Source organism: Leucopleurus acutus (genome assembly GCF_964270905.1).
Source record: "Leucopleurus acutus genome assembly, chromosome: 16".
NCBI lineage: Eukaryota > Metazoa > Chordata > Mammalia > Artiodactyla > Delphinidae > Leucopleurus > Leucopleurus acutus.
In genome coordinates, this window is record NC_139158.1 from 87,231,505 (window position 1) to 87,346,758 (window position 115,254).

General features: G+C 59.4%; 7 protein-coding genes across 7 annotated transcripts; 2 read left to right on the forward strand and 5 right to left on the reverse strand.

Annotated features, from left to right (window-relative positions):
- Nucleotides 1–10,140: 10,140 nt before the first annotated feature.
- On the reverse strand, nucleotides 10,141–17,229 carry EEF1A2 (eukaryotic translation elongation factor 1 alpha 2; the record flags this gene model as incomplete). The annotated part of the gene is made up of 7 exons (XM_082858069.1): nucleotides 10,141–10,268; nucleotides 10,915–11,149; nucleotides 11,793–12,049; nucleotides 13,120–13,270; nucleotides 14,555–14,851; nucleotides 15,321–15,500; nucleotides 17,086–17,229. The coding sequence occupies 7 exons, from the start codon at nucleotides 17,227–17,229 to the stop codon at nucleotides 10,141–10,143; spliced, it is 1,392 nt and encodes a 463-aa protein (XP_082714195.1).
- A 21,372-nt stretch (nucleotides 17,230–38,601) lies between these two features.
- PPDPF (pancreatic progenitor cell differentiation and proliferation factor) lies at nucleotides 38,602–40,210 on the forward strand. The gene is made up of 5 exons (XM_082856603.1): nucleotides 38,602–38,746; nucleotides 39,171–39,251; nucleotides 39,507–39,584; nucleotides 39,672–39,768; nucleotides 39,840–40,210. The coding sequence occupies exons 2-5, from the start codon at nucleotides 39,197–39,199 to the stop codon at nucleotides 39,955–39,957; spliced, it is 348 nt and encodes a 115-aa protein (XP_082712729.1). The 5' UTR covers nucleotides 38,602–38,746; nucleotides 39,171–39,196; the 3' UTR covers nucleotides 39,958–40,210.
- A 104-nt stretch (nucleotides 40,211–40,314) lies between these two features.
- Nucleotides 40,315–53,403, reverse strand: PTK6 (protein tyrosine kinase 6; the record flags this gene model as incomplete). The annotated part of the gene is given in 18 exon segments (XM_082857861.1): nucleotides 40,315–40,410; nucleotides 40,579–40,673; nucleotides 40,789–40,873; nucleotides 41,663–41,815; nucleotides 41,818–41,887; nucleotides 42,126–42,283; nucleotides 43,336–43,517; nucleotides 44,819–44,887; nucleotides 44,890–44,964; nucleotides 45,597–45,669; nucleotides 45,671–45,751; nucleotides 46,283–46,473; nucleotides 46,731–46,852; nucleotides 48,376–48,734; nucleotides 49,974–50,125; nucleotides 50,273–50,403; nucleotides 53,031–53,208; nucleotides 53,211–53,403. Coding segments are annotated over 18 exon segments (2,454 nt in total). The 5' UTR covers nucleotides 53,395–53,403.
- Nucleotides 53,404–55,783: 2,380 nt separating this feature from the next.
- FNDC11 (fibronectin type III domain containing 11) lies at nucleotides 55,784–56,740 on the forward strand (the record flags this gene model as incomplete). Its single annotated transcript, XM_082856980.1, has 1 exon — nucleotides 55,784–56,740. One exon carries the CDS (start codon nucleotides 55,784–55,786, stop codon nucleotides 56,738–56,740), a length of 957 nt encoding a protein of 318 aa, XP_082713106.1.
- Nucleotides 56,741–57,466: 726 nt separating this feature from the next.
- HELZ2 (helicase with zinc finger 2) lies at nucleotides 57,467–67,672 on the reverse strand (the record flags this gene model as incomplete). Its single annotated transcript, XM_082857862.1, is given in 38 exon segments — nucleotides 57,467–57,521; nucleotides 60,202–60,322; nucleotides 60,373–61,047; nucleotides 61,050–61,071; nucleotides 61,074–61,148; nucleotides 61,152–61,264; nucleotides 61,267–61,492; nucleotides 61,495–61,787; nucleotides 61,839–62,058; nucleotides 62,061–62,106; nucleotides 62,187–62,263; nucleotides 62,562–62,743; nucleotides 62,746–62,896; nucleotides 62,900–62,940; nucleotides 62,943–63,036; nucleotides 63,040–63,118; nucleotides 63,120–63,168; nucleotides 63,171–63,288; nucleotides 63,292–63,313; nucleotides 64,250–64,460; nucleotides 64,463–64,676; nucleotides 64,680–64,809; nucleotides 64,811–64,822; nucleotides 64,909–64,927; nucleotides 64,930–64,998; nucleotides 65,001–65,045; nucleotides 65,048–65,118; nucleotides 65,120–65,282; nucleotides 65,330–65,408; nucleotides 65,772–65,879; nucleotides 65,939–66,017; nucleotides 66,019–66,120; nucleotides 66,298–66,599; nucleotides 66,603–66,718; nucleotides 66,721–67,116; nucleotides 67,119–67,144; nucleotides 67,146–67,340; nucleotides 67,668–67,672. Coding segments are annotated over 38 exon segments (5,001 nt in total).
- A 9,674-nt stretch (nucleotides 67,673–77,346) lies between these two features.
- Nucleotides 77,347–93,896, reverse strand: GMEB2 (glucocorticoid modulatory element binding protein 2; the record flags this gene model as incomplete). The annotated part of the gene is made up of 9 exons (XM_082856373.1): nucleotides 77,347–79,472; nucleotides 80,014–80,136; nucleotides 80,452–80,589; nucleotides 80,947–81,018; nucleotides 82,828–82,985; nucleotides 86,672–86,775; nucleotides 92,587–92,714; nucleotides 93,304–93,401; nucleotides 93,766–93,896. 9 exons carry the CDS (start codon nucleotides 93,894–93,896, stop codon nucleotides 78,814–78,816), a joined length of 1,611 nt encoding a protein of 536 aa, XP_082712499.1. The 3' UTR covers nucleotides 77,347–78,813.
- A 17,404-nt stretch (nucleotides 93,897–111,300) lies between these two features.
- Nucleotides 111,301–114,039, reverse strand: STMN3 (stathmin 3). Its single transcript, XM_082856687.1, has 4 exons — nucleotides 113,949–114,039; nucleotides 113,563–113,738; nucleotides 112,200–112,391; nucleotides 111,301–111,617 (listed from the first exon to the last, which is right to left on the reverse strand). Exons 1-4 carry the CDS (start codon nucleotides 114,028–114,030, stop codon nucleotides 111,558–111,560), a joined length of 510 nt encoding a protein of 169 aa, XP_082712813.1. The 5' UTR covers nucleotides 114,031–114,039; the 3' UTR covers nucleotides 111,301–111,557.
- Between the last annotated feature and the right edge of the window lie 1,215 nt (nucleotides 114,040–115,254).

A 115,254-nucleotide genomic window follows, 5' to 3' on the forward strand; every position in this document is an offset into this window, starting at 1 on the left:
GCGCACTGGGTCTGCACGGGGGTGGCGTCTGGGGGACACACATGCTCAGTCCTCAGAAACTGGGCGAAACACCTGGGACTCAGACGTGCAGACACCACGAGGGCTGGGCCACCCCCTCCTGCTGAGGGGAGGCCTCCCAGACCCTGGGGTGCCACCTGGGCTGGGCATGGTCCCTCCCTGGGGGAGCCCCTCCCCAGGGTTGGATGGAGAGCAACGTGAGCCCACGGTTAGCGTAGCTCACCGAGGATGAAGGTGTCACCTGTGCAGGTGACAGGTGTCCCTGTCACCTGTGCAGGTGTCCCGAGACAGCAGCAAGGTTTGGGCTCGGCGTTCCAGGGCACTGAGCAGGAAGAAAGGACGGCACGTCCCTGAGGTCCGAGGGGCCCCTGGCTGCCTTCATGACCTCCTGGGGGAGGCGGTGCTGAGAGGGAGCCCCCACCCGGCTGGAAGGGGACTGGGCTCGGTTGCAGGCATCCCCACCTCCCCGAGCCCCTGCTCGCTTGTCTATGGTGGCGTTGGCACCAAGAGCTTCACCGCATCTCTTGGAGGTTCCGGAAGGCGAACACCGCATCATCCTCTGTTTAGGGTGTCCTTTCCGTGATCATTTGTGTTTTCAATTTTGTGTCTTGCACACCACGGACTGTGCACTGTCAGCAGTCTGGTCACCAGTGCCCCCACCCCTGCCACCTAGGCAAAACAGGTTGTTGAAAAGAGTCAGTCGGGGTGAATTTCATGCAAGTGACAGGAGTTCCATTTATTTAAAAATAGATGGGAAAGCTTTCAGGCTCAAGCCATCTTTGCCAAGACTGCACTGACGGGATCCAGAGAAGGGGAGTGGAAAAATTCGGAGGCTCGCAACACCCAGCCCCGGCTTGGGGAGAAAGCTTCCACCGGGACTCCGGGGCGGCGCTGCCGCGCCGGGCGCTGTCCTTTCAGCACCGCCCCAGAACCTGCTGAGCCCAGCCGGTCCTCTTTTGCCCTCTCCCCTGGCCTCCCCCTCCTGTCCCCCACACCACCGGCTACACTGAGCTGTCACATCAGAGGCCAGCTCAGAGTCTCACCCCCTGCCCCCCAGCACTCCTGTGTGTTCCCTTCCTGTGGGGGAGCTCACCACGCCGGGCTGTGACCTTGCTTCCCGGCCCGGCTCCACTGCCTTTGGGTGCATCTCACTCACCGTCGTGTCCCCCAGAGCCTGGCACAGATGAGGCCCACGCTGTGAGGTCAGGGCATGTCACAGCGGCTGGTGTCGGAGGCCATATGGAAGCATCTGGATCATCCCCTCTTTGGGAACCTTCATGGTGACCCTTCCCACGGCTCAGACCACGGGCTCAGCATTTCCCGGGAAGCCGCTTCTCCACAAGCCCGGGGGTTGTGACTCTAGCTTCACAACAGACAGATGGTGGAACCAGAAGACTTCAGAGCACAGGGGAGCGAGTGGAGAGGATGCAGGCTTCCCCTGGCCGTCCGTCCCGTCCGTCTGTCTGAGGGCCACCAGCGGCAAGGTCCCGCAGGCCGTCCCCGGGGGAGGCAGCTCCGGCACCCTGCTGTGGGATCCCTTTTTGTTCAGCCCCATCTGATGCTTTGTTGACACCTGTGGTCACCAAAAAGATACTTACATCCCGGTGTTCAGCCATGCTCAAGTTCATGGCCAGTGACCACGTGGACATGGGGGGCAGACCCTGAAAAGCAGAGTTTCCTGTTTCACCACCACCCCATTTCCTCCCAGTAGAAAAGGAGCGAGGTGCTTCCCCAGCCACACACCTCCAGAAAAACAGATGGTCCCGCAGAGGCCCAGAGGGAAAACTCCACCAGGCCGAGACACAAGACAACTCGGGGAAATGAGAAGAGACATGTTCTCAATCACATAACCTGGGTCAGGGCTGTTGTCGTCTTTGTGCTGTGATTTGGGCAACAGGATGCACCTACCCAGACAGAAAGCCCCACCCCCTCCAAGGAATTTTCCGTTATTAGGAGGAAGGGCTGTATTATTTATCCAGCTCATGGGGGGAAAAAAGAAGTGAGGAAAAATTCAAGATACGAAAGCACTGATTTTTTTTAAACATCTTGCACTAAAGTCAATATAAATTTAATTTATAGGGCTTTCTTTTAACGGCTCAGAACCCTCAACAAGCTTCCCGAGCCCCAGCTGATTGCACGCGGGAGCTGACCTGCATTTCTCAGCCGCCAATAACACCTTGACGCCGGGAGTCCGTGGTCGCCTGTGACAGCGGAGACAGGCTGGGCAGCAAAGGTGGCCCTGGAGGCGTCCAGATGGGTGGGAACCATCGTGTGGATTCTGGGCTCTCAAGGGGGCCCCCTCTTGGCCATCTGCCCTCAGGCCCCGCCCCCACTCTCTGCGGGGGACCCGTTTCCAGGAGCAAGGGGTGCGGGGGGGGGGGGGTTTGTTTGGGAGGCTGTGCCTTTTGTCATCTCTGAGGTGTGATCCAGGCCCCACCAGCGCTCTCTCTCTCCGAGTCAATGCTCCCATGACCCACTTTCCTCGCCGTGGCCTCTTTACCTGTGTGACCTGGCCCGGCAGTCGCAGACCCCCACCTCTCTACCCCACGTCCCTTCCTCCCAGCTCCCCGCCCTGGGCACACGGCAGCTTCAAGGACCCTCAAGCAGGTAAAGGGGGTTTGAATATACCGTTCCCTCTGGCAGGAATGCTGTTCCCTCCATTAGCACCCGAAGGTCCCTGTGGTTCTCAGGGAGGCCCTGCTTGTGGATCTCCCCTGAGGTGCGACTCCAGCCCCAGCTCTCAGGTTCCCCATCACAGTCTGAAACTGTGTTACTTATTGGCTCACCACCTGTTCATCCCCCAACCCCACTAGACAGGGAGCTCAAGAAGAGGATGGTGCCACACTCACAGCCCTGTGCACACACCCACGGCCCTGTGCACACTCACAGCCCTGTGTACGCTCATGGGCCCGTGCACACACATATAGCCTCGTGCACAGGCACACAGCCCCGTGCACACTCTCACGGCCCCTGGCCCAGCCCACAGAAGCTGCTCGTCAACATTCCCTGACTGAGTGAACACCTTTTTCTAGAGCTAGATGTTGCTTGGCGCCTCTAGCCAGGATGTGTCCCTGGTGACCGGCCCGGGGCTTGTGTGGCTTAGGGTCTGCCCAGGTAGACCACAGGCGGATGTGAGCTGGAGTGCGATGCCGTGGAGACAGGCCGCCCACCAGCAGAGCGGTCAGCCACCCTGCCCACACACGGGCGTGGGCATCTGGGTCCTGGCTGCCAGCCCACCGGCAGCCCCGGCTCGCTTGAGTGCCCGGCTTGCTTGGCCAGATGTCCAGTAGGCTTTGGACAGAGCTGTCCAGCCTGGCGCAGGGCCCACCCCCGGCCCCCTCACCCAGGACAAGGTCACCACACACTAAGCCAGGGAGATGGGACAGAAAGGCTGGACGCTTGGACCAGCAAAACCAGGACACATCAGCCTAGACAGAGCTGGAGCCCTCAGCCAGCACCACGGGCTCAGGCAGGGTGGCCCCTGATGAATCACTCCGCCAGCAAACGCGGCTGCATCCACAGCGTTGCCAGAGGCAGGGTGCTGCCGGCTGCAGGGCGTAGCCCTGGGGCGGCCCCGCGGGCTCATCCGAGCTGGCCAAGTGACCTTTGCAGAGCCCAGGGGTCCTCGCTGGTCGAGTGAAGAGAAACGGCTCCCACCTCATGGGGCTGCCGGTGGGTGCTGAAAGGAGGCGACCCTGAAAACACCACCCAGCACAGAGCAGCATCCACGAACCAGCAGGGAGATGCATGGTGACCCCAGTCCTGGCTTAGAAGCACCCTCGTCCTTGGTTTCTTACAGACCCTCCCCCATGGGAGAGTCCCCCAGCTCAGACGCGCTGACCCCCTCCCTTCTTGGCATCCACCCACAGAGATGAGATCCACTTAGGCCAGTCATTCTTACCCAGGGCAGCTTTGTTCCCCAAGGGAACATCTGTAATGTCTGGAGACATTTTTGGCTGTCATGATGGGCACAGGTGCTACTGGCATCTAATGGGTAGAGGCACAGAACAGGCTCCTCACCCCCACAACAGAGAATTATCTATCCCTGGATGTCAATAGTGATGAGGTTAAGACACCATGATTTAGGTTAACAAGGTGTTCTCTCAAGTTGCAAATATTTCCGAGGAGTTAGCCATTCACCCCTTAGTATAAGATAGTGCCAACAAATGGATTTTCTCCCTAAAGCTCCTAATAATACCCAAGCCAAGGGATGAGAATTTTCACGGCAGGACTCCACAATGTTGGGAAGGAGAGCAACTCTCCCCGACCCCAGGAAGGGCTTTGGGCAGGGCAAGCATCTGGGTGAGGCGCACACTTGCCAAGAGGCAACAGGACGGCTCATCATCAGAGTTTGACAAAGTAACCCTGGGTTTTCCATGTTGCTATTTTCTAGCCTGATGACAGAATCTACCTTTACACCACGCAGAACAGTGCAGTCTTTGCTCCTGTTTCACGGCTCTGTCTGTGTGTAACTGGGCAAGGTGCTGGACCTCTCTGGCCCTCGTAAATGATACCACAGGATTGTTACAACCATTCGCGGAGTTAAGGTTTGCATAGCACTTAGAACAATGTCTGGCATGAGTAAGCATTATATAAGCTTTAAAGTAAAAATAAATGAATCGATTCCAGGGCTGGCTCTGCAATCCTGCATTTCCAACATGTACCACCTTCCTCAACACTCGGGGGGAGGACCCTGGGTTTCCGGAGACACACAGTAAAGAAGGGATGAGAGGACACCAGAGGCACCCAGCATCCCAGAGGCCTCACCCCCACGCCAGCGGAGGCGGTTGCAGGTCCGAGAGAGCCGGGGCTCAGGGGAGCGCCATCCAATACAGACCCCAGCCCTAAAGGTGCGCAGGGCACCCATCCAGGTCCTGCCCACTCTGAGGGGCGAGAGGTTTGCGCAGAGGCCAGAGATGGAAGGGGACATTTCACACACTTCCACCGTGAGGCTCAGAAGCATGAGCCCCACCCCCTCCCCCGCCCCTCATCCCTCCTTTGTTCTGTCCTCCAGCTCCCCTTTTGCCTCAGCTTTGCCGCCCCCCCCCCACTTTCTGGGCAGCTGAACCGCAGACACCAGGACCCCAGCCATCTCGAAAGACCCAGCTTCAAACAGCAGCTGGCACGGTCCTTGTCACCAGAGCCCAGGGCGGGCCCTCTGGGCCAGGGAGCTGGGCCCATCCGTCACTCGGGGCTGGCACAGCCCAATCACGGCCCCTACGCCCCCCAGAGCTGCCAGCATCCCTGACAAGAAGATGGCTTCGGAGCCTGGGACCACTTCACCGAGCATCTTCACAGAGACGGTCCAAAGAGAATGATCTGGTCCCTGCCCCACTGACCCTTCCAGGTCCACCCACTCCGCCCGGGGCGGACACGGAACAGGCAGGGCCTGGGAGCTCTCGCCTCCCCCACCCCTGCTTCCGGCCGCACCCCGGTGTGCGGCTGATTGGACCTCTGCGCTGGCAGCGGGTTCGGCCGGGCTCCCAGCCACGAGCCCACGTCTGAGCGGCCCTCGCCCTCCCCAGCCGACCCCCAAAGAGAGACGCCAGGAAAGGAAGCAGCTCCTCTGGACACCAAGCTCCGTTCCTCCCCAACCCACCCAGACCCACCCCAGTGAAGTCATGAGCAGCCAGCGCAGCCCGCAGCCGGCTTCTCCCCGCACGGGCGCAGGACCGGGAAAGCTCCCCAGCGCTGCCTGAGTCCAGCCACCCACGGCGCCCTGGGCTCAATCCTGACTCCAGCCAGCCAGCCAGCAGTGCAGCTATAGCCGGGACACAGCTTGTGCGGGCGCACACACACTCAACACTCGTGCACACGTGTGCATGCACACGCATGCTCCCTCAAGCACGCACGAGATGCACGCATGCGCACTCACCTGCACACATTCGCTGCCCTGGCTCCCGTGGGCTCCAGGACCCCCACCACGTTCTCCCCACACTCCACACAGCCACATGCAGACGTGCACAGCTCCACACCCAGGTCACACTCACACAGGTGTGCATGGCTGGGTACACACACCAGGGGCACTCGTGTAACCTGGCACACCCTTGGTCCCACTCCAAGACGCACCAGGGCACCCAGGAGGAGACACAGCCACAGCCCCTCACAAGGGCGGTCACTCCCTGGCAAGGAGCCCTGGGGTCTGAGGCCGCCGTCCAGACACAGGACGGTCACCACCAGGGTCACCCAGGTCCCTGGGGGAGGGAGGGAAGGTGCTTCCTGTCTCGAGGGGAGGGCTCCAGGAGCCCTGGGGAGACGAGGGCAGGAGACAGACCAGATTTGGCCGGCTCAGCAGGACCCTGCAACCCCGACGACCCATGAATTTTTCGGAGGTACCCAAAGTGCAGATTGAAGCTGCCAGTTGGGTCCTGGCAGATCTTGCTTTCAATTATTCCCCAGCCCAGCAGAGGGTGGAAGACCCAGCCCCGGGCCTCAGCTTCAGGGGGCAATCGCCCAGCCTGGGCTCCGGCACCAGCCCTGTGGCCCCCACATCCTGCGCGGCAGCCCAGGCATCCAAGCCCAGTGTGAGCGCTGGTCTGTGCCCCCCGCTCGGGTCCTGGCCCTGAGGCTGTACCCCCGCCTGCAGCCCAGGGTGCTCTGTCCGGGTTGTGGTACCACCCACCCTGTCCACCCACCCTCCGCCTCTGAAGCTGACGCCCCGACCCCAAGGCCCAGTGGACCCCGCCCCCTACCCTGCTTCCCTGCCCCACCCACCACCAGACCAAAGGGAGGGGCCCCCACGCCCTCCGCTCACCGCGCAGTCTCAGCCCGCACTCCGATGGCCGTGCCGGGAGCTGGACAGCAGCGGAGGCGGGCCAGGAGGCAGCTGCGCAAGCCCTGCGAGCACCTGACCGCAGGGGCTCCTCCACCCACCAGCTGCTTTGTCCCGCTGGCGGTGGGTGGAGCGGGGCAGGAACCAGCGCCCTCACCGCCTGCACTACTGCCCAGATCAGAGGCTCCCAGACTTAGGTCCAGGCACCCCGGGGGCGGAGAGCCCTCCGGAAGGCCCTCAAGACCGGACTGTCCTCCCCGCAGCCAAGGCCTTGGCTTTGTGCCGCCCGCCCCCCGCACAGGGGGGTCTTCAGAGCCACGCGATGTGTGGCGACTGCGCTGTGTGACCTTGAGTTTTAAATATTTCTGCTTTCCTTTCCGGTGCACCAAGTCTATGGCTACCACCCCAGTGGTGTCTGACCCTGCGAGGGTTTGAGAACCGACACCCAGAGTGTGACGCTGGGCCTCTGCCATCCCACCCAGCCCTCCCCTCCCACTGCCAGTCCCGAGGTGTGGCCAGTGCCCACCCTCCCCCGAAGCCCCTCCCGCTGAGTGTGTTTGGCTCCCGGAACAGCCCAGAGACCCAGGTCCCTGCCGACCCCAGCTCTGCAGGGGGCTGCTGGTGGGGGAGCCCCCCCCTCCGAGGTCAGCAGAAAAATCCTGGGAGAGGTGCTGCATGTGCTGCCCCCACGTGGACACCTGGAGGTACTGCATGTCCCCGAGAGTGAGGTCCGGATTTCTCTTCCTCTGCCCTGGGGAACCCCACCCTGATCAAGGCACAGGGATGCAGAGAGGTCCAGTGCCCTGCCAGGCAACAGACCAGGAGCTGCACCTTCCTGGGGCTGCCTTAATCACTCCATCCCCGAAGGTGGCCCAAGGCCCCCTCCGAGACCCTCTCAGAAGCCCCACCCTCCACCGTGGCGGGGACCCCCATCTTCCTCAGACTCCGGTGGGAGTGAAGAAGTGCTCCCACCTCTGTCCTCACACTGCCCTGAGAGTCCATGAGCCTGGAATGATCTGTGTCCCCCACCCCAGAAACACACTCACCTGCAGGGGGCGGGAAGTATGGCTGAAATCCCCCCACCCTTGGCATCTGGACCACAACAGCCGCTTGGACCAGAGGGTGAGGGTCCCCTCAGGGACCACGCTGGGGGGCTTCCTTTGACCCCAGCCGTGGGCTGGATTCATTCTTACCCTGTCTCATGCTGACAGGTTTCTCTGGCTTGACCCCAATTCTAACTGGGCCAAGTGTAAAAGGACAGCTTCCTGGGACAGACAGCTGGCAGGGTCACAGCAGGTTGGCCCGGGGGGCCCAGGATGAGCCGCAGCTCAGAAGAGTGGCAGGGGGCACCCAGTTTCCTTGGGTAGGGCCACCAGATAAAACACACCAACAAGCGTGAACCTCAGGTAAGCAGTAAATGCTTTTTCAGTGTACATAGTGCATGGGACATATTTATGTTCAAAAGTATCCACTGTTTCTCTGAAACCAGATTTGCCTGCGGTTCTGTGTCTCTGTTCGCCTACTCGAGCTGCCTTCCTTGAAGGCCTCTGAGGGTCAGCCCAGACCCTGCGCACGGGGGTCTACAGGCCGCCAGCACCGGGGAGGTGGGTCCCAGTTCGCACAGGGGTCTACAGGCTGCCAGCACCGGGGAGGTGGGTCCCAGTCCACACTCAGCTTGGCCAGCCTGGTGCCCTTCTTCTGGTTCTACTCTCCCTTCCTGCGCCCTCCGGGGGCCCATCCCCACTTTGGGACTGGGCGGGGAGACACCACCGTCCCTCCGTGGACACCCCTGAACCCCAGCACCCATCTGTCCTGGCTGGCCCCTCACTCGGTGGCATAATTCCCATCACCACCCAGGGTTGTGGGCTGGATATGCTCCCAGAGAGTTCAGGCCTCAGGCCCTGGAAACTGTGATGTGACAAGTGTCAAGACAGTGTTTTGCAGAGGTGACTAAATCAAGGATCTTGAGTGGAGATGACCCTGGATTATCCAGGGGGGTCTTCAGTGACTCCCTTATAAGCAGTTGGCAGGGGAGATTTGACCCAGAGGAGAGGAGACCATGTGACCATGGAGGCAGAGACTGGGGGCATGTGGCCACAAGCCCAGGGACTTCGGCAGCCACCAGGAGCTGCAAGAGGCACGGACCGGACCCTCCCCCACAGCCTCTGGAGGGCGCGGGCCTTGCCCACGCTGGATCTTGTCCCAGGGATACTGGACTGCAGGAGGGCCATTTCTGTCGTTTTAAGCTTCCAGCTTGAGGCCCATTTGTTGCTGCAGCCCCAAGGGACTCATACACTAGGGGACCCTGTGGTTGGCCTGCTGCTCACCCTGGAGGGGACGCCCCACAGCCCAGTTCCCGCTGCAGGCGGGCAAGTCTGCACTGCGCCCGCAGTCAGGGATCTGCTCAGCCCCGCCCTGAGCTCCACCTGCAGCACCAACACCGGCTCGGGCTAGGCACTGCTTTCTGGCAGCAGGGAGAGCTGGGCAGCGAGCCCTCCCTCCCCCCTCCACCGTGTTTGCTGACCAAGGTCAGGGCTTGTTCTGGGGTTCCAGGGGCTGGGGTTCCTGGCTGTGCCGGGGGCCCCACTGAGGAGCAGGACGGCAGTGGCGCTGCGTCCAGCCACAAGTGACCAGCCTAGGGCTGGGAGTTGGGGGCGTTAAGAGTGGGCTTCCAAGAGCGTGGGAGCTTGAAAACCCGGGTGAACAACAATGTGTGTGTGACAGCCACTCGTGGGGGAGGAGCCCTCAGTTCATCCCATTCTCAGAGAGACCCCCAACACGTTCAACCCCGCTTCTGCGGATCCAAAGTGACTCATTCTTTGTCCTGGGTGCCCCCACTGGGGGAACGCCAAAGCCCCCTCACCAGCTGGACTCTGGATCCAGTGCCCCACCGTCCCCCTGGGTAGCACAGGTGGACACCTGGCCAGGTCGCCCACAGGGGTGGTGGGTGCTGGGCGGGACGCCAGGTGGGACGGGGCTGGCAACTTGGTGGGGGGCCAGGAGGGGTCCTAACGAGCGCCCTCTCGCAGGGCGAGCCGCCCACCCCCCAACAGCAGGCGCACACGGCTCCGGGGTCGCTCAGTTTATTGGTAAAACGGGCACTGAGCGTGGCAAAGGCTGGACGCGGAAGCCGGGGCGGCGGCGGGGGCGCTTTTCCTCTTAAAGAACTTCCACTGGACCTTGATGGCGAGCATCCAGTCGCTGACGGAGAGCCTCTTACAAGCGGAGGTGCAGACATGCGCCTGGCGAGGGGGCGGGGCGCCGGGACCGCGCCGGGAGCGGGGCCGGGGGTAGGGGCGGGGGCGGGGCGCGGCGCCGCCGGGGAGGGTCGCGCCGCGGGCGCCCGCGCTTCACTTGCCCGCCTTCTGCGCCTTCTGCGCCGATTTGGTGACCTTACCGGCGCCGCCACTCTTCTTCTCCACATTCTTGATGACGCCCACGGCCACCGTCTGCCGCATGTCGCGCACGGCGAAGCGGCCTGCGGGGAGGGGGCGTGAGGCGCGGGCCGGGATACAGCGCGCAGGCGCACTCGCGCCCCCAGCATCCTCCCCAGCCCCAGGCCCTGGGGCGGGACCCTAGCGCTGGGCACCGAGCTCTCTGCGCCTGTTTCGGGGGGTGGGGGGGCAGTGGAGTACGAGGCTCCTGTCTCCTTAGGTGGCAGGAATAACACAAATAGGACTCCGCCAAGCCATCGTTGTGGGAATTAAATGGTATGTGGACAGTACTTAGGGCAGGCTGGCGCGGAGTACAGCACACCCTTTTAGCTATCTTGAACATGGCCAGCAACCTTGCATAAGGCAGATCTCTGATATAGGTCTGTGGGTCGTCCTTGGGGTATCTGTGCGGCCGGCCAGCTGGAGGCAGGCAGCCAGTCCTAACTCTGCCACCAGACCAGCTGTGGGCCTTGGGTGAGTCTGCAGAGCAGGATACCATCCCAGGCCCACCCAGTGGGGCCACCTGTGCTCCATGAGACAAAGACCAAGGCCGGGGGCCTCCTGCTAAGCTCTAAGCTGCAGCGCCAAAGTGCAGGACCCTCCGTCCACCCCACCCCCACAGTGGTGCTCTGCCCTTGGCCTGGATTGGCCACCACCCCGGGGCTGCCCCTCCCTCACCCCCCAGCTCACCGAGAGGTGGGTACTGGGAGAAGCTCTCCACACACATGGGCTTCCCCGGGACCATCTCCACGATGGCCGCATCGCCGGACTTCAGGGACTTGGGGTTGTCCTCCAACTTCTTTCCAGAGCGCCGGTCAATCTTCTCCTTCAGCTCAGCAAACTTGCAGGCGATGTGGGCTGTGTGGCAGTCAATGACCGGCGAGTAGCCAGCGCTGATCTGCCCAGGGTGGTTCAGAATGATGACCTGTGGGCAGAGGTGCATGAGGCCATCAGGCACACGCAGGTGGGCACAGGGGGAGGGCACAGAGCTGGAGGAGGCTCCGCCCACCCCCAGGTCCCTGGGGCCCAGAGTGCCGACCATGGAGGAAGGTCAGTCTAGGGGGGACCCAGGCCCCCGGACCTGGACCCCGAGGTCCTCTTCAAGCATCCAAAAAGCCACAAGAGCTAAACAACGACGAGGGCACGGTTTGAAAGGGCCAGCGGCCAGAGCAAAGACAGGGGACGACAAGACAGGACTTAGATTATCATATTTCAATTGTATCTCAGTAAAGCCAATTTAAAAAGTCCTAGTCACATAAAGAGGTGACCGAAGAGGACACAGTGCAAATGTGGAGAATAAAGTATCACAGGCCTGTCCCAGGCAATAAACTGATAAAAGCGTTTTCAGGACCAAAGTGGGACCTCAGTGAGGCCAGGAGCACCGAGGCCGGGGTGCACCCCGCCTGCTCTTCCCACCTGCACCCTCGGCCGGCTTCAGCCCTTCCCGGCCTCAGTGGCCCACTCTGCGAAGCGGGGGTCTCAGTCCTCCCCAGCGCCAGGCAGCCCCCTCACCTGAGGACAGCCCTGGTACTGGGGGGGTGGGTCCTGCCGGCCACCGGGCTGCCCACCTGGGACGTGAACTGGGCGGCCTCCTGGGGTGGGTCGGACTTGCTGTCCCCGCACACATTGCCCCTGCGGATGTCCTTGACCGACACATTCTTCACGTTAAAGCCTACGTTGTCCCCGGGCAGGGCCTCGCTCAGCGCCTCGTGGTGCATCTCCACTGACTTCACCTCCGTGGTGATGTTCACAGGCGCAAAGGTCACCACCATGCCCGGCCGGAGGATGCCCGTCTCCACTCGGCCCACGGGCACAGTGCCAATGCCTGGGCCGAGAGGAAGGGGGCCATGAGGGCAGGCTGGCGTCAGGGGTGCCCTGTCCTCCCTGGCCGGTGGGGGGTGGCCACGTGGCGGGAGGGAGGGGACAGGGAGACCCCGGGCAAGGCGGACGCTGAGACATTCAGACAGAAGTGGAGGCTTCCGCGCCCCGCCAGCGGAAGAAGGGACTGAGGAAGAGAGTTCCCAGGGCACAGGGAGAATGGGCAAGGAGGGGTCCCACCCTGTGAGGCAGAAGCCCTGAGCGGATTGAGGACCAGCCCACCCAAGGTGGCCTGCCTGGCGCTGGCGCTGCTGTCCTGAGGGTCACCCCCAAAGGGGCGTGGGTGCCCCTGCACTTCTCAGAGTCTGCTTATACTGTGTGGCTGCCCAGTGGGGGTCTGGTGCTCCCCAGAGTGGGGGACAGGGGGCGGTGGGGGCTCCAGCTGGTCTCCCTGGCTGTGACAGAGGCTCGTGTGGCATTGCGGAGGCTGAGGCTGGTGGCTGTTCTCTGTGCTGGGTGAGTGACACCCCCATCCTGCACACAGCCCCGCATCTCTGCCACAGCCTCCTGGCTGGGGGTCCCCCATCGCTGCCCCCTCGTGGGCCTCACACTTGTTTATGGTTCTATATCATTTCATGACCAGCTTTTCTCACTCCTGGAGTGGATCGTGTCTCCCACAAGACAGGAATCTCCAAGTGGAGAGTAATATGCGACTCTCCCTGTGCCACCAGCTCCTGGTATAGGGCTGGGCGCTTATCTGGAGGGAGGAAGACCCTGGCAAACTCGGGACAGACTGATGGACGGGCGGGGGGAGGTGGGTGGATAAATGGACTGATGAAGAAATGGATAATAGATGGGTCGGGGGTGGGGGTGGATAGATGGACAGATAGATGCATGGATGGAGATGGTGGATGGGTGGCCCCCCGGAAAGTGTGCAGCATGGGGGAAGGGGCTGAAATAACCCGGCCCGGATGCTCCTGGTCAGGGGCCCATTCTCAGGAGGGGGTCTGAGGGCAGAGCTGGCCAGGCTGCAGGGTGGGTGCTGCAGCGGGCGGTGGCCACGGAGCCCTCACTCACCGCCGATCTTGTACACATCCTGCAGCGGCAGGCGCAGGGGCTTGTCTGTGGGGCGTGTGGGGGGCAGGATGGTGTCCAGGGCCTCCAGCAGGGACACGCCACTGGCGTTCCCTTCCTTCCGCTCCACTTTCCAGCCCTTGAACCACGGCATCTGCGCAGGAGGAAGAAAGCACCGTCCTAGAGCCCACGTGCCCCCGTGCCACCCACCCCACAGCCGTGGCCTCCGGGCCCACGGTTGGCTCACCCCTCCCTACGTGAGACCCCACGAGGGGAGCTCGATCCGCGACATACAAGCCGGCAGCCCGGCCAGGAGGGGCGGCCCCCGACCACGGGTGCAGGGCTGAGTTTCCCCTGGCTCTCCTGAGATACCCCCCGTGCCCACCTCCCTCAGTGTGGGCGCTGCAGCCTGGCCAGGACTAGTGACCCCTGCTGGGCCAGGGGTAGCCTCTGGCTTGACCGGGTGAGGCACTTGGTCTCGGGCTCCACAAATTCAAAACAACCAGGTCCCACTCATCACCTCCTGCCAAGGCAGAGTCCCCAGGACATGGGCTGCCAGAGCCGCCAGCTTCCCAGCTGGCCCCAGAGAGCCTGCCCTGGGCCTCGGGGAGGGGCCTGGCAGGCCCCGTGGTCTTGGCCCCTGGGGGAGATGCAACCCTGCCACGCAGGTCTCTGGAGACAGAGACGGGGCAAGTGGGCGGGGGGCCCAGGGGGGCCCAGGGGGGCCCAGGGGGGCGGGGGGGCGTGTCCCTGGCCAGAGAAGGGGCTGCAGTGGCTTCGGGGCAAGTGGGCCTGGGGGGCCCCAGGGGGGCCCAGCGTCAGCCTGGGGGGCGGGGGGGCCCAGCGTCAGCCTGGGGGGCGGGGGGGGCCCAGCGTCAGCCTGGGGGGCGGGGGGGGCCCAGCCTCAGCCTGGGGGGCGGGGGGGGCCCAGCGTCAGCCTGGGGGGCGGGGGGGCCCCAGCGTCATCCTGGGGGCCCAGGGGGGGGCCCAGCGTCAGCCTGGGGGGCAGGGGGGCCCAGCGTCAGCCTGGGGGGCAAGGGGGGCCCAGTGTCAGCCTGGGGGCCCAGGGGGGGCCCAGCGTCAGCCTGGGGGGCGAGGGGGGCCCAGTGTCAGCCTGGGGGGCGAGGGGGGCCCAGCGTCAGCCTGGGGGGCGAGGGGGGCCCAGCGTCAGCCTGGGGGGCGAGGGGGGCCCAGTGTCAGCCTGGGGGCGAGGGGGCGTGTCCCTGGCCAGAGAAGGGGCTGCAGTGGCTTCTGCCAGCCTCACAGGGAGGCTGAGCTGAGGGCAGAGCGTCCGGCCCCCAAGGAGTCGGGGCTTCCAGCAGCGCGGACACCCACAGGGGGCTGGTACCGCACCTCCTCCTGCTGGCTGTCTGTGCCCGCCCTGACCCAGGGCCCTCAGGGGGAGGTCCGAGCAGCCCCACCGCTGCTGGGCACTCACGTTGGGCGAGGGTTCCAGCATGTTGTCGCCGTGCCAGCCCGAGATGGGCACGAAGGGCACGGTGGCTGGGTTGTAGCCGATCTTCTTGATATAGGCGCTGACCTCCTTGACGATCTCGTCGTAGCGCTTCTCGCTGTAGGCGGGCTCCGTGGAGTCCATCTTGTTGACCCCCACGATAAGCTGCTTCACGCCCAGTGTGTAGGCCAGCAGTGCGTGCTCCCGGGTCTGCCCGTTCTTGGAGATGCCCGCCTCAAACTCGCCCACTCCCGCCGCTACGATCAACACGGCGCAGTCCGCCTGCCCGGCAGGTCGGGCAAGGTGAGCCCAGACCTCGCCCAGCACCCAAGCCCAGGCCCCTCTGGGCAGCAGACAGGGGCCTGGGCCATCGCCTGGGCATGGAACCTGGGGGTCCCGACCTTAGGGGCAGTGTCTGTCTGTCTGTCTGTGTGAATGCCCTGGCAATGTCGGACTGTCCGGGGGCATTTCTGCCCACATTTCCGTGTCCCCATCCTGGCCTCTGTGTCTCCTGTGAAGGCGGCCCTGACAGTGGCTGGCTGTCCTTACAGGCACCCTTGCCAGGCTGAGATGCCAGGACACTTAGTTCTTTGGGGGGGGGCGCGTGGTGACAAAGGTGAGGGGTCTCATGCCCTGGCGAGGAAGCAGAGGAGACCCAGCTACCGCTCACCGATTGCAGGGCCCCCCAGGCTCTCCTGAACGGTGCCCCCGCCCCACCTCCCGTCCCCCAGGCCCCCGAGGCCCCGCCCACCTGGGATGTGCCTGTGATCATGTTCTTGATGAAGTCGCGGTGGCCCGGGGCGTCGATGATGGTGATGTAGTACTTGGTGGTCTCGAATTTCCAGAGGGAGATGTCGATGGTGATGCCGCGCTCCCGCTCGGCTTTCAGCTTGTCCAGCACCCAGGCGTACTTGAAGGAGCCCTTCCCCATCTGGAGGGGTGGGGACGTGGTTCAGGACGGGACCGGGACTCGGGTCCCCCTGGGGCGCGGGAGCAGCATGTCACAGCAGAGACACCCCTCGCTACTGCTGGAACCCTGGGGCTCTGGACCCACCTCCGGAACCGGGGACACCAAGACCTCATCCATGCCCTGCCCGGGCCGGCCTCCTGCCGCCTAAACGGGCTCCACCAGCAGGGGGCGCAAGGGCCTGGGAGCAGCCTGAGAGCCGCCCTGGTTTCAAGCCCTCCCCTGGCTGAGGGCTTCCCTTTATCTGAAGCCAGGGTCCCCCCCACCGCACCCCCCAGATCCCTGTGTCAGCTGATGACCCCGCTGGGCTTCAGGCTGTCCAACCAAAAAGCCCCTCTGTGGTTTTTTTTTTTTTTTTTTTTTTTTTTTAGGGAAAAAGAAAGAAAGAAATCAGATGAGGTGGTGGTAAGGAAGGGCCTGGCTTTCCAGTTCTTTCCACAGCCGCTAGAGCTCCCCAGTGGCTCTGAGGCTCCTCCTCCACTCCCCGCCCCACCTGACCAGGGAAAGCAAGGCCGGGCTGCCCTCTCCCAACACCTGTGCCAAGTGCCCAGTGAGACCCCCATGCCCAGGGTCAGGGCTGCGGTCAGGGTGGCAGCTGCGGTCACTGCCCAGCTGGTCAAAGCTCCCTGCCAGGGCCATGCACGGACAGGGCTCTGCCCTCCAGGGAGACTGCCCAGCCAGGGTCCAGCTAGACCCGAACCAGACACCCCGCGAACACCCTCAGCGCCCCTCAACACCAGCCCTGCAGGGAAGAAGAGACACAGCTTTGGGGCCCAGGAGCACCCCCACAGCCCAGGCCAGCAGCTGCCCCTCCTGAGCCCTGGCACCGGCCATCCAGGTGAGACCCCTCACAGCTCCCCAACAGGAGCTTCTCCCAGAGCTCAGGGGTGGAGGTGGGAGGCACAGAGAGCAGACCCCCACTCCATGGACACTTCCCACCCGTGGGTCTCGGACGCTTGAGAGGATCAGCTTCGAGAAATGGGGGGTCAGCCATCAGGGCCCCTCTCCTCCTCGCCAGGTGACAAAAGCTCCCCCAAAAAAAGGGTGCTACCCTGGACAGGCAGCTTGCCCCGGGCCGCAGGAGAAAATGGAGCTGATGGGCTGGGTGCCCATCAATCAGCTATTAATAGCCGCTCTGAGTCCTGGCCCAGCCCCGGGACAAGCGAGGACAGCGCCACCTCCAGCCCCAGACCTCAGCCCCGGGGACACGGGAACCCAACCCTGGGGGCTCAGAGACAGTGACCTATCCTGGGAGAAATGCACCTCCAGCCCCTCCCCCGCCGGGGTCTGGTCCAGCAGGTCATCCCACCTCCCCCCGACCAAGCACCTCCTCAGAGAGAGGCTCCCCCAGCTGCCCCCATGCCTTTCCCATCCGGATGCTGCGACACACACGTCTCCCACATGGGGTCCTTGCGGCTCACGCCCCTCTTGCCCCAGAGGAGTTCATCTGAGCTATGTGCCCCGGGGTCAGGGAAGCATCAGCCCGGCTGCCCTGTGAGAACCCAACCTCACGGTGGAGGCAAAGGTGGGAGCCCCCCTCAGGGCTCACCTCGGCCGCCTCCTTTTCAAACTTCTCGATGGTCCTCTTGTCGATGCCCCCGCATTTGTAGATGAGGTGGCCGGTCGTGGTGGACTTGCCTGAGTCCACGTGGCCGATGACCACGATGTTGATGTGGGTCTTCTCCTTGCCCATCCTGCCCGGGGTGTGGGGAGGGGCTGGCGCGACCTGGGGTGTCCTGGCTCAGGGCGAGGGGCACGCTGAGCGGTGACTCTGTGGGTCGAGGTGGGGAGCAAAGGTGATGGGGGGCCTCAGAGAGAAGCCCAGCAAAGCCCTGCCCTGCACAGGTTGGGAGCACACACTGAGCACAGTCCGGGCCCCAAGGCCGGAGCCAGGCCTCCGTGTTTAGCTGAGCAGAGCCCGGGGACAAAAGCCCAAACAGCCCAGTAGCCGCACACGCCTGAGTGCTGCGCCCACAGAGCCCCCACCCTGAGAGGCTAACCCCACCCGGAGACACCGAGGAACACCAGCCTGGCGAGCCCCGTGACCAGTCAGGAGCCGGTGATGAGTCACCCTGCCCCGCTCTCCCGTGCCCTGGCCCCGGCCTTGGGCTGGGACACCGCACCCACCGATCCCAGCCCCCACCCCCCGCCCCGCAGAGCTGCCACGGTGGAGAGGCGGCCAGTGCTTCCCACTCCCCTCCTCGAGCAGGGACGGCACCATCTTCCCCTCATCCCTGCCCGCAGGCTGGCACCGGGGAGACGCCTGGCCCAGAGCTCAAGCAGGGCGGTGCGGTGCCCAGATCAGGGACCCAGAATAGCTCGGGCCCCCCCCAGGATCTGGACGGGGGCAGGCAGTAGGGCAGGGAGGTGGGGGTCCCTGCTGTGTCCAGCTCGGGCCCTCCCCGGGGTCTGGACGGGGGCAGGCAGTAGGGCAGGGAGGTGGGGGTCCCTGCTGTGTCCAGCTCGGGCCCCCCCCCAGGGTCTGGACGGGGCCAGGCACTAGGGCAGGGAGGTGGGGGTCCCTGCTGTGTCCAGAGCAGGGAGAATCTGGCCCCAGCAGCCATGCTCAGCAGATGCCAGACAGAGATGCCCTCAGCCTGGTGGGGGCAGAGGGCCATACCCTCCCCCTTCCCTCTGGTCACAGGGTCACAGCCCCTGCCTCATCCTGGAGGTCAATGGAGAAACCTAGGCAGCCCGTGGGGGGGGGGGGGGCAGGTGGCTGGGGAAGGGAAAGCGGGAGAAAGCGGCGCACCCCAGGGTGCGGACCCCAGGGTGCGGACACCGCCCGCCAGACCTGAGGGGTGGCAAGGACCCCTCAGGTCTCACAGCCTCCCCTCCCCCTCTACGTCGGGGGGTCACCCCCAGCGCCCACCCTCACCAGCCCCCAGAGCTGACGACCCTTCCCGAACCCCACAGGGCCCCCCCACGGCGATCCCAAGGTCACGGCTGCAGGTTGATCGCCACCGCCCAGGAGACTCGGCCCCGCCGCGGCAGCCCCGTAAACAAGCGCTACCGCGGTGCCCCCACCCCACCCAGGGCCGCCCGGGGGACTGACCCCGGTGCTGGGTCCGGAGTCCCCGGGCGGGCAGCCGATCTCCTCGGGGAGCAGCGCAGCCTCGCCAGGCGCCGGGCCGACCAGTCTCTGCCCCTGGGACTGGTCCCCGGGGAAGGAACCCTCTGCGGAAAGCTGGGGGCGGGGGTGGGGACCCGGAGGCCCAGCGTCCTTACCCGGAGCCGAGGTCTCAGCCAGAGGGACTGGCGGCGCCGGCGCCGGCGGTTTTATCTCTCCAGGAGGGGGGTCCACCTATTGACGGAGCAGGCGCAGTGCACTGCACCCCTGCAGTACGGCAATGCGGCACCGGCGCGGGCGGGGCCGGGGGCGGGGATGCGAGGGATGCAGGGATGCAGGGACAGCGGGCCCGCGGGCGCACGCGAGCGCGACAGGGACGCGAGAGGAGCATGTGGCGAGGGAGGGAGCTACAAAGGCGGAGACGAGACGCACCCGGAGGGAGCGCGGGCGGGGAGAGCCAAACAGGCGGGGGCGGCGAGAGCCGGATGCGGAGAGGGAGCCGAAAGGAGGGAGGCGCAGAGATGGAGAGAGGCCTGGAGAGAAACAGCTAGCGGCCGAGGGCAGATACCGCAAGGCTGAAACGCCAGGCTCGGGCACGCGAGGGGAGAGCAGCGCCGCGCCGAGCACAAAAAGACATTTGGATCAAAAAGGAGGTCCCAGGGAAGGGCCAGTCCGCGAGGATGGGGCCGGTGGGGGCAGGGGAGGAGCAGGGCAGGCCTGGGGGGTGGCTGAGGTCGGCGTCTGGGCGGCTGTCCTGCCGGCACCTGATTTACGTGGTGCTGTGTTCTGAGGCATCTCTCCAGGGTGGCCCAGGGGGTGCAGGCCCCCTGGTGGGACCCCAGAATCTGCTTCTTTCCAAGTCCCCTTCCCCCCATGTGCCTGCCACACAGGTTTGCCCCAGCAGGCCCCCAGAGCCAGGCTTCTGCACCCCGGCCCCGTGGTGTGGCACGGAAACTGTGGCCTCCAGGGTCCCCTCAGCTCGGCCAAGTGGCCTGAGGCTCCATCAGCAGATCCAGTCAGCTCACCCTCCCTCCAAGCCCTGGAAAGAACTGTTTTCCACCCTGGGCCCCTTTTGGTACAGGGAACACTTGAAGTCCGCCCCCAGAGCCCACTGAAATCTTTGAGGTCTGCCCTGGTCTGCACACACAGGCCGGGTTCCCAGGGATGCAGAGTTTGCCAAGGAAAGAAATCAGCTCCCAGAGAGAGTCCCAGGCTGTGGCCCTGAGGCCTCCCCTCGATCTGTAGGAAGTGCGATGTCCCTGAGGATCCTGGGCAGACCAGGGCAATGACCAAAATGGGTTTCGGGGTGGGGGGGGATGGGTTAGTGAAGACCAGGGTCATGGCCTCTTCCGGGACCTCCAACCTTGTCAGCTCACCCATTACCGCATCTCCCCATGGCCGTGTCTCCATCTGCCTCAGAGCCCGAGGACACTCAGGTTAGGGTCAGGGTCTTGGAGAAGTTGGGGCAGGGTCTCAAAAAATGTGTGTGGGGGGAGCAGAGGCCCAGGGATCAGCACCTCCTGATGGGGCAGTGCCCACGGGGAACCCCCAGAGGTGGGACCCCCAGCAGGTAAGGAAGTAAAGATGGGCCGGGGCAGTGGTTGGGCGCCAAGCAGGTCTCCCTGCCCCGTGGGGAGGGTCTCTCCGGGAGGGGAGTGTGTCCGCCCACAGACCGGGCGCTGTATCCGCCCGCAGACCAGGCGCTGTGTCCGCCCACAGACCGGGCACTGTGTCCGCCCACAGACCGGGCGCTGTGTCCACCCACAGACCGGGCGCTGTGTCCGCCCACAGACCGGGCGAGAGGGGCTGGCAAGTGACCCGGCACCTCCTCGTCTGCTGATGCCATCAAACAGGAGCCAGGAATTAAAAATAAACGCCTGTGCGGAAAGCACGGCCCCCCCGCCCTGCCCAGCTGGCCTCTGTTTAATGCGTCCCCTCTGCCGAAGCTTAGGCAGGATCTGGGAGATGCCGTGACTGACGGAGGCTGGCATGGGACGGACCGAGGGGGCAGGAGGCCCGGGTCCCTGTGGACGCCACCCTAACTTCCCCCAGGGATCTCCAGCTGCCTGAAGCCTCAGAGGGTGTTTTCAGACGCCCACACAGACCTGAGGCTCGCCTCTCTGCTCTGGGCTCACCCGCTGCTGTCGCCTGGCAGGAGCCAAACCGCACTGGGCTGCCTGCACCAGGGGCTGCCTGCACCAGGGGCTGGGAGGCCGTGCTCCCCAGAGCAATGGCCGCTGCTAGTGGAAGCCAGCGTCCTCCCGCAAGGACCTGCTCGCTGACCTGAGGCAGGGGTCTCCAGTGGTCCCCCCAAGAGGCCTCCGTGTCCCCAGGACTTGCCCATCCGTCCTCAGCCGGACCACCTGCAGGGCCCTGGGAGCCCGAGCAACATGGTGTCTGGAGACACTGGGCTCACACAGTGGAGACACGGAGGGAGGTATGGTGCTACCTAACCCCGACCAGCAGCGCAGGGCTGCACCACCGCGTGGTCCAGCTAACTGGTGAACAGCTGCTAACCACCACGTGGCCCAGCTAACTGGTGAACAGCTGCTAACCACCGTGTGGTCCAGCTAACTGGTGAACACCTGCTAACTACTGAATAGTGTTTAATGACTACTACTAACTACTGATTCGTACTTAATAACCACTGAACAGTACTAAATAACTACTAATCACTGACTGGTACTGAATAACTATGGAATACTAAGCAATACTAAACACTATGTGATGCACTGAACAGCCACAGTCACCAAGCCTTGCGTGGTGGGGCTCCCAGGCAGCCTGAGGACCCATGGACCGAGAGGCAGCTGGGCACAGAGAAGCAAAGCACAGTGCCCAAGGTCACACAGCAAGGAGGGCAGAGCTCGCGGAAGGCTTGGAAGGCCTGAGCTGGGGCAGCGGTACGTCTGGACAAGCCCGCCCAGGTCCCAGCTGTGCTCTTCCCCTCTCCCAGGTCAGGCTCCGCCCCTGTAGCCCTTTTCCCACACCTGAGCCACTGGTCACAGCGGCCCCCGTAGCAGCCAAGGGTATGGGTGGGGGACGAGCAAAGAAAGGGCTCCTGCTAATGAGGCTGGTACGGGCTCCCAGGGCACTTTCTGGGCAGCGGGCAGAGGGAGGAGTACAGGCCCCGCCTTCTCAGCCCCTCCTATAGCTCCCAGGCCCAGACACGAGCTGTTTGGGGCGGGGCGACACAGACAGCCCCCTCTTTGGCGGGCAGGGATTTTCACGAGCCTGGGGAAAGAAGATCCAGCTAAAATTAACCGTTATCAAGCTGTCAGCCCTGGAAATAAACCCGCCTCCCATTGGCTGCGGGTGATGTCACTGCCGGGTTAATAATAACCTGCGAATGCAGAGCTTTCCACCTGTGCGTGTGCCTTCCTGGGGGGCCACGGCCCCAGCAGGTAGGGGCCAGCAACCCGGGTGATGGTCACAGGGGCCCAGACAGCAGCCTGAGGGGGGGGCGGGGGGGAGGGAGGGCTGCGGGTGTCTCAGAATGACATCGACCCCTGGCCTCGGGCCACAGGCTGCCCTCTGTCCCTGGGGCATTGGTGTGCATCCTTACATGTGGGGTCAGTCGCACCTGTCTCCCAGCCTACCTGGGCAGCAGGCCCCTGGGCGGCCTCAGGGACACATTCCCCTGCCCCTGGCTCTCCAGGCTGGGCACCCAGGGGACTGAGATGCCCTTGAGGCCGCAAGTTAAGTGGTCTCCATGGTGAAGAGGTACTCTTGGCTACCAGATCCCCTCAGAAGAGCAAGGTCACGGCCCCTAATCAGAGAAGGGAGCGGGGCCGGGCCACGTGCACACCAGCAAGACCCAAGGCCAGCCAAGGCCCCACCAGCCGGCCAGCCCTGTGCTCGGGTTCTGGGCCATGTGAAAGTAAGCCAGGGCCACGTACTGGACAATCCAGGCCCCCAAACACACCTCCTGCCAAACCTAGCGTGTCTGGGAGGGTTTGCGAGGCTGAGGCTGACCTGAGTCAGCCTAGAGAGGGGGACACAGCCCCTCAGAGAGGACGGCAGCTGGCCTGCCCTGCCCCCACCCATGCCCACCCATGCTGGGGCCACTGGAGCCGCGGGCCACCGGTACCTGCCACGCAGCCGGGAGCCGTCACCATGGTGAAGGAGCTGCGGCTCGCAGACGCCTCCCCACAGGCCCTCACTCCCCAGACACCCGGGGCGGGGGGCGGGCACCCACGCTTAGAGGGCAGCGGCAGCCCTGCCTGCGCTAGCCCAGCTCCCCCTGCTTCCGGCGAGCAGAGAGGGGGTCTGGCGGGCTGGGCCCTGCAGGGTCAGGGGCTCCAGCCTGGCGCCAGGAAGAGGGAGTGGCCAGGCCCCCCATTTGGCCCATTGCAGGCTGGGAGGCCAACCAGAGATGGGGAGGGACCAGCCTCTCGCGCCAAGAAGGGGCAGCCCTGCAGTGGGGCTGGGGACACGGGGGAGAACCAGGGGAGGGCTGCAGGCTCACCAACCCCCTCCACGGCCAGCCTTCTCTGGGCCCAGGAGAAAGAAGGGAGCAGGTGGGCATTTGCTGCATCACCTAGCTTCCCCTGCGCCTTGCTCGGTTCCCCTGGGCCCCTGGAGTGGGGGAGGGAGAGGCCTCAGCGCCACGCCAGCCTCCCCACCCCCAGGTTCAGAAATTTCCCTGGGGAACAGGAAGAGCCTTAGCAACTCTGCAGCCTGCCTTTTCTGCTCTTTGAACAGAGCTCCCCTCAGCTGGACAGTTGGGAATAACCTGCCTCAGGAGCCGGTGACCTCAGGGGCTCTTGGGATGAATTGATGCAGGAGGCTTTGGGCGGGGAAAGGACCGATCACCAAGGGAGGGCTCCAGCCTGCCCTTGAACGACGTAGAGAAACGTGCACAAATTACAAACGTGCTTGACCACCAGATCAAGAAATAGAGCGCTGCCTCATGCCCTCAAAGCCAACCGCTGCCTTGGCCTCTCCCGCTATACGTCGCTTTGCGTGAATGGAGTGTGCACTTTGTGTTCTTTTTTCTGGCTCCTCTCACCTGCCGTCATGTTTGTGACATGTGCCCTTGCTGCTGCATTTGGGAGGTGTTTGGTTTTTTTCACTGCTGTGTAGTATTCCGTTTCCAGTTTTGAACTACTGAAAACCCCAGCTTCGGCCTCCGAGCTTGCGGGGACCACCGTGCTCTGCTTGGAGCCCTGCTTCAGGGCTGTGGTCAGACTGTCCCCGGGGAGCCAGGAGGGTGGGCGCTTGAGAGCTCACAGCCCTGAGGGTCCAGTGTCCACTGACTGGAGCAGCTGCTGCCGGACTTCGTCCAGTTTCACAGTCATTTCTGGACACGGGCTGGCCTTCCCGCCACTTCTCTGCAGTTGGAAGCAGGAGTTGAGTCCATACATGTCAACTTCTTTTCTGAAACAATTTCAAACTTACAGAAGAGTTGCAAGAAGGGCACCAAGAACGCTGCCTTATGCCCTGCGTCCACATCACTAATTCTTCATACCTGCCCTGTCTGCTGTACTGTTCTCTGTCTCTCTCTGTGTCCGCTTATATTATTGTCTCTGAAACATTTGGGAAAAGGTTGCATAAATCATTGCCTCGACCCCTTAGTACTTCAGTGTACGTTTCCAGTTGATACAGTCCCTCAATCTGCAGTCCAGCTTCTAATTGTGTCACTTGTCCCAGGGATATTTTTCGTAGCTGTATTTTTCCCAATCCAGGATCACACGTTGGTTTTGGTGGTCAAGGTCTTAGTTTCCTTAACCTGAAACAGATCCTCGGCCATTTGTGTCTTTCATGACACAGACGTTTTTAAAGAGTGGAGACAAGCTGTTTTGCAGGATGTCCCTCTGCTGGGGGTTTTTCTCATGTTTCTGCATGAATAGATTCACATTTTATTTTTCCGGCAGGAATTCCACAGGAGCAATGCATGTCAGTCAGGCAGGTGCCTGACGTCAGCTTACCCAGCAGTGGTGGCGTTATCCTCGACCAACTGGTGGAGGTGGTGTCCACCAGCTTTCCCTGCCGTGAAGTTACTCTTTTTCCCTTTGTAATGATTAAATACTTAATGAGGATGCACTTTGGATTCGATAAGTATCCTTTTCCTCGTTAAAATCCCTCTCAACTTAGCACTCATGGAGAATTCTTAACTGAATCAATTTTACTGTGATGGTTGTGTTTTTAAGTTATTTATATATTTTTATTTTTGAGTTATGCAGAAAGTTGGCTTTTTGAAAGATGTACAGTTCTGTGAATGTTAGCACAGGTACAGACTCCTGTAGCCACATCAATTGGGACACAGAATCCCCCAAGACCCTAAAAATCTCCCCTGTGCTCACCCTTTATACTCACCTCTTCCTCCTACTCAGAGTCACGGATCTCTTCCCCATCACCATAGCTTTGTCTTCTTGAGAATGTCATGTAAATGGAAGCCTACAGTGTGTTATCTTTTGGGTCCGGCTTTTCTTTTTTTAAAGTGGTTTTTTTTCCCCCATTTATTTATTTTTGGCCGCGTTGGGTCTTTGTTGCTGCGCACGGGCTTTCTCTAGTTGCAGCGAGTGGGGGCTACTCTTCGTTGTGGTGCGCAGGCTTCTCATCGCAGTGGCTTCTCTTGTTGCAGAGCACGGGCTCTAGGCACGCAGGCTTCAGTAGTTGTGGCGCACGGGCTCAGCAGTTGTGGCTCACGGGCTCTAGGCACGCAGGCTTCAATAGTTGTGGCGCACGGGCTCAGCAGTTGTGGCGCACAGGCTCTAGCGCGAAGGCTCAGTAGTTGCAGCGCACGGGCTTGGCTGCTCCGTGGCATGTGGGATCTTCTCGGACCAGGGATCGAACCCGTGTCCCCTGCACTGGCAGGCAGATTCTTTTTCTTTTTTTTTTAACATATTTATTGGAGTGTAATTGCCTTACAATGGTGTGTTAGTTGCTGCTGTATAACAAGGTGAATCAGCTGTACATAGACATATGTCCCCGTAGCTCCTCCTTCTTGCAGCAGGCGGATTCTTAACCACTGCGCCACCAGGGAGGTCCCAGGTCCGGCTTCTTTCATTCAGCATAATGCTTTGAGAGTCACCCAGGTGATTACGTGTTTCAGTGGTTCATTCCTTTTTAACAATGAATGGTATTCCGTGTGTGGATGGACCGCAATTTGCTTATCCTTCACCCACTAGGTGATGTTTGGGTTGTTTCCAGTCTTGGCAGTTATGAATAAAGCCACCATAGGCATTTGTGTACAGGTTTTTGCGAACATAAGTTTGAATTTCTCTTGGACAAATGCCCAGCAGTGGGATTGCTTGATCATTTGTCAGGCGTGTGACTCGCTTTCTAAGAAGCGGCCACACTGGTCTCCAGGGTACTGGTACCATTTCGCATGCCGCAGCAGCCTGTGAGAGTTCCAGTTGCTCCACGCCCTCAACAGCACTTGTTCTCATCAGTCTCTTGTTGGAAATTTTGTTTTAGCTCTTCTAATGGGCGTGCGATGCTATCCCATCCTGGTTTTAATTCCATTTCTCTTATAACTGATGACGTTGAAGAACTTTCCCTGTGCTGAATGGTGCATTCTCTTTAGTGAAGTTCCGTTCAGGTCTTTTATCCTTTTAAAAACAAAGAGCGTTATTGAGATGTCATTTACATACCATAAAGTTCATCCATGTAAAGTACATATATAGAAAGCATAATGCAGTGGCTTCTAGCATATTCAGAGTTGTGCAACCACCATCATAATCTAATTTCTGAACATTTTTATCATCCCAGAGAGAAACCCTGCGCTATTAGGTAGTCACTCCGCTACCCCGAAGCAAGCCCCTGGCAACCCCGAATCTACTTCCTGTCTCTGTGGGCTTGCCTGTTCTGGGCATTTCATATAAATGGAATCCTACAGGACCGGACACTTTCACTTAGAGTGTTTGCAGGCTCATCCACACTGTAGCATGTGTCAATAGTACCTCATTCCTTAGTTATACCATGTTTGGTCGTCATTCGTCAGTTGATGGGCATCTGGGTCGTTCCCACTTTTTACCTACTAGGAATGATGCTGCCATGAACATTCCTGTCTAAGCTCTCTGTGTGGATATATGTTTTCACTTATCCTGAGTAGATATCTAGGAATAGAATTGTTGGGTCATATGGTGACTATATTTAAACTGTTTTCCACAGCAGCTGCACCATTTTACATTCCCAGCAGCAATGTAGGAGCATTCCAGCATCTCCACATCCTCACCAACATTTGTTATGGGTCTGTCTTTTTGATTACAGTTATTCTATGGGTCTGAAGTGGTGTCTCATTACAGTTTTGACCTGCAGTTCCCGAAAGACTAATGATGTTGAGCATCTTTTCATGTGCTTATCAGCCATATGTATATCTTCTTCGGAAAAATGTCTATTCAGAGCCTTAGTCCGATCTTTCAGTGGGTTGTTTATTTTCTTAGTGTGGAGTTTTGAGAGCTCTTTATGTATTCTGAATACAAGGCCTTCATCAGATATTTGACTTGCAAATATTTTCTCCCTGTCTGCGGCTTGCCTTTTTATTCACTTAACAGTCATTCGTAGCACAAAAGTTTTTCATTTTGATGAAGTCCAATGCACCCAATTTTTTCTTGTGTGGAATGATCCATTGACATTGGCAAACCCCAGATCACAAAGATTTTCTCCCCTATTTTCTTCTAAAAGTGTTATAGTTTTACGTTTCACACTTACATACAATATCCATCTTGAGTTAATTTTCCTATAAGGTGTGAGATTTAGGTCAAGATTCATTTTTCTTGCATATGGATGTCCAGTTCTTCCAGCATCATTTGTCTAGAGATTATACTTTCTCCATTGAATTGCTTTTGCACCTTTTTCAAAGCACCATTGGACCTATGTGTGGAGCTATTTCTGGACTCTGTTCTGTTACACTGATTTTTGTGTCTATCTCCACACCAAGACCACACTGAATCAATTATTGCAGTTTTATAGCAATTGCTAAAATCAGGAAGTGTGTGAAAAGAATAATCTCTTTAACAAATGGTGCTGTGATAATTCTACATCCATTTGCAAAAGAATGAAGTTGGATCCCTACCTCACACCATATACAAAAATTAACACGAAATGGACCAAAGGCCCAATAAATCTATAAAACGGTTAGAAGAAAACATAGGTGTAAATCTTCATGACCTTGGATTTGGCAATAGATTTTTAGATATGACACCAAAAACACAAGCAAAAAAGAAGAAATAGGTAAATTGAACTTCATCAAAATTTCAAACTTTCATGCAACAAAGGATACTATCAAGAAAGTGAAAACACAACCTACAGAATGGGAGAAAACATTTTCAAATCATAATGAGTAAGGGTCTAGTGTTCAGAATATATAAGGAACACTTACAACTCCATAATAAAAAGACAAATAACCCAATTTTTAAATGACCAAAGGATATGAATAAACTTTTTTCCAGAGAAGATACACAGATTGTCAATAGGCACATGAAAAACTGCTCAACATCATTAGTCATTACGTACCTAGAAACAGACCATCAAAATATATGAAGCAAAACTGTCTGAACTGAAGGAAGAAATAGAGAGTTCTTCACTAATGGAGACTTCAATACTCCCCTCTCAATAAAGGACAGAGCAACCAGAGAGAAGATAAGGAAACAGGGGGCTGAAATAATGTGCTAAACCAACTAGATGTAACAGACATGTGCAGAACACCCCATCCAACAACAGAACACACATTCTTCTCAAGTGCACATGGGACAATTTCTACAATAGACCATGTGTTAAGCCCACAAATTAAATCTCAGTAGATTTTTTAAGATAGATATCATACAAAGTGTCTTCTTCAACCACCATGGGATAAAGTTAGAAATCAATAACAGAAGTAAAATTCACAACTTTGCAGAAATTAAACAACACACTCAAACAACCAATGGATCAAAGAAGAAATCACAAAGAAAATTAGAAAATGCTTAGAGATGACTGATAATGAAAATACAACATATCAAAACTTATGAGACATAGAAAATAATGATGCTAAGGGTAAAATTTATAGCTATACACACTTACATTAAAAAACAAGAAAGATCTCAGACTTCCCTTGTGGCGCAGTGGTTAAGAATCCGCCTGCTAATGCAGGGGACACGGGTTTGAGCCCTGGTCCGGGAAGATCCCACATGCCGCGGAGCAGCTAAGCCCATGCGCCACAACTACTGAGCCTGAGCTCTAGAGCCCACGAGCCACAACTACTGAAGCCCGTGTCCCTAGAGCCCGTGCTCCGCAACAAGAGAAGCCCACGCACCACCACGAAGAGTAGCCCCCACTCGACACAACTAGAGAAAAGCCCGTGTGCAACAATGAAGACACAACGCAGCCAACAATTTTAAAATATAAATAAATAAATAAATAAATTTTTAAAGTTTAAAAAAAATAAACAAGAAAGATCTCACATCCTCAACCTAACTTTACACCCTAAGGAACTAGAAGAAGGACAAACTAAACCCAAAGCTGGAAGAAGGAAGGAAGTAGTAAGATTAGAGAAGAGCTCAATGTGATATAGAATAAAAGCAGTAGAGAAAATCAGTGGAGCCAAAAGGTGGTTCTTTGAAAAAAATCCACAAAATGTCCTTTAGCTACGTAGGCGAAGAAAACAAAGAGAGAAGCTTCAAATTACTGCATCAGAACTAAGTCCTCCTATACATGGTCAAATGATGTTTGACTAGAGTGCCAAGACTACAGGGAAAAAAGAGGCTTTTCAACCAACGGTGCTGGAAAACTGGCTACCCACCTGCGAAAGAATGAAGATGGACCCTTACCTACCCTATATACAAAAATTAACTCAAAATGGATGGAGGACCTAAAGGTAAGACCTAAAACTATAAAACTCTTAGAAGAAAACAGGAAAAAACCTTCATGACACTGCATTTGGTGATTATTTCTTGAATATAACACCAAGAGCACAGGTAACAGAAGAAAAAAATAGACAAATTGGACTTCATGAAAAAAATTTTAAATTTGCACCTCAAAAGAAACTATAAACAGTAAAAACGCAGCCCACAGAACGGAGGAAAATAGCTGCAAAGCAGATATCTGATGAAGAATTGATATCCAGAATATATATAAAACTCCTAAAATTCGGGCTTCCCTGGTGGCGCAGTGGTTGAGAGTCCACCTGCCGATGCAGGGGACACGGGTTCGTGCCCCGATCCGGAAAGATCCCACATGCCGCGGAGCGGCTGGGCCCATATGGCCGCTGAGCCTGCACGTCCAGAGCCTGTGCTCTGCAACGGGAGAGGCCACAGCAGTGAGAGGCCCACGTACCGCAAAAAAAAAAAAAAAAAAACTCCTAAAATTCAACAAGAAAACAAACAGCCTAATTCAAAAATGAGAAAAATACTCGAACAGACATTTCTCCAAAGAAGATATACAAGTGGCCAAGAAGCACATGAAATGCAGCTCAACATCGCTGATCATTAGGGAAATTCAAATCAGAACTACAATGAGATACCACATTGAGAGAATGTAGAGAAATATGAACACCTGTGCACTGTTGGTAAGAATGTAAAATGGTACAGCCACTATGCAAAACACTATGGTAGTTCCCAGAAATATTAAAAATAGAATTACCATATGATCCAGCAACTCTACTTCTGGGTATATACCCTAGAGAACTGAAAGCAGGGTCTCAAAGAGATATTTGTACACCCATATTCACAGCAGAATTATTCAAAATAGTTAAAATGCGGAAGTGGATCCAAGTGTCCGTAAGCAGATGAATGGATAAGCGAAGTGTGGCCTATGCATGCAGTGGAATATCGTTCAGCCTGGAAAAGGAAAGCAATTCTGAAACAAGCTACACCACGGGTAAAGCTCGAGGACAGTATGTACCAGGTAGCCAGTCACAGAAAGACAAATACTGTGTGATCCCACCTACACGAGACACTTAGTCAAAATCATACGAAGAGAAAGTCAAAGGATGTTTCTGGGAGGAGGGGAAATGGGCAGTGCTCGCTTAACGGGGGCAGAGTTTCAATTCTACAAGATGAAAGAGCTTTAGAGACAGTTGGTGCTGGTGGCTGCACAACATTATGAATGTATTTATTACCACCGAACCGCACCCTTCAGAATGGTTAAGATGGGAATTCCCTGCAGTCCAGTGGTTAGGACTCTGCTTTCACAGCCGAGGCCCAGGTTCAATCCCTGGTCGGGCAACTGAGGTCCTGCAAGCCGGCAGCACGGCCCAAGGAAAACAAAAATGGTTAAACTGTTATGTGTATTTTACTGCAATAAAAAAAAAAATTGGAAAAGAAGAGAAAGTACTGATGTGTGCTACAATTTGGATGAACTTTTTTTTGTTGTTTTTTTTTTTGCGGTACGCGGGCCCCTCACTGTTGCGACCCCTCCCGTTGCGGGACACAGGCTCTGGATGCGCAGGCTCAGCGGCCATGGCTCACGGGCCCAGCCGCTCCGCGGCATGTGGGATCTTCCCGGACCAGGGCACGAACCTGCGTCCCCTGCATCGGCAGGCGGACTCCCAACCACTGCGCCACCAGGGAAGCCCAACATGGATGAACCTTGAAAACAGTACGCTGAGTGAAAGAAGACACACACAACAGACCAGACCACATGCTGTGTGATTCCATTTATATGAAACATCCAGAATAGGCAAAATCATAGAGACAGAAAGTAGATTAATGGGGCGGGGCTGAGGGAGGGGCGTTGCTTAGTGGATACAGGGTTTCATTTGGGGCTGGGGATGAAATGCTTTGGAACTAGATAGAGGTGATGGTTACATGGCATTGTCAATGTATTCAATGGTTGCCACTAGATTGCCCACTTTAAAATGGTTAGTTTTAGTTTATGGGAATTTTACCTCAATAAAAGGATTTGGGTATTGCAATTTCTCTATATTCTTACTTTTCAAAAATGTTTTAGTTCTCATAGATCATTCGTGTTTCTGTGTTAATTTTAGGATCTACATCTTTTTAAAACTTTTGCTGAGATTTTTATTGGAATTGCGCTAAATCTATATGTCAGTGTGGAGGGAACCGATGTCTTTACTGTGTTGGGTCTTCGTTTATTGGGCCTTCTTTGATTTCTTTCATTAGCTTTAATTTTTGCCCTACAAATCCTATACGTGTTTTATTAGGTTTATAGCTAAGTGTTTCATGTCAGCGTGTCACTATTATAAATGGTATTTAAAAAAATTTCTGCTTGTAAAATCCCTAGTATGTAGGACTGTGATTTTGCCCACTGACGTTGTATCTTGCTGATCTCATTCACTCAGTTAGGCTTTTTATAGATTCCTTGATGACAGACCACCACGTTGTCTGTGAAGAGGGACAGTTTTAGTGCTCGCTTGTAACCAGTATGCCTTTTGTTTCTTTTCCTTGCCTCATTGTACGGGCCATGACTTCCAGTAGACGCTGAATATTCATCGCGAGAGTGGACACCTTTGCTCCCTACCCAGTCCTGGCGGGAGGACCCTGTCTTTCTGCATCAAGCACGGTGTCTGTTGGCCGTACTTGCTGGGAGTTCGCGGGTGTAAGCAATGCTCCTTACGAGATTGAAGACGTCCTTTTCTCTTCCTCGTTTGCATGGTTTTGATCATGAATGTGTTTGCCAAAGCTCATTCCCCGTCATTTGACACGCGCGCTCACGCTTGTGTGCTGGTGCATTTTTACAGCAGCCCCTTTAAGGCCTTTGTCAGTCATTACAGCATCTGCCACCCCAGAGTCAGCGTTTGCTGGCTGGTGCTGCTTCTCAGGCCAGCCGAGCTTCTCCTGACGCTTTGCCCTGGCTAACTCTATTTTATTTAGTTTTAATTTTTTTTGGCTGCGCCGTGGGGCTTGCAGGATCTTAGTACCAGGGATTGGACCCAGGCCCTCAGCAATAAAAGCTTGGAGTCCTAACCCCTGGACCACCAGGGAATTCCCTCGCCGAGTAACTTTAGATCTCACCCTGAGGTTCCGTATTCTCGAGGAATAAACGCTGATTTGCCGTCCGCCTCGGGTGGAACTCCAGGGCGCCGAAGCGCTTGCTCCTGACAGCTCTTCCCAGGTTTGTCTTTGCTTTCCGCCCTCCTCGCGCCTCCACGCTGGAAACCTGCAATGTCTTTTACTACACAATCCACCCTTTCATCGACTGTATTTCTTGAGCACCCACAACAGGCTGACTCTTTCTTAGCCACTGGGGGCTGAACAGGTGCAAGGTCAGCCCTCCTAGATTTTACTTAACCAGCAAAAAAACCAGTTAGGTTATTTCCAGTAGTGAAAAGTGCTATAAATAGTGACTTTCGCCAAGCACCTGCTACGTGCCAGGTCCTGGCGCTTCCCGTTTTACCGACAAGGACACTGGGAAACAGCAAAGTGCTCCCACATCGTAGGCATTCATTAAACATTCGTCAGCAGTTTTATTTCTTCTGCAGATGGTGGCCTCACCTACAGAGGCCCAGCTCCTGCTAGAGAGCCCGGCAGTCACTGCCACCAGAGAAGAGGTCTTCTGACCGGAAGGCAAGGGGCGGCCCGTGCCGTGGTCCTGGTGGGGAGCAGGTGGAGGAGCCCCGAGGGCCCCACCCTGCTCGGACTTTCCAGAGCCCTCACCTCACCCCCAAACGCCTGCGGCCAGAGCAACCACGCGGGCACCGTGACAGCAACGGCCCCTGGATTAGAGCAGCACCTGGCCCCTCCCGTCCGGTCTTCACGGAACACCCGTCAGGAAGGTGCCGTCACCACCCCAATCCTGGCGGGAGGGGATGGGGCTCGGGAACAGCCGGGACCCGAGCCCCAGGCCCAAGCCTTGCCCCCCCAGCCTTGGGAGCCCATGGCCATCAGCCGTCCTGCCCCTTCCGCAGTGCAGACGTCCTGCGTGTGGCCGTCTCCAGCCCTCCCGACAATTTTCCTGTCACCGCTCCCCGGGTGGCTGGAGGCTCATGTGTTGCGTCCTGACCCCGCGCCCAGCCTGCCCACCCTGAGCCCTGCAGGAGCCTCCAAGCACACGGGCCATCACCCCCTGGGGCCAGCGGAAGGGAAGGGCTGACCTCTCCTGAGCTTGGCCCTTGTCCCAGACCCCGTCACCACCCACCCTGAAGACGGAGCAGCCCCTGCCCAGGCCTCGCGGGTCACCATTGGCCGCTGGGGTTTGGGAACCTGCACGAGCCTGTGTTTCCCCAAGGCTGGAGCCGCACCCGGGGGTGGCCAGCAAGACAAGGGCCCTGAGGTGGGCCCAGCGCCTCCGAGGACACCAGACGGGGGTGCAGGCCCTCTGGGGGCCATCCCGTGCCATCTACGCATGGGCTGGGGTGGACCAGATGGAGGCCGAGACCCCTCACCCCTTCCCCCGTTCTAACCAGCGTCCCCGATGCCAGCTGTGGGGAGTGACTGGCGGAGCCCCACCTTCCTGGCTTAGTAAATACAGCCTTTACACATTCGCTTTTAAAAAAACAAACAAAACAAACGCTCTTTTTGGATTATCTGATCTTGAAGTCGTTGGTGAGGTTGAGAGTGAGGCGGACAGGGCCAGGCTGGCCCAGCAGCCTGCTGGAGGGTGGCCTGGGGAGGTGCGAGACGCCGCCACCAGGGCTCCTTCAGGGAAGGCCTCCCCGCCCGGCCAGGAGTGGTCAGCACACGGCCCCCACCGCCCCTCCTCCAGGGTCGGCCTGGGCCGCAGAGCCGCCACACCCCAGGCTCACTTCCCCCGCTGGCTGCCTGGGGCCTGACGCAGGTCACCCTGACAGTCTCTCCTCGCTCCAGGGCTCCCCATGGGACCGCCGCAGCCCCACCGGGCAGCCACCTGAGCTGACACCACCTCTCGCCCAGTCCTGCGTCCTCCCGGCTCCCCCCACAGGTGCAGGTCACCAACACACATCCTGCACCCCAACCTCTGCCTCAGCAGCTGCTCCCAAGACACTTCTAGAGGAGGGAATCCCAGACAGGAAGTGGCCACAGCGGGTCACAGCTGCGTGCCCTGCCGGCCCAGGGTCCCAAACCCTGGCGGCCAAGGGTGACCCCAGGGCACGGCTGGCCTCGCCCTCAGCCCCGGAGGCACAGGCTTCACAGGCTCTCTACCCAGCGAGGGGGTCACGTGGCCTGGTCAGCCTAAGGAGGGCCCTGCTGACCGAAGCCAGAGGACCTGGGTGGAGAGAATGGAACAGAGTTGAGGGCCACCAAGCTCTAAATGTGGAAGAGGGAGCAATAGCCCCCAGAGCTGGGCAGGGGGCAGCCAGAGAACCCCTCCCGGTTCTTGTCCCCCCTCCCCGAACCCTCCTCCCCAGCTGCCCAGGCCTGAGCCAGGCCCAGGGAGCCCCAGGGAGGCAGCAGCCTGGGCCCCACGGGGAACAGATGGGGGTGTGGCTGTGTCGGGGCCATCCCAGGGGCCCGGCACTGTTTGTGAGCCGGGCGGAGGAGAGGCTGCGGAGGCCCCAGGGCGGGATGGCCCAGGCTGTGAGGCCGGCACAGAGTGACAAAGGTGCCACGTGCTCTCCCCCACCCCATCCCCTGAGGAGCCCCTGAGACATCTCATCTTCTGCTCCCCTCCAGGAGGCAGAACCTGACTTCAACCTCCCCATACCCACAGCCCAGTGCACCACGGCTCTCTCCAGCCCCAGGGCCTTTGCACCTCCCTGCACTAGTGCTGAGACAGCACGTCCTCAGCCTCTGGGGACTGAGCCTGGAGAGGGCAGGGGCTACTGCTCACCGCCCCTGGCACACCTGGTCTTGCACTGCCTGCCTCACCGGCGGGTTACCCATGGCTCTGGATGGCTGGAAGCCACAGCAGCAAGGCCAGCACCAGCCTCCCTCCCCGAGCCCCTCCCAGCAGAAGCCCTGGTGGCCCTCCTGGCCCTAAGCTGACCCTGTTCTCCAGAGCAGCCCCCAAGTCTCAGCTCTCTCTGCTCAGACCCCGCCATGGGATGGCTCTACCCCAGGGGCCCCGATCCGTCTGGCCTCCCACTTCTCACACTGCTGCTCCCCCCTCCCCTGGGAGTACTCGGCGTGCCTCCTGGGCCCCCGGAATGGCACCAACCCTCATTCCCCCAGCTGTGTCCCCTCCTCAGTGACCACCAGGTTCAGGATTTGGACAGGTCACCTCGCCAAACCCTACCCCCTCCTGACCATATGAGCGGTCCATGGCCCTGGGCAGGCCCCTCATGCTGGCCTCCCCAGCTTCGGGCCCTGGCACCCCAGTCCTGTTGGAGGCATGCATGAGGGGCACCCCACGAGATGCCCACACACTCAGCCGCTGACCACAGGGACACGGGAGTTCACAGAAGGGGCAGAGAGCCCTGTGGCTTAGGGTCCTTCAGAGCAAGACAAGCCTGGGTCTTGCTGGAACATTCCATCCTCCTCATGTCAACTGCACTGACCAATCTGCCCTGTCAGTGAGCCCTCAGGCCTGGCTGCCTCTCCCACTGCAGGTCCTGCCACTGGCCCCCCACCCCGTCCAAGGCCAGCAGCCCCCCTGCTCTTGCCCGGCAGCTCTGAGCACTGGGCCCTCCCCAGCTCCCCCTCAGCTGAAACCTGACAACCCCTCTCCTGTCCCCCCTCACCGAGTGGACACTTTCCTTCTAGGCCTGCCCCTCTGCTGGAAGGGGCGCCTACCTGACTCACCCCCACTCCCCATGCCCGGCCGAGCCATTTGCACACAGTAGGTGCTCAGCCAACCCAAGCACTGGGTGAACAGAGCAGCACACGGTCCAGTCAGGGCCCCCGTCTCACTCAGAGACCCCTGCCAGCGCCCCTGCCTGGCTCCTGTGTCCCTACCACAAACCCACGAAGGCGGTGCCCTTGTCCTCAGTTTCCCTAGCACGCGGCGAGAGCTGGCACCCGCCACCTTCGCAAACCACACAACACCCAATCCAATCATGCTTCGAGCTCGCGGGGGGCTGCCCCCCACTTGGGGACGGCCCGATGCTGCCAGCTTCCAACCGGTGGTGTGCCTCGGGGGAGGGCAGGAGGGGTAGACACGTGCAACCGGGCAAGTCGGTGGGCTGGGGTGAGGGCGCTCTGCTGCCCATCCCAGGCAAACACGTGGTCAGGGGCTGGCAGCAGAGCTGAGACCAGAGGGGAGAGGCTGCCCCGCACAGTGGGCAGCTCTGTGAGGCCCTGAGCAGAGCTGATGGCCAGAGCCCACATGGACCCAAGTGGCCAACAACCGAGCAACAGGGCCCTGGTACATTTGATCCACGACCAGGCTCGGGGTTTGGTGAGCATGGGAGGAGTGGCGGATGGCAAATGGCCCTTACGAATTAAATCTGATTTGCAGTAAAGTCACCATCCAGAATTAACGCCCTGGAGGAGGGCAGGAAGACGGCCAGGCCGTGCCTGTGGTGACCCTGGGAAGCAAAGGTCTCTGGCTGTGAAGGGAGGTTGAGGTGAGGGCTTGGGGGGCCACGCGTCCCTCCTTCAGGGTCTTGTTTCACGGCTATGAGCAATCCAGCTGACCCTCGCTGTGAACCACGGTTATCTTGGAAGCCCATGAAAGATGTGGCTGGATGGGTGGCAGGGAGAGACGCTGGAGCCGTCCTTTTCGCAGTGACCAGCAGGGGCCCAGTCCATGGGGACACCAGGAAGAGACGGGGAAGGCCAAGAAGGAATGAGAGTCACCTGGGCCAGGTAGCTGCACCTCCTCCAGGGTCCCCTGGCCACACTGCAACCCAAGCCAGGTCGCAGTTAGGAGGTCAGCAGCTTTGACCCCCACACAGCCCAATAAAGGGTTACATTCAGGGGCAGCAAGGCTGCTCCCCTCCTGGGGCCTCAGTTTCTCCGTCTCCTGAGTGAGAAGTTGGACTGAGGCTCAGGAATCCTGGAGGGGTCCTTGAGGGGGTGTGAGGATATAGAGGGCCCAGCCCAGGGGGTTATGGGATCTTCCTGATGGCCCCCCACTGAAGCCACCACAGATCTCCTGAGACCCTCCCAGCCAGCAGGGGCGAGACTGCCCAGCCAGGGCCTAGAGCCAAAGAGCCAGGGAGAGGACAGGGGGACTTCCCCTCCCTACAGAGGGAGGCTGGGGGTCGGGGTCGGGGGGGAAGGCCGATTTCCACACTGGAAAGGAAGTCCTCCTCCCGGTTGAAGAGCCAGGGTGTGGCAGGGCCCAGGCCCTGCACGGAACATTCTGGGGCTGCCCAAAACTGGGGGCCTCGCCTCCAGCTACTGGTGACATCCCCAAACAGAGGTCTTTACCCCACCCACTGACATAAGCTTCCCCCTCTGCCTGCCCTCCTTTCCTCTCTCCCTCCTCCCCCACCCATGCCTTGCAAGCAGCTGGATGCAAGCTGGCACTGAGAACGGGGAGTGGGTTCCAGAGCCCCCAGAGCTGTGAGGGAGACATGGGTGGGCTCCCCAGCTTCCCACCTGCAATGAGGTCCCTGAAGGGCTGGAAAGCTAGAGGCACACAGCTCGTTCTGGGTGGCACCCAGGCCGACAGCTGGCGGAGGGCACCCGCTGGCGGGGGCCCACGTCTGGTTGAGCAGATGTCCCCCCAGTATGGGTGAGAGTGGGGAGTGCCCCATCCTGAGCAGAGAAGGCCAGAGCAGAGGGGCACTGCGAGGGCTGGGCCTGCGGGGCTCAGCCCAGGACTGGGCGCAGCGCAGAAACAGACCAGAAGTGCAGGGGCCACCGTCCAGCACCCCCGCCGCCTCCACGGAGCAGGAAAGGTGGAGACAGGCTGGACTAGCAGCAGGCCTGGGTCCAAAAGGATGGCCAGGGCCCGGGAAGGTGGGACGAGAGGTGGGAGGGAGACAGGCCCTGCTCTAGGACTGGGGCAGCGGTTATTTAACCACCCCAAGCCCAGGCCAGGCCTGGATGCGCTGCCCGGGCAGCCCAGGTCAGACGGACGCTGCAGGGCTGGACTTCCTCCAAGGGCAGCCAGCTAGGGCCAAGCCACGGGGGCGGGGCAGGGCGGGGCGGGGCGGGGCCAGGCTGAGCTTGGGGCGGCGCCTAGCAGGCCTCGCAGGGGTCCTGGGCGGGACTGGAGCCTAGCAGGGGCGTGGCCTCGCCGGGGCTGGGGCGGGGCCGGGATCGGGGCGGGGCTCGCAGGGCCCGGGGCGGTGCCGCCATATAAGGGGGCGCGTCCGCGCGTGCGCGCCCAGCGCGTCTGGGTCGTGGAGCCGTCGGCCGCTATCTCCTGTGCGGATGGGCTCAGTGGCCTAGCGCCCCGGTTCCCGCCGTCCGTGATCGAGCGCCGAGGCCCGCGAGGGGTCGCCGCCGAGGTGAGGGCCCGGGCGGCGCGTGGGTGGGATCTAGCGGCCCGAATAGGAGCGACGGCTGGCGGGGCGGACCGCCCGGCGTCCGGGAGGACCGAAGAGCGCGGGTGGGGAGGGGGCGGCGGGCAGGGCCCGGGGCGCGGAGCTGGGAGCGCGCCGGCTGCAGGCAGGGCCGCTTCCCGGAGCCCCAGGCCGGCGGCCCCGCGCACAAAGCGCCTTTGTTGTCCCGCGCAGCCTGTTGGGGCTGGTTAGAGCCGCCTGCGCGGAGAGGGCGGTCCCGGAGTTCCGGAGCCCCGCCTCGGCTCGGTAAACAAACCTGGCGTCCGCCCCTCCCGAGAACCCACGCGGCTGACCCTGGGGTCCGGGTGGGGAGTGCCCTTCGCGAGAGGCAGCGGTGACCGAAGGGGCTCCCCGACCCCCGCGTGCGCAGGTTTCCACCAGCCCACAAGCAAGAGCATGGCAGCCATCCCCTCCAGCGGCTCGCTCGTGGCCACCCACGACTACTACCGGCGTAAGTAAGCCCCTTGCCCGCCCCCCCACCAAGTCTGACCCGGGCTCCCCCACCCAGCTTGTGGTGTCAGCTCCAGTTCCTTAAGAATCCGTATCCGAGTGGGGAGTGAGCAGCTAAGGACCCCTGGCACTGCCTGTGCTGCAGGCAAAGCCCTGTGCTGCAGGCAAAGCCCTGTGCTGCAGGCAAAGCCAGCCCTTCGTCCGGTGGGCTGGGGGCTCAGTGCCCTGTGGAGCTGACCTGGCCTCTTCTCTCCAGGCCGCCTGGGCTCCACTTCCAGTAACAGCTCCTGCGGAAGTGCCGAGTACCCTGGGGAAGGCATCCCCCGCCACCCCGGTGAGCGCAGGTCCACCCCTGGCTGTCCCCAGGGACTCACTGGAGGGGGTGGGCAACAGCACCGTGACCTCACTTTGCTTCTCTCAGGTCTCCCCAGAGCTGACCCCGGACACTGGTGGGCCAGCTTCTTTTTCGGGAAGTCCACTCTCCCGTTCATGGCCACAGTGTTGGAGTCCCCAGCGCAGTGAGTCCACCTTCCTGGGGGCCGTGGGGGGGGCAGGTGGTAGCAGCCTCTGACCACGTGCTCTCCTCCAGCTCAGAACCAGCCCAGGCCTCCACCGGCATGATCACCTGTGACCTGGCTCGGGAAGCCGTGGGGAAGCAGCAGCCTGGCGGCCAGCCTGGCCAAACCAACTCCAGGCCCCCGTCCTGAGTGGCCACCACCAGCTGCCGGGCGGGCTTCCTCCCCAGGCGCTGGGCTCATCAGAGCCCCCCTCCTTCCCCTCCCTGAGAGTGATCAGGCTGCAGCCAACACAAGCAGTTGGGTTTTTAATATCAAAACAGCAGAACACCAAAAAGGAAGTTGAGAGAACTTCACTCTTTACTATCCAAGCCACATGAGAGCCTTCCCGGCACCCTCTAACCTGTGCCTTTGCACCGAGTAGAAAATAAACAAGCAGCCAGCAGCCACATGGTGTGTGTGTGTGAGCTCCATGCCACCCCCACCCCCGCGGGAGGAGTCACCAGCCCCTCAAACTTCTCACTTCCTGGGCCCTCCTGGGGTCCCTCCCTAGCGGGCCACCTCCGAGATCTGGCTCCGGTTCACGTGGGCAGACAGCTCCGGTGAGTGTGGAGCCTTGTATCCGAGAAGAGGTGGGGTGCCTTGCTATCCTGGGGAGCCGGGGAGAGCAGGCAGTCCCAGGGCAGCCACAGAGATCGGGGTCCTCTGAGTAAGCCCGCCTCGGCCCCTGCTGCCGCGGCAGGAGACAGGGTCTCTGGCTTGGGTCCGGAGCCCTCGAGGAGGCCGTCCTCAACCTGGTGTGGAGCAGCTCACGCGCCCTGCTCTCTCCCACGTGCCTTCCAGTAAGGGCGACGTCTCCTGTAGCCTCTTGTAAGGCACACTCTGGGCAGGGCCCCCGGCAGCCAAAACTTTAAGGGTGAGGGGAAGGGGGTGTGGGAGGCTCTACGGGGCCCCACCCGGGGCAGCCCAGCTTGGGCAGAGCCCTACTTGGGAGCTCTGTGTGTGGCTGGGGAGTGGTCTCACCCTCTGCTGGCCTCCTGGGGGCAGGCGTGGGGGGTAGGCTGGTGGCGTCCACGTGCCTCAGTGGCCGGCAGAGACTGACCGGGGCCTGGGGGTCAGGAGAGGGCAGTTCAGTGAGGGAGCGGACGGAGGCTTGGTGTGAGGGCGGGGGCCTAGAGGGGTGGTCTCCACTGGTTAGCAGGCTGGGCTCAGCTGGCCACACCGCCCCAGCTCCGCTCTAAGTCACGGGAGTCGGGAGTCCATCCCAAGGCATTTGGGTGGCTTGTGGCCCCCAAAGGCTGCACCTTCTGTCCTGCCTGCCCTCAAATGTGTCCAGGCACAGTTAGCCTGCCCCCCACCCAGTCCTTTCGGTCACAGTGTCCAGACGTGGCCCCCCAGCCCCCCCGGGGGCAGCTGGATAGGAGCAGCGGCTGGCCCCGGGGAGCAGGCGTCAGTGCCCCTGTCTCCACAGAGCACTGAGGGGTCCACACCCCCTTATATCCAGGTCTCAGGCAAGGCCAGAGGGCACAGGGAGTGCAGCCAAAGCCTCGGTCCCCACCGCGCACGGCCCGGAAGCTCAGCCCTGGTCCTGACAGCTGGCGGGCTTTGGGTCAGGACCAGGGACAGGTCCACTCCCTTCGGAAGGAGGGGCGACCTGGCTCCTGGAGCCCCAGGGCAGGTGTTGGCTGTGGAGGTCCCAGCACTTTCCAGGAGCTGGTGTCAGGCGAAGGGGCAGTCCCAGCTCCTGGCTGCACTGGGCAACAGGTGGGCCCAGGGCTGCCCGAGCCCCTTCTCGGGAGTGTCCGGTTGATTCTGGGAGCTGTTGGTACCTTCAGCAAATCCTCAGTAAATCTGGGTCAGCCCACTCCCATGATCCGAGGTTGCTCAGGCCCCTCACGAGGGCTGGCCTGGCCTTCAGGCAGTGGCAAGGAGGCGGCCGACGCAGCAGGTTCTCGTACCTTCTGAGGCTGGAGAGCTTTTCCCGCAGCCCTTTGAAGCGGGGCCTCTGCTCGGGGTCCCTGTGCCAGCACGAGAGCATCAGCTCGTGTGTGTGGTGGGTGGGCACTCCAGGGGGCAGGGCATGCGGTAGCCCGCCTCTACCCTCAGGAAGGTATGGACATGCCTGTGGCGGGCAGGACAAGAGGGACTGTGGAGGCAGGGAGGCCAGTGCCGCCCCCCCTCCCGCAGGAAGCCTTGGGCTGTGCCCTCGCCCTCTGCATCCCTGGCACTCATTTCTAACGCCCTCCCTCTGGACGGTGACGCCTGGAAGGCATCAGGCACCCAGTGATGGTGCAGGTGCAGGGGCTGTGTCCAGGTGACGGCCCCCTCCCGCCCTGCCCGCAGTTGGCAACACTGGGTGCCCAGTACCTGGACAGGGCATCTGACCCCTGCTGGAAATCTCATGGAGGAGAACCCCGAAGGACCAGGTGTCAGATTTGATGGAGTAATGCCCTCGGGAGAGTGCCTCGGGGGCAGTCCACTTGTAAGGGATGCTGTGGTCATGGAAGAGGTAGACGTTCTGCGATCAGACACACTGGGGGCGGGCCTGGGGGCCGCCTGCACCCTCCCTCCCCACAGCATGGACAGGCTCGGGGAGCCCAGTGCTTGGTGGGCAAGTGTGCGGTCGGGACCCACACTGCGTCAGGGCTTCCTGGGACCCGTGCTGCCGGAGCTGAGCAGGCAGAACCCGCCCCAACAGGCCCTGCCCTAGAGGACCATAGTCGCGAAGCCCAGCAGAGAGCTTCCCAGGACAAGGGGCAGAGTTTCTCCAGAAGTGAGCTGCAAGGAGACACCGGGAGGGGCGGTGGGTCAGCAGCCAAGCTGGCGTGGCGCTGGGGCCCGCTCGAGGAGCACACTGGAAAGGCTGACGCTTAGCTCTGGGGCATCACGATTCAAGGAGCCCCTCAACTTCTCAGCGTGTGACTGAGAGTCCCGGAGGTGCTGGTATCACCTGCCTGCTGGGCCAGGCTGAGCATGGAAGAAGGACACTGGCCAAGGGCGAGTGAGGAGTGGGCCCGCTCCCCCCACGCCCTGCCACCTGCGCACCATGCCCTGCTGTGCTGCCCCCAGCCGCTGGGCGCCCGAGCTGGCCCTGTGTAGCTGTCCTCCTGGACTCAGACAAGTGCCTGCACTGCCCTCCCAGGAGCCTCCTGATCCCGTTAAGACCCAGCTCCGGGGGCTTCCCTGGTGGCACAGTGGTTAAGAATCTGTCTGCCAATGCAGGGGACATGGGTTCGATCCCTGGTCCGGGAAGATCCCACATGCCGTGGAGCAACTAAGCCCATGTGCTGCAACTACTGAGCCTGCGCGCCTAGAGCCTGTGCTCTGCAACAAGAGAATCCACTGCAATGAGAAGCCCGCGCACCGCAATGAAGAGTAGCCCCCACTCGCCCCAACTAGAGGAAGCTTGCGTGCAGCAACGAAGACCCAATGCAGCCAAAAATAAAATAATTAAAAAAAAAAAAAAGACCCAGCTCGGGCTCCACAGCCCACATCTCACCTGAGGGCGGAAGGCCCACGGGACCCTCCAGCTCCCGGCACCCTCTGCTCTCCGCCCTCCCCTGGCCCTACCTTGATGAGCCTGCCCAGCCCCAAGTCCCCGATTTTGCAGATGTTGTTTTCCCCCACGAGGATGTTCCTGGCGGCCAGATCCCCGTGGATGTAATTATGCAATTCCAGGTAGCACATGCCCCCGGCCACCTGTGTAGCAATGCCCACCAGCTCCGAGATGGGCAGGGTTTTCTCATCGGAGTCTGCAGAGGCCAGGGGAGGCCAGCGTGAGTGGGGCCAGCCAGGGCCAAGTCCTCTCTGCAGACTCCTGCGCTCAGGGGTGGGGCTGGGACAAAGGGCAGATGGGCTGGTTTAAAATTGGAACTGTGGACCCACTGCAGCTCTTGTGGAGGGCTGTTAGGTATCAGAGCTACCACAGTCCATACATACCCTTTGGAATTTCCTTCTGGGAATCCACACTGAAGCAATAGGAACTCAAAGACGTATGTACAAAGATGTTCATCACAGCATTATTTACACGGTTAAAAACCTCAAAAGGTTTCAACAGGCACCTGAGTGGACGTGGCACATCCACGTGCTGGTGCACAGACCGTCAGGATTTCATTTCTGATGAACAATTAGTGATACAGGAAACTGCTTGCAATGATCAAGTGAAAAGCACTGCAAATGTGGCCGTATTAAAATGTACCCCCCAGGGTGAGATAGGGAGGGAGGGAGGGAGGCGCAAGGAGGAGATATGGGGATATATGTATGCATGTCGCTGATTCACTTTGTCATACAGCAGAAACTGACACAGCACTGTAAAGCAATTATACTCCAATAAAGATGTTAAAAATAAATAAAATAAAATATACCCCCAGATACACACATATGCATACTGGGTGTCATTTATCCTACGGTGCACGTTTCTCCCATTTCAGCGTCTCTGAAATTGGGCTGCATCTGCATACAATGGCGTCTCCACGAACTGGCTGCGACCGTCTGGTTTGGGTGTTTAATGAAACACCGGGGCTTGTTATAGATGATGAGGTCTGTGCAGCAACGAGATACGTGGTGTGTGAGCGCGTGTGTGCAAGTGTGAGTGTGTAAGCAAACACCAGAAGGAGGGACAGCGCCTTCTAGGAAGAGAGAACAGCAGTGAGAACCAGGCCTGTGTGTTCCAGAAGTGGGGGGGGGGGGGGGGCAGGCCACGCCAAGCGTTTGATTAAAATGGCCTCAGTTCACCGAAGGTGTAGGAATGATGAGTGGCTTTTCTTGTCTTTGTTCTTATCTGTATTTTGTCAAATTCCTGCAATGAACGGATGGTACATTTATCACAAGATATTTTAAATCCTTTCTTAAAACAGAAAAGGCTGATGAGCAATCCCAGGCTGTCTGGTGAATGGCATGCAGGCGGGGGGTGGGGGGGTGGGGGGGCGGGGGAGGGGAGGGGCGGGGCGGGGCGGGGCGGGGGCGGGGCGGGTTGGGTTTTCTTTTTCTTTCTGTGCCTGTTTCCCGTTCCCTCCAGCGGCACGAGTCATTCTGGTCCCCCCACCCCGCTCACCCCGCAGCAGCTCCAGCAGGCTCCCCTTGGGCAGGAGCTCTGTGATGATGTACCCAGGGTCCCCCACGGTGCCAGGATGGGCTTGTGCCGCGGCTTCTTCATGGCCTGGATCTCCGACTGGAACGTGTGCCGACGCAGAAGCTCAGCTGTCGGGGCAGGTGGGCGGCCTTGCTGGGTGCAGCCCTCGGAGGAGCTGAGCCCCTGTCCCACCCATCCCCCCGCCCGCACGCAGCAGCGGCTCAGGAAATGTGGGCGCCCTCCCCGACGCCCCAGCTCCCAAGCCAGGATGCCAGGGCAGACACAGCCTGGCCCCCACTGTTCACACAAGGGTCCACTGTGCCCACCAGCTGCTCTCCCCACACCCCAGGGACCACAGACACCCCCATGTGGTTTATGCCTGCCCAAGCCAGATGTGGAGCTGGAACACCCCCTCCCAAGGGTGTTCCCTTGCACCCCTGGGCCCCTGGCTCCCGAAGTGGGCGATCCCAACCTCTGGTGGGTCCCAAGAAGATCTTAGATGAACCTTTTCAGATTTCTAGTGATCTACTTATTTTAATGGATTTCCTTCCATTTATATGAAGAATTTAAAATTCCCTTTTAAGATAAATGCATTTAGATAACAGCATGAAAGGAGAATGCCATCCGGACACTGCGGCAGGTGCCACAGGTGATCCAAGTTAGGGCGGCGAGTGGCTGGCAGGGCGTCAGGGCCCAGGGCTACTGGGCTGCCCCACGCCCGTGAGTAAAGCCAGAAGTCCCTGGCCTGGAGCCCGCTCACCTCCGACGATCACCTTGATGGCCACTCGGACCTTGTCCTTCCAGAGCCCTTTGAAGACCTCCCCAAAGTAGCCAGAAGCCCAGCTTCCCGCAGAGCGTGAACTCTTCCCGAGGCCTCTCCCAGTCGTCACAGTGGGGCAGGGGCTCCAGCTCATGCTGCAGGGACACGGGGCGGGGGCCCCCATCCTCGGGAAGTCAGCCCCTGGTCTATCCTCAAATGTAGGGCCACGTCCTGCTTGGGAGGGTCCCAGTGTCTGGCATGTGGCCAGGCTCTCCCAGGGACTGCCCCAAGCCTGGCTGACCCCTGCTGTGTCCTGCAAACAAAGGCCACCACCACCCCTCCCCCGCACCTGCTCTGGGCCAGCGACACTGGCCTGACTGCCACCCACACAAAACTCCCGTCTGGCTGCTCGCCGGGGCACATGGCCCAAGCTCCCACCAGCCCAGAGACTCAGGACGCAGCAGGAGCACAGCTGACCTCTAGCTGGCCCAAGGGTGAGAGTGACTGGGCAAAGGAGGACATGTCCCCTGCCCACCGTCCCCCCGCGCCCGGCTCTGTACAAGGTTCCCACGTAGCCAGAGTCCCTGGGCTGAGTGTTCCCAGGGGTCCCCCAGCCAGTCAGGGAGTCAGGACCCACACCCACCTCCACCCGAGGGTTTGTGTCCCTGTTGGGGGCAGGGGCCTACCTTTCGGCGGGGCGAGGTCAGCCACAGGTCGTGGGACAGGCTCTGGGCCTCGTGGTGGTCCACGAGCTTGGGCAGGCTGAGGAAGGACACAGCCTCGTTGAGGTGCAACTGGCCGTCCTGCCACCAGATCTTGTAGTGGCGAACGGTCTGCTGGTCCCGCACCGGACGGAGGGGACGCTTGTGAACAGGTGCTGAGAGAGGCCCACTGGCAGGGGTGCCCCCAACACGGAAAGGAGAGAACCGCCAGACCCCAGGGAAGGCACCCAGGCCACAGGGCCTGCACCCACTGAGGGTCAGAGCTCCCAGAGCAGGGCTTGGACGTCACAGCGCAGTGGAGGGGACAGGCCGGAGGGGCCGGGCTCTGCATGCACGAAGGGCTTAGGGACCAGGAGCCCCGAAGGCAGGCCCAGGTGGGGCTGCGGAGCGGGCAGGGGCGGGAAGCGGGCACCCGAGAGGACGCAGTTGGCGCCTGGCTTCTCGCTGACCCGGATCAGGAAGGCCCCCAGCTCGTTGCCCGTGGCCTGCAGTCGGTGCAAGGCTTCCGAGAGAGAGATCCGGCCAAAGAACCACCTGCGGGGCGGGGGGACCCTGAGCCGCGCAGCCCCCCGCCTGTGCCCCCCACCAAGTCCCAGCCCACCTGATCCGCTGCCTCCTCGTGCCCCCAACCCCGGCCCACAGCTGCCCGCGGACACTCACTGACCCAAAGGCCCCTTCTTTGCCCATCACCGACCCCAAATGTCCCAAGTGGCCAGTTCTGGACCTCAGGAAAGACCCTGGTGACCCAGAAGTGGAGAAGGCCCCTCCCACTACCCTTCCCGGACTGTCCCCCGTCTGTGCGGACAGAGCCCCCCACCCTGTGGGTACAGCAACCCTCGCCAACCTCGGCCGTGGCTCTGTGGCCATTCTCCTGGACCACATCGTTCTGTGACTCTGTGGCCGCCTTGTGTACCCGGGCCACAGGCACGCCATGCTCTGGCACCGTGGGACCTGGGGACGCACATGCAGCCACACACGTCCACAGGCACTCTCACACCCCAGCTCCCAGCGCAGGGCTGGGCCTGCGGAGTTTCCCAGGGGACCTCTGCTGCCAACCGCCCCGCCCTTTGCGCCCTCGGCTCCCTCAGGCCCCGTCGGAATGTGGGTCCCTGCACGGAAGACCACTGCCCAGCACTGAGCCCCGTGGGGTCCACGGGCCACCCCCACCAATCCAGCACCTCTGGAATCTCTCCCATTTGCCCCACCCCCCACCAACCACCCTGCCTCCTTCCACTTCTCGAGTGTGCTGGGTTCCCAGGGCCCGCGGCTCTGCACTGGCAGTGCCGGCCCCTGCCTTGTCACTGTCGGGGGCCCTGCCTGAGATGGTCCTGTCTGCACCACGCTTAGTGACTCCCCCCAGGAGGGGCGACCCTGCCCGTGTCGGCTCCGGCGCACAGCAGGTGCTCAATCAGTGGCGTGCACAGGCACACGGGGGGGCCGTGGGAATCCCCCCGCCAGACCCTCCCGTCCAGAGCTCAGGGAACCACCTGGGGTCGCGAGGACACACGCACGCCGGGCTGCGCCTGTGGCCCAAGCTTGCTGGGCCGCCCTCAGGCCCACAGTCGTCTCTGGGAGCCACCTTGCCAGCGATGGGCAGCCGTGCTGGTACGGGCAGCAGGTCTGTGGCCCACCCCCGGGCAGGCCTGTCGCAGTGGCCTTCCCGCTCCCTGACTAGGCCAGCAGGCTGGTTTCCGGAGTTTGGAAGGTGAGCGAGGCTTCACTCCCCAAAAGGCCCAGGCTCTGCCTTGGACTCACTGTCAGCTGGCTGCCCTTCTCTGGGTCCCGGCACGGAGGAGGGGCCGGAGCCTCTGCAGCCCCCATCCCCAGATGTCACACAGCAGAAGCCCGGCCAGGGATCCCAAGGCCAGGATGGTAGGCCCAGCCCCACTGGGGGGGCAGGGAGACAGAGCCACGGGCCACCCTCCTTGGCAGCCCAGGGTCCCTGCCCGCACCCAGAGCCCAGCCACAGCGGCGCAGAGCTCTGTCCCGATAGACGCCCTGCAGGGCCCAGGGACGGGCAACTTGGAGTGACCCACGAGGGCCGTGGGGAGACTCACGGCTCCAACCCCACCGTCTCCTTGGCCAGAGCCCTGCCCACCCGGTCCAGCAGCACGGTCCACCACCACTCCTCCTCCTTTCTGGCCACATGGAAGAGGTCCCCTGCCCGGAAGCTCAGCTCCTGGGCTGTGCGGGCCTCGAAGTCCCAGAGGCCCACATACTTGTGCTCCCGCTGCCCACCGCCACTGCCCCAGGCTCCAGGGGGCCCCCACCCACCTGGTCTGATGACCTTGACCGCCACGAGCATGGAGTCCGGCCACAGGCCTTCCCACACCTCCCCGAAGTAGCCTTCGCCCAGCTTCCTCCGCAGGGTGAACGCAGAGCGGGGTCGCTGCCACTCGTCCTGTTCAGGGGGCTTCTGCGGGTGTGGGGGGCATTCAGGGCCTTTGCCCGTGGCTCCCTAGGCAGAGCGGGCAGCTGCTCCTGGGGCCCCAGGCCTCTGGCCCTCTGCCCCTGCGCCCCAGCACACGCTCAACTCTGGCCCTGGCCGGGGCAGGGGGCCCGGGTGCTGACCTCCGGAGGCCTGGCCCTAATTGCTTCCAGACCTAATGGCACCTTTGCTGGCGGCAGGCATCCATCCACAAGCGCTCGTTACTGCCCCTGTCCAGACTGTCACTAAGAGACCAGAGAAACCAGATGGCTGCCCGGCCCCCCGGCAGGACTGCTCACCTGGGACAGGCGCAGGTACCACGGCTCCAGCGCAGGTGTGGCGCCATCCCCACTGGCATCTCCTCCCACAGCCTCCGCACTGGCCTGGGGCTGCCGTGGGCGCCTTCCCCAACCTGCCCTCCCCTCCTGGCCGCTCTACAGGGCTGGGCGGGGTGGGAGGGCATCCTACAGGCCTCATCTTCCCCCCACCCCAGAGAATCCCATAGAAATATAACACCTGGGCTTCCCTGGCAGCGCAGTGGTTAAGAATCCACCTGCCAGGGCTTCCCTGGTGGCGCAGTGGTTGGGAGTTCGCCTGCCGATGCAGGGGACACAAGTTCGTGCCCCGGTCCGGGAGGATCCCGCATGCCGCGGAGTGGCTGGGCCCATGAGCCATGGCCGCTGGGCCTGCGCGTCCGGAGCTTGTGCTCCGCGGCAGGAGAGGCCACAGCAGTGAGAGGCCCACTTATCACAAAAAAAAAAAAAAAAAAGAATCCACCTGCCAATGCAGGGGACACGGGTTCAAGCCCTGGTCTGGGAAGATCCCACATGCCGTGAAGCAACTAAGCCCGCGAGCCACAACTACTGAGCCTGTGCACCACAACTACTGAAGCCCGCGCGCCTAGAGCCCATGCTCCACAGCAAGAGAAGCCACCGCAATGAGAAGCCCGCGCACTGCAACGAAGAGTAGCCCCCGCTCGCCACAACTAGAGAAAGCCCACGCACAGCAATGAAGACCCAACGCAGCCAAAAATTAATTAATTAATTAATTTTTAAAAAGAAATATAACCCACAGGGATGAATCAGAGTGTGGAGGAGTCACTGGGGCACCTGCTCGCAGGCTTCATCAGGTCCCTCCCTGGCAGCACCCAGTGGGCCAGGTGGACGCGTGCTGGACAGTGTCTCAGGAGGGGCAACCTGGCAGGTAGGGGGGTGGGCATGGGCCCACCTGGGGCTCACAGGGCTGTCGCAGCTTCCAGTGGGCTTTGCAATAGGCCAGCAGCTCCTCCAGGCTGGGGACGAGCTGGTCCTTCTGCAGGGAGAGGCTGCCGGTGGCTGCTGTGGGGATGCTGTAGTGGTGGACTTTGGTCCGGGCCCAGACTGGGAGGGCACAGAGACGGAGGCCACATCTCGGCTGCAGCCTGCCCTGACCCTCCCGCCACCCCAACCAGGTGATGCATACTGTCGGGTCCGAGGCGGGTTGGGGGCTGGCACTGCCTGGGAAGCAACCACCCCAAGGTCAAGGGCACCTGGTAGCTGACAGGGAGTAGTCCCCATGGCTGCTCTCGCTGGGCCGCACGGGGAAGGCCCCCAGCGCGCTGGGTGGGGGCAGGAGCAGCTGCTGGGCCTGGGTTCGGCTGATGCCACTGAAGTACTCGCTGCAAAGGGCAGGCCCAGGGGTCCCCACACCAGCCCAGCCCCGAGCGAGCCCTGCCCGCCACGGGCCAGGCCCCAGAGGCCCACTCCGCGCAGGTGAGAGGGAGAAGGAACACCTGGCTCCCGGTACTGGGGACCCAGTCCGGGATCCACAACTGCCCCAGCCCCCAGGGCCCAGCCTCTGGAGTCATCGGGGACTGGACATAGGTGGGGGTGCCCCCCAAAGAGGGGACCAGGTAGGCAAAGCTGGCGGGCGGGTGCTGCTGGAGCCTGGGGTGATCTGATATTGCAGATCAGCGGCTGAGACAGGCCTGCCCTGGCACAGAGGCCTGTGCCCACCCTGGGGGGCTACAGGGAAGGAGCCAGAGTCAGTCGGGGGTCTGGGCTGAGGCTGGAGGCAGGAAGGGGTGGGGTGATGGGGGGCAGAGCGGCACAGGCCTGAGGGACGTTGGGGGGGAAATCAGCAGACACGCGGGGAAGTGTCAAGGACCTGTGGACCTGGGTCTCCCGAGACGAGCCCTGGCTGGATGGCAGGCTGGGGACACACTGATGTGGGAGCAGGACGCACAGCCCCGTGCGGCTGCCGGGCTCCTCCTGCAGCCGGGCCTGCTGTCTGGGACCCTCTAGCCAGGAGAGCCTCTCCCACGGGAAGGGCTACAGGGGGCCTTCCCTGGACAGCAGTGCTTCCCACCCCACCCCTCCCCTGGACCCACTTCGGGGCCTGGGGGGCTGGGCCCAGCCCCCGCGCGCATCCCGCCTTCCGCGACGTTCTTGGAGCCCGTCCCCGGAGTGTGCAGCAGTGGGCGACAAGACCGGGGGCCCTGCAGCTGGAGAGCAGTGAGCCTCTCTGTGGGGGTTGAGGGGTCTCCCCGGCCCGCAGGCCTGGGGACAGGAGCCAGGTAGCTGGGGCTGAGGACACCACGAGTGTGGCAGCCCTTGCATCTCAGCCCAGACACACAGTCATTAGCTCTTCCTCCCAGCAGCCCCTCCCCTCCCCCAGGACCCTGCCAGCCGCCTCCAGGAGCTGCTCTCGGGGTCCGTCCTCCACCTGGGATGACTGTAGGCCCCTACCCATCAGAACGGCTGGCTGTGGGGTGGTGGCCTGGAGTCCTCTCAGAAGGCACCTTCCTGGGAATCAGGCTTTTCCCCCAGATGCAAATCCCCCAGGAGACTGTGGGAATGCTGAGAGGCCCCCAGGGTGCTGAAGGTGGCCTGAGTGAAGCTGAGACCTGCTGCTGGTCGGCAGAGACCGAGCTTGGTGCAAGACCAGGGGCCTGCGTCAGGGCGAGGTCTGGGCAGCTGAGCCTCGCTTTGCTGGCCCCGTTCACCAACCAGCTTCTGACCTGTTCTCAGCCAGCATTTCACCTCTTGGTGCTGGGGCTGGGAAGAGGCGTCTCTGCCCCAGGGTTCCCCAGCTGGCGCCCCCTCCATCTAGAAGTCAGGGATGGGACTTCCCTGGTGGCGCAGTGGTTAAGAATCCGCCTGCCAATGTGGGGGACATGGGTTCGAGCCCTGGTCTGGGAAGATCCCACATGCCGTGGAGCAGCTAAGTCCATGTGCCACAACTACAGAGCCTGTGCTCTAGAGCCCACGAGCCACAACTACTGAGCCCACGAGCCACAACTACTGAAGCCCGTGCGCCTAGAGCCCATGCTCCGCAACAAGAGAAGCCACCGCAATGAGAAGCCCGCGCACCGCAACGAAGAGTAGCCCCTGCTCGCTGCAACTAGAGAAAGCCCGCATAGCAACGAAGACCCAACGCAGTCAAAAATAAATAAAATAAATAAATAGAAGCCAGGGATTACAGTGGCCGAGACGTTCAGGAGAAAGACGGGGAAGGACCACGCCCAGGGCGTGGATCGAACGTTTGAGGCCCAGTACTCTGTCCACAGCCACAGGGCACTGTGTCCACAGCCACAGGGCAGGGCCCTGCTCAGCGCTGGCACACAGCTGTGCCGGGAGGCTACCCTGTCCTGCGGACCCTGAGCCTGTGCCGAGAGGTCACCTCCTCTGGAAGAGCGCCCAGCCTCTGCTTCCCCCCCATGATCACAGACTGGCATGCAAACAGACAAGTGTCTGTGCCAGCCTCTCCCCACCTGTAGACTGCCTTGGCCCTAGGGGCCAAGGGCACTCAGGGCAATGGGTGGGCTCCCCCACCTGGATCCACCCTCCAAATGAGCCTCTCTGGGAGCAATCCCAAAGGCCAGGGCCATGTTTGCCCCATACCTGGCCCAGAGCAGGGGGAGGGGGCCAGGTGAGTGAGGACAGGTGAGAAGGGTGGGCAAAGACATCTCTGTGACCCAGCTTATCACCCCTTCCAGCCCCGGGTCACCACCTCACCCCGTCACAGCACAAGCTCACTACTGTCCTCACCGTCTCACTCAGAACTGCATCCCAGTCCCCAGTCCCCTGCCCTCCAAGGAATGACCCGTCAGCAAAGATTGCTGGATGCCAGGCCTGAATCCCTGGGTGCGATCAGGAGGGCCTGGCGAGTGCAGCACGCACACACACCCACCAGCCGGCTCGCGCCCCGGCTTAACCACGCCTGCCAGAGTCCCTGCCACCTTCCCTCCCAGCGGAATCGGGTGCCCAGGCTTACTGCTGTCTCCCCAGAGGGGGCGGTACTCACGGCTGGTTCCAGAGCGTCTCAGGGGCGGCCTTGGCCACGTAGGTGATGGGCACCAGCCCCGTGCTGGGCCAGCCCGCGAGCCGGCGGGCGAGGATGTAGCCGCCCTCCTCCCTGAGGGCGTGCAGCCTCTCCCCGCGGCTGACACTCAGGTCCTCCGCGCTCCGCGCCGTGAAGTCAGCGCCCTGAAGAGCTGCGCGGGGGCCGGGGGGTTGCAGGGCTCCGCGGTGGGGGGCTCCGCTGCCGCGGGTTCCGGCTCCACGTCGGCGTCGGAGTCCGGGTTCGGGAACCGCGGCGCGCCCGCCGGCCAGATCTTGTCCCAGAAGAAGGACCGGAAGGTCAGCAGCTTCCTGAAGAAGGGCTCCATGCCCGGCGGTGCGCCAGGCCCTGCAGGGGTCGGAAAGGGTGCAGCAGCGGGGCTCGGGGACCCCGACGGGGAGAAACTGGCGGCGCGGCGCGACGGTGAGCGCTGGAGCCTCGCTGGCGCAGGGTGGGCGGGTGAGAGTCGCTCCAGAGGTCCCCGCCCGCTCCCCGCGGTGCTCACATCAGCACAGGGTGGCCCCCCAGCCCCGGCCACACGACGGCCGCTGCTCTCCTCGACCTCTAGGGTGTCTCGCAGGCAGCACTGGTACCCCGACCGCTCCGAGCCGCGTGCTTCTGGGCCGGGATCTGTCCCAGGACGGCGTCAGGGCGGGGCCTGGAAGAGGGTTTCCCGAAACCTGCGTCTGGGCGGGGCTCTGGGGCGGGGTCTCGGTGGGTGGGGCCGTGGTGGGTGGGGTCTCGTGGGCTGTAGAAGGCGACGCAGGGAGGTCCCTGTGGGGAAGGAGACGTCTGGGTCTTGACTGTCAAGGTCACTCTCGTGGTGTGATCTTGTAGGACAGCTCCGCTAGGTGTTCCCCTTGGGGGAAATGGGCAAAGGGTGCTTGGGGTCTCTGTGTTATTTCTTATAACTGCAGGTGAATCCACAATTATCTCAAAACTGAAAGTTTAATTTTAAAAATTTAGCTGAGTAACAAGAAATAGAAAAAAAAAAAAAAAAGATGGGGCCAGAGATGGCAGAGGTCCAGGACATGCCTGACCCAGAGCAGGAGGGGAGACTGCTCTGCCGCCCACCCCCTCTCTGTGGGTGGGCCGCAGGGCTGCGGGCGGCTTCCTCTCACCACTTTCCAGGTGCCAGCCTCCCTCTCAACCTTCAGATAGCACCCCCTTTCAAATAATCCAACTCTTGCGTTTCAGACCCCTAAATAACGACACAACAGCTACAACTTACAGAGTTAGCGCCCAGGGCGCCCACGCACCCCTTCCCAGGCCTGGACCCAGAGGACATCTGATGGGCGCTTAGCCCGGCAAAGCCTCCTCCCAAGACTGAGGTTACCGGGAGTGGTGGGCGTGCCCTGGGAGGCAGGCCTTGCCACGGAACAGAATGGGAGGGGAGCTCAGAGACAGACACCCTAGCCTGGAAGGGTCCCCACCACTGACCTGCAAGGGGCGTCCCCTGGCTTGAAGAGGCATCCCGGCCGGGGCTCAGGCCGTGACGTTCCCAGGGAAGGGAGCGAAGCCTCTGGACGGTCTGTCTGAGCTGAAACCTGGGGGCGGGCCCGGGGCTGAGACTCGTTGGTTCCTTCAGTCGGGTCCTGGGGCGGGGAGCGAGCCCCGCGCGACCTGCCCGCAGCCCCTCAGGTTGAGGGCACCCGACCCCCACGCCCTGGGCTCTCCGCCCACCCCGCCCCCACCCCCCGGGGGGCGGGACGTCACAAAGGCCCGCGGTCCCCATGGCAACCCGCGGAACGCCGCGGCGCAAGGCTGGGCACGCCGGCTCAGCGCACAGTCGGCAGCACTGCTCCGCCCGCTGCACGACGAAAGGCAAGTGGGCGCGGGGAGGCGGGCTGGGGGGATGCAGGACTAGGGTGATGTGGCGGAGGTGGGGGTCGGTTGGGGGGAAGTGGGCCTGGGGCCGGGGGTGGGGGTTGTAGGGGGTCTCGGAGGCGAGGAGGGTGTAGGTCTGGGGTAGGAGGGCCAGGACAGAGGCTTCTTTGGAGGAGTTCACCAGCAGCCCCTCTGCCTTTTCCACCTGAGAGACGGTGGGCATCTGGAAACACCTCGGACCCGGACCTGTAGCCAGGTCTGGAGCTAGAGTTCCCTCCAGAGGCAGCTTGAATCTGCCCCAGGCTCCGGCCACCGCAGGACTTAGGGCAGGAGTCCTGGGTCCTGGTCTCAGTTGCACCTCAGCCCAGATACCCTGTCTGCAGTGTTCAGGACCGGGGTCTGCCACCTCTGCCCCAGGAAGGTCAAGGCCTGGCATTTGGGGAGGGAGACCAACTTGGGTCCCAACCTCACTCTGCCCCTTAGCAGAGCAGCCTTGGGCGAGTCACTCAGCCTCTCAACTCCTTTCCGCACGGGCCGCCCTGGCCCAGAGCCCCCGTCTCAGCCCTGCCTTGTGTCGTCACAAACGGCCATCAGTAGAGTGTCGTGTTGGCCCCGCAGTGTCTAGACCTGTGGCCTGCTCACCCGGCCCTCCAAGCAGCCTCTTTCCAGAGAGACGAGCCCTCCCCACAAAGTTCTCCCCGCGCCCCCCAGCAGGCTAGAGGGCCCAGCATGGGGGCCAGTGGGCCTGAAGTAACCCCCACACAAACACTGCCCCGAGTGAGCCCCTGGGTGGGCGGCAGAGGCCGGTCTGACCGTCCCGCTCACACCGGGCCCTCCACCCGCTGCTCCCAGACAGTGAACTTGCAGGTGACAGGCTGGACCCGGACAGAATGAAGCTGGACAGCCCTCAGTGCCTCCTGGACCAGGAGGAGGCGGGGGAGGCCGGGGATCGGCAGCTGCTAGAGCCCGAGACGTGGCGGACCTACGCGGAGCGCCGCATCGCTCTGCGCAAGTTCCTGACCGCGGACCTGAGCCCCCAGCTGCTCAAGCGCCACCACGCCCACGTGGAGCTCCTCAGGAAGTGCTCCTACTACATCGAGATCCTCCCCAAGCACCTGGCGCTGGGCGACCAGAACCCGCGGGTGCTGCCCACCACGTTCCAGTTCATCGAGCCCCAGAAGTTCCAGCGTATGAAGAAGGTGGGCGCGACCCAGGCCAAGATCCAGCTCCTGCTGCTAGGGGAGCTGCTGGAGCAGCTGGGCCACGGCCGCTCTGAGCTGGACGCCCTGCTCGAGTCACCGGACCCTCAGCCCTTCCTGGCAGGCTGGGGGCTCGTGAAGCAGCGGCTGGCAGACCTGTCGGCCGTCATGGAGAGTTTCCTGGCCACGATGGTGCCAGGGCGTCTGCACATCAAACACCGCCTGGTGTCTGACATCAACGCCACCAAGATCCCCAACCTCCAGGTCACGCTGAGCGCCAAGACGCCCGTCACGTTCGACCGCAAGGAGTCGGTGGCCCACGAGGACTGGGCCAGCCTGCGCTGGTCTGTCACGCTCCAGCCGGCCACGCCAGAGCAGTTTGAGCTGCGCTACAAGCTGCTGGACCCGCAGACACAGCAGGAGCGCGTGCAGTATAGCATCATCCCCGTGGCCGCCTACGCCTTCGACGTCCCAAACCTGCTGCCCAACCGCTCCTACGAGTTCACCATCAAGAGGGTGGAGGGCTACACGCTGGTGTACGAGCCCTGGCTGGACAGCCTCACCCTGCAGACCGGGCCGAGGGCCCTTGAAGGGCCCGCCCCCCGGAGGCTGGGCAAGCTAAGCCCGGCCCTGACCACACCTTCCTAGAAATGGCTTTTTAGTACTTACACGCTAATAAAGAGGAGTATAAACACGCATCGGCAATCGAAGGAACAAACCTACTTCCTTGTTAAAGGGGGTGGCCGCCACATGAGCGTTTTTCCTGACTCAGCCCAGCCCACCCACAAGTCCCTGCCCCCCAGCTCCTGCTTCCTTTTCTAGGGGGTGCCCCAGGCTGGCCTTTCCAGGACACTGACCCCTGGAGCAAGAAGCCTCAGCCCTGGCACGTAGCTGCCGCTGCCAATGAGGAGGGCAGCTCCGAGGCTCTGCCAGGTGGCAGCCCCAGCCCTTCCCCCATCCCCATCACAACAACCAGCTGTGACACCTGGGCACAGGCTCTGGCCGCCTTTCCTGCCTCTTACGCTGGGATTCCTCAAGGGAGGGCAATACCCCCAAGTCCTGCGTGGACCCCAGTGGGGGCAGTCACTACCTGCAGGCACAGATAGGTGCCAGTACTGTCAGCCCCAGCTTCATCGAGGCCAGGGCCCAAGGCCAAAAGGACATTTTAATGAAAATAAAAGTACCATCTTCTCCCCAAAAGAAGCTGAAGAACCCCCATTGCGAGGTGGGTTAGGGTCCTAGCAAGGGAGCCTGGTAGGTAACCCCCCCAGGTCCACACAAATGCATACCTCCTGTTGGGGGCGGGGCCTCCCTACAGCCCATCGCCCCTCCCCACCAGCTCCCAGTGTGCCCCCAGCTCGGCCAGCAGCTCGCTCACTTCCTGAAGGCGACGCAGTCGTCGGCGTCTACCTGCTCCAGCAGCTTGGCCCTTCAGGTCCAGGAGGGCAGCGCCGTGTACCCTGGCTACGGCGGAGGAGGACTGTCCACGGGAAAAGGCCAGAGCCGCCCTCGGTACACTCCTAACCAGCTTTCCGTACGCACACCGTGATGGTCACTAGGACAGCAGGCCCCTGAGAAGATAAGGTGTGGCCAGGGCAAGGGGTCAGGAACAGGGTCCCTCCCCCACTGAGAAGCGGTTTGGTGAGGCGGGGACCTTAACTGGGTCAGAAAGGCCCAGCAGCACCACCCCAGCTATGGCCAGTGTCCTCTGCAGGGCTGGTATGTCTCAGCCTGCAGCTCCCCTCCCAGGCCTCTCCAGCCACCTGCGTGCTGCTGTATGCCACCCAGGGCGTCCAGCCACACTGTCATGCTATCTGTGGCATCGCGTGGCTATGAGGGGCTCCCTCCTGGGTGTCCTGCAGATGGACTTGTCCCCAGGCTCCCAGGGGTCCCGGGCAGAGTCATTGTGCTTACTCCAAGGAAATGTCCGGAGCAGCAGAGGGTGGGGCATGGCAGAGAGAAGTCTGGGGAGGGGAGAAGGGCAGGAGAGGCCAGGGGACCAGAGATGTGGGTTTGTGCTGGGTCACACTGATCCAGAGCCTGCACGCTGCGGTGAGGGCTCGCCAAGGGAGCTGCCCGTGGGTGCTGGGGCCTGGCACGCCGTCCGAGGGACTTCGGGGTCGGCGCTTCCCTCCCCTGGCCCCGCCTCGCGACCTCCCTGGGTAAGGCAGTGCCACCGCAGGTACCCGGCTGCGGGCGGCTCCGAAGCGCCCTCCCGGTGTGGCCGTGGAGGCCGGGGCACAGGTCCGCGTCCGCCCCGCCCCATCGTGCCCGCGGCTTTGTGCCTCGCTGGCCTCTCTCTCATCTGGACTCGTTCGCTGCCTGGCACACACGGCCGCAGGCTTCAAATCGCGCGAGACTTAAAAGCTTGGCCCTCACTGCGACGAGGCCCCGCCCCCCGCCCTGCCCTCGGCCCCAGCTCGCAGCTGTCTGACCGCGGTCCAGCCGGGGCTTCAACACCTCTTCCTCCCGGAAGCCCTCCCTGACTCCAGGTTGATGAGGGCCTGGCTCCCTGGCTCGGGGCGTCTGCTCCTCCTCTGTTCTGGCGCTTTTCGGGAGAGCCTAGAATTCCGCGTGCCTTTGTGGCTGCCCTAGAGGAGACGCGCCCTTTGAAGCAGGGCTCACCGGGCTGTCGCCGCTGCACAGAGGCCACGGGGAGGTGGGACTGCACTGAGAGTGGCTTCCAAGGTCAGGGCTGCCTCGGGAAGGGCTGGGCTCGGGGGCAGAGGTTTCCACAGAAGGCAGGACAAAAATGCACCCTGAGGGGCAGGTGAAGGTCCTCAGTCCTGCAGAGAAATGCAAACCCGGTCAGGTTGTCCCAAAGGCCCTGACCTGGGAGCAGGCCTGAGGGTGTGAGGGGGCTGCAGAAATCTGGGTGGAGCACAGGACAGCCACCTGGGGCACCTCCATCACAGCCCTGCACCCCCGCAGGGGTCTTGTCATCTGGTTCCCCTCGCAGGGCGCCAGCCCCTGAAGGACACAGGGCTGTGGGTCTGAGTCAGACGGGGCAGTGGTGGCAGAGAAAAGGCCGCCTTTTCCAGGGAGGCCTCCTTGAGTGTGGGCTGAGGACCCTGTTCCAGTAAAAGACACTGGCTTTTGGTGTATGTTTTTTTAAATGGGACTTCCCTGGTGGCGTAGTGGTTAAGAATCCACCTGCCAATGTAGGTGACACGGGTTCGATCCCTGGTCCGGGAAGATCCCACATGCCGCAGAGCAGCTAAGCCCATGCGCCACAGCTACTGAGCCTGCGTGCCACAACTACTGAAGCCCACGTGCCTAGAGCCCGTGCTCCGCAACAAGAGAAGCCACCGCAATGAGAAGCCCGCGCACCGCAATGAAGAGTAGCCCCCGCTCGCCGCAACTAGAGAAAAGCCTGAGCACCGCAATGAAGACCCAACGCAGCCAAAAATAAACAAATAAATAATGTTTTTTAAAAAAATGAAGTGAGCCCCACAGACGGCACCCTGTGTGGTCAGGGACGTCCAGAGACCCAGGAGCAGCCCTGACACGACTCCCTTCCTGACCCCAAACCTTCCCAGGGACACCAGGTCTCGTGCTGGTCCAGGACCCCCCTACCCCTGAGATGCTCCCTGTCACCAAATGTCCCAGCACCGCAGATCAGCAGGGAGGGTGGGATCACAGACCCTACCTCCTTTCTCCCAAGTTTGCGCACCAGGTGCGGCCTGGCCTGCTCCCAGCCCTGGAGAAGCCAAGACAAGGAGGTGGTGACTGTGTTTGGCCGCGCCGGCTCCGTGATCCCTGCTCAGTCAGGCGGGTGCAGGCGGCTGGGAGGTGGCCGGCAATGAGCACTGAAAGCACGTGGGATCCTGCTGAGAGGGGCCCCCCCCAGGCAGCGGCAGCAGAGGGCTCTCCCTCATTGTCCTGGCAGCCTGGGGGTGGTGGGCGGATGGGGTCTCCAGGAAGACACGACGGCCCCTCGGGACCTGCAGGAGGCAGGCGGCACCAGGCTGCGCTGGGTCTCACAGGTGTCCAGGTGTCCGCTCCAGAGCGGGCAGCAGCAGTGCGGGAGGAGCTGGTCTCCTGCCAGTGGGGGGGAGGGTCCGCGGAGGCCCCCACCGAGTGCCCCTCCCCCACCTAGCAGCTCTTACCGAAGATGCAGAGCGCCTCCTGGGCCCAGGAACTTTTCAGCCAGCTCCTCGTGCCACGGGTCCAGGCCGCTCTCCAGGCAGGCGCAGATGGTGCTCGCCAGGGCGTCGCGCCGCTCGCTCCCTGGTGGGGGCTGGGGGGCGTGGTGAGGCCCCTGCTGCCGCCAGCCTCACCCCGCCTCTGGGTGGCGGAGCACACGGTCACGCCGGTGACACCAGCTTCCTCGAGTCTCCTTCTGATCTCCGACGCCTGGGCATGGTAGGGCTCGAGGATGGCGATGTCCTCGGGGTCCACTGTGCCTCTCAGGGTCAGCTGTTTGGTGGTGCAGACCCGAGGGACCAGGGGGTGCGGGTGAAGCCAGCCCTGGTGCCTGTCACGCCCTGGGCTCCTCCGACGCCTCTGCCTCCCCCCCCAGGGAGCCCTCCCTGGGCAAAGGGGACCAGGGAAGGTCTGGCTGTGACACCACAACTGCCGCCTGCTCTTGTTGGCCTTGGAATCCGTGCCCCCTTGGTCCGTCAACACCAGCAGGCTGTCCCCGAGGCTCTGCACATCGCCAAAGATGACAGAGCAGCTCTCCTTGTTCAAGTGGCCCAGGATGCTGGGCGGCTGCCTCAGGCCCTGCCACGTCTTTAATTTCTTTTTGTCCACGGTGGAGGTCAGGAAGCTCCGGCACTCCTCCCAGCAGCTGGGCACCCGGCTTAGCTCCGCGTGGTGATTCTGCAGCGCCTCGGAGACCAAGGCTGGGTCGGATGAGGCTCCCAACTTCAGCCCATGTTCCAGCTCTGGAACTCGGAGACTCTGCTCCCAGGTGGTGGCCTCGGGCAGCACCTTCAGGACGCCGCCCAGCAGGAGTAGAAGCACTGCCGCCACAGGCCTCCACGCTCAGAAGAAGCACAGGCCTACACGCTCGGAAGAGCCGGCGGCGCCGGGCCTCCGCCGAGAACTGCTCCTACCCCACGTGCTGCACACGGCCCTGCAGGAGGCGGTAGACGGGCACCCGCAGCGCGTCCTTCCACCCAGGCACAAAGGTCTTGGGCACAGAGCCATCGCTGGGGGTCACGACGCGGGGTCCCACTCGTCCACGCAGCACACAAAGGCCAGCTGGCGGCAGCCCCTCTGGAGCACGCTCACCACATGGCCCAGCGGCACTGTGAAACCCTCACTGAGGACCTTCACCCGCACCTCGTCCCCCGCGAAGGCCATCCCGTGGTGCAGGTGGCCCTTGACCTGGATGGGGCCGTGGTGCTCATCGCCCGGTGGGATGGCGGTCCTCCGCTCGAAGGTCTCCTGCTGCACCACGTGTGATGCCTGCGAAGCAGGTTCTGCAGCGTGGCCCGTGGCAGGTTCACATACTGCTGCGTCGGCCAGGGGGACAAGGGCCTGGCGAAGGTGTCCAGCAGCCCGTCCTCCCAGACGGCCACGGTCACACTCCGGGTCCCATCCAGGAGCTCCTGCAGGGTGGAGCTGTCGGCGCAGGGGTCCCCCTCGGAAGGCCAGAAGTCCTCAGGGTCCTCAGGCTCCCCCACCTCCATCCGCACCACGGCTGCGGGCCCCCGCCCCTCCTCTGGGATGGGGTCCCCGGCCCCCGCTGCCACAGAGCTCTCTGCTCATTGGGTCCAGCGCTGCCTCTGGACCAGGCTCTGCTCCACCTGCCCCAGAGACAGGCCCCCGGGGCGGACGCTGCGATGCTCTACGCATGCACGGAGGAAGCTCGTCCAGAGCTGGCTGCAGGCCCCAAGGGAGCAGAGGGCCACGGCGTCACCCACGGCCACCACCTGGGACTGGGCACGGGTCATGACACTGTTGAGCACGTGAGCGTCCGTGAAGAACTCCAGGGCAGGTGCCCCCGGGCTCACCAGAGGCTCCGGTGGGCGTGTACCATGGTCAGCACCACCACCCAGAAGGGTGGGTGCCCCGGGAGGGGGACGATCACATGGTCAGGCTAGGCTGGGAGGGGGAGGGGGCCCACTTCCCCAGCACCAAGCACCCACCTGGCAGGATCTCCAAGCTGCACAGAGACCTGGCCAGGTTCCTCTTCCTCAGCTCCTGCCTCAGCGAGCTCACCTGGGCACACACGGCCAGGTCGGCAGGCCCGGGTGAGCTCTCAATGTGCAGTGAGGGGCCCCAAAAGGACAGCGGCCCCGACAGAAACAGGACCCTGGCCCCCACGCCCTGGGAGGTGAATCCCTCAGCCCCTTGTACATAAGGGGAAACCGAGACCGAGGAGGTCCAGCCTGGGGGCACACAGGTCCACCAGGCCACGGGGCGGGGAGGCCGTGCCCTGTCCTCCGCCAAGCTTCCCTGCTGGGAGTGGGGGAGGGAGGCTCTCCCGGGAAGCTGGGGCTACCTGGGCACTGCCTACCTGAGCACCGTGGGACACAGCGCAGATGGCTCTCTGCTCCTGGGGGCCCCAGCAGTGAAGCCAGGTGTCACCGACCTCCTGCACCTTCTCAACGACCTGCACGACCTCGGCCGTGCTCAGGCAAGTTGTCATAGACATGTCGTGCTCCGGGCTGCCCGCCACGTGGCAGAAGGTGACAGCTTAGTGCTGGGGGTGGTGCAGGCGTGGATGGGGCTGCCCCCGGCCACGTAGAAGTGGCGGGAGACAAAGCTGACGATGACCTCGGTGCAGCAGTAGTTCCCGTGCAAAGTGACGTGGCCCCTCTTGGCAGCCGTGTGCATCTCCTCCCGGCAGTGCTAGGCCAGGCGGCGCAGCAGCGTGGGTCCCGCCGCGGGGCCCCCGCCGTGCGGGAGAGCCTGGGCGCGACCTGCATGGGGTCGCCCCCCAGGACCAAGCAGATGCCGGGCGTGGCACAGCGTAGTGAGGTGAGCGTCTCTCACTCCAGCATCTGGGTGGCCTCATCGATGAGGATGTGGGAGAAGAAGCTGGCGGGCTCCCTGAGCTTGCGGGCCTGGGACGCGGTGTCGCTCCAGCTCAGCCCACATCGGCACGCGGAAGGCCCGCAGCCCTTGGTCAGGCAACAGTAGCGCAGCGTGGCCGCGTCTGTCTGGCTCAGTGGGCAGCCCATGTCCATCACCCAGAGCGGAGTGGCCTTGGGGTGACCGCTGCTGACACGGCTGTGGAAATGCTAGGCGATATAGATGTCTGCTGCCATGCGGGGGGCAGGGAGAAGAAAGGGCATGAGGGCCTCAGCAGCTAAAGCACCTACTGTGCGTCCAGCCCTGAATTCAAACGGACACCAGAATTCAAGCGAGGCAGTCAGACCCCTCCCTGCACTGGCCCCCACGGGGCTCAAATGTCAGCAGCGGGGACAGACCCAGAGAAACAGGAAGGTCGGAGCCTGAGGAGAACTGGGCAATAGCAGGGCATCGGGGTGGTGGGGGAGGACGTGAGGGAGGAAGAGAAGGGCACAGTGGGGGTCAGGCAGCTGGGGTGGCCGGAGACTGGGGATGACCCTGAGCCACGGGGAGGCTCGCCCCCCAGCCCCTCAGGCGCCCAGGACCTGCACACCCGGAGGAGATGCCGGAGCCCCGCCCCGCTCGGACCCCTGGGCACCCAGGCCTGCTGGGACTCAGCCCCGGGCAGAGATGGGGAGACCCGAAGCCTGAGCGGCTGCCAGTGTTGGAGAACCGAGATGATTCGGGCCAAATGGAACTTCACAGTAGAGTGAAGAATCTGTTTCTTCAAAAAACACCCAAGTCTCGCCCCAGGAAATGCTGGGCGGTCCAAGCCACACCCCTGCCCACCACCTGCCTGGCCCAGGGCCTCTGTGGAGGCGCCCACGGCCCAAATGGAGAGCGGGCAATGGGGATGAAGCGCAGATGTCCCCGTCCGCAGGCCAGCACTGACAACTGTCGGGGGCGTCCCGAGGATGAGAGACTGGGACCGGCCCCAGGGACTGTGCTGCCCGCCCGGCCCAGCCCCCCTCTCTGATGTGCTGGAAGTAGCCACCCAGGCCTCCAGTGACCCCGAACAAGGCAGAGCCCCGGACCCCAGGTGCCCCTCTTGTCCTGGGGTGAGGCCATCACAGCCGCGTGTGCCCAGCCTGGCGAGCAGGTGGTGGGCATGCCTGAGTGGCTCTGACTCACCTGTTGGTGTGCGTACAGAGGAGCGCCTTGGTGTGGGGCTGGCGGGCGACCTCCAGGGAGGCCATGGCCAGTGTGTAGGTCCTGCCCGTGCCACAGGGGCCGCAGATCAGTGGCGGGGCGAGGGGCTGCGTGCCCCCTGGGCTGGTCCCCGTGACGACCGCCACGGGCAGCTTCTGCCAGCTGCTGCCGGGCGGAGGGCAGGGCACAGGGCAACGGCCTGGTGCCAGTGGGGGAGGGCCAGCGGGGCCATCTGGAACTGTACTTCTAAGATCCGCCTGGTCTCGGGCTGCAGCCCCAGGGATGCGCAGTAGTGGGCGGGCGGCAGCAGCCACAGCGTCTGCTCCGAGCGGGCCCGGGTCTCCACGGGCACCTCAAGCACCCTGAGGTCAGGTGCAGGCACGGGGGCCACGAGGGCTGTGCTGACCGCTCAGCCCAGCAGAAAGCCCTTGTCCGTGTCTGGCACCAGGGAGGGGATGGGCACCTGCACGTACAGCGCTCCTGGTGGCGGGAAGAGGATGCCCAGGGCTGGCGTCTCCAGCGCCGTCTTCAGGGATACCGGCCTGAAGGTTCAGCCTGGTGGGGAGGTCACGGGTCAGCTGACCAGAGCCGCGGCCTGGCCGGGCCCTCCACTCCCCCACCTGCTCGCCTGCCCCACCCACTTGGCCACCAGTTGCTCAGAGCCGCCTCCTCCTCGTAGAGACACTGGTGCAGCCTCTGCCGACAGCTGGCAGCGGAGATGGGCCCAGGTCAAGGCCGCCAGGACAGAGCTCCAGGCCCAGAGCAGGCACCTTGTAGTGGCCATCAGGGCTGCCTGCTTGGCCGTCCTCTCCACGCCAGGCCCCACATGGCAGTTGCCAGCGTGCCAGCCCCTCTGGAAGGCCAGGCGTCCCGCAGAGCCCCCAGGAGCGCACCTGGCCCAGCTGCAGCTCCAGCTTCCTCAGCAGCACTGCCCAGTGGCAGAAGTGGAAGACCACCCATTGCTGGACGGCGCCGAAGCAAGAGCTCTGCACGTGCACCCCAACCCGGAACTGGGCTGGGGAGCCGGGCGTGCAGAAGCACTTCCCCAGCATGAAGACTTGCCCGGAGAGGGGCTGGGGGCCACCAGTGAGAAGTCTGCGTCTGGCGCCTGCTTGAGCAGGGCCACGTGTAGCAGGGGTGCCTGGGGGAGAAGACGATGCTGAGGTGACCCCTGGACCCTGTCCCAGCCATCAGGGTCCAGGTTGGTGCACAGACCACTCCCTCCCCTCCTGCTTCCGGGCTGTGACACCAGCAGGGTCTTTGGCCTCTTTGAACCTCTGAACCTCGGGGCTCCCTCTGCAAACTGGGGTCACTGAGCCCCTGTGGACGCTGAGCAAGGTGATGGTGCTGTGTGGGGCCCTCAGGGTGACCAGCCTGGCCCCTCCTTCTCTGCACCAGACACCCCCCAGAATCACCCCACGGGGCAGCCTAATCACAGCCTCAGGAGAGGCTACTGCAGAGCCCAGAGCCCAGCTGACCCACCCTGGCCGTGCTGACCCCTCACCTCAGAGTGGATAGTGAAGGTCCAGGCGTGCCGAGTTTGCTTCTCCTGGGCCTGATGCGCCAGGGGCTGGTTGCAGTGCATAGATACGCCTGCAGCGGTCTCAGCCAGCTGTGCGGGGGAGCCTGGCCCCAGCCCTGCCCCCAGCCACTCTCTCGGCCTCCACTCACCACCAGGACCTCACTGCGGCTCCGCTGGTATTTGGCCAGCAGCCGGGCCTGGTAAGGCACCAGCCCCTCCCGCCAGGCTGTGCTCCCTCAACGCCACCGTCCCGGTGCGCTGGGTCCACTCCTGCAGCTCCTGTTCTGAATGCGCCTTGGTGCACACTTCCCCGAACTCACGGAGGTTGGGCCTGGGGGGCGGGGGAGGGGGGCAAGAATAAATTCCGCAAGACAGCGCCTGGCACAGGCGGCTTCCCTAGACCTCCCTTCCCCACCCCTCAGAGGCTGGGGAGGTGCTGGCCACACAGAGGGGACAGGGAACCCTGGTTCAAGCTGAAGGTGGGCGCATCCCGCCGCCCCATCCTCACCTCGGGCAGAGCTCCAGCGTGGAAAGCCCGGTAGGCAGGCTGCGGCACTTCCAGGGCACTGTCATGCCTAAGGCCAGCCTCTGTGTATGCTCCAGGGAGGAGCAGCGGTTCTCGAAGGCCTCCCTGGAGCCGCAGGTGGCCCGGCAGGTGGGGCAGCACAGCTGGACTCCGGGGGGCTGGCCGTGGGGGTCTGTGTGCTCGTCCCCAGTGAGGGCACGCGGCGTGAGCAGCTCCTTGTCATGGAGACTCAGCTCTTCAGCCTCCCACACGGCCATCTCCACGGCGCGGTGGTTGCCCCCGCATCAGGACGCCCCCTGCCCGCACAGCCACCCTCGCCCCACAGACTTGCGGAAGGCCAGCGGCTGGCGGTGCGGGAGACGTGGCCACACCTCCACACCTTGCGGCTTCCTGCGGCCCTGGTGCTCACGAGGGAAAGGAGAGAGGGGCAGGCTCCGTGCCTGGGGCTGAGGCGTGGCGGACGGCGCTGGAAGCGTGGAGAGCAGAGCTGGAGGAAGCGACCCCATCTCTGCGCCGATGGCCTCAGCCAGGCGCGCGGCTCACCCCGGGCCCCGCCGCCCCGCACCCGGGTCTTCAGCCTCAGACGGCTGCCGCAGTGCTCACAGTCAAAGGTCCAGACCAGCGCCTCCTCGGGGCTCCTGGCAAAGGGGTGCTGGTTGTGGTGGCGCCGGCAGCCAAGCCCCGGCTGCAGGAGCGGCAGACCTGGCCGCGTGAGCTGTGGGATCATGGGCAGGCGGTCTGCCTCACGCCGCACCCTGCTCCTGGCGGCTGGCTTCAGGCGGGCCAGCAGGATATCTTGCAGCAGCTGTGCTCCAGCCTGCTCAGGAGCTAAGTCTTTTCCATCAAGCCACTGGGTGCAGCGGAAGCAGCCCAGACACAGGCCCACCTGGGCGCGCAGGCCAGCCAGAGATAGCTCCTCGGCGGCTTCGCGGCCCTGGCAATGCCGTCTCTGATGCTGCCTGGCTCTGCGGGGCGGTATCTGAGGCTCAGCTGGTCCTCTGCGCTGTTCACCTGCGATGAGAAATCTGGGACACGAGGACCGAGGGGCCGTGCACACCGGGCAGGGGCTCGGACACACTCTGCCTCTCCCACGGGCAAGGGAACTGACGGCGACACAAAGGTGATGTTTTAAAAGGAAATGGAGCGTCAGCCCTGAGTCAGAGAACCCACCACTCCAAAGTGAAAACTTGAGCCCACCTCCAGCAGGGGACCAGCGGTGCGACCCCAGCCCGGGTTGATGGCCATAAACAGGGGTGGCTGGAGCCAGTTCAGGACCAGAGTCCAGAGATCACTGACTCTCCCCTGAGCGACTGTGCCCCCGGGTGACTCAAACGTCTGAGTGTGGAAATCACCTCATGCCCCCCACTCCACCGCCCCTCCCCCAGTACCAGGGCCGCCCCCAGACCACAGCGGTCTCTCCGCCCCTGGGGTCGCCCCGCGATCCCTCCGCTGGTCCACGGTGGGAGAGCCCCTGGGTCTCTGTGCAGAATTCCAGTCAGGCCCCGCGGGGGTCGCCGGAGGGCAGGGAGAGTGTGACCCTGGGCAGTTTGCTAAAAGGGCTGCAGGTTTGCGGGGAGAGAAACCCAGAAAAACAGAGCATGTGGAAAGGTGCTCCCAGCAGAGCTGGTGGGCGGCCCCCACCCAGGAAGGGGCCCTTTCCTCAACGGCACCAGCCAGCCTGGGTGGGAGGGGACCTGCCCTCTAAGCCGGGGAGACTCTGTGGTTATATCTACCCCCCCAAAATCCACCAAAGATGTCTGGCCTGTGCCAGGCATCACCCACCGTTACTTGCCGTGACCTCATCCAGCCTCACCTCCTAGACTGTAGAGCTGCCTGGACAAGGGGAGGGCCAGCCGTGCAACCAGCAGATACGGGCACGTGTCAGGGACCCCATGCTCCTCCTGGCTCTCTTGGGAGACGCCAGAGTCAGACGCATCTCCCAGCTCCACCACAGAGGCCCCCAGACTGTGCCACCAGTTAACCGCTCCCACCGTGCGGTAATAGGCAGTGAGACGAAGCGGTCATGACTGTTTTAAGCCGCCACCTTTTGGGGTGCTGTCTTGCACAGCAACAGATGACTGATACACCAACACCCGCCCTCCCACAGAGAGCCCACCCATGCCCTCCCACGTGGGCGTCCTGTTGGGAGGGGCGGCGACGGAAGATGCCCGTGAAGTCAGGAAGCTGGCCGAGTGCCATGAATTGTCATGTCAGGAGCCTCAACGTACACAAAACATCCAGCTACAGGAAGCATTCCAAAAATACCAGCAGAAACAGAAGACCGTGGATGAGCCTACCAGTAAATACGCAGGAGAACTGAGAAGCTCCCGAGAGCCACAGTAGAGCCTCTGACAATGGGATGGGAAAGCGCTGCAACACGACTGCTGCCGTCAATCCTTCCTAAATGGATCTAAGAGTCTAATGCAGCTCCAGTAAAAACGCTCAGATGAATCAGAGGGCAGATACGCTGAGTTTATTTTATTTTTATCTTTTTAGCGTTTATTTATTTATTTGGCTGCTCTGGGTCTTAGTTGCGGCGTGCATGCGGGATCCAGTTCCCTGACCAGGGATCGAACCCGGGCCCCCTGCACTGGGAGCCCGGAGTCTTACCCACAGGACCACCAGGGAAGCCCCTGATAAGCTGATTTTAAAGTTCATTTGGAAAAGCACAACATAAACAAGCAAGAATGGGCAGGAAAATTATTACACAGACGAGAACTAGGAAACTGAAGGAGAGAGAACACTCCCGAATTCAGCACTATCCTGATACCGAAGCCAGATGAGGAGGACGCCGCAGGAAACCACAGTTACAGACTGATAACACCCCTGACGAATACAGATGCACAGATTCTCAGCGAAATATTAGCAAGCTGAGTTCAACAGCACATTTAAAATGCTGGGCTTATGGAAGGGCTATACCACAGCATAACAAAGGCCGCATGTGACAAACCCACACTTAATTCGATGGTGAAAAGTGAAAAGACTTTCAAGATCAGGAACAAGAGAGGGATGCCCACACTCGCCGTTTCTTTTATTTATTTATTTATTTATTTATTTATTTATTTATTTATTTACTTTTGGCTGTGTTGGGTCTTCGTTGCTGCGCACAGGCTTTCTCTAGTTGTGGTGAGCAGGGGCCACTCCTTGTTGCGGTGCGCGGGCTTCTCATTGCGGTGGCTTCTCTTGTTGCAGAGCACGGGCTCTAGGCACGTGGGCTTCGCTAGTTGCAGCACACAGGCTCAGTAGTTGTGGCTCGCGGGCTCTAGAGCGCAGGCTCAGTAGTTGTGGCGCACAGGCTTAATTGCTCCGCAGCATGTGGGATCTTCCCGGACCAGGGCTCGAACCCATGTCCCCTGCGTTGGCAGGCGGATTCTTAACCGCTGCGTCACCAGGGAAGCCCACACTCACCGTTTCTATTCAACAGAGTACTGGGGGGCCAAGTCCTCGGCCTCTTCAGCCCCTTACCCTCCTCGCCAAGCAGGCGGCACACACGGCATCCTGGACCCCTCCTCCCTCCCTACACCCATCAGCAAGTTGATCCAGAACCAGATGCCTGCATCCAAGTCTACAATCCTAAGCAGCCTCCCAGCTGGGTCCCTTATCCACATCCCTCTCTGCTAGGAACACAGCCGTCCTTTCAAAACTCTGCTCAGGAATAAATGCAGAGGTCTAAGAAAGGACAGTGTATGCAGCCTTCATAGTGGTAAGTGAAGCAGGACGTCCGTGTGGTCTCAAATTATCTCCCCAAGCTACCTACTAATTACAAAGGGAAAGCCATCAGTGTCCCCAGAGACAGGACAGCCTGACTTCATGAGCCCCAGGCATGATGCACCGCGGGGGACACAGCCTCAAAAATGCAGACCTCTGGCTTCCCTGGTGGCGCAGTGGTTGAGAGTCCGCCTGCCGATGCAGGGGACATGGGTTCGTGCCCCGGTCCGGGAAGATCCCACATGCCGCGGAGCGGCTGGGCCCGTGAGCCATGGCCGCTGAGCCTGCGCGTCCGGAGCCTGTGCTACGCAATGGGAGAGGCCACAACAGGGAGAGGCCCACGTACCGCAAAAAAATAAATAAATAAATGCAGACCTCAACCAATCATGAGGAGGCATCACACAGACTCTGCAAAGGCCTCTCAGGACGTCAGTCCAGGTCGTGAATGACAAAGACGGAGGATTCGGCCCGGAGTGGAGAGACAGAGCTGACTGCACCTCAGGCTCTAGAGGGGATGTCGGTCAGGAAGACACGTATCCGCATCTGCGAAATTATTCGACAGTTACCATCTGAGTGTGGGCTGGGCGAAGGTATAACCACTGCAACAATGCCGAACTCCCTGGTTTAATAATGAAGTGTGCGGGCTCAAGGGCATGGTACCTGCAACTTACTCTCTAAGGGTTCAGAAATAAAAGTTTATGCATGTGACAAACCACATGGGACAAAATGGAAGCACTGGTGAAGCTGGATGGAGCGTATCGTTCTCTGCACACTTTTTGCAACTTCTGTTACCTTTGTTTGAAATTACGTTAAATTAAAAGGTAAGCAAAGCGTCTGCTAACACCCTGGTAAAGCCGGACTTCCGCACGCACCCAGCACATTTCCAAGTGGGTAAAGCTCTTCCCCAGCCGCCCTTGCCGCAGCCTGAAGCCCCTGGAAAAGCCCCCGATAGCCTCCCCAGCATCACCGCGGGTGGGGAGGCCCAGCCTGGAGCCCAGGCCTGTTTACCTGTGACAGGGGGGGCCTGGTCCTCAGCTGGTGGTCCCAGCAGCCTCTGGTTACACCCACCCCAGCAGAGCTTTTAAGGTCCATCAAGGACCCTCCCAAGGTCACACCCAGGGACCCTCCCAGCTGGGGGGAAGGTCACACCTGGTCCTGGGCAAGCAGGTTGTTGCGTCTGTGGGTGGGAGGGTCCCAGATCTCCTCAGCATCCCAGGAGGGTCCCAGCTTAGCCCGTGGGGAGGGGCGCAGCCGTGAGGACCTCTTAGAGTCATCCTTCCCTGTGGGGTCATGGGGAGAGGGTCATGGGGGCCGTATCCCACTACGGATGGGGATGGGGTGGGGCATCTGACCGCGAGGTCTCACCCCCGCCGCGCGCTCTCTGTCCTGACTCCAGAACGCCTCTTCACCGCGGGTTCTCACCTCCACCCTGTGTGCCCACCCCCACCCTGAACCTTGCCTGGAGCCTCAGACCAGCCCACGGGAAGAGGGTGACCCTGGGGAAGATGCTCTCCCCAGCGGAGGAGCCGGTAGGGGGCCCCCCACGCTGCCGCTGCCCAGATCAGACCCCTTCCCTCACCTGAGGCCTGACAGCTCCTCTGATGCAGCACCTTGTGGGCTGGTCAGCTCCTCGCCTGTCCCAAGGTGACCCACTCCCCCCCTCTTGCAGATGACCCGAGGGAGGGGCCTCATCAGGACCGAGGAAGGCGGGGCGGGCGGGGCGCTTCCCAAGCCCAGAGGACAGTCTGCACGGGCAACAAAGCAGGGGCTCTCCTGTCTAGGGTCAGGTGATCTGGAAGGGCTGCAGCCCCGGCTGACCCGGCCCTCCCCCGCCCCGTCCCCAACCACAGGAACTCAAGACCAAGGCCAGCACGCACCGTCCACCGAGATCGGGCTTCCAGTCAGGGCCTCAAGGCCAGAGCCCACATCCTCTCTGGAAACACAGGCTCCTGAGGCCAGAGGTTAGCGTCCACACTCCTGGCCCCTGGGTCTCGAACCTCAGCATGCAGCCCGCCTGCCACCGCCCAGGGGCGGTCCGCTCCTAGCTGCACGGCCCATCTGGCGCCTCCAGGACCTGCAGCTATAGGAGGGGATTGGTCTTTGTGGCAGACGCTGGGTTGCCGGGATCCAGAACATGTAGAGCGCCAGACAGAGCCACTGCCAGTGTCAGGAGAGTGCTGGACGGAGTGACGGGAGGGCCTGGGATGACCCAGCCCCATACCTGTGGTCAACTGGTCTTAAAAAGGCACCAAGCCAGGGAGAGGGCAGCCTTCCCAACTGATGGTGCTCAAACAGATGGATAAACGGAGGGAAAAACGTCGCGAAAATGAGCCTCTAGCCCACTCTCACCCTGCACAAAAATTAACTCAAAAGGGATCATCTGAATGTCAAAGCTAAACCACAAAGGTTTTAGAAGAAAACGAAAGAAATCTTCACAGCCTTGGGGTAGGCAAATATTTCTTTAAAAGACATGAAAAGCACAAAAAAGTTGATAAACTGGATTTCATAAATATCAAAAATTTCTTCTCTTCAAAAGATGCCAGTGAGAAAAAAGAAAAGGCAAGCCACTGACTGAAAGAAAATATTCAAAATACACACACCTGACGAAGAGCTGTGCTCCCTTAATCTTAAAACTCAGTGATTTTGGGACTTCCCTGGAGGCCCAGCGGTTAAGACTCCGCACTTCCACTGCAGGGGGCGCAGGTTCCATCCCTGGTCAGGGCATGAAGATCCCACGTGCCGCGTGGTGCGGCACCCCCCCACACACACACCAAAAAAAGCCCAGTTTTCTTAAAATGAACAAAATATTTGAACAGACACTTCATATAGAAAAATATACAAATGACCAAAAAGCACATTAGAAAGGTGCTCAAGTCATTGGTCACCAGGGAAATGAACATAAAAACCCAACGAGATACCACTTAGAACCCTTAGAAAGACTGGCAATACCTTCTGAAAGTACTGCTTTTACAACATGTGATGCACTCTGAACTTTCTATTCTATTCTGTTCTACTATGTTCCATTCTGTTCTACTGTAGTCTATCTATTGTATTCACGTTTAAGAAAACACGATGTTCTAAAGTGATTTCACAAACACTAAAATGTGTTACCAGCTGTTTGAAAAACAATAACCAAGAAGCTATATCAACTATTACCCTAGTAACCTAACCTTAAAGTATATAAAGGACCCAATTTGATTTCTAGGTTTAGTGGAATCCCAATCAAAATCTCAGCAAGTGGGCTTCCCTGGTGGCGCAGTGGTTGAGAGTCTGCCTGCCGATGCAGGGGACACAGGTTCGTGCCCCGGTCCGGGAAGATCCCACATGCCGCGGAGCGGCTGGGCCCGTGAGCCATGGCCGCTGAGCCTGCGCGTCCGGAGCCTGTGCTCCGCTGCAACGGGAGAGGCCACAACAGTGAGAGGCCCGCGTACTGAAGAAAAAAAAAAAAAAAACTGGGCAAAAGACCTTAACAGACCTCCTTGCCAAAGAAGATATACAGATGGCAAATAAGCACACGAAAAGATGTCCCCATCATATGTCATCAGGGAAATGCAAATGTAAGCAATGAGACACCACGACACACCTACTGGAATGGCCCAAATCCAGAGCGCTGACAACACCAGACGCTGGTGAGCGTGTGGAGCAGCAGGAACTCCCGTTCGCTGCTGGTGGGAACGCACAATGGTGCAGTCACTTAGGTGGTGTCACTTGGGTGACAAAACTAAATATACTCTTACCATGGGATTCAGCAACATGCTGCATGTTATTCACCCAAAGGAGTTGAAAACTCATGTCCACACAAAAACCAGCACACAGATGTTTACAGCAGCTGTATTCATAGTTGCCCAAACTCAGAACAACCAGGATGCCCTTCAGCAGGTGACAGATAAACTGTGGTCCATTCAGACAGCGGAATATTATTCAGCACTAACTGAAATGAGCTATCAAGCCGTGAAAAGATGTGGAGGAACCTTAAACGCATTTTACTAAGTGAAAGAAGCCAATCTGAAAAGGCTACAGACTGTATGATTCCAACTCTATGACATTCTGGAAAAGACAAAACTATGGAGACAGCAGAAAGATCAGGGGTTGCCAGGGGCTGGGGGGAGGGAGGGATGAACAGGCAGAGCAGGACGTTTAGGGCAGTTAAGCTACTCTGTATGATACTGTAAAGGTGTATACACGTCATTATACATTTGTCCAAACCCGTAGAACGTACACCAAGTGTGGGCCCTGATGTAATTTCGGACTCTGGGTGATGACGACATATCCACGTAGGCTCACTGGCTTTAACAAATATCCCACTGTCGTGGGTTGTGGAGGAAGCTGCGCCAGCTGGAGGGGGATGGGGGATGGGGGATGGGGGATGGGGGATGGGAAATCTCTATTCTCCACCCAACTTTGCTGGGAACCTAAAATAGATAAATAAATAAATAAGAATAATAAATAAATACATAATAAATTTTAAAGTATTTTATTTAAGGGATGTCAAACCAACGCACCAACCAAGAGGGCAATTGTGAGTCATCTCGCTCAGAAACCGATGGATCAAGCTGAACAAAAAACATCCACAAGTAACGAAATGCCAAACAGCACAGTTCAGAACCTGACCCAACAGACGCAAAACCCGCTCAGCCAAGAGAAAATACACGTTTTGGTTTCAAGCACACGTGGCCACTTACAAGAATCAATGTGGTATGGGCACCGATGGGCGGATACATGTCATCACATATGGGTGCCGGTGCCCCCCTGAGACACAGGACCTCAGGCAGGGCTGTGTGGGGGCTGGAGGGACACTGGGAGATGGGGACCACGTGGGAGAGGGCGGGGTCCCTCTTGAGGACATCTGGCATCTGGCCCCGCCCCCAGGGCCCGTCTGGTGAGCCCTGCTGCAAACAGATGGCCCCTGCCCCCTCGGGTTCCTGTGCCACTCTGCCCACAAGGAGTGCTCAGCCACACTGGGCAGGAATTCACTTGAGGTGGGCAGTGCCCTCGTGCCCCAGCCCCTGGGAGGGGACGGGTCCTTCTGTCCGCCCCCTGGCTGTGCTAAGAGGCTACACCCGCACCCGTGACTCTCTTCAGTGTGCTTTCAATGATCAAAGAACCGGTTTTTGAGGGTGATCTGCAAATCGCTGGAGGAGAAAAGTTGACCCGAGGTGCCCCCACCAGGAGGCTGCCCCGCCTTCAAGTCCCCACCCTTTCCCGGACCCTGCTCTCCACCGGCGCGGCTCTCCCTGCCGGGGTTCCATCCAGCCCAAGGCTGCAGGAACCAGTGCGCACAGGCCGAGGATGAGGGAGACGCCGGGTCCACTATCAGTTTGGAACGCAGAGAAGGAAGCAGCAAATGCCGTGAGGCAGGGTCCTCACTCCCCGGGTCCGGGCGCTGGGTGCAACGGCCCCTGCTGGAAACCCACCCTTCTGAGTTTTGGGGTGCTTCCGTGCACGCCCTCTCTTGCAAGAACCAGGCGTTAACAAGCTCTCAGCTGCATTCCCACCCCGCCCCCGCCCATGCTGGCTCACCGGGGCCCACCGTCCCTGAGGCATCTGTGGGCACCCCAGATCTGATGGCCCAGGACATAGTTCTGGGAGCACCGCCATCCACCCAGCTGCTCAGGCCAGCCTCCTGAGACCTCACCTCCAAGACACAGCCCCTCCATCACTGAGCCACGGTGACTGCTCCGCTCCGGCCTCGGGCCTGCCCCCTCCCTCCCACTCCCCACTCTCCACACGTGGTCTCTCCTGCCTGCCCAGGCGCTGACACTGCCCAGGGCCCCTCACTGCGCTCTGCCCCTGGAGTGGCTATGCCCTGTTCACAGCCCTGGACACCTTCCACTCCCTTGCGTGGTTCTCAGGCCACAGGAGCCAGGCTCAGAGGAGTCAGTGGGGTCCTGGGCAGGCCCCACAGCTGAGAACACGGGAGCAGCCAGTGGGAGTGGGCGGAGGTGGGCGGCCGCCTGCCTGGGCTGCAGAGCCTCCCCAAACACCTCGGCCACGGACACGGGCGAGGAGGACCCTGCGGCGTGGCCAGGGGCTTTCCTCCTGAGGAGTGGGGATGGGGGATGGTGGTCACGTGACCCCTAGAAAGGGCTGCGTAGAGATGCAAGAGACCGAAGACACAGAGGGACCCACAGCCTCTGCAAGGACCAGCCTAGGCGGTCAGCTCAGTCAGCCATTGCAGCTTCTGATCAGGACCAACCAGAGAGAGCCAACGTGTCCCCCAAACCGGTCATGAAGGATGCCCCCTGCCAGCCCCCTCCAGCGAACAACACCGGCCACCCTCCCCCCACAGGCCTCCCCAGCGTCGGCACCGCCCCGAGGCGAGCCCCCTGCCCATTCTCTGTCGGGGCTTGAGGGCGATGACCCTGGGGCAGAGAATGGGTGCTGGGGACGATGGGCAGGAAGACACCAGCCCTGGGCACTGGCAGGAGCCTCCGACCCGGATGTCCAGGGAGCCCCGTTCCCACACCGGCCCTACACTGCTCCGGACAAGCGGCTCAACCTCTACCACGTGGAGGGGTCATCAGGCCGTGGCCCATCAGTGCGGCAGCCCACGTTTGATTCCGGGACCCAGAGGCCTCACCGCTGCCCGTGAGCAGTTAAGCCCGACCACCCTCACGTGTGAGAACGCAGAGCACAGCCCACTGGCCATGGTCTGCTGGTCACGGTGACTCCAGGCAAGTCCACTGCGCACGGGGGAGATCCAAGGCCAGCTGCTCGACCTCAGGGCAGCAGAAGGGCCGTGGGCCCCCGGACCACCCTCTCCAGAGCAGGCTGGGGAGCGGGCAGGCACCGCCCCCAGGGGGCACGTCCCCATGTCACCCACCCACTCACAGCCTTTCATCACCAGACACACACACGTTATGAAAAACGTTTTTATTTTAAATCAAAGTACCAAGCAGATACTTGCAAAACAACATACAAAGTAGAACTCAGATGCCCCCCTTCCCCAGGCTGCCTCCGAGCCCCACAGATCCGGTTCTACCTTCCCAGACGCCCGAGCCGGGACAGCCTGCACGTGCCCAGTGGGTGGAAGGGGGAAGTGGCGGGTGGCGACAGCGAGATGGCCCGACCCCACAGTGGGCTGAGGTTTCCTGGAGGACAGTGGGCCCCTCCCCACACCCCGGGTTCAGGGCCCGCCAGGCGCCGGTGTCCACAGGAGCAGCTGTCGGTGGCTTCCGTCCGTGTGGCTCTGAAACCAACTTTCCTCCCGGTGCCACGTGGCCTGCGGGCGGGGCGGCTTCCGAGAGGTGGCAGGTCTGACCGGAGAGGCTCCAAGCACAAGACGCCCGGCTCCACTCGCGACGCGTTCTGATACGGTCTGAGCCAGACTCGGGACGGGCTGGGCGCCTAGCCCGCGGGCTCCCACCACACGTGTATGAGACGCGCCTGGAAGAGGAGCGTGTAGCAAACAGGGAAGTGACACCGCGCTGAAACCAGCAGGCCCGAGACAACGGCCAACCGGACCTGACAGAAACAAAACAGCCTCGGTGCTTGACGCGGGGCGAGGGCGCTGAGGGGGGGTCCGGGCCGCCTGACAGACGGAAGGACGGATGGATGGATGGACGGAGCCCAGTTCCCTTCAAAGTGCGAGGCGGGCAGTGGCTTCTCTCTGGGTCTCCACAGGTGACAGACAGGAGGCCCAGGGTGCCCGTGGGGACCCTCTGCTGCAGTGGCTCAAGGCCTGCAGGAAGGCCCCTCCCTGGTCTTCCTCCTGAGTCCACAACCAGAAGGGCAGAGGGCCGACTGGCCCACGGACATCCTTCCCGCGAGCATCTGGGTGCCCCCACCTCACCCAGCACTGGCCCCAAATGCCCGCCTCCAGGAGGGGGCCCCACCAGCACGCTGAACACAGGGGATCACGAGCCCTGACCTGAGGCGCGTCCCAGCTGGGAGTGAACCCTCCAGAGCCCCTGCTTGTTCTTTCCACGCGCCCTCCTCAGGCCAAAGCCGCGGGGGACGCCCACCATCTCGCTCCCCTGGGGCCTTCCCGACAGTCCCTGTGTACAAAACACTCTGGAACCCAGAACAGATCGGGAAGCCTAGGCACTCAGCGTCGTTTAGGTTGAAAACACTATAAACCTGACTCTTCCTAGAAGCCTACTAAGGAGTTCACTTAAAAATACCCCCAGAGCGTGTGCAATGGCCCCTGAGCCCCTGAGCACCTGCCAGGCAGGAGTGGGGGCAGGGTGCCCCCCCCCCCAGCCTGTGCTGCTCAGGCCCCTCGCCCCCTCTGGCCAGGCAGGTGCCCCGGGGTCTGCACCCCGACCCCTGGGTGCCCTGCAGCACCACTGATGCCTGTTCCAGAGGTGGGAGAACAGGGCGCTGGCCACGCTAAACCTACAGAAAACTGTGGGAAGAGACCAAATCCATAGGATCCATGGGTTTCCACACTTGGGACAGTTCCCAAGACACGTGTCAGTAACGGCCCGGCCCAGCCGGTGGGCCAGGCCCCGCCCCCCGCCCTGCTTCTGCTGCCAGCTGCACCTGGGCCCCCTTGGCCTCCCCGGCCTGGCTCCTGACCAAGGCCCCACATGTAAACAGTATTAATAAGCAACAGATGGAAAAATATATTTCCCAGAAAACAGGGGAGGAGGCTCAGAACCCGGGGACCCGTCTCAGGCTGCTGCCACGTCCCTCTCCTCTCCTCTCCGTCTGTTTTGGCGTTTCCTCTCTTTGGTTCAGCAGCCCCGCGTGGCCCGCCGGGCGCCAGCGCTGTGCTCCCGGCCAGCCACGGCCTGAGGAGAGGCGGCCAGCCCTGTGCTCACGAGGGGCCTCGCCCTCCGCCAACGGCTACTTGTGCTCATGGCCCTCCGCCATGGCGGCCACCTCGATGGTGGCCGTGTGCTCCTCGGGTCCCGGGGCGGCCACGGCGCTCTCAACAGCCCCCGTGGGCACCGTCACGATGGTGCTGCCCCCGGGCGACACCTGGGCCACGTTCTGCAGGGTGGGGCCCAGGCCGGGCAGGGTGAGCAGCTGCAGCGGGCTCACCACCTTGACCACAGTGCTGCCGTCCTGCATGGCGGCTGTGCTCAGGACCGTGAGGCTGGACGCGTCCGGGTGGATCTCCACCGTGCTGGGGAAGGTCGTGCCCGAGGAGGCCAGCACCGTGTAGCCCCCAAGCAGCGGTGAAGCGGGGGAGCTTGCCGGAGCAGCCTGGGGCATGGCCTTGCCCAGCATGGGGGAGGGCAGGGTGGACACCACTTTGCCCAGCGGCACGCTGGTGAGCTGGGAGACGGGCACACCGGGGGTCAGGGCGATCTGGGCGGACTGGGCGAGCACCTGCGAGGCGATGGCGGCCGGCCCGGACGTGGCCCTTGCGAGCCGGGGCCGCTTCACGGGGGGGGGCAGGGAGACAGGCGTCAGCGTCATGAGCACGTTGCTGAGGTGCTGCGACTTGTGCTTGAGCTCCTTGGCCCGACGGCGGTGCTCGTCACACTGCTGCTCCAGGGCTGCGGCGACAGCGACAGGGCGTGACCGCGGGGCACAGCGGGCACCCACAGCCTGCCCTGGCCGGGGCCTGCGCTGACTTGGGGCCTGACCCTCACGTCCTCACGGTGATGCTCTGTCCTGTCCCCCACGGCCCTTGCAGTGACACTCTGTGTGGGGCCTGCTCTGATGGGGACCCACCGCTCTGAGGAAGCAAAAGAGTCATCCTGAGCAGCTACCTTGCTCCGCCCGACGTGGGGACAGGCCTCCCCTGTTCTCTGTACTGGGTTCCGCCCGACGTGGGGACAGGCCTCCCCTGTTCCCTGTACTGTTTCCAATCATCCTAGCGCTCGCAGGAAAGCTGCCTTGGTGACGTACTAAGATAAGGAGGGCACAGCGTAAGCAGCCTGTCTCACGCGTGGCCGCAGGCACCGCCCCAGGAAGGTGCCGCCTCACAGGCGAACCGCGGGGCCGAGGGGGAATTCACCGGAAGCCTGGCTGGGGTCATCTCGGGGGTCACCGCCCCCGCGCAGCTGTGCGGCTCACGGCGCAAGGCCAGCGTACCTGCCAGGTCGCGGGCGTACTGCTCCCGCGAGCGGTCCATCTGGCACTTGTGGCTGGCCAGCACCTTCTTCACGAGGTCCAGCATGCCGAAGTTCTGCACGATGTTGTTGAGGAGGACGGCGTCTACAAGGGCAGGGCGAGCACACGGTGAGAACACACCGGCCCACAGCAGGGTCTGGGGCACGCCACGCCCCCCGGTGAGATGAGGGGCTGGGCCCAGCAGGTTCCTGATTCCCGGGCTCAGCTTCATCCCAGGGGCAAGGAGGGACCTGGTGGGAACAGGCTAACTGCCCACCCCTGCCAACGCTGCTGGGCTCAGCTCGGAGCCAGAAGGAGCAGGCTGCACCCACGGGCGTCCTGAAGCCGCCCACCACCGCCACCACCACGAGCAGAAGAGGCCTCCGGGCCCACAGACCAGGGCAGGGCAAGACCGCTCACCTCGGAGCTGCAGGGGAGGGTCCTGGACCCGCTGCTGCAGACCCTTCATGGTCTCCACCAGCTCCTGGTGGAACTCCTGTATGACCTCGTCCAGCAGGCCTGCGTCCTTCAGCCCTCGCCAGAAGGCAAACGTGTCATCTGTGAGAGAAGGAGCGGCTCAGAGATGGGGAGTCCTGCACAGGCAGCCCCACCGCCGGTTCCAACCACACGGAGGAGCAAAGAACTGCCAGGAGAACACGGCTCTGAGGGGCAGTAATGTCCCCCACAACCATACGCGCAAGTCCGGTGGGTGGGCCCTGCACTTCCTGCAAGAGGACGCCCGGCGGTCCGCAAAGGCGAAACCAGCCGCAGATCGGAGCCCCGCCCCAACGCACCCCCTCGGTGAAAAGCCACGGGAAGGCCCCGCCCCCACCGTGAGCCGCTCAGGAAGGCCCCGCCCCTGCCGTGAAAAGCCCAGGAAGGCCCCGCCCCCGCCGTGAGAAGCCCAGCCCGCACCTCCGACGGCTGTGGTCCAGTCCCCAGGGTCCTCACAAGTCTCGATGGTGATAGTGGCAGGAGCACCGTTCACTGCAACCAAGATGAGCCCGGTGAGCTTCACCTGCGACAGGCCAGCGTCCCACCCACCACCCACCCCAGCTCTGACTCGCCGCAGCCACCCGCATTTTCACAAAATTGACTGAGGTGCACGAGCACAACAGAGCATACACGTGCCCTGCGTTCTAAATTCACTGTTAAACATGTAAAAAGAAGGAGCTGGAACATGCCTCCTCGAACTGTCCACGTGTCCTCAACATCCTGCTGTCCTTGTCACGGCCACAAGCTTCTACAGCCTGCTGGCCGGGGGCCACAGGCCAGCCTTCCTGCCTGGCCTGCTCTTGGGGTCTCTGTCTCACTGACACTAAGCATCCATCTCAGCAGCTACCATGTTTCCGTCTTCGTAAATCAGAAGCGGGACTTAGGGCCGCAAGCCACCCCAGCTGGGCCACCTCTGACCCCAGTGTCTGCGGAGTCCTGGGCACAGTCTGGGTCTGGCCACTGGGGCTGAGCAACAAGCCTGGGGGCCTGGCCTCTGGGGGAGCCCCTGGCCTCACGCCAGCCTCGCTCACATCTGGCAGGCGCCGGCTGGGGTGCGAGGTGCCTGAAATAGCTCCCTCCTAGTCCGGGCTGGTGCAGAGAGGCAACGCAGGCGTTCTGAGGACTCTGGCTGAAGAGACCACCATGGAGGTGAGTTCAAGCAAAGCGACACACCATCCAAGCCACCCAGGGACAACAGGCTTCTAAGAGCTAGATCCCAAACCCCATGTGGCCTTGACCGGACACGGCGCTCTGACTGGAGCGTCAGCGCCCAGAGCCTTCCTGGAGATCTGTCACTGCGGCCGCCTTTTACAAGGCAGAACAGAGAGTCTGGGCCCAATGACCCGGAGGAGGCCCTGTTCCCGCGGAAGCCACCGGCCCACCAGGAGTGCTGTCTCCCTGTGTCTCCTGGGGGCGGGGGCGGGGGCCTCACCGTGACCCAGCCCCTCCCACACCGCGTAGTGCAGTCCCAGGGCCAGCCCTGACTGCCGGCAGCCTGCGTGTTCCTAGAGCTCCTGGGAGGGGCTCCCATGGCCAGCTGCCAGCCCGTGCAGGTAGGGGCAGGGACTCATTTGGGGTGAACCCCAGGACCTCACTTTGCCCCCGAGCCTCCCTCTCCATCCTCCTAAGTACAGGGCAAGGCCCCTCGACCAACCACGTCTGGTCAGCCGTAAGGACAGTCCCTGGCCACGCGGCAGCGGGCCCAGACTGACCTGTGGAGCAACGGCTGAGGGACAATGCAACCCCATCAGAGGAAAGGCAGCGCCACCGAGTTACCAGGGGCAACATGAGCGGGGGGCTTGGGCCCGGGCCTCACGCCAGCTTGTTCAAAAAGAATCTCTGTATTCAAAAATCTGGAAAGAACTCCAGGAAATGTTTAGTCTTCTACCAGTCAGAGCAACAGATGCCAACGCAGAACATCATAAACACATCAACAAATCTCCAGTTGCGGGAAGTGCGCGAGCCGGAACCAAGCGCCATGGGGGGCGGCCCCAGGGCAAGGACAGAGGGCAGACCAGGCGCATGGGGCGCTCCCTGCACTGGCCGAAGCTGGGGGTGGGCACTGCACGTTTGCTCTGTTATTCTTCATACTTTTCTCTACACGTGAATCATTGTATTTTATAATAAAAATGGCTTAGAAAGAGGAAGTACTTCAGTCTTCCCTGTGGATGAAACAGCAATTCAGCTAGACTTCCTCGGTGAGGAGGGAGGTGGCTGCGGACCCCTGGGGCCTGGAAGGGACAGCTGAGCGGACAGGGAGGCCCCGCTTGTGGCCGGCAGCAGAGGTGGCCCAGCACGTACCGTCGGCCGTGGCAGGCGTGAGCGGGATGTACTCGGCAGGCGTGGGGCTGCCCAGGGATGCACGGGCCCCCGAGAGGTCGATCTTGGTGCTGCGGCAGGTGTTGGAGCAGACCCTGTCATGCTGGTAGAAGTCCAGCTCCCCGGAGTCCATGATCTTCCTGCGCAGAGGAGGGCGGGGTGTCAGCCACGGAAGGCCTGCCCCGGGGTGGGCCCAGAGTGGTGTGTCTGCGGAGGCAGGCTCCACCGGGGCTCCCGGGCAGGCCTCTCCAACACCCCAGCACAGCTCTCTCAGGTGGCGTGGGGACGCCTGCGTGTGGCTCTGTCCACAGGAAGGGCGACCACAGTGGCTGGTGCTCCGAGGGAGGTGGCTGTCCAGAGACGCCGGTCAGCACTGAGGGGCTGGGCCTCTCCGAGATGCTCTGCTGCCCACCAGCCCCGGGGTGGGGGGACGACTCAGGGCCAAAAGAGGTGCTGACGGTGGCACACCTGCCTGGTGCGTGGCCCCAAAATCGAGACCCTCCAGAAGCACCAACAGCGCCAGCGCCTCTGGATTCTCGCTGTGTCACCTCCCAGCCTCAGTTTTACCAGGAAGGCGCCACATGTACCCTGCCTGCTGGGACGCCCCCCAGGCCCTCCTCTCTGGCCTCTCCCAGAGCTCCTGGGCTTCAGTTCGGTGCATCTCAACTGGCCTGCCTCGACCCGCGAAAGGATCGGACGGCTCTGGGGCTGCCGCCCACCTCGGCCTTGGGGCAGCGTGAACGCGCTGGCTCCAGGGAGTGCAGCAGACGGCACCTCCCGGCGGTGCTCTTCCAATGAAACAGTCACAGCCGCACCACCAAGATACTCACGCCCGGCGGCAGGTGGGGCTGAGAGAGGAAAGAGCTGGGTTGATGGGAGGGTGCAAAGCTGCTCCCGGGGAAGGAAGGGGCTCCCCAGGGAGAGTGACAGGGCTCCCATGGGCTGCAGGCACCCAGGGCAGCAGACATGCCCAAGGACAGCAAGAAGCCGCTTCCCCCGGGAATAAACACAGGAAGGAGAGGGGCCCCTTCAGCAGCAAAGCAACCAGATCCCGGCCCTCTGGACACCATGAAAAACCATGGCTGTCTCTGGACAGGCACGCAGCAGGGCCCAATTCGGAGGGCGAGCCGTTACCACCAAAGCAGAAAACGTTAGAACACGGAAATCAGGCATTAACGCTCCTGGGGGTATAAATGCAAAAGCCTAGTCTGTCCTCGGCCTTCTTGGAAGCGGCATCACCCCTCCCGTTTCACAGGTGGAAGGGAGGAGCTCCGAAGGCCACCCGTGACAGGCCACACCCACCAGGGCGGCTGGTGGGACGCGCACCGCAGAGGGCCCCACGGGAAAGCCTGAGCAGGACACTCCAGACCCTCGACATTCTAGGACCTGATGTCGGTGTGAAGTAGCAAAGAGCCAGCCTGAAGCTTCCCACCAATTCCTACTTAATTTCAAAGGGAAGACGAAGCGTACAGGGAGAAAGGTGAGTGGACGCCACACCAAGACCCCGCCACCAACAAGGGAAGCCGATGGGGCACAGGCCAGCAGGACTGACTCTAAAAACAGGAAAGTTGGGGCTCTAGGCCAAGACACCCTGAAAGCGTCAACGCCATGACTGTCACAAGGTCACAGGAACAGTGCAGCTTGGAGGAGACCAATGCTGCCAGTGAACAAAGACAGTCCGGACAGGACCCTTGCTGGCAGACTGGTCATCCAGAAAGGACGATGTCTGGACAACTGGACAGACCAACACACAGCAGCTTAAAGAAGCGCAGGCTCTCAACAGGGACCCGAGTCTGGGGTGATGGTGGGAGACACACGGGGGTAGGTGCTGCCTCAGGAGGAAGAAGGCTGCCCTGGCCACTGTCCTGACGTGCAGACAGCTTCACGGCCAGTGTCTTCCTGGTGACACAGTCACAGGTGCCTCGGTAACGGACTGGTGGTGATCAAACCAAGACAGAAAGGGCTTCCCTGGGGTGCAGTGGTTGGGAATCCGCCTGCCAATGCAGGGGACACGGGTTTGAGCCCTGGTCTGGGAAGATCCCACATGCCGCAGAGCAACTAAGCCTGTGCGCCACAACTACTGAGCCTGAGCTCTAGAGCCTACGAGCCACAGCTATTGAGCCCGTAAGCCACAAGTATTGAGCTGACGCTGCACAACTACTGAGCCCACGCTCCACAACTACTGAAGCCCGCACCACTCCTAGAGCCCGTGCTCCACAACGAGACGCCACCGCAGTGAGAAGCACGCACACCGCAACGAAGAGTAAGCCCGCATGCAGCAACAAAGACCCAATGCAGCCAAAAACAATAAATAAATTTAAAAAAAGCAAGACTATGACATAAATCACAGCAAGGTCCTTTTTGACCCACCTCCTAGAGAAATGGAAATAAAAACAAGAGTAAACAAATGGGACCTAATGAAACTTAAAAGCTTTTGCGCAGCAAAGGAAACCATAAAGAAGACCAAAAGACAACCCTCAGAATGGGAGAAAATATTTGCAAATGAAGCAACTGACAAAGGATTGATCTCCAAAATTTATAAGCAGCTCATGCAGCTTAATAACAAAAAAACAAACAACCCAATCCAAAAATGGGCAGAAGACCTAAATAGACATTTCTCCAAAGAAGATATACAGAGTGCCAACAAACACATGAAAGGATGCTCAATGTCACTAATCATGAGAGAAATGCAAATCAAAACTACAATGAGGTATCATCTCACACCAGTCAGAATGGCCATCATCAAAAAATCTAGAAACAATAAATGCTGGAGAGGGTGTGGAGAAAAGGGAACACTCTTGCACTGTTGGTGGGAATGTAAATTGATACAGCCACTGTGGAGAACAGTATGGAGGTTCCTTAAAAAGCTACAAATAGAACTACCATATGACCCAGCAATCCCACTACTGGGCATATACCCTGAGAAAACCATAATTCAAAAAGAGTCATGTACCAAAATGTTCATTGCAGCTCTATTTACAATAGCCCAGAGATGGAAACAACCTAAGTGTCCATCATCGGATGAATGGATAAAGAAGATGTGGCACATATATACAATGGAATATTACTCAGCCATAAAAAGAGACGAAATTGAGCTATTTGTAATGAGGTGGATAGACCTAGAGTCTGTCATACAGAGTGAAGTAAGTCAGAAAGAGAGAGACAAATACCGTATGCTAACACATATATATGGAATTTAAAAAAAAAAAAATGTCATGAAAAACCTAGGGGTGAAACAGGAATAAAGACACAGACTTACTAGAGAATGGACTTGAGGCTATGGGGAGGGGGAAGGGTAAACGGTGACAAAGCGATAAAGAGGCATGGACATATATACACTACCAAACGTAAGGTAGATAGCTAGTGGGAAGCAGCCGCATAGCACAGGGAGATCAGCTCGGTGCTTTGTGACCGCCTGGAGGGGTGGGATAGGGAGGGTGGGAGGGAGGGAGACGCAAGCGGGAAGAGATATGGGAATATATGTATATATATAACTGATTCATTTTGTTGTGAAGCTGAAACTAACATACCATTGTAAAGCAATTATACTCCAATAAAGATGTTAAAAATAAATAAATAAATAAATAAATAAATAAAAAAAGCAAGACAGAAAGCCCTGCAAGTCTGACAGGGTCACGCGCTGGCAGGGGTGTGGGCGGCCCAGCCCCGGGACGCTGTCCACAATCCTCACGTAGAAAATGCCCCTCATCCTCAAAACGCAAAACCCAAGGAAAAAGCAGTGGCCACAGTGCTCCCCGACATAGGGTCACCGGCCCACCCCTGCCCAGTCCCTCCAGCCGGTCCCCCGCCCCCGCGCCCCACCGACCTGAGCATGATGCCGTTCATGCGGATGGCTCGCTTCCAGTCCTTCAGCGTGGACTTGCCGGCCAGGTGCACAAACTCCTTGGGGCTGATGACATGCTCATCGTACTGTGGAGGGAAGAGCGGAGCAAAGTCAGGGCAGAGCCCCCCACCGCCCCTCTCTCCTGCCTGACACCACCGCCCCCAGAGCTGGCCTGGGAAAGGGGGTGGACGGCAGGGCAGATGTGGTGGAGCCGTGGGCCGGCTCTCAACCTGACATTCAGGATTCAGGAAAGAGCCACCATGTGAGACGAGCCTGACCCCTGTGCACAGGGGCTGGAGTGGGGAGCTGGCCTCCTCCTGCCCCAGCGGGCAGTCAGACACTGACCCCCAGCAGGGAGGGAGCTAAGTGCTTGGCGCCTCCCCCCAGCCACACACCCAACGCCGCGGACCCAAGGACCCCACACCACTCAGAAAGGCACAGCGCTCTCTCCCTCCCTTCAGACAGCAACTGGCAAACCTCCTTACGCATAACTTATTCCACAAATAATGTACACATATATCACACCAAGTAACAGGAGACACAGTGCACAGGGTCAGCTGTGAATGTCCCTTCAGCCGGTCTGGCCCACCCCTAACGGCACCCTTCACGGCCCAGGAGCATATGTCCACTTCAAAGTCAGGGACCTGCCCCCACTCCTCACAGGTCTGCTAGTTTCCCCCAACAGTGGCCTGAGAAGGTAAAGTATCCTATTCAGTCTTATTAAACAAGAAATTACTGGAACCAAAGAATGAACATAAAACTGCATTTACTTAGAAAACAAAGGACTTCCCTGGTGGCACAGAGGTTAAGGATCCGCCTGCCAGTGCAGGGGATGTGGGTTCGAGCCCTGGTCTGGGAAGATCCCACGTGCCATGGAGCAACTAAGTCAGTGCACAACAACTACAGAGCCTGCGCTCTAGAGCCTGCGAGCCACAACTACTGAGCTCACGTGCCACAACTACTGAGCCCACATACCACAACTACTGAAGCCCATGCCTCTAGAGCCCGTGCTCAGCAACAAGAAAAGCCGCCGCAGTGAGAAGCCCACACACCTTAATGAAGGGTAGCCCCCGCTCTCTGCAACTAGAGAAAGCCCGCACACAGCTTTATTTAAAAAAAAAAAAGTAAAGAAAGAAAACAAGCAGGCTGGGGATGGATAAGTCACTGGTCTCAGCAGAGGCAGAAACGGAAGCTCCAACTGTGGCCTGGATACACAGCTGGACCCCAGCCAGGGTGCCGGCCGTCCCAGGCGTCCCCTTCCCAGGCGGCTGCCTCTCGGGCGCCCTGCAGTCTGTGTCAGGTTGGGCCCAGGTTACCATGCCGCTGGAGCAAAAGCACCTCCACTCAGCCACACCTGCTCTGTAGCGCGCCACAGATAGTCATACTCTACAAACTGGAGGTTCGCGACAACCCTGTTTCGAGCAAGGCTATCGGCGCCGTTTTTCAAGCAGCTGCTCACTTCAGGTCTGTGTGACGCTTTCTGGTAATTCTCGCAATATTTCAGACTTTTTCCTTATTACTATAGCTGTTACGGTGGCGTGTGAGCAGTGAGCTTTGATGTTACCACTGCCGCTCCGAAAGCTCAGATGATGGCTAGCATTTTTTAGCAATAAAGTACTTTTAAGTTAAGGTATGTACATCGTTTGTAGACATACTGCTATGACACCACTAACAGAGTACAGTCTAGTGTAAACATAATTTTTATATGTGTGAAGAAACCAAACAGTGTGTGTGACTCTTCTTACTGAGACATGGGCTTTACTGAGGCGGTCTGGAACTGAACCTGCAGCGTCTCCGAGGTCTGCCTGTATCTCCAGTGCACTTGGTCGCGGCAAACGCCACCAGCCTGGGAAGCCCCTCTTGACGGAAGCAGCTGTCCTAATTGCCTGAGCCCTGCACTCTTTCTCTCTGAGTCAGGAAGCCACTCATCCCCTCAGTCAGCTGGTCGGGAGCCAGGCCTGAGCCTGGGCAGACAGGCAGAGTCAGAGTCGGAGGACCTCGCTGGCCACTGCCCGAGCCCAAGAAGTCCACACTGGGCCCAGCCTCTGCCCCCACCACGTGACACCCTCTCTGGCCATCGCCTCTGGCCCTGCCCGCACCCGGACACTGCAGCACCACCTGCCGGCCTGTGTCTCCCTTGCATCTTGTGCGCCCCCCATCCCACCTCCCTCTGGGGGACCAGGCTCTCCTCTGCTGGTTGGGCAGGTGTGCCCCACTGTCAGGGTGGGCCAGCTGATCCCACTCACAGCCCCAACCGTCCCACCACAGAGCATGCGGAGCCCCCTAGGACGCACACCAGCACTGCAGAGCCCATCACCTTAGACTCACTCAGCTCCTCCACTCTCCACGCCTCTGGCCACCTAAAAGCTCCTCTCTGGAGCCACATTCCCTCTGCCTGAAATCATTTCTTAGAATACCTTTAGTTACGACTTGCTGGTGGCAAACACACTTTTGCCTGAAAACGTTTCTGTTTCCCCCGATTTCTGAAGGCGACTCCACTGTGTGCAGCCTTCCTCTCCTGGCACGAGGAGGCCCGCCCTGCGCCGGTCCCCCGGCTCCCTGAGGAGACCCGCCCTGCGCCGGTCCCCCGGCTCCCCGGGAGTCTTTAGAGCTCAGCTACCAGGGGGGTCTTGCTCCACTGCTCTCATTATTACACCTCTTTTGCTTCTAACTTTTAATTCTGCTGTGATTTCAACCTTACAAAATAACTGCAGGTACAGTACAGAGCCGCAGCGGCCCCTTCCCCAGGCTCGCTCTCCACACAGGGCCCATCTCTAAACGCTCGTGGGGTAGCCGCCCTGAGTCCTTCACACCTATTTCCTGAGAACAAGGTTCCTACATAACCACACACAGCTCTCAACATCAGGAAACTACCATTAATGTATTATTATCATTATATTATATAATGCATTATTATTATATGCACTATATTATATTATATTATATATATTATATTATATATATATTATATTATGCACTATACTATATTATTAATGCACTATATTATATAGTGCATTATTATTATATGCACAGGCAATATTCCAATTTCACAAACTGTCCCAATAACGGCCTTTGTGGCGACTTTTCTCTGATGCAGGACATGGCCTGACTTTGCGCTGCACTGACCACTGCGTCTTGCCTCTGACTCAGAGCAGCTCCTCGGCCCGATGGTGTCTTCCTGACCTCAACATCTGTGAAGCATGCAGGTCAGTGTTTTTGTAGACAAAAATTGTGCCCCTCAGTTTTTGTCTGTCTGACGTTTTCCCGAGTAGAGTCGGGTTGTGGGGTTTTGTGAGGAATGCCACAGAATCCCTGCCCATTCGATCAGGAGGCCGGGATGGAGGCTGGTCCCGATACTGATGCCCAAACGTCATCACATTTAGCGAGTGATCTGCAGGCTTCCCCCTGCTGTTCCTGCTTTGCCTCTGTAAGCACTACCTCAATGACGGGGGTACCTGGAGACCAACTGCCCCTCATCCAGCTTCCCCTGACTAGTTTCAGCACCCCCTTGTGGCACTCTGGCTCCAGGACCCCTTCTACATTTGTTAGTTGGTGTAAGAGTTTAACCTCTCCCTTGTGTCAATGTAAATAAATAACATGAAATACACTGCAATAAATATGGGCCCATAGATTCTTGTTTTTACTTGAATCATAATCCATAACTATCATTCATCATTTTGATGCTAAAGTGTCCCAGGAGCCAGTGGAAGGTCCTCTGAGCTGGCACCTATATGGATTTTGAAATGTGGTTGGTTTCTTCTTATTCATTCAGCTTAGGATCTGTTAAGTCTCTTGAACTGTGGGCTGCTATCTTTCCTTGGTTCTGAAAGTTCTCAGACGCTCTCTCCTCTCAGAATTCAGATAGATGCATTAGACTTTCTTGTGCTTCCATTTTCCCTCATGACATTTGGGGGATCATTGTCTGGATAACTTCTTCACTTCTATCTTCCATTTCACTATCTCTTCAACTGTGTCTAATGTGCTGTAAAATCCAACCACTTAAGTGTTCAATTTTAATTCTGTTTTTTTTGTTGTTTTAAATAGTTAGTTATTTGGTTGCACTGGGTCTTAGTTGCAGGAGGTGGGCTCCTTAGTTGCAGCTCACGGGCTCCTTAGTTGTGGCATGCGAACTCTTAGTTGCAGCATGCATGTAGGATCTAGTTCCCTGACCAGGGATCAAACCCGGGCCCCCTGCATTTAGAGTCTTATCCACTGTGCCACCAGGGAAGTCCCTCTAGCTTCTTGTTGTTGTTGTTTTTAATTAATTTGTGTGTGTGTGTGTGTGTGTGTGTGTGTGTGTGTGTGTGTGTGGCTGCGTTGGGTCTTCATTGCTGTGCATGGGCTTTCTCTAGTTGCAGCGAACAGGGGCTACTTTTCGTTGCGGTACACGGGCTTCTCATTGTGGTGGCTTCTCTTGTTGTGGAGCACAGGCTCTAGGCGCACGGGCTTCCGTAGTTGTGACACGCAGGCTCAGCAGTTGTGGCTCACGGGCTCTAGAGCGCAAGCTCAGTAGTTGTGGCACACAGGCTTAGCTGCTCCGCGGCATGTGGGATCTTCCCGGACCAGGGCTCGACCCCGTGTCCCCTGCATTGGCAGGCGGACTCTCAACCACTGCGCCACCGGGGAAGCCCTCTTTTATTTCTTGAAGTAAATTAAGCGTAACTATTTTATATTCTGCGCCTCCACACTGCAACCCGCAGCAGCTGTGTGTCTGGCCCTTCTCTCTGTGGCCTGTGTGCGCTCTCGGGGGCTTTATTCCTGTGTGCTCAACGTTTTGTTTTGCTTTACTGTGAGCTGCTGTTGGCTCTTCTCTCTGTGGCCTGTGTGCGCTCTCGGGGGCTTTATGTCCTGTGTGCTCAACGTTTTGTTTTGCTTTACGGTGAGCTGCTCCTTTTCTTGGAACTTTGTCTGTCAAAATTCCTTGGAACCTAAGATAAAGATGAGTTCTACCAAAAAGGATTTTTCACTTGCTTTTGTCAGATCCCTGGGGGAGCTGCCAGCCAGGAACAACCTACGGCTAAACTCTTAGCTAAAGGTGTTCACACTATACAGGCCACATGTGAATCCTCAAGAGGGTTCTCTCTTCCACCCAGTGCTAAGACATGAGACAGGAGTTTTCCATGCCCTGGGGGATAGAGCGGACGGGGAGTATGTGATTAGCGTACTCTCTAACCCCCAACACTGAGGGGTAGCAGCATCACAGGGACAATCTCTGCCCCCAACAACACACCCAAGTTGGGAGCCCTGGGCTTCACCTTCTCAGCTCCAGCTCCATGAGGCTGAGAAAATCAGTGTCAGGCAAAGGCTCTCAGACAAAAGCCGGGGTAGGTGCTTGGCCTCCCTCTATAATACACCTTTATTCAGGCCCTGGGCATGACTATTTCCTCCTCTTTTGCCAGCTTAAGGAGGCATCTAGAAGATACATTACGAAAATATCTTAAGTGGCATTTTTGGCTCTTTTCAGCACAAGGTGAGTCTGGGTACCTAAACTACCATGTTGCAGAAAGAGCAGACCTCTCCCCTCCATCTTACTCATGACTGCTAATGAGTCTTTGCAAAGCATCCCTCTCGTTCAACCTGCCCAGCAGAGTCACTGTCGATCCCAACGTCAGCAGAGCTGCCTTCCCAGCCTCTCTCCACAGCTTTGCTCCAGGAACAGAGAATCTCTGCCCTGAGGCTCTCCGTGTGCCCCAGCGACAATCCTGTCTGTCCCTGAAGGCTCCTTCCTTCTCCTCTGCTCTCCCAAGCACGGGATTTCTGCCTTCTGAACTGCCCCCTACAGGTCACACCCGCTGCCGTAGGGGTCTTCTTTTGTTTGCTTCACAGCTGCGGGACTGGGGGCCCCTCCCTGCAGCCCGGCACGCAGGCCTGTGCTCTGGTTGCATCAGAACCCTCACCTGAACACACTTCACATTGATGCCGGGGCACACAAACTTCCTCCAGATCAGGTTGGCTCTGCTGTCCCCGCAGGTGATGGGGTACACGATCTCGGCCTCCAGGCTCTCCTCCTCTTCAGCCATCTTCACTTCTCACCAGGTGTGTCGACAGGGAAAGGGGCAACATAGAAAATCAGTTACAACTTCTCCAAAGCACCTTCTGCGAAAGCACAACATTAACTACCAACCTAGAAACCAGAAACTAAAATCCAGGAGGGACTGAGACAGAAACCAGAAACTAAGATCCCAGGAGGGACTGAGACAGGACCAAGGTGGGCGGGGACATTTCTCATCAGCCCAAAGTAAAGAGCCACTGAAGGAAACAAACTTTGCCTGGCACAATTCCAGAGAAAACCTATTCTCAACACTTGGAAGAGCTCTGAGGCCTTCAGCGTTAGGCAACAGGAAAAGACCAAAGGTGATAAATCATCTTCACCGCCACTCACTGACAGCTACACTAAGTAGGACCACAAAACCAAGCTCTCCCCTCCAGCCACAGGCCAAGGCCACACTGGAGACTCTGCAGCCAGGGCCTCTGCGGCGCCACCTCTGAGGAAGAGCCCACGGAAGAGCCTCGGGAACCTCTGACTTGTCCCCTACTGATGGGAGGACCCCCCCCTCGGAGAGCCACCTCCAGAGCTGCCTACGGGCGCTGCCACGAGAAGGCAGGCTCCCTACCTAACACGGCCTCCTTGAGCTGCGAGGACGCTGTGAACGCGGCTGCAGCAGCTGCCGCGGCGTTTTCCGTCTCCATGTTACCCTCCGTCAGGTCACTCCTGGGAACAGAGGGGAGGAGAGAGGAGACATTAACACCCCCAACAACAGCCAGCCTCGCGCTCTGCTGCCATTTCTGCCCGACTTTCCAGTCCAGCCCGAGGTCACGGCACGGCAGGCTCAGGGCCATGCGCTCACCGCGCTGCTGACCCCACAGGCGTTGCTCCTCAGGTTCCCTTGGAAAACCCAGTTCCTAACTGGCCCTACTGTGTTCTTGTCAGAGGAGAAGTTACCGTGCGCTTAGGGGCACGAAGTCATGACCTTGGTGTCGGGAGAAGAGTCGGGGAAGCGTTACTCGCTCCTGGCCGGGTGGCGGCTCTGCGTCCCCTGGCGCCCCCTGCCCCCAGGCCGGGTGCCCATCCTCACCCGTGCGGGGCCAGGTTGGTGGTGACCAGCACGGTCTTCACCTCCTCCATGCCGCTGCCATCCGCCGCCGTGTCGGGCGTCGTTACCACCACCACCTCCTCCATGTGGACGCTCACGTCGGGGGTGGCCATGGCTCAGCGGACAGGAGGTGCCAGGGCACCGGGCCTGCAGGGCAACAGGGGGGCACAGGGTCTGCACGGGGACCTCGCTACCTTCTGACAGAAGCAATGCAAGAGAAGGGCTCTTCCAGGGCCTCGGACTCTGGCAAGGATGCAGTGAGCACTGAGAAAGGAAGCCCTGGAAGAACCTCGGAGTCATGACAGGCCTGAAAGCCCAGCGGTCACCTGCGGGGGATGGGGAAGGAACCAGAATGTGGGCATACGCCTCTGGAGGTGGGTCCCACGCCCTGAACTCAGGGCTGTGCACAGAAAGCCCGCGGAGGGATTTCCCTGGCGGTCCAGTGGTTAAGACTCTGTGCTTCTACTGCAGAAGGCATAGGTTCGATCCCTGGTGGGGAACTAAGAGCCCACATGCTGCAGCACGACCCAAAAATAAACAAAAGAAAGCCCTCGAATCCTGTCTCTGGTCTGCGAGACCCTCCCAGGCATTATTGTCTTTGCTGGCTCTGCCCTCCAGCAAGCCCCAGGCCCTCTAGACTCCATGACAGTCACGGCCAGGCAGGCACCGAAAACTCCGGGGACCCAGAGGCACCCCACTGCTCTCCTGCTCTCCATCCTCTGCGCTTGGCTCCGGGCAGACCAGGTACTGATGCATCGCAGCACAGAGGACACGTAAGAGACCTGGCTTTTAGCCAAAGCACAAGGAAGGGGGTTCTGGGGGTCAGAGAGAACGCAGGAGACTGCGGAGAGGAGGGAGGCGGAAAGGGCTTGCCCCCAGCTGTGTGCGAAGGACTGGGTCACTCCTCACCTGTCCGTGTGTGGACCTGACCCTAAATGGCAAACAAAAGATTTTGCGGACCGACCTCCAGGATCGACCCCCACCAGGTCTCAGACTGGCCTTGGGTGGCACCTATGGGACAGATCCAGAGAACACTGCACAGGCTGGAAGGCTGAACTGATTCAGGTCCACGCCCGCCCACAGAGGGGGCTCAGAACCCGCAACCCAGGTCCATTTCCTGCTACAACAAAACGCTCCATCCTCCACGGGGTTTAAACAAGAGCCAGAACCTCACAAAACAATATTCAAAGTATCCAGAATATGATCCAGAATTATCTAACCCACAAAGAACCAGCAAAGTCTGACCAATTCTCAAGGGAAAAATTATACAAGAGAAGCCCAATCCAAGGCGACCACCGGAACCCACAGTGACCTCAGAGTTGCGGGCGCTCCTGCTCCACACGTGGAGCCAGCCATCCTCGAACGGGCTGCCTCAGGAACCGAAGCCACAGCCAAGCGGAAATCGGAAAATTAAAAACTATAATAACAGAAATTAAAAAATCCACCTGGTGGGCTCAATATCAGAATGGAGATGAGCGAGGAAAGAGATAAACAATGAAAATAAAGATAGATCAGTACACATGATCTAATCTGAACAACAGAAAGAAGATGGAAAAACAAAATGAACAGAGCTTCAGGGAATGCAGAACAATATAAAAAGGTGGCCATCTGTATCACCAGAGGCCCAGAAGGAAAGAAGAAAAAAGCGTGATGCTAAAAAAACTCTGAAAAAATAATAGCTGAACACTTCCCAAATGTAGTGAAAACTATAAACTTATACATTCAAGAAGCTCAACAAACCTCACACAGGATAAACTCAAAGAAATCTACGCCCAGAACATAATCAAACTGCCGAAAACTAAGGACAATGTTAGAACATCCCCAAAGCAGCAGATAAGAAGGTGTGTATTTCCACGTAAGAACAAGAATTTGAAGGCCTGTGGGGCTCTCCCCTCAGAAGCACAGAGCCCGATGCAGGGACATTCTTAACACGCTGAAAGAAAGGCGCCTCGGCCCGGATTCTACAACGGTGAGAAGACCCTTTAGAAGTGAAGGCACAATAAAGACATTTCCAGATGAAGGAAAATGAAGAGAACGGGCCACAGTCAGACCTAATGCAGTACTTCAGACAGAAGGAAATCACAGCAGAGGGAAGCCTGGAACGTCAGGAATGAAGGAAGGCAACCAAAACGGGAAATATCTGGATAAACACGTAAATGATCGTTCCCTTCAGTTCTTCAGGCGTGTCTGACAGCTGAAAGCAAACATTCAACACTGCTGGTGGGACTCAATGTGCGCAAACATAGACCATCTACAGCTTCAAAGCGGATGGTGCCAGGGCCCACATGGTGGTCCTGCTTCTATATCCCCCTGAGGGGGAGAACACTGTTCTAAGCAGACAGAAAAATCAAGTCCTTCAAAATGCGAACGGGTGAGCAAGCTGGATATTCCATGTAATGACCTCTGGAAGGCCATCCAGAGACAAAAGAAGTGAGGTATGAAGCCACAGAAAGACACGGCGGGGGCTTCCCTGGTGGCACAGTGGTTGGGAATCCGCCTGCCAATGCAGGGGACACGGGCTCGAGCCCTGGTCCGGGAAGATCCCACGTGCCATGGAGCAGCTAAGCCCGTGCGCCACAACTATGGAGCCTGCGCTCTAGAGCCCACAAGCCACAACTACTGAGCCCACATGCCACAACTACTGAAGCCCGCACGCCTAGAGCCCGGCTCCGCAACAAGAGAAGCCACCACAGTGAGAAGCCCGTGCACCGCAACAAGAGTAGCCCCCGCTCGCCATTACTAGAGAAAGCCCACGCGCAGCAACAAACACCCAACGCAGCCATAAATAAATAAAGTTATTTATTTAAAAAAAAAAGACAGGGCAGACCCTTAAATGCACACTGTGAAGTGACAGAAGCCAGCCTGAAGAGACCAGTGGCTGCCAGAGGGTTGGGGGGGTGGGCAGCAGGATGAACAGGCGAAGCACAGGATGTTTAGGGCAGTGACACTACTCTGTGTGATCCTGTCATGGTGGATATTCACCATCACGCATCTGCCAAAACCCACGGGATGTACACCACCAAGACGGCACCCCAAGGTAGACGATGGACTTTGGATGGTTCTGATGTGTCAATGTAGGTTCATCCTTCGTAAAAAAACATACCCTTCTGTTGAGTGATTTCATTAATAGGGGAAGCCATGCACGTGTGGGGGCAGGGAGTACACGGGAAGCCTCTAGAACTCTTTCCCAATTTTGTTGTAAACCTGCAAGTGCTCTGAAAACTTAAGTCTTAATTTAAAAATATAAAACTAAAACATACACTGTACAACACCAAAAGTGAACCCCAATGTAAACTATAGACTCTGGTTGATGATGGGTCAACTGGGGTTTGTGAGTGTAACAAACATACTACGCTGGTGAGGATGTTCGTGCTGAGGGAGGCTGGGAAGGGGGTACCTGGGAACTCTGGGGGCTCCTGCTCAACTGTGCTGTGAACATAAACCTGCCCCAAAAGGCAGTGTGTATATTACAATACAGCGAATAGAGAATATAGTGGAAAATGCAAAGACAAGCTACAGGGGGAAGAAAATGCCTGCAAATCGCATGTCTGACAAAGAACTTGCATGCAGAATATACAAAGAACTCAACAACAACAACACAATTTAAAAGCAGGCAGAAGTGGGCCTTCCCTGGTGGTCCAGTGGTTAAGAATCCGCCTTCCAATGCAGGGGACGTGGGTTCGAGCCCTGGTCAGGGAACTTAGGATCCCACGTGCCGCAGAGCAACTAAGCCTGCACGACGCAACTAAGACCCGACGCAGCCAAATAAACAAATAATTTTTTAAATAAATAAATAAAAGTAGGCAGAAGGTTTGAACAGACACTTCACCAAAAGGGAAGTCCAAATAAGCACACAGAGGGACTTCCCTGGTGGTCCAGTGGTTAAGACTCTGCGCTCCCAGTGCAGGGGGCCTGGGTTTGATCCCTGGTCAGTGAACTAGATCCCGCATGCCGCAACTAAAGGAGCCCACGTGCCGCGACTAAGACCCAGTGCAGCCAAATAAATAAATAGTAAAAGAAAAAACAGTAAACACATAGAAAGATGCTCAGCATCATTAACCCACAGGAAAATGCAAACCCAAACCATAACGATACCACCACACCTATTAGAACGGCTCAAAAAGCGCCAACAAAAAGCTGGCGATACAAAGACTGTGAGGATGTGCGGCAGCTGGAACTCTCACACAGCTGCTTGGTGCGGCCACTCTGAAAAGGGTCTGGACGTTTCTCAGAAGGCTACGTGTACTCTTATTACAGGACCCAGCAACCCCACTCCTAAGTATCTCCCCCACAGAAACGAAGACTTGGGTTTCCTTAAAAACCCCTACACACAATTCTATGACAGCTTTATTCATAACTGTCAGAAACTGGAAACAACTCAAATGACCTTCAGTAGATGAAAAGAGAAACAAACCTTACAAAAGAATACTCCTCAGCAATATAAGTAAATAAATAAATAAGCTACTTGACATGTGCAACAACCTGGATGGATCTCCAGAGAATCATGCTGAGTGGGTTACACATGCAGACCCTGGAGGTATCCGCACCACAATAAAGTGAAGGCCACCATAAAGTGAGGCACGTGACGTTTTTCGTTTCTCAGTGCATATAAAAGTTATATTTACACTATATTATAGTCTATTATGTGTACAATAGCATTACGCCTAAAAATGACATACATAGCTTAATGAAAAAATAATTTATTGCTAAAAAATACTAACCACCATCTGAGCCCTCAGAGTCTTAGTAGTAACACCAAAGATCACGGATCACAGATCACTGTAACAAACATAGTAATAATGCAAGAGTTTCAAAAATTCCGAGAATTACCAAAATGTGACACAGAGACCCAAAGTGAACAAATGTTGTTGGAAAAATGGCACTGATAGACTTGCGCGATGCAAGGTTGTCACGAACCTTCAATTTGTAAAAAATACAGTATCTGCGAAGCACAAAAAGTGAAGCCCAATAAAACAAGGTGGGCCTGTAGGCTGTATGAGCCCACTTACATGACATTTTGGAAAAGACGAAACTCTAGTGGTAAGAGAGCAAATCACTGGTGCCAGGGGCTGGGGGAGGAGGACAGGCATAGAAGGACAGCACAAGGGAGATTCTGGGGGTGACAGGATTGTTCTGTATTCCAATCATGGGGGCAGCTACACCATGAATCTAGACAGGTGTTAAACTCACAGAACTGTACACCAAACAACCATAAAAGTTTACCATTTGCGAATCTTTTAAAAAAATTAAATTGGCCAAAAAAAAAATGCTACTGTATCCTGGCATATATGGTCAACTGATTTTTGACAAGGGTGCCAAGACCATTCAATGGGGAATGGGGACAGTCTCATCCATATGTGGAGCTGGGACAACTGGACATCTGCAGGCAAAAGAATGAGGCTGGACCCTTGCACCACAGACAAAAATTAACATAAAACGGATCAAAGATCCAAACATAAGAGCAAATACTGTAAAACCCTTAGAAGAAAACACAAGGGAAAATCTTCCTGACACTGGATTTGGCAAAGATTTCTTTTTCTTTTTCTTTTCTTTCTTTGTTTCTTTGTTTTGGCTGCACCAGCACAGCTTGTGGGATTTTAGTTTGCTGCCCAGGGATGGAACCCAGGCCCTCGGCAGTGAGAGCGCAGAGTCCTAACCACTGGACCATCAGGGGGTTCCTGGCAATGATTTCTTGAATATGACACCAAAAGCACAGGCAACAAAAGAAAAAACACATAAATTAGACTCCGTTAAAATTAAAAACGATTGTGCATCAAAGGACACTCTCAGGAGACTGAAAAGACAACCTACACACTGGAAGAAAGTGCCTGCAAAGCACGTGTCTGCCAAGGGATTCACATCCAGGATGCGGCTCGACAAGAGCAAAACAACTTAAAGCATGGGCAAAGGACTCTGGGTAGACATTTCTGCACAGGAAACATGCAAAGAACCTGTACGCCACTGAAAAGATGCCCAACATCCCTAATCACTAGGGAAAGGCACACAAAAACCACAAGGAGATACCACTTCACACCCATCAGGATGGTTATTATAAACAAACGGAAAGCACATGTGGTCAGCATGCGGGGAAACTGGAAACACTGTGCACCAGCAGCAGACAAGCAAAACGGTGAAGCCGCTGTGGAAATCAGTCTGGCAGTTCCTCAAAAAGCTACACGTAGGGGGGCTTCCCTGGCGGTCCAGCAGTTAAGACTCCGCGGTTCCAATGCAGGGGGCACGGGTTCAATCCCTGGTTAGGGAACTAAGATCCCACAAGCCGCACGTTGGCCAAAAAAAAAGACCACTTTAAAATCGCCCTTAAAGTAACGTTGCTCCGTGGTGCTTGGCTCTCACCGAGGTACCGCTGCTTTCACCGGGTGGACTCCAAGGGGGCCAGAAAGCCACGCTTGAGCTCAAAGCTGCAGAAAGGCAGGGACCCACCCTATGGGCGGCTGTCCTCACCCACATCTCAAAACCGCACAGAGCGCTAAGCAGTGGGAACCCACATCTCAAAACCGCGCAGAGCGCTAAGCAGTGGGAACACACAAACCGGAATTCCTGCCTCTCCAATATCAAGTTTTCAAAATTCTTCTTTCCCAATTAACCTTGAGGTAAAGAAGATAGGAGGAAGTATTTCTAAAGTAGCATTCTTAGGCATAAATATACAAAAACAGGACAAAAATGTGAGTGTGCGGTCAGTACATTGGATTCAGATCTGACTTTCCGTTGTCTTTCAAATAATCACAAATATTTTTTTTTGATAAAAATACCACTAGAAACATAGCAGAGGTCACAAAGCAGTGGCCCACAGACACAACTTTTATTTTTTTTAATATTTATTTATTTATCTTGGCTGCGCAGGGTCTTAGTTGCAGCACGCCGGATCTTCATTGCAGCATGCGGGATCTTTAGTTGTGGCATGCAAATTCTTAGTTGCAGCATTCATGCGGGATCTAGTTCCCTGACCAGGGATCGAACCCAGGCCCCCTGCATTGAGAGCGCAGAGTCTTACCCACTGGACCACCAGGGAAGTCCCAGCACAATTTCTTTGATTCTCACTGTGTTTCAAAATTTTTAATTAGTTGCCAGCTTTTTCAAATTTTACAGGGTTCACATTTTAAAAATCAGATTTCCGGCTTCTCTTGAAAAATGTCACAAGAATTCACCCCTAGAGGTGGTCCCCCTAGTCCTGCATTTCCTTGAGAATCTGGGCTTCCTGGCCCTGCCCTCCTGGGGGCGAGGGGGGCGCAATGCACTAGCTGACCAGTCTCGACCACACCCTGCGTCACACCCAGCCAGGACGCACCTGGCTCTTAAGTGTATGATGTATATGTACAAATCCCCGCCCCACCCCGCCCCCCGTCCAGTATGTCTTCCCAAAGTTTTATATTTCCTACAAAGAAACAATTTTTTAACAGTCTGCTTAATTTATCTTGTTACATTTGGAATTTAGTTAATCCATTTGGTTTTACCCTAAACGGACTGACATACACTGTTGGTGGGAACGTAAATTGGTGCAGCCACTATGAAAACGGTAGTACCCAGGTTCCTCAAAAGACTAAAAATAGAACTACCATATGTTCAGCAACCCCACTTCTGGGTGTACATCGGAAGGAAAACAAATCAGGATACCCAAGAGACACCTGCACCCCATGTTCACTGCAGCGTTATTTACAATAGCCAAGATATGGAAGCAACCTAAATGCCCACGGACAGATGACTGAATAAAAATTTGGTATACACATACAATGAAATATAACTTAGCCTTAAAAAAAAAAAAGGAAATTCTGCCATTTGTGACAATGTGGATGAATGCAGAGAACGTCATTCTAAGGGAAATAAGCCAGACACAGGACAAAATACTACATGCTACCACTTACATGAGGAATCTATAATAGTCAAACGCGGAGAAGCAGACAGTGGAATGGTGGTTGCCAGGAGCTGGTGGAGGGGGAATGGGACACATCAAAAAGTACAAAGCTTCAGTTATGCGAAATGACTAAGTCCTAGAAATCTAAGGTACAGCATAGGACCTGTGGTTAACAATATCGTACTGTATACTTAAAATTTTGCTAGTTAAGCGTTCTTATCACAAACTAATGAGAGCGGGAATAAACTTCTGGAGGTGATTGACAGGTTAATAGCATAGACTGTGGTTTTATGGGTGCAAACTTAACTCATCGAGTTATATACTTCAGTTATGCACAGATTTTTGTAAGTTAAAAAATACTGATGTAACTGAAACTGTATTTGCAGTGTTAGCAAAGAAAGAAAACGTTGACTCACTGGAAGTGTCGCTCGACTACATGAACTATAAAGTTAAATATGTGACAGGTCATTACTGGCAATGGACCCATAGTGATTGGTTCCTACCACGGGGACCAAGGAGATACGGGTCTCACCAAAGGGTTGCACGCACGCAGCCCCCACGGGAAAAGGGGGGCATTCACCAGGCCCCCACGAGAGGGGGTGTATCCACAAGGCCCCCAAGGGAGAGGGGCATCCACAAGGCCCCCAGGGAAGGGGAGAATTCACGCGGTCCCACGGGAAGGGGGGGTAGCCACGTGGCCCTCTCCACGCAGCCCGGCCTAAGGCCCTCCCCGGCACCCGCAGCCCGCGGCCCGCAGCCTTCCGGCAAGATGGAGGCCGCGCCGCCGCCGACGCGCCTGACGCGGGCCCGTGACGCCCGTGACGCCCGCCGCGCGCCGCCGCCCCTCCCCCGCTCCCCTCCCCCCGCCGTAACGTCCTGACGCTCCGCAGGGACCCCTGACTGGACGGCGGCGCGCGGCGGAGCGAGAGGCCTCGCCGCGGGGGGGGCGGCGGGCGCTTACCTGGGCCGCGGCCGGGCCTGCGCGGGCGCCAGCGGGCGGGCGGCGGCGGCGGCAGCGGCTGCGGCAGCGGCGGCCGCGGGCTCCGCTCCTTGTTGGGGATTCGGCGGCGGCGGCGGCGGCGGCGGCCCGGGCGCGCGCTTCCTAGTGACGCAGGCGGCGGGGCCGCGCACGCACGGGCAAGGGCGAGCCCGGATATTTATTTGGCGCTCAGCCGGGAAGCGGGAGGTGCCGAGAAATAAGGCCCGGCTGGGCCCGACGCGCGTGCGCGCGGGCGAGGGCGGGGCCGGAGGTGGGTGCTTCGGCCCGTTAGCTGGGCGGCTACTCTGCGCCCCGACCGCTGGCTCACCTGACGGGACTGGCCGACAAACCCGCTCGGCGCGGAATTCCCGGGGAGAGGGTGCGTAGGGGGACGCGCTTAGGGTTGGCGAGAAAGGTGAGTGACCTGCCCGCGTGTGCAAAGGGTCTCCCCAGAGGCAGGCGGGAGGGCTGCCCCGGGAGTCGTACAGTCCGAATCCTGCGATTATCATGGCTTATTTTTGTAGCAAGCGTTAAAAACGGCTTTAAACATCCTCACTTCTGGATCCGCGCGGCTCCCCGCAGTGTTCCTGTGTCGACCCCCAGCCGCGCTCCCCTGTGCTGTAGTCACTGGCCACGTGTGCTCATTTCAATTTACGTTAACTGAAGTTAAAATTCAGTTCCTGCGCTATCACAGAGGCATTAAAAGCCACCCTGATGAAGGGTTAGGAACGCCCTGAAAACGCTCTTTTTTAATGGCTGGAGTGCAAAGTCCCTGCGTTTTCCAGAACGTGGGAAGGTTAGCATCACTCAGGTATCCTGGAGTTCCTTTGACTTGGGAGCGAGTACAAACAGGCCTTGCTGTTTGATTGAAAGGTGCATTGGGGGCCCAGGGGGTGGTGAGTGGGGTCACCTGCCCTGCCCAGGCCGGGGCACTTGTGAGGCATCCTGTTCCTGCCCCAGGACTCCTGGAGGAAGCGCTGCAGCCGTGGTGGCGTTGGGCACATCCCCACATCTCCCTGTGCTCTGTCTCCCCTCCTGCACCGGGCAGTCAGGGGGACCCAGAGGGTGGCTAAGGCTGGCTGTTCTCAGACCAGGGAAGGCACGTAGGAAGTTTCCTCGTGTGTGGTGTCACTGCTCTAGCAGCTGGCAGCTGCGGGAGACTCCGGTGCCCAGTGAAAGGCTGCGGGGTCTGCGGATGCTCCCTCAGGAGACAGAGAAGGCAGAAAACAAATGCCTTCTTCAAGACCAAGCCGCGAACCTGTGTTCATACTTAGGTAGGAAGAGCACTGAAGGCCATTTCCCAGACTGGGAAGTTTCAAGCAAACTTCATTTCAGGGATGTTATAATTGGGAGAGTTACCGCTTTCATTCTGTTTTCAATAATATAGAGTGTACTCAAGCAAGTGATGAAAAAGTCACTGTTTTTAAAGATTAAACTATTGAGCCTATGTCAGTGCAGCTATTTTATTATCTGGTAAATATAAGAGCAGATGGGTCTGGTCTGTGCATATCATTTATTTGAGTTTCCCTGTCCTCACGTTCCGGAAGTAAATGCCCATAAAGTCAAAGGGAAAGGGCTTCCCTGGTGGCGCAGTGGTTAAGAATCCACCTGCCAACGCAGAGGACACGGGTTTGATCCCTGGTCCGGGAAGATCCCACGTGCCACGGAGCAACTAAGCCCGTGCGCCACAGCTGCTGAGCCTGCGCTCTAGAGCCTGTGAGCCACAACTACTGAGCCCAACTACCGAAGCCCACATACCTAGAGCCCGTGCTCTGCAACAAGAGAAGCCACTGCAATGAGAAGCCCACGTGCCACAAGGAAGAGTAGCCCCGCTCGCCGCAACTAGAGAAAGCCCGCGTGCAACAATGAAGACCCAACACAGCCAGAAATAAAATAAATTTTTTAAATTAATTAATTTTTTTTTTTTTTTTTTTTTTGCGGTACGTGGGCCTCTCACTGTTGTGGTCTCTCCCGTTGTGGAGCACAGGCTCCGGACGCACAGGCTCAGCGACCATGGCTCACAGGCCCAGCCACTCCGCGGCATGTGGGATCTTCCCGGACTGGGGCACGAACCCATGTGTCCTGCATCGGCAGGCGGACTCTCAACCACTGCACCACCAGGGAAGCCCTAAAATTAATTAATTTTAAAAAAATGTTAAAGGGAGAAAGCTCAGAAGGATGCAGGAGGCAGACCAGGCCAGGTCTTGCTGCTGCACAGTTGGGGTGAGCTGTGGCCGCTGGCCTTGGAGTCTGGGCACCCCAGACTCCCCAGTCTGAGTTTCCACTGCTGCGTGGCCTCCACGTATTTCTGCCACAGGACCTCAGGCCTGGCATGTGAACCTGCGCTCACCTTTTCTGCCTCCGAAGCATTGGGCTCTGCCTGGCTGACAGGATGGATTAGTTCCTCCTGGGGTCTGGGGTGGTGATTTCTCCCCTGTGCTCCCAAGGGGAGGGGAGCTTCCACTCTTGGTTTACTACAGAGGAGGGTAAACCAGGAGGGACTGTCATCGTGGGCCCAAGGATGCTGTGGGGTTGTCATGCCCCACCCTCTACTTGGGCTCCACCACACACAGCCCCTGACCAGACTGGAAGCAGGACCACGGCAGGCCCGGCTTACCCAGCAATACCCTGGCCCTCCCTTCCTCCACTCTGCAGGCCCTGAGGCCCAGGACCTCCTGCCTGCAGGAGGGTGGCACGCGCACTAAGAATTACAGAACCGTGCATGGGTAAAAGGTGTGTTTAAGCTCAGGACAGACCATTCAACCCGTGGAAGAGTATGAAAGGTTTATTGATATGGTTTCAGATTCACAGTGCAGCCAACCTTTAAGAAACTACCCCTCATCTAGCTTTGGTTTAGTATTAAAGACCAAGCTATTGAAATAGTTTCTTTTTCCAACCATATATCTGTGTGTGGCTAGATTTTTTTCTCATATGCTTCAACCATTCTCACTAATTCTTTTCTTTTTTAAGGAAACCTCACTTTTTCATTTTAAAATGTTAACATGTAATGGGTGTATCATTTTTTAATGAATTACTGTTTTTTTAATAAATTTATTTGTTTTATTTATTTTTGGCTGCGTTGGGTCTTCATTGCTACGCGCGGGCTTTTCTCTAGTTGCAGAGAGCGGGGGCTTCTCATTGTCGTGGCTTCTCTTGTTGCGGAGCATGGGCTCTAGGCGCACAGGCTCAGTAGTTGTGGCGCACGGGCTTAGTTGCTCCGCGGCATGTGGGATCTTCCCGGACAAGGGCTCGAACCCGTGTCCCCTGCATTGGCAGGCGGATTCTTAACCACCGCGCCTCCAGGGAAGCCTCTGAATTACTGATTTTTTAAAATATGTATTTGGCCGCGCCGGGTCTTAGTTGCACCGTGCGGGATCTTTAGTTGCAGCATGCAGGATCCAGTTCCCTGACCGGGGGTCGAACCCGGGCCCCCTGCATTGGGGGCGTAGAGTGTTAACCACTGGACCACCAAGGAAGTCCCTGAATTACTGGCGGGTTTTTTGTTTGTTTGTTTTAATTTTTGGCCGCGCCACATGGCTTGCGGGATCTTAGTTCCCTGACCAGGGATCGAACCTGCGCCCTCAGCAGTGAAAGTGCGGAGTCCTAACCACTGGACTACCAGGGAATTCCCTGAATTACTGTTTTTTTAATTTCTGTGTTTTAATTCCCAGTGTGGTCCCTGTCGACCCGAATAGCCCACATAAACAGAGCTCTTTGGGGGTCCTCCATAAACTTTAAAATTATAAGAGGTCCCTGAATCCAAAAAGTTGGGGAAGTTTTCTCAGAAATCCTAGTACATCCATGAAATAGATGATTGTCCAACGCTTGAAGCGATGTTTGTGAGGACGTAGGGTAAGTGCGAACACATCACTGTGCGCGTCTCAGAGGTCTGAACTCGGGCTCACTTCAGCACCTCTTGAGGGGTAGGTCCTCTCCAGGGGAAGGAGTTTGGTGGATCAGGATTTTTGTCTTTATACTGTGTACTCTGCAGTGAGCATGTATTATGTTTGTAACCAGAAAAAATGTTAACGTCATAAGATAATGCCTACTCTGTTTTCCTCATAGTGGACCTGGTGAAGGTTAAAAACTTTTTTTTTTTTTTTTGCGGTACGTGGGCCTCTCACTGTCGTGGCCTCTCCCGTTGCGGAGCACAGGCTCCGGATGCGCAGGCTCAGTGCCCATGGCTCACGGGCCCAGCCGCTCCACGGCATGTGGGATCTTCCCGGACCGGGGCACAAACCCGTGTCCCCTGCATCGGCAGGCGGACTCCCAACCACTGCGCCACCAGGGAAGCCCGGTTAAAAACATTTTAACGTGCTTTAAAAAATCATAAACTACCATATGTAACATAAGGTTGTATTGACTAACATGCATTTTCTCACAGGGCAGGGCCTGGGTGTTCAAATCCATCACTGTTCTCTGGAGTGAGACACACAGATGTAATAAGCACTCACTAAACTCATGTTGAATACACAAATTAGCGCATGGATGTTTTAAAGTTACGAATTATGTACCTACAACTGCTGCCTGGGATTGACTTGTGTCCTCCAGAGATGTGGTGACATCACAAGTCCCAGGACCTCAGAATGAGCCCTTATTTGGAACTAGGGTTGTTGCAGGTATAATTAGTGAAATAATGAGGTCGTGTTGGATTGGGGATCCCTAATCCAGTGACTGGTGTCCCATAGGGACAGACACACAGAGGGAGAGGCAGAGACACATGTGCTGCATCCACAAGCCAAGGATAGCCGGTGTCCAGCAGAGCCCAGGCTCAAGTTCCCAATCCCTGGGGAAGCCCCCACTGCGTGGAGGCTGGCACTGCTCATCACAGCGCCAGCCGCCTGCAGGGGATAGAAGTCCAAACACTTCGTTCCTGGCATCCTGACATCCAGGTCGCCAAGGAGAGCGCGAGGCAGCCGAGCACCGACAGGACAAGCTTTACTCAGGAAAGAAGAGACCAGGTCGGCTTCCGCCGTGGGCCTCGTCCCCACGCTGGGTCCTCCCCACCCTGTTGGCCTGCACGCACCCATCTTGTGCTGCAGGAAGGACCTGACCCCTCCTGAGGAGTCTGACACGCTGAGTGCTGGGGGTGCATCCACCTCACAACCGGAGGGAGGTCCACGCACAGGCTCTAGGGGCCCCCATCTATTGAGAAGAAACGGTGCTGTTTTTAAGTGGCCCTTCGGGGGCGGAGAGACGGCCTTTCCCCACAGCTGAAGCTGGGAGGGCTGGTCCTGGTCCTCCCCTCCCCTCCAGTCCTGACAGACGTGGCCTGGCAGCACCTGACTTCCAGCTGAAAGGAGACACCTCTGTGGTTTCAAGGCCCCCAGTTCGTTGCACACGTTACAGTCGAGAAAACTAATACAACTGCCAAAGAGCCCAATAATTTCTCCTCAGCAGCAAGAGAAGCAGCTGCAGTTCGTACCGTCCCTTCTACTCAGCCACACCCGAGCTCGCGCGGCAAGGACGTGTGAGGGGCTGGAGGGAGGCCCCGCTGCGACAGGCGTCTGTCTGTGCTCCCACCTTGCCTGCCTCGCTGGACACCACTGCTGCCCCCAGGCACCGAGCCAGCACCCACTGTGTCCAGAACTCATAGGGTCATCAAGGCAGAGTGTCTGAGGTTTTGAAACCTGTCCCCAGAGTCTGTGACATTCCTCCTTTCCAAAGGTGGGGCCTCACCCACCCCACCCCCACCTTGAGGGTAGGCTGTTCTTAATGACTCACTTCTGCTTCCGTGACTAGTTCACCCCCATGTGAGACAGCCGACTTGGAAGAGGGTACTCCAAGCCCACGCAGCCTCCAGACAACCTCCACTGATGTCCTGACTGCAGCCTCCTGAGAGGCTCTGTGCCAGAACCACCCAGCTCCTGGAGTCCTGACTCAACAGAAACGATGTTTGTTGTTTTCGGCCACTGCTTGGACTCACTTGTTCCACAGCAGTAGGTAACGAATACAGCTCTGACTGGCTTCCCAGGAGTCCCCCGTTTGTTTGCTGCTCTTTGTTAAGGAGAAGCGTGATTGCTTTTCTGCAAAGGATTCCCCATCATCTCCCAACCTCAGAGGCTCCATATGGTGGCTGTCCCTCAGTGCCTTACCAGGGCCGCCTAAGAGGTAAGAGGCCCTGACCTTGATCAGCCGCTCTTCTGGGAGTTCCAGGGCTGTGCGCTTCTATGTGGCGAGCATGTGTCTGTGAACCCAGATGACAGGCATGCACAACTCGCGCCTCATAAAAATACCTTCCGTGTATTTCTTCCACTCCTGCAGATTTCTGATGTCTCCACCTTACTGGAGGCTGTGTGTCCTGGGTTCTGACTTGCCCACCTCTCCCTGGACAGGGGAAGGTGGGGAGATGGTGGGAGTTCCCTGGAGCCTGGGGAAGTAGCTAGGACTGCCCCAGGAGAGGGCTGTGGGTTTGGGGAGAGGTGAGTGGGTCTCTGGGTCCTGGGGAGCAGGCATCTCTCCAGGGCCTGTACCTGAGGTCCATGTGTGGACCCGAGCACGGCTCAGCGTGGACATTACCAAACATGCCTCCTCCCCAGCAGAGGGGTCCGTCCCTGCTGGGCACCCCAAGGGGCAGTTCGGGTCCCCTAGGACAGACATGTCCACCAGTGTGAGTCACGATGTCTGCTTGTCTCTTTTTGCCACTGCAGGTCCCCATGTTGGGGCCAGATCTGTGTCTGTGAACCGTCAGCTGCCCAACGGGGTCCACAAAGTGATGGGACACACCCTGGGATTCTAGGACCACCCCCCATCCAAGCAAGACCCACAGCCGTGGTGAGAAGGGCAGGCCCCAGACCTCAGACCCTGATCTTCCTCTGCAGCGGCAAGCTGAGAGCCCGGCCCACAGGAGGGCGCAGCCCTGGGGGAGCTGGGGCGGCCCCACCTGCAGCGGAGGTCCCAGCCTCCCCCCTCCCACCCCCACTGTCTCCTGGGGCTCCGGAGGGGAAAGTGGGCTTGCGTGCTGTTTATATGCTCTTTTCTTAAAATCTCCCATCGTCATGAGAACTGTTCGCAGTTGTGGTGATGACACACAAGGGTGGGTTTCCAGGGGGACGCTTGCACAGGCAGTGGCCTCGCAGCTCATCTGACCCCACAGATGCAGGACACACGCTGGGAGAGTTCAACCGTTTCTTAATCACACACATTTTTTAAATTGTTCATTTGATTTAATTTTTGAGTTCACTTTTACTACATGGATGAGACGGGTGTGTATTACACTAGGGTTTCCGCTATGAGAGAGCTGCCACCGCTCAGAGAAATCCAACCCTCAGTCCCTTTCCGCTCCCCTTTCTGCGTCCCACAGAAGCCACCGGTGGGCACTGCTGGGTTCCAGTCCTGGCTTGTCACTCCCTCGGGGGCTGTCTCAGTGGGGACAGGGATGGGGGGCACAGGTCCCAACTTCCCTAGAAGCCCACTGCAATGGATCAGTACCCACCCGTGCTCCCTGGCTTGGCTCTGGGAGGTCACCAGCAGTGTCCCTTCCTGCAAGAAACGCCTCAGGCTTTCCACCAAGAGGCTGGCCAGCGAGGACTCGGACCCCAGCACCCAGTCGTGGGGCTGGGCTGCCAGGGAGAAGAGGAGGCTGCTGCTGTGTCCAAGCAGGTAGCTGTCCTCAAAGGCTGGCGCTGGGGGGTCTGGAGGTCCCCCCAGACTGAGGGAGGGGGAGGAGGCCAGCCGAGCAGGGTCTTGGCAGGAGATAGAGCCAGGCCTCCAACCTGCAGGCTGGCCAGAGTGGGCCACCAGCCAGGAATGGAAGGACGGAGGAGGTGGCTTGGGAACCCTGTCCCCTGCCCCCCGACATCTGAATCTTCAGGCACTGGTCCCCCGCCCCCCAGCATCTACTCAGGGCTCCCAGAGGGGCACTTGTGGCTGCCACCCACTCACACTGGGCCACCTGTCCAGAGGTGCGCCTGAAAGCCCTGTGACCAGGAACAGTGTGGGAGCATCTTTTGACCAGAGCAGAGGGCACGCGGGAGGGGGCTGAGACTCCAAAGGGATATAAGGATGGGTCCTCCAAGGGCATCCGCAAAGCGTGGAGGAGAGGAGGGACAGTGGGAGGCTGGCTTTCCCCGCACAGGTGCTGGGCCAGAAGGAGAAGGCCCTTCTGGGAGGAGGGGCCGGCACGTGTCCATGCTGCCCACAACCCTCTAGACCACAGCAGCTCGCTCACAGGTCCCTGGTGGAACATGCCCACTCCCCTGAAGACCCAGGCCAAGCCACACCCCACCATCACTCCAGCCAAGGGCAATGACCGAAGCCTCCCAGGCCAGCCGAGGGTGCCAACCTCAGGCCAGGGGGTCTCAGAGGGCCCCTGTGCCACCACATTAAAGCGTGCTGCAGCTCCTACCCACCAGTTCCAAAAAGCACCACTGCACACGGGATTCCCAGGGCTGGCCAGTGACAGGGTACCTGCCCCCCACTGCCAAGAGATCCTTCTGTGTCCAAGTCTGTCTTCCTCCGCCCACTCCTGCGTGCCCAGCCCCTCTCCCAGAGGAGGACATCCAGGTGGAGGTGGCCCTGCCTGCCGGCAGGAGCTGCCTCAAAAGACGTGCCCTAAGTGACGAGGTGCTCACAGCACAACGACCTGCGTGTTCCTGCCACCATCGCTGGATTTATTGAGGTCGCCACCACGTCCACTAAGAGGGCTGCCAAGAGGGGACCCAGCCACGGCCAGCCTGGGGCCTGAACTGCGGGGCTGTGTGCCACGCCCTGGGGGCTCCACAGGGAGAGCCTGTGGGCAAAGCCTTGCCACGAGGGCTGGACAGCTCGGAACGCGGAAAGAGAAGCTGAAGCTGGGAGAACAGGAGGGGAGGAAGGACGGGAGCAAAAGCCGCATCTAGACAAAGTCGAACAAAACAAAACCGAAACCCAGACGTGTTCCTGTCTCATCTCGGGATCCAGGCGCCGCGGTGTCCAAACGGCCCCTTAGCCGGACGTCTCCTCTCGCTGCTCCCTGTTCCTGCGCACTTCGGCAGCGTGCAGCTCCTGCGGGACAGGCGGGGTGGGCGGGGCCCTGCAGCCGGCAGGGGCGGGGTCCTGCCCCCCCCACCCCTCCTGGGCTCTGGGGGCCCTGCCTTCCGGCTCCCGGGCTTTGGGAACCCTGGGGTCTTTTCCTCCCTAGACTGGCTCGGTCCCAGGTGCGGCAGATGCGACCAATGAGGACACCTTAGTGACCAGGAGCACCAGAGGGCAGGGGCAGGCCTGCGTCACGGACTGCAAGTGCGGCTTGAGGGTGGGGGCTGGCCCTCAGGGCGCCTGGGGTGGTGTCCAGACCCGAGCATTGTGACTCCGGGAATTTCCCGGGGAGTGCAGGATCGGGGCTCCCCGGAACTAACCTGGTCCCGCTCGCAGGGAGGCTGCTCCGGCCTGGGCAGGGGCTCGCCTCACCCTGGCTAGCCCCAGTAGGACGGGGCGTCACGGGGAGGCCGGACTGCGGGAGCGCTGCTGGCGTAGTGGGCAGGGACCGGCCAAAGGCCAAAAGAAGGGGCTCCTGGGGGCCCCCTGCTTCGGGCCCCGCCCCCCGCTCGGGCGGGCCCGGCCCGTCCTCGGCCCCGCCCCGGCGCGCACCTTCTCGCGCAGCCGCTCACGCAGTGCGGCCAGGTGCGCCTCGCGGATCTCCTTGCTGAGCTCCATCTTGTAGTTGAGCTTCTCCTCGGCCAGGCGGCTGAAGTTGTTGTTGTCCTCCAGCGCCTTGTGCAGCACCTCGCGCTCGTGCTCGCGCCGCTCCGCCAGCTGCTTCAGCACCTGCGCCTCCTGCGTCTGCGCGGGCGGCCGGGCGGGCGAGCGTGAGGGGCGGCCGGGCCCGCCCCGCCTCGCCCCGCCCAGTGCCCCGCGCCCCGCCCCGCCGCCCAGCCCGAGCCCACCGCCTCCCGCCCACCGGACTTGTCCTCGGGGAGTTCGGGCTTACCCTGTCCTGCCGTTGGCTGGGGTGACCACCTCATCCCCAGGCAAGCCCTCCCTGTCCACCCTCGGCCGCAGAGCTGCCCCTCCCCGCTGGGCTCCGGGCGCCCCCGCTCCATCCCGCTCCAGAGTCCCAGCTGCCCTCGGGGAACGTGGGAGGAGCGGAGGAAGCTCCTGTGGGCTGTCACGGAGCCTTCCCCGTCTTTTCCTCAAACGTCTGCCCGCTGAGCACGAAGTAGGTGCTTAATACACACCGGGTTCTGAGCTCCCTAAGGTGCCGGGGGCGGGGAGGGGTCCCAGGGCCGCTAGGGAAGGGACGAGTTGGAACGAGGAGGGTGGGGCTGCTGGCGCCACTGTCCGGCCCTGCTGGTGGCCGCGGGAGTGGACCCGAGGCTCCCAGAGGTAATTAGCCTCCCTCAGCCTCCTTCAGAAGGCTGCTGGGCTCCACCCACGTGCCACTTACTACTAGTTAACCCAGAGAAGACTGGGTCCCCAGGGCTCACCGGTCCTGCCGTTAGGGGGATAGAGCTGCTGCCCCTGCCCAGTGGGCTTGGGCACCAGGACTGCACTCCCGAGAGCACGTGCTTCTCTGCGTGTGTCTCAGTTTCAGGGGGGCTGGTGTGAGAAAGGGTGGGGAGGGGCCTGCTTCTCCCAGGGGCCCCCTGAGCTCCCAGCTCATGGAAAGCCCTTCCTTCACGCTCCCCTGCTCAGGAGGCTGTCGCCCAGCCTCCTCTCCCAGGGCCCCTCCTGGGGCTACCACCTGACCCTCCCACCCTGCCAGCATGGCCAAGGTGCCCCTCCCAGCAGGATCTGGTTCCTGTCTCCCTCCAGCTGGCTGCCGTTGAGGAATCCTTCCTCCCCCGTCTCATTCTGATGGCTCAGGAGGTGGCCGCGGGACCATGAGACCCTCGCTGCTACACAAGCCCACAGCCAGTCGAGTGCTTGCAGCAGCCCGCAACCTGGGGACGCTGTCTGTGGCCAGCAAGGCCCCCGACCGTCTTTATCAGGACCCAGAGGGTTGGCTCCTTACCTTCCTCCGTCCCTCAGCTGCCTCCAGCCGCTTCTGCAGCTCCTCCAGGGAGGTGTCCTTCCTCTTGGGGGGGGAGGAGAGCATGGGACTCTCCGGGGAAAGGTCGGAAGGGGATTTGAGGATGACCTCAAAGCTCTGGCCGGAGGCCCTCTTGTCCAGCTGCTTCACCTCCATGTCTGCAGGGCAAGAGCAGACGGGGGCTTCAGGAGGGCTGCTCAAGGAGGGGGCAGGCCGAGCACACACCCAAGGCAAGGTCTGAGAGGAGGGCTGGGACTCCCAGGACCGGCCCCTCCCCTCAGGGACCTCTCCGGAAGGCAGCCGAGCGGGGGTGCACAGACGCCACGGGAGGGGGTAGCGAGGTCAGGGCAGCAGCCGGGCACACTCACCCCCATACTGGTAGACGGTGTTGGGGTGCGGCTGTGAGTAGAAGCAGGAACAGAGGAGTGACAGCACCGACAGCTCCTTCATCTTCTTGTAGGCTGTGGGCGTGAGGCCGGCCTGAGCAGGCGCCGTCCCATCGCACCTCCAGCCCCACCTCCCTGGATGCCCAGGCCTCCCTGCCTCTGCCCCCGTTGCTGCCCCCTTGCGCCTGTCTGGGAGCCTGTTTACCTTGATCTTTTGTGTCCCACATCTCTGACTCTCTCCGTCCCTCCCTCCCTCCCAGATGTTGGCTGTCTTTCCCTGGGCACGCCTCCCTGTGGGTGTCCTGCATTGGTCTTTCTGTTCCTGTCTCTGAGTCCCTGCCCCCCTCGCTCTGTCTGTCTCTGCCCCTCTCTCCCTCCTTTTCTCTCTCTTGGCATTTCTGTCTGTGTCTCCGTTCATCCTTCTGTCTTTCTGGCTCTCCATCTGTCACTACCTCTCTTTATATCTTTATGTCTCCATGATTCTTTGTCACTGTGTATCTTCCCGACTCTCCCTTCCCCCTGCCCCTCCGCGTACTCCTCCTTCCTCCCCTTTCCCTCTCGTGGACACTTGCCCGGTTGGTGGAGAGGTTAACCACCACACTGGTGACTGGGCCAGCACAAACGGAGAGCTTCTGCAGGCAGCACTTTCTTGGCTGTGCACTTAGGTGAAGCCCTCAGACCCTCCTGTCTGCCCCCCAGCCCACCCCCCATTTACCCTGTAGTGCGCCCACCGTGGGATGAAATCAGGTTCTCACCAGACACGCACTGGCGGCTCATCAAAAGCCAAAGGGACGGGAGCTGTCCGTTCAGCACCACAGCCCGCCCTCTGGCCTTGCAGGGTGAGTGCCCACAGCCAGTGTCCACACTACCCAACCAGAAAAGGAGGTAAGCCTGCTGAGGCCCTGAGCCTTGTCAGGGAAGGGGAGATGCTCGCTCTCAGAATGGAAATAATTGAGCTCTTTGTGGTTGGTTCATAGCAAGCCAGGCCCCAAAGTAGACACATGGGTCTGGTGTCTCACTGGCTCTCAACAATCCTGGATGCCCAATACTGTCACCCCCACTCCACCAAGAGGACACTGGGCCCAGGTAGCTGGGTGACTTGTTCAAAGCTCCTCCAGGGCAACCCCAGGTGGTCTGTGTTCTTTCCACCACTGCAGTAGGTCCCAGACTTGGGGGCTCAGACCCATGCACCTGCCTCCCTGGCTGGAGAAGCCAGTATAGGTCTCTAGAGAGATACTCCACGGAGAGCGACTCTGGCTTCCATGAAAGAGCATGCATAGTTACCCAC

What these genes read in the sequence shown, in the direction of transcription:
- PPDPF (XM_082856603.1), top strand. Translation starts at nt 39,197, where the DNA reads ATGGCAGCCATCCCCTCCAGCGGCTCGCTCGTGGCCACCCACGACTAC. An exon ending in CACCCACGACTACTACCGGC is followed by an intron (nt 39,252 to 39,506) that starts GTAAGTAAGCCC and finishes TCTTCTCTCCAG; the next exon opens with GCCGCCTGGGCTCCACTTCC. An exon ending in AGGCATCCCCCGCCACCCCG is followed by an intron (nt 39,585 to 39,671) that starts GTGAGCGCAGGT and finishes TGCTTCTCTCAG; the next exon opens with GTCTCCCCAGAGCTGACCCC.
- STMN3 (XM_082856687.1), bottom strand. Translation starts at nt 114,030, where the DNA reads ATGAAGGAGCTGTCGGTGCTGTCACTCCTCTGTTCCTGCTTCTACTCA. An exon ending in CACCGTCTACCAGTATGGGG is followed by an intron (nt 113,739 to 113,948) that starts GTGAGTGTGCCC and finishes CTTGCCCTGCAG; the next exon opens with ACATGGAGGTGAAGCAGCTG. An exon ending in GTGAGCGGCTGCGCGAGAAG is followed by an intron (nt 111,618 to 112,199) that starts GTGCGCGCCGGG and finishes CCTGTCCCGCAG; the next exon opens with GAGCTGCACGCTGCCGAAGT.